This window comes from Leptodactylus fuscus, chromosome 5, assembly GCF_031893055.1.
Source record: "Leptodactylus fuscus isolate aLepFus1 chromosome 5, aLepFus1.hap2, whole genome shotgun sequence".
NCBI lineage: Eukaryota > Metazoa > Chordata > Amphibia > Anura > Leptodactylidae > Leptodactylus > Leptodactylus fuscus.
The window spans coordinates 57,576,162-57,720,340 of record NC_134269.1 but is presented as its reverse complement, the minus strand read 5'-3'; the positions used below and the strand labels follow the sequence as shown (position 1 = coordinate 57,720,340).

Here is a 144,179-nt window from a genome sequence, read left to right as displayed (position 1 = left end):
TTCTCCATGACGTGGTCAGATGAAAAAGTTTTGGTTGTTGAACTTTTTTTTTTTTTTTTTTTTTTGTCCAAAAATTTTAGATGTACTCTGCATCTGAGACAGTTGTGGACATAGCCTAACGCTGGGTTCACACCAGCGTTCGGCACTCCGTTCTCAAACCTGTCATGCCGAGTCCAGCCGTGAGCGCCAGTGCTCTCCGCAGCAAAACCGTTTTTTAAAAGCGGACACAGAGTATTGCATGTCCTGCTCTGTGTCCGGTTTAAAAAAAACGGTTTCGCCGCAGAGAGCCCTAAGGCTGAGGACCTACATTGCAGAAACGCAGATTTTGCTGTGGGTTTTTTTTTAGCCAAAGCCAGGAGTACATTAAGCAGAAAGTAGAACTATAATTGCTTTCTTTTAGATTTCCCATTCTATTTGTAGTAGACATTCTTGGCTTTGGCTCAAAACACTGCAACAAAAAAAGTTTACGTTTCCGCAACGTGGGGCCTTAGCCTAAATGTGTGTTGACTTACCTTCCGGAAAGTGCAGTAAGTGTTTTTTTTTTTTTTTTTTTTTATAATGTAAATTGTGACATAGGGATACCAATGGTCATTTTTTTCCTATCAGTATGTCTTTTTTTAGAATGGGAGGAAATCCAGGCAAACACGGGGAGAACATACAAACTCCTTGCAGATGATGTTCCTGATGGGATTCGAACCATCGGCTCCAGCGCTGCAATGCTAACCACTGAGCCACTGTGTTGCCCCCCAGTAAGTGTCTTTTGTGCTGATGGTGTAGCACAGAGGTGAAGGAAATCAAAAAACTTTCACTGAAGAAACCCATATTTGTAAGACTCTGTTCTCATCAACCTTATGGCTTTCTCTATAAACAGAAGCCACAATACTGTGTCAGATTTGTTGCTGATGGATACTAGCTACAGTATGTCTGACTGAGGGGGGATCTGAAACTGTAATTGTATTAGTTTTACAGTTCATTGTTCTGATCCCGTGACGGATCAGAACAGACTAGAACTATGCATTGAGAACCTAGCTTTATGGTTATGGTCAACAGCAGCTAAAACATTCTGCATTCTGTATTTTTCTCTGTTTTTATATGCCAAGCGTCTTTGGAAAGATTGAAATTTAGTTTGCAGCCCCCCCCCCACACCTCCCCACTCCTTTCTCTGCTGAAATAACCTGAGTTAATTCTAAACTAGTTGACACACAAAAAACAAATTTCTAGCGAAGCCATTCTTTCAGTAGGAAGTTGTCCTGCACTGATCTGCAGTGCTTGTGTACTTTAACTCATTCTTTTCATATTTTTTTTTTATATTGTTGTTTCTCTGGTTTTTCACGCTTTCCAGCTATAGTTTGAGACTGCACATGAGATCTTATCGGCGCTGTAAAGTTCAGCGACCTGTCGCCAATTATGTAAACTGATCCCTGTCATTTCTGGCTTGGCTTGGCTTGTCTCATTGAAGTACATTGGTCAGATTACAGTAGTTTTACTACCAGATCCGGTGATAGCCTTTATTACTTTTTAATGTTGTGGGGAGCTGATAAAGCGCTGGTGTTGGAAGATGATCTGTATTCAGTGTGCATGAGTCAGCCGTATGGATGGACGGGAGACATTTGTATAAAGATAAACAATAGGATTAGGAACAAGTTTTATTCCCTTTTTAACCTCTCCTTTGTATTATTGAATGTAAGAACGTCACTGTAAGTGGAAGTCCCCGTGCGCAATGGGAAAGGGCCACAGTCTGGAGTCTGATTTTTGGAGCTCCATTGTGGTAACTCCACCTGTTGCAGCCTTTATCTGTACTGCATCTGTCACTGCGCTTTATCTGTGCTAAGACGTACTTGAAATGATTAGTGTCCAAGGATGAACATGGATCTCGGGGAGGGATGTCACGCACTTCCTTCAGGTCACATCATGTGAATATTTATTTTTCTCTTATATTCATTGCTTTGTTTAAATTGACTTTGTTGCCATTTTATAAAAAAAAAGTACAATCACACATTAGTCTGAGCATCTTGTAGATACACTTTATTAAAGTGGTCTGTCTTACGCACTGTGTGCCATTATATGTTGTGGTTTATGAGAACTGTCATACTAATACAGAATGGTCATGGAGAGGACACAGGAACTGTACCTGCACCAGCAGTTGTAACCAGCACTGTGGCTGTCTGTGTAACCCTTTAGACGTCTTAGTGGTTTTAGAGAGGGAGTGACTGAGAGCAGGTTCACATCTGCGCCCCGGTCTCCGCTTTTAGGTTTCCGTCTTCTGCCCGAGAAACTAGACAGGAGACTGAAATCGGCAGTCACCTTTCAAACCCATTCATTTGAATGGATTTTCAAAATGTCTGCCTGTGATCTCCGCAGCAAAACCTCTTTTTTTTTTTTTTTTTTTTTTTTTTTTTTTTAACTGGACACAAAGTCAGATATGCAGGACTTTGTGTCCGGTTAAAAAAATAAAAATAAAAATAACAACAACATTTAATCGCGGAGACCACAAAACGCTCACGGGCGGACACTGTCTGCTGGGTTCCCGTCTCCTGTCGGCAGCAGACAGAAAACTGAAAGCAGAGACCGGGGCGCAGATGTGAACCTGCCCTGATTCTAGAAGTCTATCAGCAGTTCAGTGTTGTATTTGTGGGGTGCTGATGGGTTAACATGACAGCAAGGAGTTTAAATGAACCTGTGCCTTTCAGGCCCAGTTCACATCTGTATTCGGGCCATTCCGTTCCCCTCTCCACATGAATAATGCGGAGAGAAATGTCCTGCAAGCAGCAATTTTCTCTCCACATTTTTCTTGCGGAAACCACACGAACCTCATTATAGTCTATGTGGTTTGCAGGTTTCCTAAGGTAAATGCTTTTTTATGCGGATTAGGTTTCCATTCAGGGGGTCCCCAAGCAGATTCCCATGCCCTGCTAGGGATAATGGTGTGCAATATTTTACAATACAGTATAATCTACTGATCACTTCCATTATACCATACATTATGTGTTCAAGATCTAGAGTGGCACTTAGGCTGGTCTTACACGACCGTAATGCATTTGCGGTCCACAAGTTGCTGATCAGCAACACTAGTTGCTGATCATCAACTTACACTCCGCGGATGTCCGTGAGTTGCCGCACTCCCCCATAGAGTTCTATGGGCGAGTCCGTGCAGTGCCGTGAATTGCGGCCATTGCGGACATGTTCCAAAAACTGCGGACCTCGGTTGCGGCCCGGCACACCACGGATAAAATATCCGGTGGTGTACGAGGCCGCATTGACTATAATGTGTCCGCAAATGGTCCGCAATTGAAAACCCTCAATTTCGAACCATTTGCGGACTTAAACTACGGTCGTGTAAGACCAGCCTAAAGAGAGAAAAAATAACCTGCTATATTGGTGGGGGATTCATACAGTCTATTGATCTTTGAACAGAATGTGTACGTGTGTGCGTGTGTGTGTGTTTTTACAGAAAAACACAAAGCGAAAAAAGCATATTGAGCATAGTTCAGTTGCTGAGTTTTACTTGAGCTCTGGTGCTGTTTCATATGCTGCATTCTATCTACAGCTTAGTCTACTGAAAAATTTTGCTGAAGTGCAAGAGAAAAGTAATTTTCATGGGACATATAAAAGGTTTTAGTATTAATGATTAACCATTGCCAGTGAGGGTGCTAGGTGACGGTGACACTATTTGTAATACAGTAAGTGACAACTAGAGCATTGGAATAAAACAAGTGGCAGCTAGTGCATGCTATATGCTTTCCAAATTGGTGTATTATCACATCAGTGCAAGTCATAATAATACATTATGGTGAGTCATTTAGTCACCACATATCACCCCCTTCCTTCCTCCTAAGTAGAAGACAGAACTAAAATATTGAGTGTTTGTGATTGTGTCAGTATTTGCTTCAGTACAGTCTTTGCACGGTTCCTGATTGGTTGGAGTATCCCCACATATTACTGTGTAGCATTGGGAGGCTGTTAAATGGTACTATAGAAGCTTCATATATCCTGGACAGGAAGCTAAAGAGACATTTCCATGATATAGGATACGCCAGGGGTCTGACCTTTGGGACTCTGATTGATCCTAAGAAGAGGACCCACTTCTCTATACTTTCTCCTGCACTCCTGCATGGCATTGCTCCCCTCCACCTACTACAGGAGTATTCCGCTGTATTGCAATTTCCTGTAGAACAATACTACCAGCCACATACTATAATGGAGGATCTTCCAAAGGGTATTCTCATCTAAAGGATCCTATCTAAACTGCCTTGTTCTGTAACATCAAGAGCTTCCTAAATACATTGCTTTAGCGATGCTGCTTCATTTACCTGCCATGTCAGATTATTTCCCCCCCATTCTTTATACAACATTGTCAAGCATCCCGGGCCTGTATCTCTTCTTATCTAGAATTCTAGGATGGATGACTGGACTCGCTGCTCTCTGGAGGGTAGGGGGGCTGAGTTCTCTGGATTACACTTGCTCTCAGAGCTGTTATCTTCTGCTATTTGCAGTATGCTGCTAAAGACTCGTGTGAACAGTGTGTTTACATACAGAAATGACGACATACAAAGAAGTTACTGCAAGTTTGTTGTCAGTCTCCAGACCTGTTTAATGTAATATACATTTACTATGCATATTGTTTCATTTGCACTATTATAGATTTCTAGTAATCCTAATAATATTTCATAGTAAAGACAATCTCTATGTCTGAGTGTCTTGAGTAAGAAAAAGATCAAGCAGACATTCTGGAGAGAGAAGGAGTTGGATAAAACCCCTTTAAGTACTCCCACTTTCAGGCAACAACGTTCTGGCATTTCCTAGTAATATACCATGGTTTACAATAGCTGGAAGATCCTTTTAGGGTATATTCACAAAGGAAGTAGATCTTCTGGAATTACTCAGTGGTAGAATATTTCTGAAAGGGATTTGGTTATTTATTTTTTTGTAATGTAAAACTTGGATTTCACGCAGACATGTGTTTCTTGATAATTTCATTTTATCTGAAACTTATCTGAAACGTGAGACACTGGCGTCTCAGAAATTACAAACAAGTTGGATTTTGGTCTCATGCAACTTTTTACTTCAGTGGAAGTAGGATGCAACTTGACAGTGTTTTTAAAGGCAAATCACCGCTCTAAAAAAATAAAGTTGGGCAACTATTTTAGTCATGTGATATGTCACCATGTGGCCCTAGCCTAAAAGGGTAAGTCTGGGCGGCCTCAGGTTCCAGATCAAAAGCCGGGTAGCCGTGGGGGTCACACGGTGGCTCAGTGGTTAACACTGCAGTCTTGCAGCGCTGGAGTCCTGGTGCTCAAATCCCGCCAAGGGCAAAAAACCATCTGCATGGAGTTTGTATGTTCTCCCCGTGTTTGCATGGATTTCCATCCCATATTCCAAAAAACATACTGATAGGGAAAAATGATGTACATTGTGAGCTCTGTGTGGGGCTCACAATCTATATTGAAAAAAAAAAAAAAAAAGCCGGGTAGCCGCAACTGAAAGCCGGTGCACTCCACCGGCATCCAGCCGCGCACTCCGCTCCAGAATAGGCCCAATGAATGGCCTAGTTTGTGTGTTGCATTAACATATAATTGTCTGTTACCTATGTGAAAATCTGTGTTCTTGAATTAACAGAGCTATTTCTATAGACTGTTTGCCAGTACATGATGGCTACATTATATGTTTTTTTTTTTTTCTCTCCTTTATATTATATAAATATGCTGCACAATCCCATGATGTGTTCACTCTCTGCTTTTATATGCTATATGTACTGTTACAGTAATAGAAGTTTCTCCTAACCTTTGTATGGAGCTCACTTCATCTTAAGTAAATAATGTTTGCCTTTCTTTGTTGATAAAAAAATAAAAAAACTATAATAACAATGCTTCATTTGTTTTTTCCAATGGAACATGACAAGGAAGTGATGATGTGGATATCTTGCGTGGCGTTCTTATTTGTTGGACACCTGGACAGCGTTCAGTCCCTTTGCTGGCTGTCACTGGAAGAACCTGAATTGTCTACTTATTGCTTTCAATTTGTGTCCAGTATTTGTTTAGCAGGAATTCTTTTCAGAGGCGTGAGATCTGTGCAATGGCAGGTAACCAGTCTGTGATGATTTAGAAGTATTTTACTTACCGATTGTAACTCATATTGTCATTGAATACTCTTTTTATGTTAAGATTTATTTATTTTTTTAATCCTAAAAATATGTATAGAATTTTATTTCTGTCTCTTTTGCAGATGGAAAAAACGTAAATGAGAGGGATCTAGGCTTGTATTTGTAAAAGCAGACAATATAACTGACTTTGGTTTGCTTCCTATTTTTTATTCTTTTTAAAGTAGCTATAACTACTTGCTGACCGTCCATTTCTTGTTATTATGTTAGTAGTTTAGTTACTTTACCTTTTAGTTCCTCTCTGAAAACCCACATGCTTTTTATAACCAGTTCCTCGCAACTGCCTCCTGCTTTCTTATGAAGTGCATTGCTAGAAATTACTTTCTGTGTTTGTTAGAGTGCCTTCATATGTAGCAAAGTTCTTGGAAATTGGAGAAGTAGCAGGTCCTTGGTTTCATGAAAGGTGTGTGTTTTGTTAAAAATACAATGATGTTCTATTGCCCGCAGCATGCATTGTTCACTTTGAATAAGGGAGATGCATATTTATTTATTTTGCTCACTTGTACAGCACCATCATATTCTGCAGCACTTTACAGCTATTGCTAACATTGTCCCATATTGGGCTCACAATCGAAGTTCCCAATTGGTATATCCAGGTTCGTTTTAATGTATTGGGGGGGACCGGTGCAAACTTTGTGAAAGTGGGCCCCCCAATACCCCCTCTATAACTTAATTTCCCTTGCCCCATAAACCAATATTACATTAAAAAAAAAAAAAAAAAACCTCACCAATCTACATTCAGAGCTTGCGGGTCCACGGGAATGCAAAGTCGGCCACTTGGTGCTCATTGCACTTTTTTGCTGCGGACATTATCAGCCGAGGGAGCATGGAGCTCCACTATAGCATTCAACCTCTGAGTCCTAAAGACACAGATAAAGGTGACAACACTACCTACCACCTGGATGAGTGGAACAGCACCCGAAATGTGAGACTGTCCCGCTAAATCTGGGACAGCTGAGGGGGCCCCCGCAACCATTGCACCTATGGTTAAAATGGCCCTAGGTATATGTTTGGAGTGTGGGAGGATACCAGTGTACTTGGAGGAAACCCACACAAACACAGGACGGGTATACAAACTCCTTGCAAATGTTTTGTTTGGATGGATTTAAACCCAGGACCCCAGCACTGCAGCTCTGAAAAAAAAATGTAGCACAAATGTGATTCACTTTTTCCACTAAATTTCTCTGAGCTTTTTTTTTTACTTCCCTATTAAATATTTAAGGAAAAGGCTTGCAATTCCAATATATATATATATATATATATATATATATATATATATATATATATAATTTTCCCCTGCAGTGTGGATTAGATTAAACAAAATTTGGTGCTGCTTTTATTGTAATGTTCACTTTTTTAATCTTTATATATTCACTAGCCTCTGCCCGCGACTTTGTCTGTGGGTTGTTGGCATCGATGATCCGCCTATATTCAGTAGATTGCTGCCGTTGATGGTTCGCCTGCTCCGTCATTTCGGCAGCTCTCAAGCTGTCCTGCTGCTGAATTTGTTCCTCACACCGTGCCTGTGATTGTTCCAGCATGTCAGCAGCTCGCTGGGATGCCATATAATGAGCGTATTGTTGGTGTTGATGACCCGCCTGCTCCGGCGTTTCAACAGCTGTCAAGCTGGCGTGCCGCTAAACTCGTATCTCGTGCTGTGCCCATGATTGTTCCAGCATCTCAGCAGCTTGCTGGGAAGCCATATAATGAGCGTGTTGTTGGCGCTGATGATCCGCATGCTGCAGCGTTTTGGCAGCTCTCAAGCTGGCCTGCCACTGAACTTGTTTCTTGCACTGTGCCTGTGCTTGTTCCAGCAGGTCAGCAGCTCACTGGGACGCCATATAATGAGTGTGTTGTTGGAGTCAATTATTCCCCTCAGCTCCGCTTGAGGAGAACTGTGTGACTTCTGGCTACCTTCATAGCTCTTGTTGTTTGTGGCAAATTAGATTTTCCTTTTCCCGGCATTGGCAAACTGCCAATTTGGATTAAAGGTGTTTGCCCATGTCCTTTTGTCAACACTGGAGCAGATCAGATAATATGCAAATTTGTATAAACACTGAGGATTAGCATGTGTTTACACAGAGAGGTAACAGCCCTGGCTGAGATAAGCTGCTGCTAAGAGCTGTTTAATATAGTATGTGAACTTAAATTCATAACAGTTGTGAAGCCATGTCATTTACTGGAATAAAAAGTAGCCTATATTTTAATCGAGATTACAATCTATCTGTGTGCTGAATTTCATTCAAATCCGCTCAGCCGTTTTTGCGTGATTGAGACACAAACATCCAAACTTTTGCATTTATAATATTAGTAGGATTTATTTTATTTATTTTCTTCCAGCTGCATTTTCACAGCAGCCAAAAAGGCTGCACTTCCACAATGTGGGGCCTTAGTAGTTTCACACTGTAATTTTTGTTTTGGATTTTGAGCCAAATTTTCAATAGATGTTGCATATTAAATAACCCTTTATAGGCACAAATGTGTGCATAGTTTTCTTGAACTATCTCTCTGTACAAGTTGTGAAATTAAAGGGGCTCTATCATTGGGAAGTGCCATTTTTAGCTAAGAACATCCTTGCATAGTCTTTAGAAAGGCTATTTCACACCTACCTTTTGTATGTAAATTGTCTCAGTAGATTTTGAATAAGTCCGTTTTTATTTGTATGCTAATTAGCCTTCCGTGTGCATCGGAAGTCTCACCGTGCACTCCTCTCTGCTGTTCTCTGTGTATGTATAGCAGAGGCTGCTGTGCTGATGACTCCTCTCTGCTGTACGTACACATAGAGCAGACAGTGCACACAGACACTTCCGGGTGCACAGTGGAAGCTAATTAAAATATGAATAAAAATTGACTTATTCCAAATCTACTGAGGCAATTTACATACAAAAGGTATGTGTGAAATAGCCTTTCTAAAGGCTATGCAAGGATGTGCTTAGCTAAAAATGACTTTTCCCAATGATAGAGCCCCTTTAAGGGGAAGGGGAGTAGTTGCAAATTTCTAGATGACTCATGGGTTACCTGGTTCTTAAGACTTGTCCAGTCCTAAAGTGTGACATCTTCTTATTACAGTTTAAATAAGTCTAGTCAGGTTGAGGTGTAATACAAACAAGAATTTTTGCCATCTACTGTCTTAAATAAAAGACATTTTGGATAACAACAGAAGCAAGAGGGTGGGGTAGGGGGTAGAGGTGGATTGAGTTTGGATCATTGTCTAGTCTGCCACCTTTTCCTCTTTCACAAGTTTCCACTTTATCCAAAGTCCTGGAAGACACGTTTCTATAAAGGGATATTTATGTTATCAGCTATTAATATCTTGTTGTCCTGAGGTCTCTCCATCCGACCTATGTGAATCCTTTCCACATCAGGTTATTTTCAGCATAATATGACAGACTGCATACAAACATACAAGTCCTGGAAGAAGAGCCATCCGTTCCAATGAGTCTGTCACATGTTTATCGTGCTTTCCTCTCCAGTGTGTTGAACGGGAAGGGATGAAGGTGGGACGCTGTTAAATTTGCTGGAGATGCTCCATGGAGATGCTACACTGAACGCCGACTTATTTTCTGTCTCACTTGCTCGGTGCGGTCTCTGCCAGGGGACACCTTCTACCTTCTTATGTACTTTGAATGGGAGCCAAATTGTTTTATGAGAACTGCTGTTATTGTGTCTGATGCAATATCCTTATTTTCATCTCTGAAAGTTGCCTTGCTTTCCTGAGGCGTTATGACGGCAAAGCTCAATTACTCCTGCAGCTCTTCCTGCTGAAGAGGAAATTGGTTCTTTACTTGTATTTATTTCTACTGACGTTTTGTAATATCAAAATGGTGAGTTTAGGCAATCCCACTCCTTCACGACCCAAGCAGTATCCTCAGCAGTTTATGGAGTCCACTATATACCACTATAAAATGCTTTACTGATAGCAAAATATAGATAAAATTGTGATTTATTGATCGAGTGTCAACACAATCCACTGTGATCAACCCGTGCTATACGTGGGCTCATGTTTTTACGCCGACAGTAAAGTGACGCTTCACCTGTAAGGATACAGTAACCCGAGTCACTTTCATGGGGAGATTCTTTTAAATGACTAAAGAGTTTGTCAAACCATTAAACAGGCAAACTTTGTATGAATCCATTGTAAAGGTGAATGGAAGAAACTTTGATAATTGGAGAAAGAGGCAGATCCTCAAAGCTAGAGATCTGAGCGAGGACATCCTTACTGTGCACATCTAGGTTTCTGCATAATGATACCTGGTTTGCTTCAGAGCAGACTGTAGAAATGGCTTTACGTCAGAGCCATATGATGTAGCAATGGCACCAGGGAACTGTAACTGTGCTCCTATTAACCTGAATAGGAGCAGATCTTCTTCCAACAAGATGTACTATATACAACTTTCGGCATTTGGGATCAGCTGATCAGTGCAGGGTCCTGGTGTTGGATCTGATTTTATGGTGGGCTCTAAGGATAATGATAACAAAGATAACAGTAGTTTAAAAGATTGCTAACAAGAGAAAAGATAAGTAAGCAAATACAGACAAACATGTAGAAGCTAATAATTGAGAATATATGGGGAGCCCATGTCGTGCATGTTGGCACCTCAACCGTACAGTTCAAAGATTATAGGAACCATTAGTTGTCTAAACATCAAAGACTGAGTTTTATACCATACACTGAACCTTTAGGCTTAAGCCCCACTTTGCGGAAATTGTTGCATATTTTTCTCTGCTTTTTTCGCCTTTAAACCTTCCCTCCTCCCAAACATCTAGAAGTTTCTAGACTTAGAGATAAGTGTCTGTGTTGTGTGCATGTCTTATGGTCACTGGTTTGGAATGTAAACTTGCACCGGTGTATCTGACAGAGTAGACAGTAAGGGGGCGTTCACACTACTGTCTGTGTCCGATAGGTAGTGTCCGCTCCTAGTGTCCGCTCAAAATCTGGCACGGACATTAGGAGCGGACACTAGCTGTGTTCGTGACACCTGTCATTTATTTAAATGGGCATCGGGTGCGTTCTTTTGCACTCCGTGCCCTTCCTTCCCTGTCCGCATGTAAAGATGTCCGACTTCTCAAGCGGACAGAAAAACCCTACATGTCGGGTTTTTCTGTCCACTTGAAAAGTCGGACATCTTTACATGCGGACAGTGAAGGAAGGGCACGGAGTGCAAAAGAACGCACCCGATGCCCATTTAAATAAATGACAGGTGTCACGGACACAGCTAGTGTCCGCTCCTAATGTCCGTGCCAGATTTTGAGCGGACACTAGGAGCGGACACTGCCTGTCGGACACAGACGGTAGTGTGAACGCTCCCTAAGTCTCCTAAAACAAAGGTAGAACTGGAAGAAGTATTAAAATGATCAAAAGTGACCCTTTCAATATAGACCCCCACTGATCAATAATCGATAACATGTCTGGTTTATAGGTCATCAATATCCAAAGCACACAGGGTCTTGGACAACCCGGAGTTAAGGCCGGAGTTCCCTCATGGCATAAACAACAGGGCGAATCCCATCCATCCTTGCAGAAAAATACACACAGCTGTGATTTTTCCTGCAGCACTTTTTTGCTGCGGCTAGCTACGTGGGGCCTTAGCCTAAAGGTGTTGTTTGATACATCTCACCTTTCTACAAGGCATGTTGTAGGAAAATAGCTGTAAGCCAGCCAATCAGAACTGGTAATAATTCTTCCTGGTGATACTGGTTTGCCTTGGGTAGCTGGGTGCTAAGCCATAGTATACAGACCTCCAAAGCACGCTAGTTCTTAAAGCGACTGTTGGAAACCTACAGTTATGTAAAAGAAATTTGTGCATTCTGAAAACTTTATTCTGAAATTTTTTAGTTCTTTCTCTACTGGCGCCTTGAAAAATTCTAATGGATGTATATGGGAGTTCTTATTGTGTGGCCACTTAAAGTCTAAGTGGTTCCTGGAGTGGTTTATCCTGTTCCTAAATGATGCTGTATATCCTTGTGTATGCAAATTTTTCTTATACAATCTCTAGGCTGAAACCACAAAGTCAGTTTGTTGAAATAAAGACAAGAATGGAGTTTTAAAAAAACAAAAAAACACCTTCTCCTTCCTGCTGGATCTAATTGTGACATGGGTGACAACACTGCATCGAAACCTGCTTGTGTGAACAGCAGAACAGGTGGCGATAGCCTAGTGCTGTACAAGACACCCAGGTTCATGTGATTGGTGGGGGTCCCAGTGGTCATACCCGCACCGATCTGCAGCTTACTACTTATCAACAGGGCAGGGAATAAATTTGCTTTAATGGACAAATCCTCTTGCAGATAACCTTGCTGTGGGTCAGTGCCCTTTCCGTATATTTCATGCAGAGCACACTGACCCATTCTTTTCTATGGGCCTGTACACAAGACTGTAATTTTTCACAGCCCCGTGTGCCAGTTGACAATCTGAGCTGCGTCAGATCAGATGTGTTGTGTGTTTTTTTTTTTTTGTTTTTTTTTTAATAAAAAAAAAGCCAGTGGATTGAGCAGAAGGGAGAAATATAAGTTCTCCCTATAGATGTCCCATCTCTTTTATAGCCATACCCTCAACGTGGGGCCTCAGCCTTAAAGTGGCTCCAAAGGTGAAGATGAACTTTATCACCTCTACTTCTACCTTTTATCCGGATACATTTATATGTCCACTCGACAGTCCTATGTGATGTTATTTAAATGTTCCCTTAGCTCTTGCCAATGTGGGCTATACAGACATTATCCTGTTTCAACTCATTGCAGAATTTGAGCGAGCATTACTAATCCAAACCAGCGATCATGATGCTTGTCAGGTCAGGTTGCATGCAAAAATACAGGCGATTGGTAATGCATTTCAGGAGGAAAACAAGTTAGTTGGAACTCTGTGTGATTTGATACAAATATATATATATTTTTTTTGTTTTCAGTAGAACTTGATGGTCTGCCATTTTCACATTCCCTTATAAGTTACAAACTTGCTTTGTTTAGCACACTTTATATCCAGTAGGATCCGCAGACACAGCCTATACTTGTTGAATGCTTTTGCTAGGGAGCATTCTAGAGCAAAGATCAGTATGATACATTAATTAGTGCAACTAATATGAGTACATACAACATAATAAACCTTGTATAAAAGTGATTAGACTTTCCTTTAATATTTTCCTGGAAGAAGGCCGGTCACGTTCTCATTACCACTGCTTTGTTCCTTCCTCTGACCATCTCCATGTTAGTTTTTTGGAGCCTTTATGTGGGTGATGTCCAATGCTCTCAACCTCTGCCATGGACATCAAATGGAAAAGAAACACAGGAGTAGCAAAAAATTAATGCAACATCTGATGCAAGACTGATCTACTAGTTTTTTTTGTTTTTTTTTTAATCAATTCTTTATTTATAACATAGAAGTTACAGAATGCAGTGACAAATGGAAAACAATAAGGGTCAGAGGATAACTGCAAGGATGAGGGTGTGTACTACATCCCATCATAAACATTTTTTTTACATACGAATACCCTCTCACATATATGGTGGTCCTGCCCTAAATTGACTCTCTTCTGGTCTGAAGTCGAATCTGTGCTCCGAGTAGTCAACGGTTCAACGGTTCACTTTTCACACTCACTCCTGTCCAGATTGCGCATGGACTCCCTGGTCCCTGTGTAAGACCCTCTAGGAAGAATCTACTATGTTCTAACCACCTGCAGGACTTGTGGGTCAAATCATTGCTACATGATGGACAGAGAATCCACCATTCACCCTGTAATTGAATTTTCTTTGTGTTGTTCCTTTTTAAGGCTAAGACCTCACTTTGCGGAAACGCCGCATTTTTTTTTTTTTTGCATGCAGTGCAATTGCAGCACAAAAAAATTCTGGTTTTTACAGTAACAGCAAAGTGAATGAGATTCTGACTAATCCCATCCACATATTCTGCAACCCAGATGGAGGAGACCGGAGGAAGGGAGTAGTAGTGCTGAATGATGTGCCACCTGCTAGGCCGAGTACACTAAACCAAGAACTCCAACCCAGCTCCTGGGCCGGACACACTGTAACACTCACTGGTGGTGGTAGTAGTTACCCCAGAGGTGCTTCCAGTTGGAAAGGTGACCTCTCCTTTCTTAGCCAGTGTGATGGTGTTTGGAAGGGCCCTGATGGTAAGGCAGACAAAACTCAGGAAACAGTGGTTGCAGTTGAACAGAGTAAGGGGATAGTGGTGTTACAGGGAGTCCTGACAGGGACCTGGTTACCTTCAGCTTAGGCCCGAATACATTCCTTATGTTGGGGTCCTTTCCTGCTACTCCTGGCACAAACTGTCCAGTAGTCCAGACTCAGGACTGTCTCTAGATGCGCCTGGGGAAAGTAATAATCCTTCTATAGGCTGTGTAGGTGACCATTGAGATCTAGTCCAGGTGTGGATGCTCTGCACTACACTGAACAGAGGCTCAAAAAACACCCAAAAGACCTAGGTCTACTATACCCCGCCTGTGGCTGGCCAAGTCTGAACCAAGGCAAAGGTTTGAAACACTGGGGGCACACAACAGGAAAGCTGCAAAACGTACAAGGGACATAAAACATAGAACATAAAGGACAGGACATACCAACACAACCTAGAGGCACAATAGACAAACCCTTAAAGCAGTAGCACTCTGGGATGCTGCATACAGAGGCGTAACTTGTGGGGGGTGCAGTGGTACCAGGGCCCATAAGCACTGCAACCAGTATTGAGATTGCAGCTTCCATCTGGCCCATAAACCAAGGAGACCCACAGATTACCCTAACCACACTAAGGTGGATTAAACTCCTTATCAGCAGTAACCATCACTATCAAGAATTCACTGTGGGGATGAGGTAGGGGGCCCTGGATAAAAGATTGCAGCGGGCCCACAAGACTTTAGTTACGCCACTGGCTGCACATATTGCAGAAGAAAAAGACTTTTGAAAGCACTTTTTTCTTTTTCAAAAATGCAACATGTCAATTTTACCTGAGAAAACAAAAGCGTTTCCCCTATAGATTTAATATGGGAAGAATAAAACCACAGAAAAACACCGTGGATAAAACACACTACTATTCTGCTTTTTTTTTTTCTTAAAGCCGTGTTTTGCTACATGGGGTCTTAGCCTAAAACCACACTGTGGAAAACTGGCATTGACCAGTCAGAAAATGCAAGATGAAAAAGTGCTGAAAGCCTGACTTTTTCATCTGACAATTTTAGCTTAAAAACACGGGCACCTGATGGAGCTCACTATGCTCAATGGGTCATTCAGGGTCTGTTGTCAGTTTTTCCATTCCTCCGTCAGAAGAAAGTAATAAGCGTACATGTTACTGTAGCATAATGTGAACCTGTATTAGTGTATGATACACTAGACATTTATCATGTAAAAATTCCCAATCCAGTTTTAAAACCTATGGCCCTTGGAAGGTTACTGTATATGTAAATTAGCATTTATTCACCAAGTGGGCAGTAACATGTGCCTATACTCTTACTATACAGATGTAAGGCTACAAAGGCTGTTGTAGCAATGATTGGCTTCCTTGAACAATTTATTTTTTTTATTGTACCTATAAAAATATCCATATGCATTAAGATTTTTACTGTATGCATCATGTATTGTAGCCATTTGTGAGTAATTCATCTGCTATGTAAAACCTGTGCTTGCAATAAGGACACTCACCGCTTGTCGTGTGCCTCATAACATGTGAATGACATGTTACTCATACAAAACGTGTCCAGCCAGATGCCCTTTAAAACCTGATATTATCAATTCACTACATTATATAATTGTGATCACCCTTCTAGTCATAAGAAAGCTCAAAATATGTGTCTTCTAAACTTGTATTACATTCTTAGGTTGTTTTTTTTTTGTGTAACCATGTACTTACAAAATTTATATGAAGGATAAGGAAGGAAGTCTTGGCATTATGGAAATCACAGTATCGAGAGACGTGTTAATGATATGTAAATGCAAAACAAAATATTCAAAGTATCTCTCGTAATTCAGTATGGAGTATGAACGCCATGCCCAGAAGTACACTGTCATGTCTTGGCATGTTATCAATGAGGGTTATTAATGGGTGTCTGAGGAATGTTATGCCACATTAGATACACGTGGGCATATAAAGAATCAAGATTGACTGCTGGCAGGTCCCCTGGCAATTGCTGACCAATGATATATTCTCGACAGGAGACATGTCTGCAGACCACGGCAAAACAATTAGCACGCGCAGGCTGCTCACAGTAGCATGGCGACATGATGCCAGGCGTACTATTAAATAATGGCTACTGGGAGAAATGGTCATTCCACTGGGTCACCAGCCATATCAGCATCCCATCAAACTGTTAGTGTACCTGTAATGAAGACTTGGATAATCTGGCTACTGTACATCGCGCCACCTCAACACATAATCCTAGGAATACGACCCGTGTAATGTTCCTTTGGGATGGCCTCTTTATGGTCTTGCCAATGCCAGACCGACCTACAGACCTTCGAAGACCAAAGCCAGACTCGTTGCTCAAGAGGACAGACCTCCATTCCAGCCTATGTTGCCATCTTGGTATGTACCATGATGGTCTTTGAGAGTGGTAGTATGAGGTCATGGAACGCCTGTAGCTGGATTTCTGGCTTGTAGGCCAATGTCTTGTTTGTTTGTGTGGCCGATTTGCTGCCCTAGGCTTGGGCTTTGACATCCAATTTCAGTTGCAGTACAGAATGGATCCCTACACGCCATTCTTCAAATCAGAGGATCCGTCCATGCAGAGGTTTGTCTCTGTGCACGTCTTGTGTCATTCCAGTTTGTCATTGTTTTTTCACCCTCGTTCTCAAACATGAACACTGAACTTTAGTGATGTTTCGGACCAGGCTTGTAGGGATGTGCCATAACTGGCAAATTGACAAACCGGAGACTTCTCTCTCTTCTTTATCTGATTATTTTTTGTTTTTTGATGGTTCAATCTGGCTTTTGAGCCCCTCCCACAAGCCTAAGGGTGCCTTCACACGCGGTTACACTCCGTGCTTTTTGTCCATTTTACACATGTAAAAATACATGTGTAAAATGTAGTTAGCCATTAAGTTCAATGGCTTTTTTTGTAACGCGTGTCTTTTTGCAAAAAGTCGCGCGTTATACGAAAAAAAACATTGAACTCAATGGCTTACTACATTTTATTTAAATCCCATTGAAATGAACGGGAGATGGGAAAGCAGCTTTTAGGCTGAGGCCGCATGTTGAGGAAGCGCTGCTTTCTTTTTTTGTTGCAGATTTTGTTTCGTTTTTTTTTTTTTTGTTTGTTTTTGGTTTTTTTGAGCCAAAGCCAGGATTGGCTAAAAAAGGAATCAGACATGATTAGCAAGATCTTATATTTCTCCCTTCTGTTCAATCCACTGCTGGCCCTTTGGCTCAAAAAAAACCACAATAAAATCTGCAAAGAAAAAAAAAAAGCTGCGTTTCCACAACGTGGGGCCTTAGGCCGGGCCCCATGGGCTGGAAACACTGCGAATTGCCCATGGCAGTGTTTTACAGTGACTGCAAAGTGGATGGGATTCATGTGAATCCAATGCCCACTTTGCGATGAAGACCGGTACTCTGTGAACTTTCTGTTTAAAACGCTGTGGGAAGAACCGCGATGCGTTTCAGCTACGGTTTTTCCTGCAGTGCTTTAGTGCTGCGGATCGTCCCGTGGGGCCTTAGCCTAATTGTTGCAGATTTTGCTGAGGTTTTTTTGATCCAAAGCCAGAAGTGGATTGAATAGAAGATAGAAGAGCTTCCTATATATTTCCCTTTCATTTTGTTGCTACTCTTGGCTTTGGCTCAAAAAACATCTTAGGCTAAGGTCCCATGTAGCGAAACGCAGAAAAACCATGTTGGAAACATCACATTTTTTTTCCATCACATAGTTTTTTACATTGCATTTTCACAGAGCTTTTCTCTGCTGACTTTCTGCTCCTATTATACCTATATGGAAAACTGCAGCATTTCCGCAGATATAATTGACATGCTGTGATTTACAAAAACATGGACGTTTTTGAAAACGCAGCTTTTCTGCTTCGGGCAAATCGCCGCACATGCGTCCTGTGGGGCCCCGGCCTAAAGAGGTTTCACAGTATTAATAGTCTATTCATTCAAGTGCATGGTACACAGCTACAGTATATGCTGTAAATGTTTGAGATTAATTCCCCCCATAAATAATGCCCAGTTCCAAAGAATTAGCTGGTTCCACTGTAGGCTGCTAATAATTGTATGACTAATATTATCATCTAGTTATAATAGTCTATATCTCCCGCTATAGAGGATATTGCCTTCCTCTCCATGACCAGCCTGTTTATTTGTGGAACATATGGCAATGATTTAAGCTATGTTTTTCGAAATGCATGACCACTTTTTTTTTTTTTATGTAGATTGTGAGCCCCATATAGGGATCACAATGTACATTTTCTTTTCCTATCAGTATGACTTTGTAGAATGTGTGGAAATCCACGCAAACACGGTGAGAATGTGCAGATGTTGTTCCTGGCAGGGCTCGAACCCAGGACTCCAGTGCTGCAAGGCTGCAGTGCTAACCACCGAGCCACCGTGTTGCCCCAACACCGTGTTCACTAGCAGTTTGGGCAATGTATGCTGTATTGTATACAGGTTCTCTTACACACAATTGTGGCATTTACTATTTGGCAGGGCGCTGCATGGGATTATTGATGTGGCCACTGTATGGCTAATGTTGTCTGTAGGCCTAAAGTCTGAACAGTCCTTTGTACAGTCGGTGTGCCGTTTATTGCGAATTATAAACAGCAATAAGGTTATATAGACAAGTTATAAACAGGCTATAGTCTGCAATTGCTGGTTAAATGTGTTTCTTTTGTCTGCCTACGTTTCGCTGTATTCGGGCTGGGTTGTATTTGATCTTATTATTACTTTTTTTATTTGTCTGTTTTATAACAAAGCAGCCACCCACTGTCACCTCTTACATTTTCGGCATTACACCTACTCTCTTCTAATGTAAGTTTGCTTGAAAGTCATACAGTATTTAATGCGTTTGAGTGGCGTAAATAGCATGCTTTGCTACAGAATCAGATTAAGGCCGTCCCCTGGTGATCCCTTTTATTGAGTATTGTGTGACAGCTTGCCATTGCAGTAATGCAGTTTGCATGGATACCAGGTGTGTTACTGGAACATATGACATAAAGCAGTCTTTCACCACCGATGTCTGTTTGCTTATCTTTAACCACTTCGGTCGAAGACATTTCTCTTCCTTGTGAATTAAGTGTCCCCATGGTTAAAGTTTTAGTTTAGATAGATCATAAATGTAATGGCCTAGGCTGTATAAAGCTAATTCATAGTCACATAGAATATATTAGGAAAGTAACAATCACAGAGACCTTTCCAATAATAAGATGCATTAAGTAATATTAATATTCACAGCAATTCCCGGATTCAAGCTAATCTGTAGAATATGAATTTGGCAGACGGTGAGGGTTCGACGTTACAAACCACTGCCTTTATAACATGGGAAGTGGTTTACAACACATGGCCTTCACTGTATGACAGATGCACTGGGCAGCAGCGATGGCTCTGTATGTGTATCGTCAGAATAATGTCAGACTATCCATGACCCGTGGTCTCTACTTTGAGCTATTGAAATACCTCCCACCATTGCAGTCCTAAATCACAAGTCAATTCAAAGCCATACATTGTGGATCAGCTGCATGTTTTTGTTGCAATTTTTTTTTATTTATTTTTCAACCAAAAGTAAGGCTAGGTTCACACTTGTGCCAGACTCTCCCTTGTGAGGGACCTGAGAGATTGAGGGCCCGTCCGCAGACACCATAAACTATAATGGAGTCTGCCGGGCTTCCTGGCAGGTTGTTTGATCCTTATCCAAAAAATCATGTGTGGGAAATGCTGAATTATGTGCCGTTTTTGGGAAGTTTATAAGTAGCTCAATAGCAACTCTATGACTGTATGGACAAATACATGTCACACAATTCTATACCATATTTTCAGAGTTATGTACTATCGGTACCTTCATATTTAAATACATCCATGAGCTTGAAACTTCAACCAATCAACAGCGGTTTCTTGTATGACACGTGATCATCATTCATAGCTCATGCTCCGCTCCTCTATTTTTGCGCATGCGCATTGTTGGCTGTAAGTCACAAGTAGCCATCTTTATTGAGGACAAAGTTTAGGAATAATTGGCTTTACCCCTGTATTTCCACGCATGCGCTCTATATTTTCTGATTTCGATAGTAGCCATCTCTTATTAGGGGTTGAGGAGTTGATCATAGATTTAGGGATTATGTTTCCTTCGAGATGAAAGACGTTCCATAAAAATTCACAGAACACATTGCAAGTGAGTTCTTCAGGATGTCTGTTTGTTTTTTTTAAGTATATGTTTTTTCTTGTCTTCACACTTGCCATGTAGTTGTTGTCATTTGTGGATTTTTGTTTTGAATGTGCATTTTCCTTTGTAATGTTTTTTTTTTTTTTTTCATTTTATCAATTTCTTTTTCGCATTCTTTGTATTTGTTCATGTTTCCTTCTTTTTCTCATGCGATGTGTATATTTGTGTTTTGTACTTTGTAATTTGTATTATGCATGGACTCCATTAATTAGTGAACTTAAAGGGGTATTCCCACATCGCATACTCACCAATCATCACTGCTGTAAAATCTTCTTTCTTCCTGGTTTCTTGCATCATTTGGTGGGCGGGGTTTCACATGCAACCTGCCATTTAACTCTGTCCCCAAATTAGCGTGTAGCTCCGCCCACCCATATTGGACTATGAAGTACAGGCAGCAGCAACAATTGAATTAGCTAGCTTTATAACTGGGAGAACAGAAGAAATGAAAGCAGCTCCTCTATCTGAGAGCAGGACCTAGGTCACGTGGTGTAGACACAGGACTAGCTAGATACACAGGCTCGCTCCCTGCACTTAGCCCCTCCTCCCTCCCCCCTGAGAGCAGCAGATACATCATTTGACTCAGGAGCAGCTAGGTCAGGGCTGTGGCCACAAAGAATTGAATAAAGTAAGATAGTGGACAGACAAAGCAGTTTTGCTGAAGCAGTGTATTTAGGAAAAGTCTTACATCCACAATAACAAGCATTATAGATAGGATCCTTGTGATGGGACAACCCCTTTAAACATGTGTTTGCTAATGAATTACCCTTTAAACCAGTGGTTCTTAACCTTGTTTGAACTATCAAACTCACCAGTTTCATATGCACATTCACCGAACTTTAGTGATAAATCAAATATGATTTATTTCCAAATTCAAGACATAGGTTTATGTTTTTTTACTGGTACACAAAATTAACTGTGCATAGGGCTTAGGTTTCGATTGAACCCCGGTTAAGAACCACTGCTTTAAAAGGAAACGGGAACCTCACCATCGTCAGGCTATGATTAAGGAGGGTACTCCGAAATGCGTCAGCCGGGTGTGATGTACCAACATGGGGCTTTTTTATCCTCACTCTTTTTCCCTCTTATATGTAATTTTTTTTTTTACTATTTAATTAAAAGTTATGTTTTAACGGAATTTTGCTTTGCTGGATTCACCTTTCTCTTTTGTTTGATCATTATATCTTTCGTGATTTATTTATTTATTTTTACATTTGTTGTATGAAAATAGAATGGCAGAGAACAGTGAGAGATGCAGAAGCATTGTACAGGATATACTGTGGTTATCTGAAGGCAGTGGCTAATGTTTCACATGTCATCTTGACATTCTCCCACACAGTATTAGGTTTATTCATCTTGTGAGATTTGCGTCTATGTAAAGTGTTTCACATATGATTTCTTAAATCTTTGCACCTTTTATTATCAGGAAGCATTTTGTTTACCCATAAATGACAAAAGATGGGTTCTCATTTTGGTAAAATGGCAACTACTGACAAATTACTATCCAAAAATGTTATACAGTGGGTTCTAAATGTCTTTCTTGCTTGTAGTTCTGAGTATAGTTTCAGGGAATAGCCTCTTTGCTCACAGTTTATGACCAATGATCTATTTTTACATAGAAAAGGGTATTTTACAAGTTCTAGTGATTACCTGTTGCAAGTTTCAGGCCATGACCTTGATGTGGACATGTCCGTACAAGGAATGCATACTGAATGTGAATTCTAGGAGGCCAGGATTCTGTACTCTTCACCATTTCCCCTACCTTTGCTAAATCTGCTGTGGGTGCTCTCTTCTCTCTTTTCACTGGTACACAGTCTGTGTGATTTACGCTCTTCACGTCCAGACTGCTTTGTGTTGTTTTCTACACTGTAGCACATCTGAGATCTATAGCTTTGCTCTCTCTTCATACTCTAATTCAACTTTTACAGTACTCTCCATATTGATACCACTAACACTGAATAAGGGGCAAGTAGCAACAGAAGAGAACAGGCTTGTGTGATAAGTAGCAGGACAGGAAGCTTTGCACAAACTCTACAACTAAATAATGAAGGATTTATTGTTATTATTTTTTTATTGCAGAAAGTTTGCAGGGGATACAGCGCTCAGCCAGCACTGTGACCCCATCATTGTTAGGATCATACAGGTCTGACCTCCACCAATCACAAAGCAAAGTATCATTTGTGTGACGGGAATAACTCTTTAATTCTGTACAACTTCTAGAGTACATGTTGCTTTTAAATACAGAACATCAATTTACAGCTGCATGAAAACATGATATATACTGCACTTTCAGAAGTCATTTTGGCAATTTGGGGACCCCATGAAAACATATCTGACTTTTGTAACACTATCATTATTGTGATGAACTCTACTCTGGGAAGCTAATGTTCATAATGAATATATATAAAGATATATATATATATATATATATATATATATATATATATATATATATAATATTTCCACTTGTAATCTGTTTCCTTGATCTTTTTATATACCTGTGTTTTATGTTGCAGTCTGTACTTAATATATTTTACACTGAAAAAGTGAAAAAAAAAAAAAAACACACACTATGCCAATAGACTGCACCACATTTTTTGACAGAGTTGCAGAATTGTCACACTTGGGCTTCTCAAATTTTGAAATGTTTTTTACAAACTAGGTTATAAGTTAAATATTTATGTATATCCTAAATGTTTCTCTTCTTTTTGCAGGTAAAGTTAAATCACACCTGGGATTGACTTCCATCGGTTTTGGCAGCCATGGAATTAGATAAGCCATCTGTTTGGGATTCTTTGAAAGAGAAGACCCGACCTTTACTTCAAAACTTGTCCATGAAGAAGTCTAAGAGAAGTTCACGGAAGATCTTGGATATTAGGAAAAGGCACATCCTCTCACATCGGATGAGTGTTTCAGTGCCTGATATGATGGACATTGGATACGCTATTCACGAAGAACGTGACTACACAGACTGTACCATTGAGTCTACCTCTATTTCCAATAGCCATTCATCTCCCATGGTGTCGCACAAGAAGCCAAGGGAGTATGTCACACATCTAAAGGAAAGCAGTAGTTGGATGCACATGGAAAGGGGTCACATGGAAATAACCGTTACAGAGACAGAAGTTCTGGACACTTCAGATTCTGAAACCAAAGATGAAGAGCCTGATACATATAGTGATGATAAAAGCATACTAGATTTGCTGCAGAAAGAATGCATGGCTGAAGGCTTGTCTGATAGTAAGCAGGAAGTCAATGAGGTACATATGAGTCAGCACTGCAACTGCTTTTACTGGGGTAGTGGTCAGATGTTGGTCACTGATATATTGTGTACGTTGGGTTATGTGTTTCTTCTTTTGAGATGCTTAAAAGAAGCCTGACGAGTTTTCAACTACCCCAAACCGTAGCTGCTGCTTTATAGGGCGGAAGGTTGTGTTTCTTGATTGACATTCCCCCACTAGTTTCGCCACATCTGATGCAGGGATGTGAGTTATACTGGCCTTGCTGTTATGTGACGTCTATACTGATGTACCATCGCTGGTAGAGAAAAGTCAGTCAAGCACTTTTATCTCCATGTTTCGTGTGGAAACCACATGGACCCTATTGTAGTCTATGGGGTCCACAGGTTTCCTAAGGTAACCACTTTTTTATGCGTATAGATTTCCGTTCAGGGAGGCCCCAAATGGATTCCCCGAACAGAAACCTGAATGCATCTTCACCTTATCTAGCATCATGTGGATGGTGGTACGACCTCTTCAATCCATTTCTGACTGCATCATGCAAAGATACATCAGTTTGCAATATGTTATTTTGCAGAACTAATATTTGGTACTACCGTGATCGCACTCTGATCCATGGAATAAAAATGTTATATTATTTATGCCATATGATGAACCGCACAGAGAGGCTGTTTTTTATTTTTTATTTTTTTTTTCTCCAAAAAGAGTTAATAAAAATTAAGACTATCATTTTGGAGTCATATATACTCCAAAATGATAGTCTTTACAAAAAATTGTTGAATCTTATGGCTATACCGGTTTAAAAAAAAAATAAAAAAAAATCTATCTATCTATCTTCTAATGTAATACAAAAATAAAAAAAAAGTCATGGTCCCGAAGGTTATAAATAGGTCTGGCCCACAAGGGATTCATGTAGGTTTGCCTCCACATTTTACTAATCACTCAAATAATTTCACTTGCTGCCTGCAGGCGACTTAGTTCAGTTGTTTTCTGTGTATATTGGTTATTTATGTAACCAGGCTTTGACAGTCAGCCCTCCTGTGTACATATTCAATGGGTGAGGCTCAAGGAGCAGGCCAGAAAGTTGTTAGTTAAGCAATTTACTGAACAGGATGTGTATTGTTCTGAAATCACATGCCTGAAGTCTGTTCCGAACCTTTTAAAATAAATAGTTTGCAAGCAGCCAAACCCAACAATCTATTAACAAGAACCTTGGGTCCAACCGAAACCTGACCTGGCCAAATGTCAGCATAATGCAGAGTGCTGCAACTTGAAATACTAGCTGCATTGTTATGCTTGCGCTGATACATTGTTGCTGCCAGAATTCACTTTATTTTAACTATTTATTTCTCCAGCAATGATTTTGGACTATTCAGCATGTAAAACTGCTCATATAAATCAGAAATTTTTGGAAGAAATTAGGTGCATTGGCATGTCTGGCTGAGCCTTACCAGTTTTGCACAGACTCTGTTTAGCTGTTCATATTAGTGCTGGGAACTTTTGACCAAAAGCTCCCACCATCAATCATTCCAATGGCTTTCTTCCTGGAATTGCCATTCCAGTCTGGAGTCTGTGGTTTGGTTTCTGTAAAATCCAAGTCTCATCTACATGTTGCAACAAAAACCCACAATGTAAAGTGTTCTGATATCCGCCTGGTCTTCATCCTATGGCTTTTCAATTATTGCTGCAGGTTTTGCAATGCAAAGGATGAAAGCAACAATGGAGATTTCTATATATGTTCTGATACAAAAACCATCCTGTCCCCGCTTTTTTTTTTGCAGTCTTGGCATGTAGAAAGACATACCTTTGAATTTCCCTGATGAAAATTTAGCAGCCTGGCCACCTTGTTTGTCCCCAGGCGTAACATATCTTTGGTATATGTTCTCAGTCTTTGCACAACCAAAAAAAAAAAAACCCTCTACTGTGTTATGTGACATCTGTGGGGTACAATCCGGAGACCATTATAGACTACAACCAAAGTGGAGAGGAGGGCTAACTTTACCTAATGGTTGGCTGACATGGGACCAGAATCTATTTTCCCTTATTAACCATACCCACTCACAATAATGCTTGTGTTTTCTCACCAAACTACACAATCTTGACAATATAGGATCAAAAAGTGTGTAAAACACATAAATGTGGTGCAAATCATGTACACCTGACTTGGATGACGACGTGGTCAGGCAGCATTCACACTGCTCAAAATATTTCAATGGGAGCATTGGAGCTAGCAGAGCACTATACTTCAGCCCTGTTGTTTAAATCCATAGAGTGGCGTGCACGCAACCCAACCACCACTCCATTCAGATCGAGGGGGCAAAATCCACCCTTGTCCTAAGGCCTAAGCGCCTAATTTACAACTTCATTGCAAGTATAGTGTATGAATGGCGTTGTAGCAAAATGCCTTAATAGGTTTTTTTCTCATTTACTTCCCCAAAACTAAGCTTTTAAGACTTGATACTTCACATAAATCCAAAAATACACAGACTGAGTGGTGTTATACAGAAACAATAACCTAGAAGATGAGGTCAGTTGTCTGCCAGTGAGGCTTTCGTTCCTCTCCTCATATGGTTTAGTAGAAAAGCATTATAATAAATTCCTTTAAAGCCAATTCTCCTTTTGTCCCTATCCAAATGGTTTTACAGGGTTTGTCTCAGCTGAGCTGGCTCCCTAGACCCTGCGAGTGAGATCTGTTACATGTTTTCTGCCACAGCTCTGAGCGGAGAGGGTTGGTACTGGGGTACTCGACCATATCCATAAGTCAGAGGATATATGGGAGGAGGTTGTGGGTATGAAGCAATCCCTTTGTAATGCCAACTTTCTCTGAAGGTGAAGTACGTTCGCTGAAGAATTTTATTTGTCTGACCTCAGTATGGCAGAACAATATAGTATTGGATGGTATGTTTGTCTTCTAGACGTAAGCTGCATATAATAATTGTCACCTGATATTTGATGTGAACGCCCTAATGAATAGTGGAAAGTTCTGGAGAATGTAGTTAGCGGGAGTCTGATGTTGGCAGACTCCTTCCCTCAAAAATCCATAACATGTTCTCACTGCTGGCACTTTCTCCTGCCAAAATCGCTGAAAGGATCAGTTTACCATTCTGTTGGCTGCTTACACAGTGCCCAGTGCTTTAGGCATCAAGACAACTCTTCCAGCTGTTGTAGCTTAGAGTGCACCATGTTGATGTGTGCAAAGCCACAAAAATCATTTTCGGGCCAAAAACTTCTAGCTTGTCGAGGTCTGAAACTCATTTACAACACTGAGGCCTCAGACCTTAGAAAGGATTCTGGTTCAATTATCACAAATAAACTGACGTACATAACTTGCACAATATATATTATGGGTTTTAGACACACTTTTGCTTCCAACTTGTTAATGTCGCATAGTTTAGTGGGGGAAAAAACTTGCTTTTTAGAACAAAATATTGTAAAGAAATATAATATACATATATAGCAAGAGAAAACCTACTGCTAACTGCAGAACAAAATATATATTTATAACCACCAGTGCACAAGAAGGGTGAAAGATACTGATGGGCAAGTCTCCAAAGAGCAAGCTTGATGTCCAAGCACCATATTTTATAAAAGGTTTCCCCTCCGGTTAAATCGCAACCTGTTGCTTGTTAAACTTTATCCATTGATCACAGTCACAGGGACCACACTCCTCTATTATCCTCAACATTAAAACCATCTGCTTGATATAGTATGTCTCCCCTTTGTTGCCAGAACTACTCTGTATCCTCAAGGTATAGCGTCTACAAGACTCTCTAAATGGGTCCTGTAGTTCTTGGTACCAAGACATTGCAGCAGATTCTTTAAATCTTCTCGGCGGAGCCTCAAGGGACAGAACCCAGAGCATTGAGAAGATTCACCGAGCAGACCCCCAGGATTAGATTCTCATTAGAGGAGTGTCTTTGCACATAGGAGCTTGTCAGCAGCAGTAGTAACAACCAATACCTCCAGGAGGTGAAATGAACACGAACAGAAACAGACCAATGGATGTGGAAAGAACTGCGCTTGCTCCAAATTCCATAAATTCAACACGATCTTTATTATAATTCCTAATACACGACGCAGCGGGCTGCGTTTCGGGGCTTCCCCTTTGTCTTTTTACTAATAGGATAAGTGTGTACAGTGGTAATACACTTGACAAAGGGGAAGCCCCGAAACGCAGCCCGCTGCGTCGTGTATTAGGAATTATAATAAAGATCGTGTTGAATTTATGGAATTTGGAGCAAGCGCAGTTCTTTCCACATCCATTGGTCTGTTTCTGTTAGAACCCAGAGCATCACACTACCCTTAATGGCTTGTCTTCTTTTTGTAGTGCATTATGTTACAATCTCTTCCCCTGGTATGTGATGCACACAAACCTGGCCATCTACATGATCCATCAGGCCTCCTTCTTCCAATGGTCCTCTAGTGTCCATGCTTCACTAGTTGGTGCCACTTTTGTAGGTAGCAACCACTGCATCTGCTATTTCAGAAATGCTATGTGACCCAGTTGGCTAACCATCTCAATTTGGCCTTCTGAAAGTTGCTGTACTTGTCCATTTTTCCAGCTTCAAATATATGAATTTCAAGAACTGACTCCTCACTTTCTGCCCAATAAAACTGTATCTCACCTGTTGTCAGATGTTATTGTAAGAACATAATCCAGTTTATTCACTTTATCGGTAAGTGGTTTATTGTTATGGCTGATTAATAAGGTGACTTTTTTAATTATTAAAATTTATTTTTAATTTAGCTAATTTATGCTTGATATTTACTTCTGCTTTGATATATGCACGGTTTTAATATATAATTTATCAAAACTACTGCAAGTCCTTACTTTTTTCTCCTTCCACTTTAGGATGGGTCTGGAAGTATCGATTTGAACTCTTCAATATCATCTCAGATGTCAGAAGATCTTGGAGTAAGTAGTGGAATGTTTTTCTTATATTTCATATGTCTAAAATCTGGATAAATTGAATATGTTTTTGTATAACTCACCCCTAGGTGTAAGCCAAAATATTTAATCTTTTTATGCAGATTTTGCCATACACCACATCTGAGACCAATGCCTTACCTAGGGACCAGGCAAACAGTACTTCCCAAAACCTGCATTAAAGACCAGGTAGCCTTCATTGTACTGTCAAGGGACAAGAAACATCCCCACCCCTTCTCCAAAATCAGGTTCTCCAGTCTCTTGGTTTGGCTTTATCCATAGTCCATTGACAATAACGCCACCTAGTAAAGGGTAGCCGATCATGGTCTGACTTACGGGACTCCCAATACCTGCCTTGGCTCTCTCTCCAAGGATAAATGATACCTTCTTACCCAGAACTCATACCATGTTGTAAATATTGGGGAAGGTTAAAGAGTTACTGTCATTTCAAGGTAATAAATAGTATAGTTGAATATAACAAATCTGTCTCCTGTATTCAGCTCCTCTACTGCCTGGGTTCACACATGCATTCGACTTTCCATTCTTCGGGTCTGCTGGGGAACCCAAAGAATGGAAAATGTATCCACAGTTACCACGCGGACCCCATAGACTATAATTTGGTCCACCAGGTCTCCATTGAAAAATACTTGCAGGACTTTTTGCTTCATTATTTTCAAGTGGATTTGGGGATAGAAACTCCTAAACATAGCCTGAGTGATCTGTCTTCACTATGTAAGCTGGTAGAGCTAACACACATCAAATTACAGAGGTCTATGGGGAAGGGACTGGAGAGGGGGGAGCGCAGTGAGTGAGAAGCGTGCACATCGAAACAAGTTGCTGCCGGTAACTGTAAGACTTCTTTGTTTTATGTGTGCATAAAATTCTGGTGAGAGGAAATATCATATATTTATTTATAGTATGTATGTATGTATATATATATATATATATATATATATATATATATATATATATATATATTTTTTTTTTTTCCTAAAAAATCCTGTTCTGACTTTCATCACTAAACAAAGGAGGAGGAGATTTCCTTGCAGTCCTCTTACTTAGCACACAGATGATCACATCTATCATGTAAATGTAGATAAGACACAGGATCCTCTGGTCACAGTAGGTGATTTCACAGCTCATCTACTCCCCTCTCTGTACAATGACACCTGTGCATGCTTAGAAAAGTCTCCTTTAGGGTCAATTCACATGGAGTTTTTTTTGTGCAGGTGGAAAAAATCTGCTCCAGGAATTAGGAAACTGTATTTTGACGCTGTTTTTGGTATGATGTGGTTTTTTACCTCTTTTTATCACAGGTTTTTTTTTTTTGGCTCCAGCTCACTGTAGGGACTTGGAAACTTTGCTTCAAAAACTGCTAGAGTTTTGTTTTTTAAAGAAGTTTTTGCAAAAACCGCACCAAAAAATCGGTTTGCATTTTTCGTTTTCCATTGACTTCAATGGATTTTTCCAGGCGGAATCTACCTGAAGATAACTCGTGTTACTTTTTTTTTTCCTCTAGTGGAAAAAACTGCTAGTGACTCCCATTTAAATGAATGGGAGGCGGTTTTTCAGGCGGTTTTCACGTCAAAATCCTTTTGCAAAAAACTCTGTGTGAACTGACCCTTGCAAGTCAATAGGGTCTGCTACAGACTATAATGTCTTTGGCCTATGGCCAATATCCAGCAGACAGGAAGTCACAAACTATTGAAAGGTTAGGTATACGTATGTTCACATTTGGAGAGGAATTTAAGGCGGTCTTCTGTTTTTTTTTTTATTTCTATCCAAACTCCAGCCCTTTGTAACCCACAGTGGAGAGCCACAACAATGCTTTAGTGGTACTCTTGTGCCACAGGTTCTGCAGCTGAATTGGCAGCGGAATCTGCTGGGCTGGAAGATAAAGCAAAATTTTTTTGTTGTTGTTGTTGTTCAGGATTCCAAAGAAAGCTGCTCTTCTGTCCAGAATCTGGAGCTGATTTTTTAAGAAGAATTTGCAACACATTTGGCTACAAATTCACCCATGTGAACGACTGCTAATGATTCACACCTATTCAGCCACAAGGAAATTTAAAAGATTTGGTTTAAGCAATTTTTTTCTGAGTTGGCCTTATAAATCATACCAAAAATGGTTTCTGGTGATATTGAGTACAAAGCGCTGTGCAGACAAAACATATTCTTCCACAACAAAAAAAAGCATAGCATTTCTTATGGATCTTTGGTTTTTAGAGGAAAGTATTGTCCGTCTGAAACAGGAAAGCGACTTCCCGACACTGTTTACACAAGACTGGAATAATAGAGTTCTGTAGAATGTCATTTATGCTGTTGCATTAATACTTCCTTTCACTTGAATTAAGGGCCCAGCCCAAACCATGACAAACCTGCTCGACATCATTGCTTCTCCTCCAGCAAACTATACAGTCTGTGTTATTATGACGTATTTATTTGTCCAATAAATAGTACACAGTAGATTGGGGAAATAATCTGATCTAGGTTTGGAAAGGAGGGGGGCACTACTTAAAGAGGACCTTTAATGTCCTCAGGCACATGCAATTTTATATACCGCTAGAAAGCTGACAGTGCGCTGAATTCAAATAATGGGATTATTTATTATTATTATTATTATTATTATTATTATTATTGTATAGTGTGTGTGTGTGTGCATATATAATATATAATGGAGGGGGTGTACATCTCGCCCAGACTACTCAGGTGGGTGATATGAGAAAACTCCAGGAATGTTTGTTCTCAGCGGACAACTTTCGTCTGCTGAGCATTTTGGTAAATGCTCAGTATTAGGCTGGATTTTTAGGAATGGCAGGTAGGTTGGTAGTGGGACCTGTCATTCCATCCCCCTCCAGTCCACACTTTGGGAATGTTCCAGCAGCGACTTAGCTGCAGAGAGTCTCCTCGTCAAGAAGGCTTAAGAAGTCAGCTCCAGCAGCAACACTTTGGCAGAGCTTGGCTGGAGAGCAAACAGAGAGGTCATATTTTTGGAGCTGTGTCCTGAATGATTCTCCTGGCTTTTGGATTTCTGTTATTCTAGGTGAGGTAACCTATTCTATGCTTAGTTAGAGCCTAGCCGGGCAGATATTTATTTTTGTATTGTTTCCTTTTGTTGCTGCACTACCTTTATGAGTGACAATAAAACTCTACCTTTGTTTTAGACTAAAGAAACTGGACTTGTGTGTCTATGCCACCTCACCTAGCAACCCCAGACCCTGAATACACACATATATATATATATATATATATATATATATATATATATATTTATATATACATATAATATAATATATAATATATATATATATATATATATATATATATATATATATATATATACACACACAATTATTTTTTTTTTTTTTATACTTGCTCAATGTTCTAGTCATTAATCAGTGATTAGTCTTTAGCGCTCTCGGTTTGCAGGAAGTAGTCACTACACATAGATATTTTCCCAAACATGACACTTCACTCAGGGCATCCTGAATGGAAATGGGTTTTTAAGTATGCATAGAGTAAAAATAGCTTTGTACAAAAGTGACAAACATAAATTTTGACCACTGCGCAATTGTGGAACTTTGTTTTATTTTTATATGAAAGCAAGTGATCGCGCATGAGTCATCTGGGCATTCCCATATTGTAAAGTTTCTCGGGTTCTCTACAATGAAGGTTCTCCATCCCATTGTTGTTCAGAGACCAATCCAGTAGACTGCTAGCGCTGTCATGTCAGAGGGCAGGGGTTGGGGATACCTCACTGTGAGTGAATTTCTAGCAACTATGTTGCAAGACCGATTACAACTCCTTTTTCTCAGGTCACATAGGTATGTTGAAATGCTTTATAACTCTCCTTTTGAGGGCTGTCTACCATTCTGAGGGGTCATAGCATGTGACCTGCTCTTTAAATAAAATCTTCAATAACAGAAAGCCCTGTGTGATTGGTTTGAGCTTTACGTGGGTCATCGTTCCTCAACCAGTAGCTTGGTAGGTCTTAGGCTTCCAGTATATAGGCTTCCAGTTGGCAATAACACTGGGAGAAAATACATTGTTATTACGTGGCTCAGAGTTGGGGGTCACATAACAGACACTTGACAATTTAGACACCACTGCCAAACAATCCTCTTTCATAAAGCGAATGTTTTATTAATTTACATGAAAATCCCCCAGAAGGCTGAACTTTTTTTTTTTTTCTCCTCTGACACTAGATCCTTAGTCATAGGATTAGGTTGTTTAGATAGATTTGTTTGCTCTCTAAACTTATTTTTGAGCGCGCTGATAGCAGAAGTTAGTGATGGTTAGCATACCAGTATATTATTATATAGTATATTTTGCAGTAATAATACATGACATGGCATTTTATGTTCTTCAGGGCCTTGAAAACTATGACAGTGTGAGCAATCTTCCAAATCTTATGTCATACCTCCTGACCATCCACTTACGAGAGGGACGCAATCTGGTCATCAGGGATCGCTCAGGTAATTATCATCACAAGTTCTATTGATGTACTACATTATAGAACAAGTCAAGTGGAAAATACCTGGACAACCATGTATTCACGTAATCCATATCTGTACTTGTGAACATTGCAAGCCACCTCAAGGTGGATAAGCTCTTTTCAGATGAATTTTAAGGTCAAGAAATCTGCTACGTGTGACTGTAGCCTTAAACCAGCCAGTCAAACGCTAGCTAGGCCAACAGCTGTCTCTTCCATCTTACCTATACAAACGCATCCTCAGCCAAGCGGGCATGTGTACTTAACACAAGAGATTAAAAGCTGGCAGACGCTTAAGCGCATTGGCTATTAGTGGCTTGTTCTTGAAGTACATACATGGATTTCTGAAAACCCCATACACATGTTTGGGGAAGTGTGAACATGCACTTAACCAATGGCAACATTGTCTAGGAATTGTCACCCCTCAACAATAGAGTGGACCCAGTGATGTTATGTAGGTAGCCATTTTATCCTGGGCTTAGATGTAATGGTGAGGTAGAATTGTGAAGGCAGTCTGTATTTTATCCAATAGATAATCTACTATATGAATGTCTATTGTGACAAGTCAACATACTGATCATTCTGCTGGCAGATATTTTAGTCAGCTCTTTTAAAGTGTTATCGCACTTCCTCATGTCTCTGACCTCACCCCAGCCCATGTAATAGGCCTGGGGTGCATAACATTTTCTTGTTTGAGATGGTTCTCTTTGATAGTGGTACAATAAAACTTTCTTCAGGTAAAACTGATATGGCATTGTGCCTACTTCAAGTCCTAGAGATCTAATGGAGAACAAGTGCACTACCGTTATAGGTCCGGTCTGTGAAGCAACATAGGGTCTCATTTATCAAAATTGTACTTTGCACGGTCTAAAGCTAAGAATCCTGTTCGTAGTTTTAGATATATTTATATATATTGACTTGCAAAATATGTCAGGCCCATCAAGGTGTGTCAGCAAAGAATAAGACTGATGGGTCCACTTAATAGCATGGGCTATTGAACTCAGTGGCATAACTAGGAATGGCGGGGTCCTAACGGGAACATTTGACAAGGGGCCCCATAGTGGCCCCTACACACACAATGTTACGCGCATTAGTAGCCCCTTATTGGCCCTTGCACAGAGTGTTATGCCCCACTGTGGCCCCTGCACACAGTATTATGTCCCATTGTGGACCACCAATGAACAATTATTATACTCGGCGGTCTTTTCAGACCCCAGGTATAATAAACAGAGACCCAGGGGAAGATACAAACATAAAAAACAGTTACTTACCTCTCCCTGGCTCTGATGCGATCCCTGTTGATGTCGGCCATCTTCAATGACGCACAGGACGTCGCGTGACCCGGGCCTGCGTCACGAAGCATAGGGACGTAGGCCCCGGCCATGTGACATCAGGGACGTCACTCAAGTAGGCCTGAAGCCTGCCCAGAGAGGTAACACTGTTTTTTATGTTTTCTCCCCTCCTCTGGGCCTCCGATCATTATATGTGAAAAGACCCCTGAGTATAATAATAGTGTTTGTGGGGCCCACGGCCTTGCTTACCGATTCGATTCACGGATGGAGTAACTCCAGCCCGTAATAGCCTATTTAAAGAAAAAAAAAAAGCAGCGGTACCAGCTGTCGCCAGGTCCTCTAATGTCCCGAGCCCTGTGGCAGCCGTTACCACTGCTACCCCTGTAGTTCGTGCCTGTTCCTAGCTGATACTAATGCATAGTTCTCATAAGTTTCAAGATGAATATGTTCATCTACACAAAATATTTGTTCACAGATTCTGTGTACCACATTAGAAAAACAATTATCATTGTCTAAGCAATGATACCATCTCTCTGGCTGTCTATTTGTGGCAGCATGCGATGTCCTTTTATATAGGTTTTTCTGAGAAGTTAACCATATGCATGTGGGTGTCAGATACTTGTATATTGATCGTTTCATCTTCTTGTGACCATTTCTCACCTTCTTGAAGTAGGTGTAAAATAAGAACACTTTTTACATTAAAAAAAAAAATATGGCCTGTTAGTAAGTTTGTAAAACCAGTTCATTGCTTGAGAGTTTTGATCAAGTTGCAGTGCACGAGTACCATCAGATTGGGAAGTGCTGCAGGAAATACCAGCACCAGCAAGAAGACTGTAGGCAAAACACCTATAAATCCAAGCCATATTCACCAAGTACTAGGGTATAAGTACATGTTGTTTTCACATGCAGGGTCAGACTTGCCCTCCAGAATACCTGAAAATCCTACTATGGACCCCGGTTACACATTAATGGCCCTTAAAGGGGTTATCCAGTTTCCAAGAAAGAATTTGCAGCTACGTCCACAGATTCACTGCATGTAAATAACAGTGTGCAAGGAGGATCAAGTAAAATAAAGTCAAGTAAAGGGTGCACGGGGAACAGTGTGTATTTAGCACTGCTGGGTATGTATTTACAGATAATTTTTTGGAAGCTAGATAACCCCTTACATTCTAGTAATAACACAGAGTTCAGAGGCAAACAGAGTAAACTCTTACCATAAACAGACATTTACTCGCTTCCTTGGATACCAAAAACCAACAAAAACAAGTAGTTGTTTCAACCTAAATTTACTGAAGTCCAGGAAATGTGTTTTGTAAGGATGCATTTGGGATTAACCTCTGCAAATAGCTAATGTTTGAGTACGGTCATGTTAATATTTGTACATATAAAATAGCGCCATCTGCTGACACTTGGTGTAAATGCAACATTTTTGAATGGATCGCTACCTTGGAGAAGTAGGGACCTGTCCTCTATACTGTCACTCCTATTATAATCCACATATAATTATACCTTCACAATTGCATCTACAAACATGATCCCTGGAAATGTTTCCAATGTACTGTCTATGTGAAAAGTATCTATAGACATGTATGTGCTGTATAACAAAATGATGTCCTTTTGTAAGCAATTTGCCTTAGCAAATTTGTAATTTTACATTGAGTGCAAACTGTGTTTTACATGAAATGGCCATGTTTCAGACACATTTGTCTCATTTAACCTTTTCGCTGCCAAGGGTCTCTGGAAATTTTGCACCTCCAGTAGCCAGAGCAATTTTCACAGTTTTGAGATGGACAAATCAAACCTAAATTGCAACATTAAAAAAGCATCCAACCCCCCCATACCTATATATTTTCTTAAAGTAGACACCTGCAGCATTGTCAGAATGCCACTTGGTACTGTATACGAACAGGCACCTTCATGCAATTTTGATTTAAAGTGAATGTTTTATGAAAAAATGCAAATAAATGTATATTAGTTGTTAAAAGCGGAAACCAAACAAAAAATTAAATGCACCAAACCTCCTAAAAATAAGAGTTCAACATGTGCAGAGTTCATACATATCACTATGGCCTGAACCCGCATGCACGTGTCTTCAGAAAATCGCTAGAACTGGAAGGAACAAAATTCTGCTTTGAAGCTGGAAATGTTAAAAAAGTATCATCCTATAAAATTTAGGGATTACACACCATGAAAAGTAAGTGAACCCCTAAACCCTATATATTTTTTGAAAGTAGACAACCTGAAGATTACAAATGTCTTAATGGGTTATCGATAGCCACATCCACCTTCATGCAACTTTGCGACCAACACAAATAATTTTTTGAAAAAATACGCTAAAACACATATTTGCACCCTAAACTCATGTTCAATGAGTACCGCAAACATCAACTACAACAAGAGCTCGGACTCCCAAAAACACGAATACAGACGACAAGCAGGATTTTGCTGTTGTTCACTAATATGTTAAAAAGCTATACTGCACCTACCAAACTGTGACTGTGATACCAAAATCTAACTTTTTTCAGAGTACACAGCATACCGTATATAAAAACACAATTTAATAGTTTATATATACAACCACCTTCATTCAACTTTGCCGCAAACAGAGATTGCTAGCAAAAATTGCGCAAAAATTCAAATTTGCCACTAAAGTGCGGCTCAAGAAATCCCTTTCTGCAAACATAATGTACTGTCCATAAAACTGCAATATGTGAGGAGTTCATACATACCACACATGTATATATTTACAGGGGCGGGTGTTAAAGAATCGCAGAAATGCGCCATCCCATTTTGTGCATGCAAATTAAATAGGACTTTACATAAAAATGTTATTTTCCATCCCCCTATAATAATTTTAGCAATCTATACGTTCATCTCTAGTGATAATCGTTATTACTATTATTTTAGTGTGTAACGGACATCACTAGAGACGTATTTTACTGTAGAAAGCTCAGGTATAGACAGGACAGGGATTGGGTGAAATGTAAACTTTATTTGCGACTTTATGTATATGTTGTGTAAGTGTTTGGTGCGACTTTTTTTTTTTTTGGCTCTGCGACCTGGACAATGGTAAACGTCTGGGTCACAGTGCCAACAAACTTCCTGGTTATGTTCAGGAGGTATAACATAAGAATACCCCAGTAGTAAAGCTCAGGGGGGAATTACATTATAACTGTATGTGACAATCAGAGACAAATGTATAGTATACGCTCTGATTGGCAGGAGAAGGGTTAATAGGGACAATAGAGTCCCTGCCACCCCCTCCTGCTGTCACATACAAGTTATGCAGAGAGTCAGATCGTCAGATCAGATTTCTCTGTCTCTCTCTCTCTGCTGCACTGCTCCGTGTCCCTCTTCCTTTCTTTAGATCGCAAATTGCTTGCTTAGACAGGAGGGGGGGACACTTTGGAGCTCTATATCTTTGGACTGCATCAACATATCTTGATGCTTTCAATTGCATTTTAAAGAAGAGAATCTCATCTTTAAAATGATATCAAGAACTCAATGATTGGATGTACAGTTTTGGAGAAATTTACTGTTGAAATGCTGTCGGGAATTGAGATCTGCAGTTGGCTCTCAATGCCAAATAGTGTTTTCAACAGTGAATCGTTCCAAGACTGTAAGTAAAATCATCTATGCAATGATGTGATTAATTAAAAATGACTTTTCCCAGTGATAGAGCCCCTTTAAATAAACCACATTAGGTGTGCTGCGGCTGAAGGTACCTGGGATCTTGTGGTCCTTGTTAGAATTGGAGATCTTTATCTTGTCAGTGGTCAGTATGTGAGGGCATGTTTTGCACCTTTTCTGTCCGCATGGAAACGCTCCTGTTGTAGTAGGAGGTGACAGTGAGCTGCTAATAACCATATTCCTGAGGTTTGGTGGCTGTCTGTAGCACAGGAGAGGGGTGTCTGGAAATATGGATTTTAGACGGTTGTCTTTTTGCAGTAGTGGATGTAGTTTGTGTGTAATTCCTCTCAGCAGCTCCAAATGTGGGTTGTATGTGATGACCAGGGGCACCCAATTGTTTTCCTGTTGTTTATGATTATATCCACTGGCTAACACAGTACAAAGATATTTTTTCCTTATACAACAGACACTGCAAATAGTTCAACTTGAAAACAGGTACCCTTTAAGGAGGACCTTTAAACACATCTGCCTCATCCAACTCTTTGCATCATTTAACAGGCACAATTCCACCAATTCTGGAACAGTTAGAATTTTTTCTGTAGCCCCCAACATTCCTGAGCATTTTATGCAGTTAATTTGGTCCCTGATATGATATTGAGGATCTGTACTGTCAGGTGGACGGTGTCAGGCAGGAGCAGACAAGGGGGTGTGATTCTGAGCTCTGACACTGGCTGCCTCTTATTGGAGCTCTGAATCAGACCCTCCTGTCTGACACTGCCCTTCTGACATTACAGAGCCTAAATAGCATATGTGGCACCAAAACTGACTGCAATGATTGCTCGGCAAAGGTGGAAGGTTGAAATAAACTGCAACTATGCTGAATCTGTAGAACAGTGCTTAGTAACAGAATATTAAGAATAGGAATTGGTGGAGGTTGGGACAGAGTGTAGTAACAGAGAAATGACCTCTTCTTAATGATAAGACTTTACTCATACCTGGAAATGGGCTGAACATATCCAAAAACAGACTCCTCCTCCCTTTACACAATTTTCTAAATATAGTTAATTAAAAATGCAAAAAAAAGTCCTATGTATTACAAAAAACACTAACATTATTTGAATAACCTGAATGGAAAAAAATGACCAGCCTTTTAAACTGCACATATATTCATTAATTAAATAAATAAATAAATACATAAATAAATAATAAATAATATAAAAAAGAATAAACAAAATAATAAGTCCAATCGTGAATCAGGAAATATTACATGAAGTGGTTAATGTTATTTGTATTTTCATAACTTTTTATAGGGTTGAGTTTGCGGTATTATCAGGTTTATCAACACCATGCACTTCCTGCTGATGAATTTGCCTTAGACTTAATGTCAAGTCAATCCTGTCATTATGTTTCGAACCTGTCTAGCTAGAAGCTTTGATGACTCAGTACATAAGTCTGGCTGTCTGCATTATAGAGTTTGCATAACACTGAACGGAAGCTGTGAAATATCTCAATGCAGTGAGCTCCCTCTTGTGGCGTCTGCAGGAAATGCAAAGATTTGATTTCGGGGAGCCACAAGAGTTGAACTTGTTTAAATTTTATTTTGTGTGTAAATAAATAGTTTGTGTGAATTTGAGGAGCTCTGCAATGCATGTTATCTGAGAAATAGGTTTCTATTTCCTGTTAGCTTCTCTGCTGCCTGTTAAACTGCTCAATTCACTGCCAGGATAGTCTTCACTGACTACTTGGATACAGATCAGGTTACATAGAGGTCTGTGTGGAGGGGGGGAAGAAGAGGAGTCCAGTGAGTGAGAAATAGACACCTCTCCCCTCTTCATAGACTTGTGTAAACTGATCTATCTTCAGTGAAGACTGATCGGGCTATTATTATAGCATGCAGTAGAGAAGCTGAGAAAAGGGAGCATTTTCCAAAAGAAGAAAATCTCCTGCACCCGCCCCATACATGTGAATGTAGCGTGGATCGTACAAGCGCATTGGCACTCCATTCAAATGGAGGCTTTAGGGAGATTTTCTGTCCCATGTCCTGATCACTGGGAGACCCAGCAATCAGGCCCCCAGCGATCAGACGCTTATCTCCTGTCCCAAGGATAGGGAATAAGTGTCCATGATGGCACAACCCCTTTATCTATTATCCCGATATAAACCCTTTCAATGGAAACCTCTTTCACCATCTCCAACAAGTCCAGCTCTTTACCTCAGTTAAAGAGGACTTTTCATCAATTGGGGCACATGCGGTTTCACGATCTGTGCCCCGGTGAAGAGCTATCGGTGCCGGTACCGTAGCTCTTCACCGTCAGAAGGGAGTTCCTGACAGCCAGTCAGGAACGCCCTTCCTCACAGCAGCGCCTAAAGCTCTGTACTGTGAGACTGCGTATTGGGGAGACGTTCCTCACCGCTCTCACAGTACAACCCTTCTGACGGTGAAGAGCTACGGTACCGGCACCGAAGGCTCTTCACCGGGGCACAGATCTTGAAAGCCGACAGTGCACTAAATTCAGCGCAATGTCGGCTTTCTAGCAGTATATAAAACCGCATGTGCCCCAAGTGATGAAAGGTCCTCGATAATAGCTGCTGCTCCAGTGATTCTTGCATTGTGTTGACATAAGATACTAATACTATATTACAGTGTTGTGTGCCAAATTATTATGCAAATGGTTTTTTCTGATTTTTCTAAATAGTTGATGCAAATTTTAGTCAGTATAAATCAAATTTTATTGGACTGATATACAGTGCCGTGCAAAAGTGTTCATACCCTTTGAACTTATTCATATTTTGTCACCTTACAACCACAAACTTTAAATGTATTTTATTGAGATTTTAAAAAGGACATGCAGTTTTATATACCGCTAAAAAGCCAACAGTATGCTGAACCCCTGGGCTGGAAATATCTGTATTGCTAGCTTCAGCACTGATCTCTGCCCACTGTCCGAAGGGCATTCCTGACAGTCTAGCTGGGCTGTGAGGAACTTCCCCCTCGACAGTACTCGTCCATAGCCCAGTATGGTCAGAGGAGGTCTTCCTTACTGCCCAGGAATGATGCTTAGTGGTGAGGAATGCCCCCCCCAGAGTATAAATCTATGGCCAAGTACTGTTAGGAGGGGCATTCCTCACAGCCCAGCTGGACTGTCAGGCACGCCCTTCTGATGGTGGGCAGAGATCAGTGCCGAAACTAATGGCACCGATCTCTCCCGCCCCGGGGTCACATAACGGTAAAGCCGACGAACAGCACTCTGACGGATTTCTAGCGGTATATAAAACTGCATGTGCAGGAAGACATGAAAGGTCCTCTTTAAGCGATAGACCAACACCAAGTAGCACATAATGACCCTCTGACCTATTCATTTCTATCGCACCACGCACAATAACTGTGTATTACATGGATCAGTGTGTGGGCCGACAGGTTGAGATTCAGAACTCGGGACAGATCCTCTTCCTGTCTGGTTTTGTAGCTGTACTTCCACGGCTACTATTCATTGAATAACTGGGGTCGTGGAAGCACAGCCGATGCAGCCCGTGACATCCATGTGCTGTCTGTGAACCGGCCGAATAATTGTCTGGCAGGAACCTTCCACTTTATGCCTTTATCTGCACAAACCCATCTGTGCTCTGTATCAGTCCCAAATGTCCATACAGTACGGTAACTGTGTTTACGTTTTCCTGAAATAGTTAATGTCTTCATACCTCATCCAAAGCATTGCAGTACTTGACACTTTTTGGCAGCAGAGAGATCCTTTTTCTTCCCTATATGGCTTCAAACCTTTGACCTGCTTGATAATGTGGAACACCCATCTTCAGTGGGTTTCCTTTTAATTGGGCTCACTTAGGCACTATACGATTGAAAAACCAAAAGTTAAACATTTATGATGCTTCAATCTGATTTGCATAATAATTTGGAACATGGTGTATACATACTGTACTAGGATTTGCAGTCATTACAGAGAAACTTAGAAATACATGGAGTGATCTGTCCTAGGGCATATAGTATTTGCTTCTGTCTTCTTCCTGTGCCATCCACTAGGATATGCTGTACAAGTGGTCATTGGTCCCAAGTGTTTCCATATGTAATGGGATATTATTATTATTGTTATTATTAATAATAATAATAATAATAATAATAATAATTATTAATTATTTTAGATAACCATTAATTCCATGGTGCTGTGCATTTGATTTACACAGCAAGTCCAATACTAACAGTAACTAACTGGACCAGTGGCATAGAGAGCCCTGTGTGGAAGTGTTTACAATCTGTAGGAGAGAAATAAATCTTTCTATATTTCATGTCCTACTTTACCATGATATTGCTGTACTGTAATCTAATTTTTAAGATAGTTTTTGTTTTTTTATTTTTAAATAAATTAAAGGAAAATTAAGAAATAGAATTACCAGGATAGACCACAAGATGGTGCACAAAGACCTCGACTTCAGACTTTAGGGCTGCGTGCTACTGAATAGTAGGTTACAGATCCTACTGTGTTAAGCTTAGTTCATGTCAATTTTTACTATATAGTTTGTTTCTATATGCATCGGTTTTATAGACTTTAAGGTTTTAAAATAAAGAAAAAAATGTATATATTTCTATCAATTTTTGCAGGGCAGAAAGGCAAGGTAGGCTACATTTTTCTGATGTATACTTTTTTTTCCCCCTTGTTTATAATGCCGCACTACTGACACTGTTCAAAAGAGTTACACACTTCCAGTTAGTAGATATAACAAACATCCCATTGCTTTAAGGTACAGGAATAAGTATTGAAACTGGCAATAACCAATTGGGTACAGGGATGTACAACAGTGCAGAAACTACAGAACCTCCTTCAGACATAGCAGTGTACAAATATTTCCTGCAGGTCCCCTGGTATGAAATGGATCCGATCTGATTGTCCTATGCTTATAGTAAATAATCTCTCACTGTGGCACCTGTCCAGTCATATAAACTCTCACAACAGTTGCCTATCTAACCGTGTATTGGGCCAATTATACACAAGCCATGCACAGTTATTAATGGGGTTTTCCAATATCAAAATATTGATTGTCTATTGTTGGGATAGGTTATGAATCTCGGGTCATTGGGGGTGACTGGTTCTCCACATCCTGCTGATCAGCTGTTTTGAAGCTTAAAGTACCGTCACTGCCCATTTGTTTACATTGGTCCATTGGTTTTAGTAGCAGCGGTGCGGGGTATTGTTGCTTTGTGCCAGACAAAACTGCAATAGTCCACATTGCTGCTTCCAAGTAAATGTGATCTGAACCTGTGGTTCTCAAGTGCAATGCCTCCTAGTGAGAAAACATCCCAACGGAGTCCGCCAAATTAGGGATCTCTTATAAATGTTAATAAAATAAGGCTTTCTTTGGAGCCTTCGTTAACAATTATGTAATGGCCCCCTCAGTGCCCCCATATATAGCTTAATAGCCCTCATTTTAATATAATGGGCTCCAAATGTAGAATAACAACCCTACAGTGCCATAGCGACCCCCATGTAGTATAATGTCCCATAGTGGACCCTCCTTACAATATAATGTATTAATTATGTTAATTTTAATAAAATTAAAAATTCCACATGCGTAGGGATTTCTTAACAATTTCAGGTTTTCCGAATCTGCAATTTATTTTAAAGGGGAAGAGGGAGGGGTTCGAGCGAACCTGAAATTTATGAGGGTTCATCACCAACAAACTAAAATTAAACTTTGGGGCCTCTCAGCGTGGCAGATACCTTGGGGATAACTGGGCGTACCATGCCTTTAAGAACCACTGATCTAGACAGAGTAGAGCGCAGTAGTACCTATAATCCAGCTCTCACAGATCTAATATTCTGGTCCCAGAAAACCCCTTTAAATGTTGTCTGTCACCACAACCCAGCATACCAACCCAACCCTGCAGATAGATGTGTTCAGTTCACCTGAATCAGAGCTTCCGCTGTAGAGATCACAGTTTTTGTAAATATTCAAATCAGCTTTTTGGAGTAATGAGGACATTGCCAAATTCTGCATTGCAAAGATTGAACCTGCAGCAATAAATGACATGCTGTGGGTTCAAATCCTGCAGCTCAGACAGCGTACCCAGTGCGAATAGGTTCCCTTTTAGAGTTGCACACAATATATAGCTTATCTGCTGTAAAACTGAGAAAACCCAGCATTGTTGCTCCTCATATTTATTCTTTCTCCTCTTCTGTATGTGCACACGTGTGGTACTGCATCTTTTATAGCTTCTTCACAGATCAAAAAGCACCATCAACATTAATTTAGCCTTATCCACCCATCTGATTCAGCGCTGTGTAAAAGTGGCTGCTGCAGGGGGTAATGAAGTGATGAAGAATTGAGACATCCATTTCATAGTGGAACTAAATGAATTGGGCTTATCTCTGCAGGGAGACTTTGATGTTCGGCATTGTGCTGTGCTTTAATTCTAATCCATTACTACTGTAAAAGACCAGAAAGTTGAGCTCTGTGTTTTCCCACTGTTTTCTGCAGTATTTTTTTTACTGACTTTTTTCCTTATTCTTTTCTTTACCCCTACATAAAAAGTAAATTGGCGGCTCTTTGATGCAATGGGTCTCCAGAATGTCTGTCTATATTCTGCTGTTTTATATTTACACACAGACAATAATTTGTATCAATATGTGATGTAAGGTGATGGCGGAGTAAAGTACATTCTGTATTTCCATCAAGCAGAAAATGTTTTTATTTTTTAAATTTATGTAAGCATTAAGAGTAGAGATGAGCGAGTAGTGCAATATTCGAGATTCGATATTCGTTTCGAGTAGAGCCTCAATATTCAACTACTCAATCGAATATCGAATCCCATTATAGTCTATGGGAAAAAATGCTTGTTTCAGGGGAAACCACTATTCGACTAAAGGAGCGTCACTAAGTCCACGAGTAGCAGGAGGAGGTTGTTAGGAGGAGCGTTGTGCAGTTGAGGAGTGTTGAGGACAAGCGCTGTACAGTTAAAGTGCACGGACCCCATAGACTATGGGCTGCTTCACATTAGCGCTTGCCTCCCGTCCAGAAGGAGTCCGCAGGAGAACCCCTTTGAACGGAATATCAGCGCAACTGCAAGCACTGGACAGTTAAGCACATGGACCCCATAGCATATAATGGGTTCCGTGTGCTTGCCGTGCACTGCCCGTTCAAATGATTCACTACTCCATTGTGGTCCGATCTCTGTTATTCCTCCTAGAAATTTTGGAATAAATTGGTAATTGAGTATTACCATATGGGTGTGTGGGCAGCAGTGTTAGACACTGTGGGGACACTTCCCTTTGTCAAGTAGAATAGTAACACCCATGGAATAAAGGTATTTACGAACGTAGGAGTCAAGATAGATGGCAGGCCTTCTTAGGGGCTTTCACACTAGTGTCTGCCTACCGGGTCTCCGTACTATTCCCTGGGGAGACTGGATAGGGGACAGATAGTCAAACATGCAGGACTTTGTGTCCATCCAAAAAAAAAAAAAACGTTTCCCCACGGAGAGGCTGCATACAGATACCGGCGGTTAGCTTTAAAAACTCATTCAACTGAACGGGGTTTAAAACTGACTGCAGGAAATCCGTTCTTTATGCAGTTTCCCCGGGGTACAGGACGGAGACCCAGCGGGTGGACACAAACACAAGTGTGAACGCCGTCTTACAGTGATGTTCTATTACAGTTTCTACCTGTGGTGTTGTATCTGCTACACAAAACTAAGTAAACTTTTTTTTTTTTTAATTAATTAATCTTTTAAATGTAGATTGTGAGCCCTACATAGAGATCACAATGTAAATTTTTTTCCCTATCAGTATTTCTTTTGGAATTTGGGATGGAAATCCATGCAAACACGAGGAGAACATACAAACTCCTTGCAGATGTTTTTTTGCCCTTGGCGGAATTTGGACTCCAGCGCTGCAGTGCTAACCACTGAGCCACCGTGTGGCCCCCAACTTTTTGTTGTTTTAATGGAAATTTAAACAAAACCAATACACACAAAAATAAATATATCCTAACCTTTCTCTTCTAATCTAATATTATATAAATAATAATAAATAAATCTTATTCTAATAATAATAATACAGTTTAAAATTAGAAACCTATAAAGAAACCTCCTGTCTTGCACCCTTCCTACTCCTCACTGTGCTGTGTCTGGCTGTAAGTCCCGGTTCACATCTGCGTTCGAGTTTCCATTCGGTGAGTCCACTTGGAGATTCCCTGAATGGAAACCTATACGAATTAAAAAACGATTACCTGGGAAACCCACGGACCCCATAAACTATACTGGGGTCCTTGTGGTTTCCGCACAAAACGTGGAGAGAAAAGCTCTGCAAGCGGAATCCCCGAACGGAAACCTGAACGCAGATGTGAACCGGGCCTAAGACAACTGGCTAGGGCATTTTCTTCTGTAGGACAAAAACAAATCAGCAAACTACCTCCCTTGACAACTCCCCAAGTCCCCCCCCCCCCCCAGTCAATCAGTCTCTATCCAGAAATGGGGGAGATCAGCCTGAGATTAACCCTTTTATTATCTGTAGGATTTGTACACTACGGCTTCTTTTAGGATCTCACAGAAATTCCTCCAGACTGAGAAGTGGTGAGGGCAGCTGTACAGTATTTGCTTCCTTGTCTGTTTCTTTAAACGTGTGCACAGACATTTTTCATTCTTTATATATCGCTTCCTAAATATTTTTAATTAGATTGTTAATATTTGAAGACGTGGATGTGCCTGGTGCCTCTTCATGTTGTCTCTATCCTGGCACTCAGGTGACGGGCTGTCATTGATATAATCTGCGAGCAGGCTGTGCATCACGCCGCTGTAGAGCTGCCTCCCATAAGCAGCTAGTTGAGATGTTACCGTGCCCGACAGTAAGACAATATGGTGAGATGCAGCAGCTTCGTGTGTTCCTCCCCAATTATTCTCTCTAACAATTAACACCGTGCTAACCTGACACATTTCCTCGTTCTTGCTTTGTAAATCAATGCCCCTTCTTCTATTAATTCCAGACATTAATATTTTGTTTCACGCAAGGGCCGCCATTCACCCGTCAAGCAGTGTGAACATTATGTAGCTGTCAAGATGCCTGGGGATTACCCAGCATGCCTTGCCTGTGAGAAAGTGACACCATGGAGGCCTACTTTTGAGATGTTTATTTTGAGAGTAAGCTGACAGGCATGAAGTCCTGATCCCAGAGTAGCAATCTCATTTAATTAAAGCCCTCTTTTTATTAGAGATTTTCCCACTGTTTCCTTCCTTTCTTCCTTCTTTTTAAAAAAAATTTAATATATATATCCAAGCAATTGTAAATCCCGATCCTAGGACACTACAATGCAAAGCACTTGAGATGGTGTAATTGGCTTCCTGTAACGTGAAGGTCTCTTTGTAATTCCCCCCCCCCCCCCTTTTTATCCTATTGTTTTGTTTTTTCGAGGCTCCATATTTGCAGGCCATGATATTATTTCTGTTTTTAAAATATTTTATTTATTTTAAATTTTATTTATTGATCCTATTAATATTTTAATGTAAACATGGTTGCGTTAACGTCACATTTAGAACCTGCATATGGCATATGGCAATCTACATTGGTATACTTTTTTCCATAGAAAGTTATACCAGGGAAAAGTTTACTTCATTGTTTTTCCCTCCCTTTAAATAATGGGAACCGATTGTCTGTGTATCCCGCGATATGTATACAGAGAATTATGCTGAAACCTCCCCTAAAAGATTTCGAACAATGACTACCTCCAATAGGTTTCAGTATAGCTCATTAACTATGTCAACTGTTTGAGAACCTACTTGAATATTAACCCAAAAACTTAGGGCGGGTTCACACCTGCGCCCGGTCTCCGCTTTGGGGTTTCTGTCTTCTGCCGAGAGAAACTGGATAGGAGATGGAAACCCGGCGTCAGTTTTCCAACCCATTCACTTGAATGGATTTGCAAAGTGACCACCTGTGAGCATCTTGTGCCTGTCCACGGAAATTTTTTTTTTTTTTTTTCTTAACTGGACACAAAGTCGGACATGTAGGACTTTGTGTCCGGTAAAAAAAAAATGGTTTTCCTGCTATTAAAATGTAGTTTTGACACAGTACAGTAATAATATACTGAGTTTTTGATTATTATTATTATTATTATTTTACCATTGTCGGCTTTCCATCAATTTGGATGGCTGAAGTAGAGCAGCATTCAATGCTATTTGTGCTGCCAGAACATACAACTTTGATAGATCTCATTAAAGGTGTTTGTGGTTTTTTGGTCACTGTTTGTATGTACTGTATATTATAAACAGAAGCTATGATTCCTGGCTATATAGGGCAACGAGGACCCTTTTGTTGAATATTGTTGATGTCCCTTTTAAGGCTGAGCCCCACGTGGCGAGCTGCAGCCAAAAAACTATACGGAAAAGACAGTGGCAGAATTGAGTCACTGTTTTTTGATTTTTTTTTTTTTTTTTCTGCAGCTTTTTCACAGAAAGTCTGCAAAGTTTTCCTCTATGGACTTTCTGCCTCATTTATACCAATACAGAAAACGACAGTATAATTCACACGCTGCTGATTTTTTTTTTTTTCTTTTTTCTTCTACAATGTATGGATGGGATTAGCCAGAATCCCATCCACTATCCAGGTAATGTAAAACGCAGAGTATTTTGCTACTGCTTTTCCATTGCTGCATTTTCACAAAAAATATTCATATATTCCATAATCATTCTCCTTTTGTTTAGGTACCAGCGACCCTTATGTGAAGTTCAAACTGAATAAGAAGACCTTGTACAAAAGCAAAGTCATTTATAAAAACCTGAATCCAGTGTGGGATGAGACATTTGTGTTGCCTATCCAAAATCTTGAGCAGAAGCTGCAAATCAAGGTGATTCTTTTTAGCGACTTTTACTACTTTTAACCCTGTTTTTCTTGGAAAACTGGTTTTAAATCTATTTTATTATATTTGCAGGTTTATGACCGAGACTTAACAACTGATGACTTTATGGGATCTGCTTTACTGGATCTTCAAGAACTTGAACTGAATAAGTATGTTCTTCACTATGAAACCTTTTTCTTTCGTTTTGTTCACTTTTGGTTGCCGTTACGTATTTGTGTTTAATGTTTGGCAGTACTCTTTGGATTTTGTTGTGCAATTTTTTTCTGTACTGTACTAAACTTCAAGAAGAAAAATAAGCTTTAAGTTTTTTCTCTTAATGTGAGCCTAAACTTTAAAATATTAACCTCTGTCTTCAATCCTTTATATACAGTACCTTTTATAAGGTGCCCATACATATTAGATGAAAGTTAGCTGAACCCACTGATTGCAGGGGACCAACGGACAGTCTAAATCAGACCTGGGTAATGTACAGCCCGCGGGCCACATCCGGCCCTCTGACCGTTTCTGTCTGGCCCGCATAGCTTGTGGGATAAAAGTAGATGCTGAATTGGAAGTTTGTTCAAGTACCTGTGATGACGTCATGACAGGTCCTTAAGCTCACCAGGATAAGATAAGACTCGTTAGTGGGCGAAGCCACACAGGACAGTGTGTTTGCTATTTCACAGAAACAGCAAACTGCTGGCAATGGAGGCTGCTGAAAGATAAAGAGGAGAGAAGAGAGACAGTTTAATTTTGCTAGTTTAAAATGGGCCACAAGGAGAGGGACTTCATACTGTGGGACATTTAATGTACGGGTGAGTGTAGGAGGATTATACTTTGTGGGGACACATAGAAAAATGATTGAGAATGGGCGGAGTCAGCGTAGTGGGTGGAGCTAAATTTGCAGCGGCACACACAGCCCTCTAGAGCCGTTTCAATTTCTCATGTGGCCCCATGGGAAAATTAATTGCCCACCCCTGGTCTAAATTATAGGGGAATGACTCTAGTCTCTCCAACGGAAAATTTCAAAGAGCAAAGAAGGATCGGCCATGAGAAGTAAGCCTCCTCCAGTGGTGTCTTGCAGTGGCTTGCTTTCTTCTCACTGGAAACGTTCCGGCTTTACTCACCATAGATGGTTTTGTTAGCATCAAACGTACTTATTGAGTAGTGACTTCATAAGTTGCAGCATATAGAATGTTTGCAGAACCAGATGAGTCTTTACCTGACATTACACTCATTTTTTAACATTTGTTAAAGTGCTGACAGCGACTCTTGTAAATACCTTTTTGGCTCCTCGTATGGCAGGCAGCTTGTGCTGTGTCTTGGACCTGAATAATGACACACTATTGGGATTTCATTATGATTGTCAATACAGTTTACCGAGCTGCAATATGTCAGAATAATGTGAAAGTTGTTTTTTGAGCGATGAAGCGTGACACATTCTGGTATTCCAGTGTAACTGATGCAGAAACTCCTCGCTGTTCAGATGCTCAAACAACATTCCCCGTGAAATACAGGTATTTACTGATTACTTGTCCTTTTTATATATATTTATTTTTCCTTGTAGGACTGCAGAAAAAGTGTTTCGGTTGGAAGATCCTAATAGCTTAGAGCAAGACATGGGTGTGATTGTGGCAGATATCAGTCTGTCCATCAGGATGAGGGACTCTAAGAATAGTGTAAGTTGTTTTCTCCTTCATTGCCACTCTTGCAAAGTAAAATATCTTGACCATTTTTTTTCCACCTAAACTAGCTTTGATGCAATGAACCTGTATATACAGACCTATTTATTAAAAACGGAGCTAGTCGGGTAACCCAAAACAGCCACGCTTGGAATAAAGCTGTAAAAGCCCCAAACTAAATACTAAAAATAATGCAGCGTGTCCAATAAACTAGTGCAGCATGCCGCCAGTGCTTGTGAAAGTATTTCATTCACATGTAATAGTATTGTTGTGGTTCTTCAGTGCAAAATATGCATTTTCAGGCTACAGAGGTGGAACGAAAATCTGCAGTGCTAATATACTCTAAGCTCTTGTTAGCATGCAGAGGAAATGGCCTGGCATCCTCCATTAAACTTCAATGTGGTGTAGAGTTTGTCATAGGATTTATTTGTAGATTTATTTGCTTGCATTGCAATCTGTGTCGCAACTGGTTCTTAATCTGCAGTTCTGGAGGCTTTTCTATAGGTAATCGGGGCCGCAGATTAGATAAACTGACTCGGTCACCAGAATTATACAGCCATATTGGAGGATGCCATATTGAATTGATTATAGGACTGCATTATTTGCATCACTACTCAATATGATGTAATTTTCCTTTTTTAAATGAAGCGTGAGTTGAACACTATGTGACCTGGAGACTTTGTATTCATGAGCAATGATGAATGATGGCTTCACAGCTTTCTCCCTATTGTTGTGTGTAGTGAGAAAGCTGTCAATCAGTAGTAGGGAAAGGGAAAGTAGTGTAGGGAAAAGCTGCTGCTCATGAATTTTCAGGACTCCAAAACACATGGAGAAATCCAGGTGCTACACCTGAGTAACTTTGATTTTATATAAAGTATTATGTAGTAGGTGTCTGTCACTATTCATGCTGCCCTCAGATACCACAAAATTATACCTGGTAACAGGTCAGGGAAGCCAAAGTGCCAGATCTGACTACGACGATTCTATTTAGCCATAGTTCAATGGCTGATGGCCATGATCACACAGAAGCCGTAAAACTCGTCTAATCCTATCCTATTAATATTATAAATGTGAAAGTTTGTGGGTTTGTGAGTTTGGATGTTCGGATGTTTGTTCCTCAATCACGCAAAACCCGCTCGACCGATTTGGCTGAAAATTTCCACAAACATAGTTAATACACCCGATTGCGCAATAGGCTACTTTTCGTCACAATAGCGCACATACATTTATGCCAGGACCCCCACAAAACCCAATCTCACACCACCATCTCTGCAATCTCACACACTTTGGACCATAGCAAGCCACAAAATTCATATTGCCCTCTGCAGCCTCGCCCCTAACCCCTCACAATCTCATATACATATACTTTACCACTTTGCCCCTCACCTTACTGATACTCCAGGAGGCGCTCTATAACGCTCCGGAGCAGCCATGTTTGCCGACCCCCACCGCTCTGACAATCCGCGACACCGCCCACCCATGTCAATACCCCTAGGCGGTCTAATAAATGCAAAAAAAAAAGTTTAAAAAAAAGTAAAAAAAATATAAAAACAAATAAAAAGGATTAAAAATTCAAATCACCCCCCTTTCCCTAGAACACATATAAAAGTAGTTAAAAACTGTGAAACACATACATGTTAGGTATCCCCGCGTCCGAAATCGCCCGCTCTACAAAGCTATACAAATATTAATCCTGTTTGGTAAACGCCGTAGCGGGAAAAATGGTCAAAAGTGCCAAACCGCCGTTTTTTCACTGTTTTGATTCTGATAAAAATTTGAATAAAAAGTGATCAAAGCAATAACATTTCCCAAAAATGGTCGAACTACAAAGTACACCCGGTCCCGCAAAAAAAGACACCCTATGCATCCCCGTACACGGATGTATAAAAAAGTTACGGCTGTCGGAATATGGCGATTTTTCAAAAAAAAATTTTTTAACATAGTTTTGGATTTTTTTAAGGGGTCAAAATGTAAATAAAACCATATAAATTTGGTATCCCCGGAATCGTAACGAAACACAGAATATAGGGGACAGGTCATTGTGGCTGCACAGTGAACGCCGTAAAACCAAAGCCCGTAAGAAAGTCGCAGAAATGCATTTTTTCTTCAAATCCACCCCATTCTGAATTTTTTCCCTGCTTCCCAGTACATTATATAGAATAAATAATGGTGGCATCATGAAGAAAAATTTGTCCCAGAAAAATTTAGACCTCATATGGCTCTGGGAGCGGAGAAATAAAAAAGTTATGGGGTTTAGAAGGAGGGGAGTCAAAAACTAAAAACCAAAATCACAAAAATGCCATCGGCGGGAAAGGGTTAACTTCAAATACCTCTGTCCCAAAGTCACTATGTAAAATTTCTCACAACACCGTATATATAGCAGCTCTAATACAAAGTAACTTCAACACAAAAGTCTCACGTATTGTCTGAATTACAGCAAAAACAAGATACAAAGTTACATTTCATATCCCATCCCTTATACACAGTACGAAAACCTTACCCACGCCTGTATATACACACTTCTACAATCACCGCAGACGAAGTCGCGGGTACCAGCTAGTTCATTAAAACAGCTAGTGATTGAATTCCTATGAAAGTAACTATGCAATAAACTATGTTTCTAATTAATTATACAATATTAATAATTATATAATTAAAATAATTTCATTTTATTTTGAAGTCTGAGTCGGTCACAGACCAGTACTTTTTCCATGCCATGTGAATGAACCTGAGATCTGTCATGTTCAATAATTTAAGACAACGGAGAATAAAACACATCTGTATTTTAGCCTCCATTGTCTTATATAGTGGAAATACATTATTACTAATGGTAAGCAAGCAAAACCTCGAGTTGCCAATGTTACTTTACGTTATCACTTTGGCGTAAACAATTCCTGATCTGGCATCATTTGGCTGTCACCATGACCATACTGTGTAAGGAATAAGCAAAATGCGGAGTATGTGGCGACCAGTAAGTTTGCAGATAGAGCATGTATATATTCTGTATAATACAGCTCTTTGTAGCCCCATTATACATTTTTTAGCTGTAAGGGCTTGTTCACATCTGCGCCTGGGACTCCGTTTTTCAGGTCTCAGTTTCCTGCACAAAACAGGGCAGGAGACGGAAACCTGCCGGCATCTTTAAAACCCATTCATTTGAATGGGTTTGAAAAGTGTCCGGCCGTGAGCGCTGGTGAGCGTTTTATGCTCTCCGCAGCGAAACCGTTTTTTTTAAACTGGACACAGAGTCAGACATGTAGTACTCTGTGTCCGGCTTAAAAAAAATGGTTTAGCCGCGGAGAGTTCAAAACGCTCACCAGCGCTCACGGCCGGACTCTGCATAACAGGTTTCCGTTTTCTGCCAGCAGAAGATGGAAACCTAATACGGAGTGACGAACGCTGGTGTGAAGGATGTATTATAGGATAGGGTGTCAATATAAAATCTGCAGAGTCTAACAGCCTTAACACCCACAAATCTGTGGGACACTTGCATGCTGCTTCAGTACCCATGAAGTCTATGGGGCAGTACTGCAGAACCTACAGTACAATCGCCGCTGCAGTTTGTTTGGCAATTTAGCAGCATGACTCTTCTGGGCTGCCTTAGTACTGGTGATCTGTGGGGGGTCTTGGGTGTCGGACCCCTGCAGATCTAATATTGATGGCCTATCCTAAGGAGAGACCATCAATCTAATGGTTAGTGCATTTCTAATCTTAATCTCCTTATATCATTAATATATTGTTTTTCATACTTCTTCTCTACTTCTTGCAGCAAAGATGGACATCTCGCAAAAGACTTTGTGTTTCTAAGGTAAGTTCTCTTGACTTTCATATGTGTACTAGGAATAGGTTAAATAAATCCTCCTTGGTGGAAAAGGGAACCTTGCTTTAGCATCACCTTTTGGAAGACTGCTCTCTACAGATCAGTGCATGATTTTCCTGAGACCTAGTGGCATAATCTGGGAATAAAACCAAATTAGTATATCTTCTACAGAAAGAATAAAGATCCATCCATAGACAGCTGTGTAGAGGTTATTTCCTCTCATCAGTACGAAACAGCGTACTGGCTGGTTCTTTGGTGGAAAAGGTGAGCTTGCTACCCATTCCAAATGTGAAACCCTTTTAAACAAGTCCCCAGTCACTTCCACCTGGCACAGGCAACCACTTTAAGGGCTGAAGCAATATTTTTACCTTTTTATAATTCAGGTAAATATTCAGTGCAGGTTGTTCATATTAGAGACTGTGGCTGACCCTGCCCATTTATTAGCTGATGGCTATTCCTCCCATATCTCCTTGTATACCTGCACGCTTGGCTTTGCCAACTGTGCTTGTGTTCTTTATGGGGAGGGGGAGTAAGCTTCTGGTGGAGACTTATCTTCCCTGAGAACAAAGACAAGGCGTGTTAATATTCAGAAGCCAGATCCATGTCTTTCTCAAAGTTTGCCATTGGGGAGAGTTGGGAGGTCCTCGGTCACGTTAGACGGTATGTCTTGTCCTGCTGAAATCAGATTCAGCCAAGATATGTAGCCTAATGTGTATCATTTCCATAGTTACATAGTAGATGAGGTTGGCTGAAGACATCAGTCCATCAAGTCCAACCTATAACCCTACAGTCCCTTACAGTGTTGATCCAGAGGAAGACAAAAAAAACACCATGAGGCTCACGCCAATTGCCCCATTTCAGGGGGAAAAAAATTCCTTTTGATGTAGAATTTTGTCTACCAGTAATTTGGCTTCTGTTACCAGTGCAGGTACTGAGGTCGCTCATAAGACAAGCTTTCTTAATTCATTGGATCAATCTCTTCTGTAAGGTTTTCTGTATTCTGTACCTGAATAACAACAACACACAATTTTAGCAATTTTTTTTTCTCACATCTGAAGTGTGACTTTGCAAAGTAGTATCAATTGATTGGATGTTAAAAATGTTACTGGTTTTGTGATTTTTCTCTTTTCGAGTCCAAACCAGACAGTGGTTTGCCTCTTCTTATCACAGCGTGTCTTGTGAGTACAGACACTAACCCAGATAAGATTGAGCATCTCACTGCAGGTCATCCAGCTCCCAGGGCTCTGACTGTCATCTTAACATTCCTGTAATAAGATGCAAGTGATGCAGTGATAACTGATTAAGACATGAAATGAATGTCATTATCTTACAGCTGATCCTAAAAGTGTGATTTATCTCCTAGCACCAGAGGATCTTAAATACATTGGTGGGGTATTTTATTGTAGTGATCATATGAAACTCCATTTATTTTGTAGGAAATTTGTTTATAGTGGATATATCTGTCCTCTGATGCCCAGTTTTCCAATCAGTAATATGTCAGGATGTGGAGGGCGATCCATTCCCCATGACTGTGCAGCTCTAGATAATCCTAGCTTTGGAGGGTGCATTACTTTATACTATACCACCACCAAGCATGTAGCAGACCTATCCATGCACCCACACTGCAACACATGGAGGAAAGAATCTATTCAGCAGCTCCCGCTAGATCAGGGCTCAGCAACCTTTGGCTCTCCAGATTCTATGAAACTACAACTCCCAACATGCTCTATTCACTTTCATGGAAGATCCAAGAACAGCAGAGCAAGTATGCGTGCCAAAGGATGCCTACTCCTGCTAGGGAGGGGGTATTATGTTAACTTAAGGAGACACTGCCTTTTTAGACCAGGGACTTATCCTACTAATATTATAAGTGTGAAAGTTTGTGTGTTTGGATGTTTGTGAGTTTGGATGTTTGTTCCTCAATCACGCTAAAACGCCTGGACGGATTTGCGTGCAATTTTCCACAAACATAGTTTTCCCTTAGGATTGAGTCACAGGCTACTTTTGGTGCCACTAAACAACATGGCTTCCTAGCAGGAGACTCACAAAAGCAGGACTCCTAGCCCCAGCTATAGACTCACACACACTGCCTGGCATTTCCTGCCTCAACCTGCCTGCACACTCCTTACTGTCACCTCAGGAGTAGCCCTCACTCTACTCACTCACATTTACATATAGTTTACACTATATAACACATCACATTGTCTGTATCACAACATACACAATACAACACATCACATTGTCTGACACAATACAACACATCACATTGTCTGACACAATACAACACATCACATTGTCTGACACAATACAACACATCACATTGTCTGTATCACGACATACACAATACAACACATCACATTGTCTGACACAATACAACACATCACATTGTCTGACACAATACAACACATCACATTGTCTGACACAATACAACACATCACATTGTCTGACACAATAGAACACATCACATTGTCTGACACAATACAACACATCACATTGTCTGACACAATACAACACATCACATTGTCTGTATCACGACATACACAATACAACACATCACATTGTCTGTATCACGACATACACAATACAACACATCACATTGTCTGTATCACGCCATACACAATACAACACATCACATTGTCTGACACAATACAACACATCACATTGTCTGACACAATACAACACATCACATTGTCTGTATCACGACATACACAATACAACACATCACATTTTCTGACACAATACAACACATCACATTGTCTGACACAATACAACACATCACATTGTCTGTATCACGACATACACAATACAACACATCACATTGTCTGACACAATACAACACATCACATTGTCTGACACAATACAACACATCACATTGTCTGACACAATACAACACATCACATTGTCTGACACAATACAACACATCACATTGTCTGACACAATACAACACATCACATTGTCTGACACAATACAACACATCACATTGTCTGTATCACGACATACACAATACAACACATCACATTGTCTGACACAATACAACACATCACATTGTCTGTATCACGACATACACAATACAACACATCACATTGTCTGTATCACGACATACACAATACAACACATCACATCACATTTGCTAGCCCACCAAACTTTTTAAAGCACTTTTACAGTTTCACACGTCTGTGTCCGCCCAATTCTCAAATCACCGCAGACGAAGTCGCGGGTAAAAGCTAGTTAGACCATACATGCAAAGAATTCTTGGAAAAGAATAGGCAAAGAAATCTTCCTTGGTGGGAAAAGGAGAACCTCCTCTAGTACTACCTTTTGGATGGTAGCACCCTATATATCAATGCCTGGTTATGTTAAGGCAGCATGAATTTGCTGACCGGCTTTCTTTAAGAAACTACACTTGATGCATTACTGTCAAATGTCCAGCAGAGGGAGGCAAAGCCTAGCCTGTTCCTACATGGCACACAGGCCTCCGTCCTGCTGAGCAAGGTTTACGGTGTATGAATGTATAGCAATTTAACTCTGTAAGGAATTTCCCACAATGCCTTAGAAAAATCTGACAAACAGTCGTATGCTCTAGTTTATTGATTCTCCTAGTGCACTAAAACAGCAGTACATCAATAACCATCTTTAGTTAGGAAACCCTGGGCTGTAGAGGAGTACTAGCAGTTAGCAAAACAGCACTGACTCCAGAGCGGAAAAAATGTGAGCGTAGGGAATACTGGTTTCACGGGAGAGATGAGAGGCTGCGAAAATATACAGCAAGAGAAATTATATACTTTACAGACCTTTAATGCATCAGTCACCTAGAGAAGAGGAAAAAGCAGATTCACAAACGGCCTTTATAAAGCCACGTGGTATAAAGAGATTTTTTTTCCTTTTTTCACACATTGTATAAATATGTGATTTACTTTTAAGAGAATTTATAAAATGGCAAATTATAGATTTCAAAGTCATCATCCTCTATCAAGATATTATATTCTGATTTAATTCTTGAAAAAACCTAGATAACAATGGAGATGTTCCCAGTTACAACTTACATATGGGCTATTAACTTCACCAACATCGCATAAATGCGTTTTCAAATTATATATATTTTATGGGCTGCCACTTCATCATGCCATAAAACAAGACTCCGTCTCTGCTCCTGGCGAAGTGATGGCCAACTAGGGACCTGGAGTCCTGTTTTGGTGCAGGAAAGCATAAAATTCAGGTATGGTTAAAAGGGCTTGTCCCAGGAACACTTTGTCCCCCTATCCTGTGGATAGAGCATACATGTCTGATAGCCAGGCCTATTTTTTTTGGAACAGGTGTTATTTCCACCACACTGTATTCATAGGGTTGAATAGTGAGCAGCAAAGATGCATTCAAACAGTAAGACACAGGATGCCCCAGCAGTGGAACCTCCAACTATCAGACAATGATGCCCTAGCCTGCGGATAGGGAATAAGTGTTCATGGGACACCCCCTTTAACTTTAAAACTTAGCTTTTTTTTATTTATCCCTTCATGTATTCCTTAAGTGAATTGGCTGACAGTATTCACCCTCTGGAAGGTTAGTGGTGACTGTGAATACCAATTATTGATTCCCTAATGAAAAAATACTGAGTATAAAGAACTTCAACCTACTTATTTCTATCAAGAGAAATGGTAGTCATAGGTTCCTCCAGATATCCAGTTTAAGACCTTGCTAAATAAGCTCCTCTTTTCTCGTGTAATGTGTTTCTATAGCGAAATCTGGGAGTTACATGAAGATTTTGCAGAAGATTTTGCCCTGTTCATCGAAAGGGGTGAAATGTGCAGTGAAAATTTTCATCCTTAAAGGGGTTGTCCACTTTCAGACCAATATTGAGAGACAAATGTTATGGTTTGTATAATAAAAAGTTGTACAATTTTCCAATATATTTTCTGTACCAATTCCTCACGGTTTTCTAGATTTCGGCTTGCTGTCATTCATTCTGTTACTTCTAGAGGATAAAAGTCTGCCCATGGTCATGTGATTTACGGTCCATGGTCATGTGATGAGCACACAGGTGCCGCTCGTTACAGTCACAGCACAATAATCAGACACCTGCCTGGTAATTAGCTGCGCACCTGTGTACTCATCATATGACCATGGACCGTAAATCACATGACCATGGACCGTAAATCACATGACCATGGTCAGACTTCTATCCACTAGAACTAACAGAATGAATGACAATAAGAAGAAATCTAGAAAACCGTGAGGAATTGATACAGAAAGTATATTGGAAAATTGTATATCTTTTTATTGTACAAATAATATTTGTTTCTCAATATTGATCTGAAAGTGGCCAACCCCTTTAATTCATGTGATATATATTTAAAAATCGGCAGTTTTGGAGCAGATTCCTGCGGTATGTGGGGTAACATTTAGTAAATTCTCATCCACTTTGCTGCTACTGTAAACACTCTGGATTATCCGGATGCAATTCTAAATTAAAAATAAACCTCTGCAGCATATCTGCCCTGTGTAAACATACCCGTAGTCTTCTATTTTAGTGTTGAAATGTTCAGAGGGTGTCTTGCCAGCAGTAAAAGAGTTATGTTAGCTCTGTTGTAAATTTATATCTGCAAAATAGGTCAGATATGACTGTCTTTTGGGAAAGTGGACGAAAGCAGCAGAAGGGGAAAGAAAAAAAAAATCTAACATGGAAAGCATCACTTCAAACATGACTGCATTAAACGCTGAAATGTTCAAAGTACGATAGAGAAAGATAAAGCCTTTGATGGGAAGTGGATGTTTCCCAGGGACATTAGAAGCAGTAATCCAGATGTTCTAGTGTAATGCAATGAGTGTCCATGGATAGATGCCGAGCTCGGCCAAGTACAGCCTGCTGTAGGCCCTACCCCTCCACTCCCATGCTGTTCTGCCATATGGAAGTAATCTCCAGTCTCTTTTAATAGCCAGCATTGGATTCCATTTTCACAAAGCTCGCGCAGCTAAGTGAAGCTGCTTTATGGACAAGTTAGATAGAAGCACTTCCAAGATAAACACTGATTTTGAAATTAGGACATACCAAGCCACAAAATTATTTTAGGACATATTTCATAGACGAGCTGCCATTTCCCTGCAGCAGCTGCCAGACTGTAGGACGCAGCTTTGATCCCGATCTCATTACAAGGATTATAAACAGAATGGACAGTGTGGAGAAAAGGGGCAGATTTTATATAATTGCAAATATTACTTTTCTGTGATCTACCAGTATCCATGGTTGTGTTACTGCGCCCTACACAGTCTGCTTGGATAGAGGGGACATATTCAGTAGTATTTCAGAACATTTGTATTAAGATTAAGGCTAGGATTACAAGGAAATTTTGCGACCAAAGATTGCCCAGTCTGCCTGCAACACCATTACCAATGTTAGTGAAGGGAATCGCCATGCGACCACTAGACTGCCATGGTTTCAATTTTTGCGACTTGAAGGCACACTGATGGTCTTAATGCAACTCCATTGTTCACTAACTTTAGTGAAGGAGTCACAGGGTGACTCGGCAATCTTTGTATGCTTTGCGTTGCGGCCAAATTTACCATGTAGCCCTAGCCAAATTCTACTCAAAATGTGTGTTTTTTTTTTTTTTTAGAGGACCCAGTAGCTTATTTCTGTCTGTTGTATTCTTCAATAAATGAAGATTCTGGAGCATTTTTTTTTTTTTTAATAGAATTCTGCCTTATGTTCCTTTTGTTGCTCCTCATAGAATATATGCACTAATTGACAACTAGCTGTTACTATTCACCTTATTAAAGGGGCAGGACTGGTACTGTCAGCATTGATCAGACAGTGTCAGACTATACTCGGACACCTCCCCCCACAAATTAGTGACTTCCAGTTATTATATGCATACGTTTCCAGGACGAATAAGAGAGGAAAGAAAAGAAAATCCAGATTTGTTGTTATGGAGAAAAGAATTATTTACTAAAATAGACATGTTACAGGTCCTCTAGTAGATTTACTAGTTATTGTTGCTGAAATCTTACATCAGAAGGATTTACTTTTGTATAGCTTGTTGTGTCATAGACCGGTATATCAAAATGCTTGGGGTCCATTGAACTAGGAGAAAGTGCTGGTCCATAAAGAACATGAGATCAATATATGTATAATGTAATTGTGCGAATGTTCTGGATATAACAAAATTGTGAGCGTCTTGGCAAAAATGCAAACAGAGGTCGGACTGTTGGATTGTAGAATAAATGTCACCTGGCACCAACATCTGGCCCAAATAGTGTACTATTCTTAGTGCATGCTGTGCTGTCATGTTCGCTTGCCTTGCCAAGCTAGCCATTCATATATGCTTGCTATTCTAATGTGGCTTTGTTATACATTGTTGCACTAGGCGACATCCGTGCAGTCCCTTCAGCTATCGGAGTCCCTACGAAAGAACCAGCTGTGGAATGGAAGCGTCAGCATTACATTACTGGAAGGCATTAATCTTCCGGATGGCAGTGCCTTTGATACCTTTGTACGGTTTAAGCTTGGAGATCAGAAGTACAGGAGTAAGGTGAGGCCTAGAGCTCTACTATTGGTCCTTCCACTGACTGGAGTTTTATTGTTGGCAAGTTTGGTTTTACTTTGACATATTGCACTGTGGTGACAATGAAACCACCCGCACACACCAGCCCCATAGCAGTCTCCTAAAACTATATTTTATCATGATCATAACCAAATCAGTTTATGGTGTTTTTCTACAAATTCTGCACAATTTGGCACTAGAAAACAATACATTTTTTTGAAAAACCCACATTATATTTTCAGCGACCCTATGTTTGTATAAACCTTAGTCCTTATGGTTTTGTTATAATTTTATGACCGTTTGTTAAAATGTCTTAATTTTTTATTTTTTTTTTTCCTTCTTGTAGACCGCATGTAAAAGTACAAATCCTCAGTGGAGGGAGCGCTTTGATTTCCATTACTTTTCTGACAAAATGGGAGTATTGGACATTGAAGTGTGGGGGAAAGACAGCCGCAAACATGATGAACTTTTGGGATTGTAAGTATGTCATTGTATGTATTTTGTACTTTGTATTGAACATGACAATAGAAAAAGTGTTGGCGTTTGAACACTGTAGAAAGTGATAAAACAATACAATGTATCTAGATTTGAGAGCTCCGTTTTCACTGTAAGGCTATGTTCACATCTGAATCAAAGCCCGTTGCACATTGTCAGATATGATGAGGAAAAATGCTACTGCATAGCACAATGTTATAAAGATCCATCTTGATGTTAAAATTTCACACAACAACCTACAGTAAATCCCAATTGTGAAATTTTAAGGGAAAAAATATAATACTGATATTGGGCAGGAGTTGATCATTTCAATAAGGACAAACTCTCCAGGTATCTGCAATCTTCTCCCCCCAAAAATGGGTAAATCTATAGGGTCTGCTGTTGAGATGGGCTTATAGCCTGGGGTCCATGGGTCTTTACTGCTCATCCTCCTGCTCTGTACACTATAAATATTTGATGATGGCCATCCTTAGTAGTTATTACCAATAATGTGCCATGTTACTGTATGTGTGTTCCACTTTTTGATGCTACTGTACGTTTTATGTAACACATATTGTTTTCATAAATGTATATGTTTAATACTAAATGATGACAATGTGAATAAGCTTACTAACTGGGGGGGGTCTACAATATTTGAAGGTCGTGAAGTTGTGAGTCTTGTTGAACATGTCTGTAATGTCTTCTGCAAAGTTGTAGACCTTGCTCTGCCTCCCAGTCTGAACAAGCTGGCACTTGGTGAAAGCTTCCTGCCAAGTAGATCACTTAGATCACTCGTAGATTATCCTTTCTCCCATTTATGTCAGCGTGTACAGAGTCTTTATCCAAGTGATGACTAGACAGTAATTTATGATAATCCATTAGATACTTCATAGAGTGTGATATAGTGTACTATTTGGCCACTGGTATATTAAATCTGACAATGTTCCTTTTATTTAGGTGTAAAGTGGATATTGCTGGACTGCCCTTGGAGCAAATCAATCGCCTGGAAGTGCCTCTAGAGAGTAACCAAGGCTCAATACACCTTTTGATTGTCCTTACACCATGCTCAGGAGTCTCCATCTCTGACCTCTGTGTGTGTCCGCTGGCGGACCCAGGTGAAAGGGAACAAATGCGAGAGAGATATGTAAGTATATGGCCGTGTCCATGTGTCAGCCGATAAACTTGTCAATGTTTCTAATAGCAACCAGTGAAATTGTTACAAAACTGAACTATAAAACTCAAGATTAGTAAAATATAAATATCTGCACAAAAAGTTTGACGCCACATTATTCCCTACAAAAGAGACCGCACTTCGCCTCCTGTAACCTGTGCCTACATAGTTTGTACAACCTCACCCTAAAAAGGAAGACAGAACAAATCAGAGTAATGTCTCTTTTACTACTGCCTTGATCCATTTTAAGTTACATTTGAAGAAGTGAATTATATTATTGGTAAAAAAAAAAATCTGTCTGGCCGCTGTTGGTGGACTCTTTAGTAATGCATGTGTCATGATATGGTTTTCCTTTACTTCCATAGTGTCTAAAAAATTCCTTTCAAAACGTGAAAGATATCGGCTTCCTTCAAGTCAAGGTATTAAAAGCAGAAGACCTTCTTGCAGCGGATTTTTCAGGTTGGTCAACCCTATACCTTAGTTCCAAAACACTGTAGAATTTATATAATGGCCATTTCCTACTCACTTGCATGTATTCCTACCTCCTGAATACAAACTACCCATTCCTCTATCGTTTGTTCTCTCGGAGATAAAATACAGTCAGAAGAGTCAAGTAGAAGCTTTTTACTTCTCCCTGACCAGGAAATCTGCCTGCTTGACCTTGTCTATATATGTTCAGAGAGTTGGACTACATAGTTGTCAGAAACTCAGAAAAAAAAGAACTGCAGAGTTCGTTAATTAGATAATGCAGTCAAGTGTCTTGGGATACAATTCCCTTTTCTGACAAATTACACATACTGTCCATAGACTCAAGCCTGCATGAGCTCCATATAACTTACAACTAAGTTACTTGTGAATGATGGAGTCTTGAGTGTTGGGACAGAGTATGTGTGGGTCATATACAAAAGATGGCGGTCGGCCAAGTGATGTCTTCTAATCCTGCCATAGCCATGCAAGTTCTACGTGGACGAGCAATGATTGTGAACTGAATGGGAGAGGAAGGGAAACTGGTGCTAGACATCTTTGGCTTATATCCGAGAACAAAAGGATCAGGTAGTTAAAATCCAAATACCAGATCCTTTTCCTCCCCCCCCTGACATCGGGGGAAAGTCAGGAGGCCTCCATACACATTAGATGGTTGGCCAATGCCTATGGTCTACTAATGTCATGAATATTGGGCAGGACTAGTAAATCCTCCCAATTTTGGTTTGGTCTTATTAGCTTTGATATCCTGTCTTATCAGTGGCTATAGGATGTCATGTAAATTATCTGGAACCATTCCTAACAGTATTTATTTCCGATAATTGTTCTTTCTAATTGTGCCGTCAATAAAAGCTGCAGGTTATCACCAGCACAACGCAATCACTGCATCGGTTAAATAAGTGGCGATCAATGTGTTTATTCTCAACTGGCGCTCATCCTGGTCAGCCCTTGCTCTTTTACCACAATGCCCTGCTACATCTCTATGGTATTATTTGTGCCGCTAAACCCGTAATGCTTTTTAAATATTACAAATAAGCATCGCTATTTATGTGTACAAGATGTTGGAATATATCCATGTACTATAGTGGTGCTTCCAGCATGTCCCTGATATTGTAGTATGGTCACAAATCTGGGTGCAGATTATGAATTTCATGGAATGACGAATAAGGAATATACCGCGGGCTCTGATTGTTTTAGACTGGAATAATGTTTCCCTTGTCCAATTACAAGGCAAGGGTTAATTTTATTTGACACCTTATTGTGCTGCATGTGACACCGTGTGGATTAATTGGAATTCTATGTAGGAAGATTTTGCAGACGCTGTAAGCACATCCTTATTTCATTTGTAGAATCTGAATTGATCGCTCATCTTTCCACCAGCAAAACATGAGCAGGTTGGATGTGAACCACAGTATAGAGATTCTGATGCTGGAGATAATCGTTTTGTCAATGTGAAATGACTTTTCTGCCTCATTGACTAGTTTTTATACATGTGCATGTTATTTGCACAGATTGCATTTGTTCACTGACCAAAAACAGTGTTCAGAAAACAAAATTGCAGGGTGAAATTGTCTTTTTCTGTTGTGTTTTTTAGTTTTTTTTTTTTCTTTGTTATTGCCATAATCTACTTTTGCATTTTGATGGTTAACTCTTTGACCACCGTAAGAAGGAAAACTTTTTTAAAAAAAGATTTAGTTTTGTATCCTACGTTTACAATATTTTGTGTATACAAATAGGTTATTTAGGTTTTCTGGTACCAGACAATAGGATTCTAAGCTACGAGGATAAGTATCACAATATTTTTGGCAAAATTGTCCATGATCAATAGTTTTTCTGGGAGTTTAATTCCGCTCTATGGATGACATGTGACTTACATTTGGAGCAATGAATTTTCTACAATCTTTAGCTTACATTTTTGTCACTTATCAGCAATTCTGTGCAAATACCTGTAACACAATGGTGGGCCAAAATTGTTGTAGAAGATAAACACTGCCCTGCTACATCGATACCAGTGATGGAGTTGGCGTTGCCCTTCCACATTTTGGTTGATTGCCACTAGTCTATCTCGCAACACCCTCAGTTCAAGTCATGTATTTTAAGGTGCTGTACTGCCTGGTGATCTGAAAATAATCGTCCACCTATCAGTGCCCCGCCGCTTTCCAAGACTCCTGACTTTTAGGCTGCGGCAAGTGACCTCTGCATCTAATCATTGGTCGTAGCATTGTCCTGGGTAGTATCCACGATATGCAGTGATGTATACAGGGGTCATTTGTCCATGTCCAAACATCATTATTTGATACAAACATGGGCAGGGAAGGGGCAACATGGTGGCTCAGTGGTTAGCACTGCAGCCTTGCAGCGCTGGAGTTCTGGGTTGGAATCCCACCCGGAACAATATCTGCAAGGAGTTTGTATGTTCTCCCCGTGTTTGCGTGGGTTTCTTCCCATTCTACAAAGACATACTTAAATGGAATAAAAAAAAAAATTTACATTGTGATCCCTATATGGGGCTCACAACCTACATTAAAAAAAACAAAAAAAACAAAACAAAACATGGGCAGGGCATCTGGAAAGCGGTAACATGGTAGCGACAGAGGGTCGGTAAGGTATTAGTTTATTTTAGGCCATTCATTTTGGTCAAACATTGATAGGGTTTTGCCAACCACCATAACTTACGTTCTCACATTGAAATCATTGCACTGTAATAACGGGTGTCCTCGTAATCCTTTTGAATAGTGGGTGCCTCTATTCATGAAACCCAAATGATGTCTGTAAGAAGACTGTTAAACATCCACATGCATTTTAACCAGATGGTGGTTTCATTCCAGCTTTCTCCTTACAGATGGTGTATTCTCTTATACATGTTTGCTCTTGGAGTAGGTCTTTGTATAAGAAAACACACAGTATGGATCTTTGATTCAAGGGTAAAGTTATAGGGGTGCAGCGGTGACCGTCGCTACCGGGAAGCCATCTAAAACTCAAAATATATGGTGATTCTAAATGGGACAAGGCAGATGGGGCCTCTTTACGCATTTTACACTGGGGCCCAGGAGCTTTTAGTTACATCTCTGCTTTGATTGCAAACATGGCCGCCGTTATCATAAAGGTATAATGCTGATACCATTTGTGTATCCCAGTGACAAACCTTTTGACCTCTCTGTGACATGAATGATAATGTATCTACTCTACATTGCTCTTGAGACAATGGTTTACTTTTCTTATGTCGGATTTAGAGTAGAGTGTCCTTCGGGAAGAAGTTACTCCGTGCCATGCACTCTGCATTACGACATATGAAAATATTTTTTATCTTTGGTTGCACTCTAAAAATTAGTCACTTTAATACCTCTTTGGAAGAAAGTCTGTATGGGAGCTGCAAGGAAGTGTTTATATCGGTAGTGCTGTAGTTCAATACAAAGGTTTTAAGCTGCCGAGAAGGTTGGAAATATCCCATTTTGAAGTAAAGTGTATGAAGACGAAAGAAGCGAAGTCATCTGTGAGTGTGTGTTGATGGGATCAATAAAGTGCATTCAGTATCTTCAAACTCTGCCTTCAAAACAAATGACAGTAAAAAGATTTTTAACCCAGAATCGGCGAGCTCAAGCGATCCGTTTCCATAACTTTTCATCATTAACCACAGTTCAGCAATTTGGAGAAAGCCACTGGTGCAACATATGTAGAAATAAAAAATCAATGTAGGCGTTGTGCGCCGGAGCCATAAACCTAAAAGGCCGTTATCCTGTCAAGATAATGGTTTTTTGCTGATAAAGTCTTTTTCGTGATGGCTGGTAAAGTTTATGGATTACCAGTGTAACTTTCGCTGAGGAAATAACACTACTTATACATGGCACTTAAGGACAAACTGCGCCCAGACCTAGAGTGCTGCTTCTTGTTTGTTTAACTGCTTCAGTGCCTTGGCGGATGACTTTTCAGAGCTAAGGTTATACGCCTTGGAAAATGATTGTTGCCCTCATAAGCCAAGCTAGTTTTTCATTGTATGGCTTTTCTATGCATGTTTTGTGCTTTATTTTTAGAGATGAGCGAACAGTAAAATGTCCAACATTCGATATTCGTTTCAAGTAGCTCCTCAATATTCGACTACTCGAATCGAATATCAAACCCCATTAGAGTCTATGGGGGGAAAATGCTCGTTTTCGGGGTAGACAACGTTCAATCAAATTACACTTACCAAGTCCACAAGTGAGGGTTGGCCTGGATCCTCCGAGAAGTCTTCCGGCTCTGAATTCACTCTGCCAGGCATCGGGCCTGGGCAGAGATGACTGCGCATGCCCGCACTACAAGCAGACATGCGCAGTCGGCTCTGCCCAGGCTCGATGCCTGGCAGAGTGAATTCAGAGGCGGAAGACGCCGTGGGGAAGCTGCACGAGAAGATTTCTAAAGGTAGGAGAAGAACCAGCGTTGATTGGCCGACTGTATAGCATTCGGCCAATCAATGCTGGTTGTGTATTGAAGTTTTCCATTCGAATAGCGAGTGGTACTCGATCGAGTACGAGTGTTTCGAATACCGTAGTATTCGATCGAGTACGACTCGCTCATCTCTATTTATTTTGAAAGTCGGAGAATGCTTACTAGACTTTCAAGACATAGTTCACATTACTCCTAGTTTTACTACTGTAGAAGGGCAAAACTAAAGGATCTTATTGTTTTAACTGTACACAAGTCAAGGTGTTTTTTTCTTTTCTGTCCAGCTCACATTGTATGCATCATTAAGGGCGGGTTCACACCTGCGCTCGGTATCCACTTTCGGGTCTCCATCTTCTGCTGAGAGAAACTGGACAGGAGAAAGAAAACCAGCGGTCAATTTTCAAACCCATTCACTTGAAAGGGTTTGCAAAGTAACTGCCTGTGAGCATCTTCTGCCTCTCCGTGGGTGAAACCGTTTTTTTTTTTTTTTTTAACCGGACATGCAGGACTTTGTGTCGGTCAATTGGTCACTGTAAGAGTGGAGTAAGTCTAGCTTATTTCCAGTTCATAGCCAGGATGTCCCTGCCACCTTATATTGTGACCCCTTAACTCCAGCAGTGTAGGATATTCTGTGTGCTTTTTCTTACATTAATAAAATTCTATTTTTAACCCAGGTAAAAGCGACCCTTTCTGTGTTCTGGAAGTGGGCAACGATCGTCTGCAGACCCATACTGTATATAAAAACCTCAACCCAGAGTGGAATAAAGTCTTTACTTTGTGAGTATTTATTGATACTGTACTTTAATAAATCTATAGACGTACACCAACCTTAACTTTTACAGATTCAGTTCATTTATGGCTTTTTTTTTTTCCAGTCCAATTAAGGACCTTCATGATTCTCTGGAAGTAACTGTGTTTGATGAAGATGGCGATAAGCCCCCTGACTTCCTTGGAAAAGTTGTCATCCCTTTGCTTTCTGTAAGTGAATATATTCTCTGGTTACAATACAGCTGAAAAAATAGATTCTCTCTTTGCCAAAGATCTAGTGAAATATCAAATTTCTATTGGCAAATGGATGTTTTGAGACAATTTGTGAGTTCAGCAACAGTCATTTAGTCTGGCATCCCGCTGGTCCCTCAGATGGCAGGCTAACAGACTTTCCAAAAAATCTGAATCGTAAGTGAAAGAAATTAACCTCTTGGGTCTTTAACAATTTCCGTCACCTGTAGGCTTTTGATGGCTTTGTTATACTGTATGTGAGACCCCATCATTTCCATTTACTGGCTATGGTCTTGAGATAAGAGTTGGACTAACCGGCTGGTGTGATCCACAGTCATGTATATGTTATATTATAGTTATATAGGTCCCCATACACGAGACTGTCGACCAACTCAACTATCTATCTATCTATCTATCTATCTATCTGTCTGTCTGTCTGTCTGTCTGTCTGTCTGTCTGTCTGTCTGTCTATCTATCTATTCACTCTTTTCAGTAAATTCTGATGGTGTCTATTATTTTGTTCAGATTGTGCCCATGTAGACCTGCTTTTAGACTTCACCAATCCTTTTGTACTATGTGAAGTCGTCATACTCATTATTTTTACTTTTTTTTGTAGGTGATATATTACTAGTATGACTGGTTAGGTTTCTTCTACTCCGTTCTATTTTCTTTTTTTGCATGTGTTACATTGTAATGCAGGCTTGAGTAAGTCTGTGAACACGTCAATGTTTACAGTGGAACAGTTCCTATTCGCTGTACTTCTGTGCAGTTTTTGATGAGTTAACATGTCCCCCGGTCCCCATATCCCTGATGTTATTGGAAGACAGAGCCTGGAGCAGATGCTCTGGTACAGCACCACTCTGTGCCAAATGTTCTGTGGGATCCTCACGCAGACTGTTCACACTCGTTTTTTAAGAGCTGCCCAGTCTTTTAGCAATCTTTATGGACTTCCGGATGGCTCTTTAACTACACCTGTATAAAGGGAATGTGTCAGGAAAGTGGCCATAAAGAACATTTGGCTACAAGTGATATAACATTCTCTATGAGCACTGACATTACAGCAAATTTATGAATATGCCAGAAGGGCAGCTTGTGTACCCAGAGAACATGTCCTGTTCATTGGAAGGTGGAATTTGTGCATTATTAACCCCTTGAGAGCCTTTCACCACACAGCTCTGCCAAGAGTTTTGTTGGAATGAATTAGAAAGGAGTCTCACTAATCCAAATGTATTTTTTTTTCCTTTTAACTCAAATATAGAGAAAATGTAAATAAAATAAAAATATGTTTCCGTGCAGGTAATTTATATAGTGTTATGAAAAACATAATCTACCTCCTTTACTGAATCTGGCATACAATAATCTTGTACGTCTATTAACTCAGTACATTCCTAATTCAGTCTTTATGAAGGTTCTTCACACTTACAAGTAACTTCACATTCATCTCGAAGGTTGTATATAGTGCATACCGGGTGATATATAGTACATACATATAAAGCTTTTAGTACAAAGTTACTTCCCCCCCCCTTTATATGGCCCAACAAAGGTTTCCAAGTGTCATATGTTATTGCACAACTGTAGTGGCCAGTGGGATCTGTCTTGTTTTTAAAGATGAGGAATATATGGTGTCTGAAATGTGATTTAAAGGAATTCTATCATTGGAATCCCTTTTTCTACAAATACCATGTCAGAATAGCCTTCATAAAGGCTATTCTTCTCCTACCTTTATTATTCTGATTCGTGCTGCTATTTTTGTGAATTTTCTTTTTTTCTTCTGTATGCAAATGAGTCTTCAGTAGGGTTGAGTCAATCTTGAGATTTCAGGATCTTTTTTAAAATCCGATTTCCGGTCATTTTCCATCTGAACCCGATCCCAATTCCGTTCCTAATGCAAGTCAATGGGATTTTTTAATGATTGAAAATCGGATTTTAAAAACTATCCTATTCACTACATAGCATGGAGTCCAAAAATTGAATGCTTCAATTTTTGGACTCCACGCTGTGCAGTGATTAAAAAATCCACTGGCTACTTAGTCTCCCCTGCTGTCCACTTACCTGCACAGATCCGCTGCCGCTGTCACTCCCCGTTCTTCTTGGTCCTCTCCTCTCTCTTTCACATGCCTTCAGACCACCGTGTGTGCCCCCTGACTACCCTAGGCCAGTGTTACTGATGCTGGGAGTAGGCGGGGTTTGTTGTGGCTTAGAAGAGTGTGGGCGGGTACAGGGCGGGGAAACGTGAGTGAATCACTTACGTCTCCCCTCCCAGTACCCACCCACAATCTAGTAAACCACAAGCCCCACCTACTCCCAGCATCAGTAACACTAGACTAGGGAGGCGGGGCGCGCATAGTGTTCTGAAGGCATGTGAATGAGAAAGAAGAGGACCGAGAAGAACAGGGAGCGGCAGCAGATCTGTGCAGGTAGGTTTAATGATTGGTATGGGAATTCCGTTCCCAATCTTTTTTAGGCAGGATCGGAACCCGATCGCGATCGTGAAATTTACTCGATTGCCAATCGGGATCCGATCTTTAGCAATCCCGATCGCTCAACCCTAGTCTTCAGAAAGCACAGGGGGCATCCGAAGACTCTCCAGCGATGCCTTCTGTGTTCTCCCGACCACCTCTTCATCAGTCGGCAGAGCCGACTCCGCATGTCAGTTCGGCCATTTTCCTGTGGATGCTCGTGAAAGAGGCCACAGGGAAATGGCCGAACAGACATGTGCAGTCGGCTCTTCCAGCTGATGACGCGGCCGATGAAGAGGCGGTTAGGAGAAGAAAACAGAGGCGTCACTGAAGACTGTCTTCGGACTGTACAGGGGACGCCCCCTGCGTTTTTTGAGCAAAAGGGAATGCCCCCTGTGCTTTCTGAAGACTCATTTGTATATGGAAGAAAAAAAAAATTAACAGAAACTGTGGCGTGGATCAAAAAAATAAAGGTAGGAAAAAAATATCCTTTATAAAGGCTATTCTGACATGGTCTTTATAGAACAAGGGATTCTTTTGATAGCTAAGATTGAAAGAGTAATACAAACATGGGGTTATTCTTAGGCTAAGGACCGAAACAGAGCAAATAAGCGTTGCGGAAAAAAAACGTGACAATGCAACAATACATGAAATGTATGCTGCATTTTGAGCCTAATACAGGAACGGAGACGAAAGAGAGGACAAAGTGTGTGCTATGGTTGTAACCCGCAGTATGTCAATTATTGCTGCGGGCTTTACCTATAGATTTGAGCCATTGCAATGTAAAGTTTGAAATCTGCAGGGAATTGCAAAGAAATCTGCAGACAAGTCACAGGCAAAAAAAACCCACCTTATTTGGGTGTTTTTTCCTTAGACAATTTTGCAGTTGGAAACATTAGTTTTTGCTATGTGTGGCCTTAGCCTTAGGGTGAATTCCCATTCAGCAGAATTATTGCAGAAATTTTTTTGACTAAAAATCCAGTTTTCTTAATCTAAATGGAGGTCATTCAGCAGCAAGCACTATCCAGAGGAATGAGATGGTTACAGAATTATCTTACAGATCTGTTGTGTGTAAATATAGCCTTACAGTGTAATGAAGACATTCTGCCCCAAAAATACTATAATAAATTGTGCATTCCAGTCCTACAATGGATTTCTCAGTATCAAAAATCAAACCGACCGGGAATGAATGTGAAGTGCAAAACAATATTTAAAAAAAATGGATTTGTTATTCAGAGTATTTTACCCCTTTTTATTATTTTCATCCCTAGGTAAGAAATGGGCATCAAGTGGCTTATTTGTTGAAGAACAAAGACTTATCCAGTGCCTCAAAAGGAGTCGTTCATCTAGAAATTGATCTAATTTTTAATCCGGTAAATTGTGTCATATAAAAAAAATAACTTTTATCAGTGTAAACGGAAAACTAAGCAAAACCAGTATAATGATGGTAATGATGATGTGATTTATTTTATTTTTTTTGGTAATCCTTTGCCAGGTCAGAGCAAGTATAAGAACATTTCATCCCAAAGAGAAAAGTTTTGTGGAAGATAATCCAAAGTTTTCAAAAAAGGTTTGTTTTTTCTTGATGTACTCTAAGTATGTAAGTAGCCCCTAAGAATTCTTCTAAAATAACAGACCGAATAAATAATATCAATAAAGCACTTTAGTCAGTGGTGAGCCTAGCCTCTCTGCTGCCTGAGGTGAATGATCAAGAGACCCCCCCCCATACAGGCCCAAAGCCTGTGCTAGCAGTAACAGGCTATTTACTACTAGCACAGGCTTTGGGCCTAAATGGTAATATCCCAGACCACGTGATGTCTGGGACGTTACCATATAGGCCTGAAGCCTGCTAGGATTAACATCGGATCCCGGAGAGGTAAGTTACACTGTTTACTATGTTCCCTAACTTCCCCTGGAGCTCCGATTTATTATACTCGCGGCCTATAGTATAAAGGGAATCGGGGGCAGCAGTGAACAGGTCCGGGGAGGTTGGTAAATAGGCCGCTACCTGCTAGGGGATAATCCAGCGGGTAGCGGCCTATTATAAAACAAACAAACAAAAAAAAAAGTTATTTTACTTAGCTACCTCGCGCTGCTCCCACTGCTGCCTTTTCTTCACCAGGCAGTAAGACGTGTGCGTCTCAGCGTAGGTGGCGTGATGATGCCACCTGCGCTGAGACTCAGATGCAGGCAGGCCTAATCTGGTTCAGAGAAAAAAAAAGTAAAAATAAATTGCCTGTGCTGCCACCCCCTTCCGCAGCGCCACCCGAGGCGGTCACCTCACCTTGCCTCATTAGAGGCGCGCCGCTGACTTTAGTGACACTGTAAACTTACTATTTATCTGAAGTAGTATGCTTGGAACTTTCTTTCTTTCTCTCTAACTCAATTCCAACTCCCTCCTCTCTCTTTTATCGAGATCTTTAACTTTATACATCTAGGAGTTTGGCCTCCCAAGATGGATTCAGGAGAGATTTTAGAGTAAATGTCAGTATAGCAGGGGACTGGAGAAAGAAGCACTTTTCTCTGATAAAATATATTACAGGTTATTGGTTTGGCTTATTGATTTATGCCCAGTTTGTTGAAAAGGTTGTGGACATATGAATACCCCGCTGGTTGAGCAACAATACTTTTCATGGAGGGATGAAGTATTATACATCCATATGACCATCCCTGCCAATCACTGCTCTTAGTTCTGGATGCAGTTTTAATTTGGCAAAATGGGGATGCAAAAGTGCATCCAAAAAGACGGAAAAGCGGAGAAAATGGAAATGGAGAGTCTGATCTTCCTTGTTTTGTATTCACTTCTGTGTTTGGTGCAAAAACTATATGCCATACACTGTGAAATAGGTTATATAGACATATGATGTGTTAGTTACAGGCTACATATATTTGGGTTGTGTGCTGTCTGTGTTGTGTATTTTTTTAAATTATTTCTACTATCTCTAGGTCCATGAAAAATGGACAGCATACTAAGTGTCTGACCCATAGACTGTAATGAGCATCCATGTTCTAAAAACTGGGCACAATTTCCAAGTTCTTTTTTTATTATTTTTTTAGATCTCCATTAAAATCAATGGGTTAGTTTTTAAAAAAATAAAAATATTATACAAGTATATAATTGTATTATAAAATATTAAAAATAAAAAATATATATATATTTTTTTATTTTTAATGCTGTATTTTCCAACATGGGATTATTATATTTCTAGGAGTTATCCCAATTTAACAAGAGTGACTTGGAGTGACTGTCCTAAATCTTCTGCCTTGAATATCCCTTACTTTTTACCAGTGACTTTATCCCGGACACAGGTTTAAAGAGACTGATTTCATCTTGTCTATGGAGTAATATTTATTTATGTAAATACTGCTGGTCTCAAGTCTGACATATCTTTATTACCAGTTTATACTGTCAGTCACACCCTGAGAACATTTTGTATATTCATTTTCCGCAATGTTTCAAACGGAGCAGATTTTGAGCTTTCTTATCCATTTATCCTTTTACTAGATCTTATCCCGGAATGTTGACCGTGTCAAAAAAATCACTATGGCAATCTGGAACACAATGCGTTTCATTAAGAGCTGCTTTCAGTGGGAGTCTGCGAAACGAAGTTTAATAGCATTTTTGGTAAGCTCACTTTTTTACTGTTCTACTTTATACAGTTGTCTTGGCATTTTTCTGTATTACAGGATTTTATCTTGCTTGTTTTATCATACTTTAGAATTTCACAATACAAACATTTTTTAAAGTATACATACTTAGGGCTTGTTCACATCTGCGCCTGGGCCTCCGTTATGCAGGTTTCCGTTTCCTGCACGAAACAGGGCAGGTGACGGAAACCTGCAGGCATCTTTCAAACCCATTCATTTGAATAGGTTTGCAAAGTGTCCGCCCATGAGCGCTCGTGAGCGTCTTCTGGTCTCCGCAGCTAAACCATTTTTTATTTAACCAGACACAAAGTCGGACATGCAGTACTCTGTGTCCGGTTTTAAAAAAACTGGTTTCACCGCATAGAGCATAAAACGCTCACCGGTTCTCACGGCTGGACTCAGCATGACAGATTTCCATCTTCTGCATGCAGAAGACGGAAACTGAAAGCGGAGACCCAAATGCTGGTGTGAACCCAGCGTAAGGACTTCTGTAGACTATAGAATTCACTTATAGTTTGGGAATAAAGGGGAACGTCCACTAATGAAAATACGCCAGCATTTTGCCTAAACTCTGGCGTAATTTGCAACAAAACTAGTGTACATGCCTTGGGACACATATTATACGTTTTAGGCTGGGGACAGATAAGCTAGTATGCTGCAAACTAACCCGAAGTAGAATCTCTTGCTGCTGACACACTGTAATGCACAATAGCACTGTACTTGGTGAGACTTTTCACCACCTCCACCAACTCCAACTCTCTGCATCCTTCAACAGTTGCTGCTCCACTGATTCTGGTGCAGTTGGAACTTTTTCTCAAACCCCACCATTCCTGAACAGTCATTTCCATTAGGTCAGCACACTTATGCTCCATGCATGTGTGCTTTCTTCTGTCAAGCCAAGCCAAGACCACCCACCTGACATTACAAAGCATTTATAGCTAGAACTATGATCCTGGTAGCATATCAAAGCTAAAAATCTCAGTATTTCAGATGGTATAAAACCCACGATACTGCTACTGTATTTGAAGTTACTTCCCTCCTTTTTGGGAATTACTACACCTGTACATACTGGCAACAGGACATACACTCCCTGGAAATGTTTTTGAAAAAATAAAATATGTTTATAGAGTATATTATAGTTATATTCACCAATCGCCCTTTACACACACACACACACACACACACACACACACACACACACACATGAAACGACACATGCAGTTTATCAGAAATACACATAAAAAATCCAGTTTATCTAAAATAACCCAGTGGTCCCCTGTCAGTCTATGGTGGACAAACAGTAAACATTCAGTGGCTTCAGCACTCTCATGCCATACTTACTGGCCTCATGGTTCTAAGATAAGATAATCTTTTAATAGTCCCACCATAGGGAATTTCAGTATGTTTTAGCAGCATGGATAATACAATAATATATTACAAGAAAGAACACATACAAGATCAGAATAGCAGGTAGAAAAAGATACTAAGAGTCATAGCAACTAAAAAGAAAAAAGACTCAGGATCATTTAGTTCTCTGTGCAGAGTGATCTCTGCTTAGCCTGATGTTGATTATACAGCCTGACCGTGGTTGGGAGGAAGGATCTCTGATAGCGCTCCTTCTCATATTTGGGGTGAAGCGGTCGGTTACTGACAGTACTGCCCAGTGCTATCACTGTCTCATACATGGGATGGAAGTTATTCTCCAGCAAGGAACTCGCCATGGCACTGAACAGTGATGTCAGTAATAAGACACCCGACTGCTGAGGCTAACATGGTGTGGACGTTGCAAAATCGCAAAACCAATTTTTTTTTTCTTTTGGTGCAATATACCTCTTATTAGATAAACTCCTCATGTACTTAGTAATAATGCTCCACTCCACTCCACTGTTGGCACTTCATGATACGTTATCATCTACATTGACGCCATGCAGCATGAATACACAACCTGACTGACAGTCTACAAAATTGCCAAGATTTAGAGATATGTCTCATGAAATCAGTTCAGTGCAAATTTGGGATGTGCTAACAGAATCCGTTCACAGGCTGCAATCGATACAACCCATAGGTGGTCTATGTAAACATACAAATAAAATAGACATCTTATGACAGAGTATCACAAAATCAAAGTTTTTTGAAAAGATTGTCATCTCATACTGCACATCTTGTTGAACAAAGCAAAGTGCTGGGAACAATGTGTGTGTGTGTGTGTGTGTGTGTGTGTGTGTGTGTGTGTGTGTGTGTGTGTGTGTTTCTACATAATGTCTGATACATTTATAAAGAAAATACATTTTATGATTTTGTGCTGGACCCAAACCTACACTGGAAAAACAGTATTGCCAATAACTTCTTATTTTCCTTTGCTGTATGACAATTCTAGTTCACCATGAAGATAAAATGCCTAAAAAATCTTAGTTGATTATTCCCATAAGAAAATAAGGTGTATTTATACAGCTGAGACTGATACATAGCACTTTCATGCCAAACACCGTAGAGTACAAGTTATCTCACGTGTAAATGTTATACTTAAGTTCTTTATGTCTTTAAGATGTTCATGTTTTCTACTGTTCAGATTGACTCTTCATGTAATAGAAGACCATTATAGAGCAGTCCTCTGATGCATCAGTCCAGTAGGTGGACCACTCAGGGACATCACACCAATGTATTTCTACATTCTCACACTTTTTCCATTTGATGGTTTTATTTTTGAGAGAAAAGACATTAGATGTAGAATCAACGTTTGAGACCACCAATGTGTTTTCTGTGCAGTCACTAAAGAGGATAAGGTATACTCTCATCCAATATTTCAGTTTTCTACGTCTATTATTCAGATTATTTCATGGGAGACTTGCTGTACTTACTAGAATTGCATTCAGCAGCTTATATGGTTGCACAGTATGTGGCTGGCTTTGGCTGTCAGAACTATTTTCATACCAAGATTTGTGATGTTTGTGGCTGTGCTCTAATCTTAAGGCCTGGAACAGCTTGGAACAATAACAATTTAATGTTCTGTATCAAAGGGGCTGTGTAGTATGTGTATATCTTCTATGTATGTGTTGTCTGTAGTTATATACTTACCAGCCATAATATTAAAATCAGTGACGTGAATAACGGACTATCTTATTACAAGGGCACTTGGAATACATTAAGTGGCAAGTGAGCAGTCAGTTTTTGGAAGCAGGAAAAATGGGAAAACTGTAACGTATTTATTATTTGCATATATAGCGCCAATATATTCTGCACCACTTTACAGGTATTGCCATCATACCTTGTCCCAAGTAGGGCTCACAATCTGAATTCCCTATCAGTATGTCTTTGGAGTGTGGAAAGAAATTGGGGTGCCTGTGGGAAACATAATAGAGGATGCCAGTGGCACAGAGGATGACAGGTCTTGTAGGGTGTTCCTGGTTTGCAGTGGTTAGTGAGTAACACAAGTGGTGCACAGAAGGGCAACCAGAAAACCAGTGACAGTATCAAATCATGGACGCACAAGCCTTATAGACTCACATAGGGTACAAAGACTTACCTGGTTGTCATGTACTGTAGAAAAGCTTCTGTAACACATTCTGCTGACAAAGTTAATACTGAATATGATAGGAAGTTATTAGAATGGACAGTGTACCACAGCTTTCTATGTATGGGGTTGCATAGTTGGAGACCAGTCTGCGCCCACGCTAACTCTTGTCCACCATCGTAAGCACTTACAATGGACACTGCAAAAAATGATCACTGTTGGTCTGAAGAACATGGTGGAGAACTCATGGTGTTGACTTGGACTACAAATTGCCCAGATCTTAATCCAATTGAGTATTTGTGGGATGTACTGAAATTGCTGCTAATACCTTGGCGCCCCTTTAAAGGTATTGTGGAGGTGGAATTCGCACATTGATGGGTCTGAGCCATTTTGGCTGCATGAGCGGGACATACACAATATTAAGCAGGTAGATTTAAAGAAGATGTGCCATGCAACATATTTATCTATTTAACCATAGAAAAAAAGGTAGAGGTCTGACTGCTGAATCCCCACCTATCCTGAGACCAAGGGTGTGTTACCCCCACTGTGAATGCAGCAGTGGCCCAAATCCCCTGGTGAATGAAGACGCACCTTCACTCCCATTAATGTTATGGTTGATGTTTATCCATCTATATCATTTTGTTTTTTTCTTTATCCTTGAAATCACACTCAAGGTGCACACACCATCATCTTCCCAAAGCCAACTCAGTAGTATTACTTGTCCTATATAACATGCAGCCTAATGTCAATGAGCTGCAGTCCAGCTGTGCTTACTATCGAGGTATCAAGTGAACACATCCTTTATATTAATTTTAGCTTTACTTCTGGGTATTTTCATAGAATTCGCCATTTAACCCATGGATGCCCCATCCTTTTTGGTGATGTGGAATGAAAGGACTACCATTTCTGGCTACTTGAATGTTGGCTTATTTTGTGCTCTCGCGGGCTTTATTGTTGTTTGTTTCTAAGCTGTCATTTTTATTAGTCTCCCTGGCTGATCCTTGTGGGCTCTCTTTGGGTGGTGAGCATTCTGTATTGTCTGCCTGAACTTGGCAAACCACAGGTCTCTTTTATTGCTGTTTGACGTGGGCGTTTTCTGAGCAGAAGCCTGTAATTATACCCACCACAGGTGACGGTTACAAGTGCCGCGCGGTAATAATTTTAGCTGCCTGATCTGATCTGTTCATGAAATGAAACCCGTGTTGTGGTTTGTGGAGGGCTCCTGCAGCGTGTCTGGCTTATTGTCCAGGCTTTACTTTCCTTCTCATTACACAGTGTGACTGCAGTTTGCTACATGTCTTTCAGTTTGTGACACATTGATGTGAATTAGGCGGTGGACATTGGCCTGAAGATGACCATTTAGCTCAGTACTTGATAACGCAAAAAACAATAATTTCTTAGACTTCAATTTACACTTCTTTGATTTTTTCACCACACCTGTTGCTCTTGCTTATAATACTTAAACAACCAGGTTATCAGATAATATTTATTTTTGTTCCAAGTCACTGTCTGGTTCAATCATAAATGTGTACCTCCACTCCATAGCGGTCAGTAGTAGCGAATGAGCAGATGGCCTAATTCAGCTGAACCCAGTTTATACTGTGATGTCGCCCCCGCCTAATCTGGATTAGGGGTTCACAACTGGCACTAGTTAAAGTGGTTTTCATATGAATATAAACCTAATTATATTTGTAGACAATTAAAAGTTAAACGTTTTTGCAAATATAAAAAATTACAAATTTTGAAGAGTTTAAAAGATTTCCTCTAACCATTTTAGGGCAGATTTATACTAGCATTATTTAATGTCCGTTGTTCTCATCCATCACAGAATCAGAGCAATGGACATTAATCGACAGACACAGATGGAACCCCCCTCTAACATGAAGATGGAGTTCGTCATGTTGTTTATATTCAAGTCAATGGGAATGAACACAGATAGAGGGCGCTCTGTCTGTGTCTGTTACTTTACTACTGCTAGTGTCTGAAGCTTTCATCCTGTGTGAATATACCCTTAGTATTGACAGTCTATTGTCTTGATTGGTTACCAATGGATATGACCATGAATGCAGGAACTTTCCATGATATGGAGCACAGCCATGATTTTCTTGTTGTGGCTGATATGGAACACAGCCATGATTTTCTTGTTGTGGCTGGGTTATCAGGTAAGAACATTGCAGGCATGAGAACATTAGCTGTCCACAACGAGGAGGAAGGCCAGCACATTGGAAGTAATGGGCACTGTGTTCATGGTGACAAGGATGTCATCCAGATCCTCAGGCTGTTGCAGGGCTGACTGCTGAGGGGTCATGTAAAGTATATAATGGTGATACTGGTGTTCCCCTTGGGCACATCCTAATGTTAAGCCTCGCTGAGCCATATGGTGGTTTGAGTGCCCTTGATGGTGAGCGCAGGATTGAGAGTCAGGAGACCTTATTATAGATGGCCACAAATTCACGGTTTACTGATAAAGAACTGGTAAAAACAGGCAATTTCATCCATATAATCCATAAATCCATTCCGGCTGGAGCAGAGTTTTTAAGATGGAACATCCAGGTCAGTCTGCGCCTTCCGTGTTTGGACAGACTTTATACCTTTATACAGTGATGTTTCCATCTCTGTATCTAGAAAAGGTATTTGAAGTGCTTTATTTGTGGGATGCAGATCCAATGGGAATTGTCTGGTCTGACCTGAGGCTAACAGACAAGGTTGTAGCTATGAGGTCCACATAATGTACCCTTACAGTCTTCCTGTGCACACAGCTTCTACAAAAATGAGCAAAGATTTCTCCCATCTCCTACCTGCAAACACAAGTGCATCATCAATATTCCAAGGTACATACAAAATAATATAACCTTTTTTTTAGCGTTCTGAGTGGGACACTATTCTGCGAGTAACATCAGTGAAGGTACCTGGTGTTGGACTGAAAAAAAAAAAACATGAAATGTTTGCATTCCTTGACTAGGTAACGCCCCAAATCTAACAGATCTTAAATCAGTTGCCATTTGTAAACCATCAAGTTACTGCTTATGCTTCTTAAAGAAGCTTATTATAATTAACATCTATATAATCTGAGCATTTATTTTGCATCTTTAGTGCCCTCAAGCATGCACTGTTTAGCATGGCTTATGTTTGGCTAGAATGGACCAATGATGGGTATATTTGTTGCATATCTGTAGTCTATACCCATAGACTCACATGGCTATAAATGCAAAAAGTTTTCAAGCAAAACTATTTGTAGAGTTGCTTACTTTCTTATTTTAAATACACTAAAGTTTTTTTTATATATATATATATATATATATATATATATATATATATATATATATGTATATATACAAGATAATATATAAAAGCATATCTAAAATGTTACTTGATGCCATTACAGTATAGTTTAAAGTCCAAGTGTATAGTTTTGTATCAAGCTTATATATTTACTTTTGCTTTGTCTTTGTTGGAATGCATTGGTGATCTTCTATTAGTGACTGAGGAAGCTTTATTCACGACCTGTTAGGGTTTATACTCATCATAGAAGGGGGTTTTGAGCTCATGTACCCCCCACTATATGAGCCAGAAAGGAAAGCTGTTCTGTAGTGTTATTTACTTGGCTGGGATGTGATTCTACACTTTCCATACAATTTCAAGGGTAGTGATCGCTGATGTGACGTCACTGCCGCAGGAGACACTGGCGAGGAGCATCAGAGCTGCTTATAGGGAAGTACTGCATCTTTTATTAATATTTATTTAGGATTATTCATCATAGGGTTTTTTTCCTGTATGACCAGATTCCTAGGCAATTGCCAGGTGATTAGAGACACTTCTTGTTTTATAAAGGGGTTATCTTTGTGACCTGCTATGTGTTCCTCAAAAATATGCATCATGTTGTAAACTGTAGCATAAACATCAACCTTTAATCTAATTTATGATATAAGGTAATTGTAGCATCAGCAATTTTCTAATACACGTTACTGGATTACTCTTTACAATCTTCATTATGTTAGGTTATAGGAAAGTAAGCGGCTTCCCACTGCCTATTCTCCTATATTGACACACTTTATTAAGTAGATATAGCCAACTCAATTGCTAATAACAAAAAAAATAACTTTCCAATAACTTTATACCTTAGTGAATCTACCATTTAGATATTTGATATTGTCATATTTTAAAGTGTCCAGTAGATGGCAGCAAACTCCCAGGAATAGTTTATGATTCTATACATGCATCTGAGGCTTGTTAATTTCATTTGATTTTTACTTGCTGTACTTCATGGTTTTTAGCAGGTTCCTAATCTTAAAAGCACTTCAGGATGTGCATGGATTTTACAGTGTTTCGGTGTTACCAGGGTGCTGCTGTCCCGAAGCTATGTTGGTTTTTATTGGATTAGTCTGGGCACAGAGATAGTATTACGATTTCTAAAGCAATATGTTCCAAAACTGTAGTATCCTGCCAGGTGTTCTTATACGTAGGTTGTGCGATATTAAAAATACATTTAGTGGAAGGCCATGCTTATGGGGTTAAAAAAAATATAATATTTGGAATTAAATACAATAACGTTACTATCGGAATTCTTCTGACTAGACCAGGACATTTTTGCCATAGGGATCTTGCATCATGAGTCAGTAAGCGTGTTCATGAGAAACTTGAGAATTCGGAATTTTTATTAAATGCAAGCAAAATAGTAATTAGAGCAGCAAGGGGCAGGTTACTCAACGGTATACAAGCAGGGTGTGCGCGTGTGTGTGTGTGTGTGTGTGTGTGTGTGTGTGTGTATAGTCTGTAACAGTGCCTCCCACCTAATATATTCTGTTTTATACTGTCAATGTCTTAGGACCCCTCTGGCACATTGGCTAGGGTGTGGCTACTACATCTGCAATATTATACAGTAGTATACAGTCTTTTTTCTAGTATTTGTTAGCGGTTTGTTGGTGACTGGAAAACTTCATTGCAGTGTCTGCAACCGCATAGGAATGCCAACCTAAAACAACAGGACTCCTGATAAAGAAGGCTGATATGGTTTATTACAATCTGCCTATCTGATCACTGTATATGTAGCACTCAGCGCTGTATATAGTGTTCAGCTAGTGGCCATGACACTTCCTGCTCCCACCTCGATGATCATGTGATTTTTGGCTAGCTGCTGGGTGTTGGCAAATATGTAAGGGGCTGTATTTACTAATAAGTCAGCCCACTTACTATGAGGACAATCCGCTCTAAAATAATATGATGTTGAAATGCCCCATAATAGTCTTTTAGGACCGAATGTGGACACAATTTCTAAAATAAAAATTTAAAAAATGTTTTAAAAAAATCTCTACATATCACCCCCCCCCCAAAAAAAAAAAAAAAAAAATTTTAAAAAATATATATATTTGAACTAACCCTTAAAAAAAACAACAAAACCCAAAACACATGAATAATAACAGGGGAAAATGGCCTGGTCTTGAACTGGTTAATATTGTCTTCTGCAAGCTTCCACTGCTTTAGTTATTTGCTTATATGATACCTTTTCCTGGCATGTACTAGTAGGGACTGTTTGTATTATCGGTGTCATTCAGATCTATCTATTATATCAATGACACGTGTCGCATAACCTCTGAGAATTTGCCCCTTTTTTGATGCATAAAGATTTTCATTTATATTAACATTTCCGCTACAGAATTTCTAGAATGAAATTGTAAGAATAATCCATTGGAATGAAATGGTTTGTGTAGTGTGTAGATATGTTTTATATACTGTATATTAACATTGTATACACAAACTGCAAAGAATACAGGCTGTAATATTCGTACTTGCTGTTGCTGCCCCCTACTGTTTATTCAGCTGTTATCATCTCTCTGTAATCTGTCTTCCCTTTATGGTTTATTTACTCCTTGCAGATTTTGCCCAGATAAAGCATAATTCTTGGAAAAATGTAGGAATATAACTGCAGCCTGTATATAAATCTTTTCATTATTTTTTATTTTATACTTTTGACATACACTTATATTACTCATATACTTACATTTACTTATACAATACCCCCGTATCCTTATGTTTTCTGAAAGAACATCTGGCACATGGTGAAATGTACAAGACTTTAACTTGTATGTAATGCATATACGCTTATTGGAATGGTGTGTGGTTTGTAACGGGAATAACAGTTCTTCTATGGCATCCTTGAAGTTAGTGGTAGGCAGGGTAGGGCAGATCTTAAAACTAAAGATTCTGGACTTCAACATGGTACCAAAACTGAAAGTGAAAGTTGGCTTGATTAATGGATATGGACTTTCTCACGTTGATTATATAAATTGTTTTGCCTCTATGTCATTCTGTCTCACACTGCCATTGGCTAAAGAATATGTTACCAACCGAATGCTGTCCAATTAGGATCAGTGATATATATATATATATATATATATATATATATATATATATATATATATATATATATATATATACATATATTATATCCTAGCAAAAACCTGTATATTCTAGTTCTGACAGTAATGTCAGGATATCATAATCTTATTACCTGCATCCCTAGCAGTGGAAGAATTGAAGAGAATTGGTCCGCAATTGGTTTTAATAAATATTTTTGTTCCTCAAGAAATAATTCTGCAATGTCTTTGCTGTTATTCCTCTTAGAAATGTGTGAATACATGAATAACTAAGTGTTAGGACCATTTTCCAGGAATCTGTCCCTACACATACTGGCACTGACTGGTTAGTATCAGACTATGTGCAGAAGGGACACCCTCCTGCAAGTGGTTACACAATGAGATTGCTTTATTTCTAGGAGGAATAACAGAGGAACGGCACAGTGTAGAGTTCTGAGAAAAGAAGCTCCAGAATTATTTCATTAAGAATATAAAGATTTTTACTAAGAATGGTAATTCAGTAAAATGCTTCCATTCTATAAGAATATACGAAGAAAGGCACGTCAAGACTTTGACAGATCCTTTTTCCCTTTGTAGTAAACCATATTATCCTAAAAGAACAGATTGATCTGTTTTCTGTATATGTGATTATCATCCTTTATTTCAGTGAAATGTTGCTTTGGTTGTCACTGCTTCCTTAGGATTCCTTTTTAAAGAGGTTTTCCCTTGAACATAACCACAATTACATTTGTAGGCCATTAAAAGTTAAACATTTTTGCAAATATAAATAACATTTGTTGTAGAGTCTTAAAGATTTTTTCCATGTGTAACTGCTAGTTTAGTGGTCCTCAGGCCTGGTTCACATCTGCGTTTGGTAATCTGTTCAGGGACTCCACATGGGGACCCTCGCGAATGGACTACCGAAAGCATTGGAAAGTGGTGTGCAGTGTAGATCATGAAGTACTTTCTTGTCCGCATGACTGGTCCGGACACCACGCGGAAAGCACATGGACCCCATTATAGTCTATGGGGTCCGTGTGCTTTCACTGCACACCACTTGCCAATGCGTTTGGTAGTCCATTCAGTGGGGGGTCCCCATGCGGACTTCCCGAACAGATTACCAAATGCAGATGTGAACCAGGCCTAAGACTGAATCTAGTGTTAGTGGTGACAGTCTGTTATCTTGATAAGTTACCAGTGCATATGGCGATGAATTCAGGAACTTTCTATGGTCTGGCACTTGTCAAAAACCCAGCCATGATTTGCTCAGGAACACATAAATGGTCAGGGATTGGGACATGCATGAGAAAATCACCTTGGAGCTGCAATAGCATGGCACAGCCACTACACAGTGCATGGAGCCACCTGCTTCCAGCTCTGTGCACTGTGCTGATAGCAGCTGATTTGTGGGGGTGCTAAACTAATATTGATTATTTATCCATGGATAGGCTATGAAGTTTATAGTCTAGGAGAACCCCTAAGGCTGATTTCAGGTGACTTCATTTGACTGTCTTTTCTAATGCCCCATCACTTGCCGTTCAACTGAACTAAACATAGATCACTATACGCATAAGGTTCCATTTTCATTTACTTGAACTGCTGACGTTCAGATGCTGCGGCTATATAACAAGTTTGCTAAAATTACATGAAACCTGTTCCTCCCATGTAACTATAAGTCCCAGTATTGCACCTCACGGGAGACCATTTTGAAACACACCTTGTAATATGTAACTGTCTTCTGAGCTCCCACAATGCCTTGCTTTAGAAAACTAAGAAGTAAGTTCTGAATACAACTTTACATACAAAGGGAGGAGACAAAAATTACATAACTAGAAATTCATAAAGAAGTTGTCTACAAAGTTTCTCCATAAATACTGTTATTTTAATTAAGAAATTAAAGTGGAGTTGTAGGTTGTGTTGTAGTAGACAGACAGACAGACAGACTATTGGCTACTATGAGATGCAGAATATATAATTTTTACATCCAAAACTGATGTAGTCCCCTGGGCTTTGTTTCCATGTTGTAATGCATCTGGGAGGAATTCTGCACAAATCATTGATAATTGTTGTAATGGTGTATGCAGACCTTTGGTCACACTGCAATGCAGATATTATGAATGAACATGCTGCTTCTGTAAAACACTCTTTACTGTCGCACTGAGACAGGATCTTCAAGTTTTCTCTCTACCGTGAGAGTAAAATCTCAGATCCATGGTTGTGCAGACTAATGGAGATAAATACACTCAATTGTCCAGAGGAAGGAATTCTATTAGATGTATAATATAGTCTACTTCAGCAATTTCATAAGAAAGATACACGCCGCATAGCTTAGCGGAGCTCATTTAAACAAGATAACCGCCTACTTGAAAGCCTAAGGGAGGCATTGCAAGTCTGAGGCCTAATCTATTGTTTGGGAGGTCAAAGAGTGTTAATGCACTCAGCCAAGATTAGACTCCCTGTCTAATTGCTCCAGCCCTTCATGTGAAAAGTTGGCAAAGGTGAGACTTCTTGTCAGTGTCTCCTCAAAATTGTCTGCTGTGAAACGTCTGGCTGTCAGTAGTCCGAATGATGCATGTGAGGACAAAGAGGAGATCCATAGGTTCCAACTCGTCGTCCTTGCTGGGAAAGAATGGGCACATGGATGTCACCTCACTATTAAAGAGGACATTTCATGCAGTTTTATACACCGCTAGAAAGCAGACAGTGTGCTGAATTCAGCACACTATCCCATTATGTGCCCCTAGTGAAGAGCGATCGGTGCCCATCCTGACTTTAGAGTCCATAGCACTGTGAGGAACTCCTGACAGTAGAGTCCATATGCTATACTGTCAGAGGGGGCCTTCCTTACCCCCCCCCCCCCCAGCTATGATGCTGAGTGGTGAAGAATGCCCCCTCCTCCTCCTGACTGTACTCATCCATAGACTAGTCCTGTGAGGCATTCCTCACCGCTCAGCATCATGGCTGGGTGGTAAGGAACGCCCCCTCTGTCAGTATAGCGCTATGGACTCTACTGTCAGTCCTCACAGACAGTCAGAAATGCCCTTCTGACAGTGAAGAGCTACGGTATCGGCACCAATAGTTCTTCACTAGAAGCACATAATGGGAAAGCTGACCGTGCTGAATTCAGTGCACTGTTTGCTTTCTATTGGTATATAAAACCACGTGTGCCCGAGGACATGAAGGGTCCTCTTTAAAGACAGTTACTGGCCTTGGCATTCTTGTGCTGTACATTCCAGCAACACCGCTGAGACCACTGACTGGATGTCTGGCATGTCACTGGTTCAGGAAGGTCAACAAAGACCTATGGGGACCATTGTAGCTGCAGAGGATTTATCAGGTGATTCTGGTTCTTTTTATCTTATGGCTTTTCCTCCCATTTGCCTTTTTTCCCAATCTTGAAAACCATTCATTAACCAGACAGATTAAGAAGTCTATAGCGAGCAGCAAAATAAACAGTAGTGCGGTGGCTCCATCTCCGTGAATTCTTCCTTCCTTTCACTTTCCTAAAGTCACATGCCTGATATAAATGAATGCTGTGGACTTAAACGGAGTCTGTCACCAGAACCTGCACATGAACCCAGGTCCACAGATAGATAGGTTAGGGTCACCTGACTCTCAGGGTTTTCCCCTTGTGAATTGCTGCCTCCATTGCTGAACAATTGCCATTTTTGTCACAATGTAAATGAGCTCTTGGCGTCATCACTTACTCTTTAGACCAATGGCAATGTCCTTGGTGTTCAAAGAGCTCATTTGCACATTGACACAAATGGTAATATCTTGACAATGAAGGCAGCAATCCACGAGATAAATACACCATTTGATTTCACGTAAACCTAACCTGTCTATCTGCAGTTGATATGCTGAGTTCTGGTGACAAACTTCCTTGAAAAGAGTTGTCCAGGATTATGGTATTAAAGTCTATTTCCACTTCTCAGGCCAGTGATATCACATCCAGTGGCCATGCTGCAGGTAAGCCCCATTCAGATTTGCAATGTGGGGCCTCAGCCTGTAAAGGGAGTCTGTCATTAGTTGTGATCCCTTAGAACTGTTGACAGAACTATATGCAGTAGGGAGAGCAGTGTGAATATTCCTACGTCCATGATCATGCTGCTTGGGTGACAGAGGAATCCAAGTTTTATTGCCAGGATCACAAATGGTCAGTGGGTGTCCTCTTCATAGGTTGTACTCAGACCCCTAAATGGGTCAAGGCTCTGCCCCTCTTCTGAGTGTCTGTCCTAGGAGTCTTCTTATTGGGCGCTCAATGGGGAGGGTCTGAAGCTTTATATTGCTCTCCGCATCACCACTACCAAAACCTCTGATAAACTCCCTTTAAGTTCACAACATTGACTTGTATGAGGAAAGTTAAAGGGGAGATTTGGCTCTAATATCTTTTCTTCTGTTATTCAGGTGGCTACTTTCTGTTTAGTCAATGAGTCTATCAGGCTCTTGTCACATCTGTACTATAACCTAGAGCAGCTGTATTCATGGCCAGCTCCATGTACTGACTGTCCCAGGACATAATTCACTGCGGTGTCCACATGAATATTCTTTAGCACGCTGCATGCCATTGTCCTGCTGTGTGTTTTACAGATATCAGAAATAAGTATGGTACAGTATGAGTGCTGGATCTACATCTGAAAACTAGGATGGATGCATTCACATTCCAGAACCATTCACTCATCCCCCAAATCCTTTCTTTTGCATAGTTTCCACTGCACCATTCACAGATAAATAAAACATAGGTCGGACGTGCACAAATGAACCATATTCAGACTGTGAAATGCAGAGAAATCTTTAAGCGGCATAGTATTCTAATAGTCTGGATGTTTTATCTGTATATAAAAATTAAAAATTCAAACAAAAATCTGGCCTTCACGAAGAACAAGCCCTTTGGGCATATGGTTCATTATGCATATTCGTTTAATTACTAAAACACTTGGGATATCTTCTCTGTTGCCCTTGCTTTCAACTTGCAGAGTTGGAACAGTTTCCTTGTACAGAATATGTTGAACAGTCTTGAGTAATAAGACAAGCAGGTCTTCCAGGCAAAGTCAATGTCCTTACGAAATAATACAGAGGTAAGGCCAGAAATGGCGGAAAGGAAACTTGGTGCAAGGTATCATTTTTGTAATCCCACTTAAAAGAAGAGATATAGTTTTAACTCTAGATATGGCGGTAACTGATCGATAGGCATTGCATTGCTATTCTTGAAGACCCACCTTCTGCACCACTGTAGGGATAGTCCCATCTCCTAAAAAGATGGCATACTGCCAGGATAGACCATCGGCTGTTTTTCATTGTACAGTGGCACCCCATCTACCTCCTGTAAAGGGAGCTGCAGCCTGCCACTTCCACTTGAGTGGGCCTGTGCTATAGTTCTTCTGATCATCAGGTCAGAGCCCCACAGATCAAAAAGTTAGCAAAATGCCAATAATTTATGGTATGGAAATATCCCTTTAAAGATGTCTAAAATTATAACATCATAGTTATAAAAAACTACACCAGTCTAGACAATAGAGTGTGTGTGATATTGTAGCTCAGGAGAGGTCATCAATATCTGAATGCTGAGGGTGCAACACCCACCAATAAGCCCAGGCCCAGGGTCATATATTGAGGTGGTGCGGTCCAAAAGCAGTAATGTAACTATAAAGGTCACTGCTGTCACAGGGTCTATAAGCCATGGGGGCCCACAGGTCAACCTCACCACACTTATTAAACATCTTTGATGTCTGTTATGACTTCCTTTGATGACTGTGAGACTGTAAATTTATTACCTCTGCCCTCTGGTGCACTGGAGTAAGATAGGTAAAGATTTATGATGACCGCTTTCCATTATGGGAGAGGAGAAAATGAACCTTTTGATGCCAAAATTGGTTATTTGGAGGATGGTTGTGGCACAAAAGGGGGACAATGACAGAGGATTGGAATGATGGGAAGCTTATGTACACAGGCATGTTGTAAACAAGTGTTTATGGCAGTCTTGGCCCAGATAGTAAACACTCGTTCTATTGTATGGAAGATGGCTTACCATTGTAAGAAGTTGTTGCACAGGGGGCCCTGTGGCACTCACACCAACATCTGGTCAGTCCTAAGGAGAAGTCCCAGAACTTGAAGAGACAATCCAGTTACCAGTCTGATCTAATGTGTATTAAAGTCTGACATCTGAGACCACTACCTACTGTATATCCATTACACTTCATTTTCTGTAGACAACAGTAAACCATTTAGCTGATTTGGTTCTAAGGCTATTGCTGGACACCTCCTGCTTGGCCTGAAGAAGACACCTGCCCGGTGTCGAAACGCGCGGCCGTTTTAAGCTGTTGTTCATGTCCTCGGAGCAATAAAACAGAACCAATTCATCTTAACCTTGCACATCGTTATTTTTATTTCCAAGTTTATTACGGATTTTGCTGCCATTAGGGCTCTGTCAGTTCCCGGTTTTTCTATATATCCTTTCCATTTAGCATGCAATAGAGATGTCTGGGAAAAAAAGTTTTTTTGTTTTTTTTTAAACCAAAACATACTGAAACCAAACTGAGTTAATGCTGCTGCAAAATGGTGTACACAACTCTATTAATCTTGCCTATATTTCTATCATAATATCTTATGATCATTGCTCTTTGTCTTATTAATTATTTGGTATAAATAAGTTCACCAAGTTCTTCATATCCCATCTGAGACTCTTTGTTCTTCAGGAACGATTGAGTCTGTTCTTAATGGTTGATCTTTTAGTACTAACATGATTCTTTCCCATATTATCTATCAATACGCCATCCTATAGGATTCGTTGAAGCAAGTCCCATGTGTCCTTATTTCTTTCATTCTGTCTTTCATTGTAGATATTTGTTGTGACCCTCTGGAATCTGGAGCTTTACATGATTCCTTTGTTTCTTCTCCTTCTCTTCGCTTACAACTTCACCATGATCACAACTGGGAAGGTCAGCACTCAGGACAACCTGGTAAGCAAAGAGGAGTATTGATTTTTGCGTTATACTTTCATTTCGGTTGTAGTAAGAGACTACATATCTTCACGTTTACACTCCTGAAGGTAAAGCATGTTTATCCCTTGGCGGTAGTCTAATTATCTTATAAAACAGGTCTGTAGGTCCAAGACTTCCCCGAGGGAGTAATATGATTGCTCACCTCTAATCCCTTGATGTCTGGAGGGGGTATTTGTTTCCATTACATTATTTCAACCACTAACTACGTATTCAATTGCTAAATGTATATTTTTAACCCAATTAATTTTCATGGAAATCTGTCAGTTGAGTATGTATGTATTTATATGACTTTTTCTGGGGGGAAAACATGCCACTAATCCATACAGGAGAAGTGTCTGATCTCTGGGGTTGGTCAAATCATTGGGAACCCTAGTGGTGAGAAGATTGGTGTCTCCGAATTCCCTGTGTGAATGTATGGCTACTGACCATACATGGCCACCACTTCATTCACTTCTGTGGGACTCCATTCAGAGGTCAGAAACTTATCCTATAGCCTGTGGATATGCGAAAGTGTTTAGGGAAAACCTGTTTAATAAGTATAAAATGCATTTATTATATGAGTGATTTACCTGATGATAGCTAGTACATACTAGTTAATAATATATTACCGGTGTGGGTAGTATTAGTATGCCTATAGGAATGTATAGGGATTTTCTGTGTTTCTGATATTGATGGTCTCTTCTTAAGGTAGGATCTTTAATATCTGATTGTTGAGGGTCCAACCACAGACATCCCACCTATCGAGTGTTTGAAGAGGCTGCAGCATTTACATGAGTGTTGTGGCCTCTTATTTCTTACCAAGCACAGCTCCGTACATTGTATAGCTGCTGTGCTTGGTATTGCAGCTCAGTCCCATTCTGCAGTCACTTCAAACAGTTATTTGGCAGGGGTGCCGGGCATCAAAGGAGCAGAAGTTGAGCATTGTTGACCATGCCTTTTTTTTCTTTTTTTAGGAAGGGATGGATATTGGTGAAGATGATGAGGATGACGAAAAAGTAAGTGTCACTGAACATAGATGCAAACATTTTATTGCTTATGCGATTTAAAAGAGGATTTTACTTTTAGTATATAAAACTATAATATTAAAAATATGATGTATATGTATTTATGGAGAAGTATACTGATATGTAGGAGTTATCCAAATATAAGCAAAATGGTGGTTCCTTGGTTAACATTGCTACATACAGTGTTGGCCAAAAGTATTGGCACCCCTGCAATTCTGTCAGATAATACTCCTTTTCTTCCAGAAAATGATTGCAAGCACAAACTCTTTGGTATTATTATCTTCATTTAATTTGTTTGAAAAATCATGTGATGCTTCTCTAATTTGTGTAATTAACAGCACCTGTTACTTACCTGAGGCACCTAACAGGTGGTGGCAATAAGTAAATCACACTTGCAGCCAGTTGAAATGGATTAAAGTTGACTCAATCACTGTCTTGTATCCTTGTGTGTACCACATTGAGCATAGAGAAAAGCAAGAAGACCAAAGAACTGTCTGAGGACTTACTCAGTTTTCCACGGGCTTCCTATGGCCCAGTTCGCACTGTAAATTTAACCAGATTTGGAAATGGAAATTTGCGTCCCATGCATACGTATGAGGTTTCCGCAATCCACTCAAATGGTGCTGAAAATTTCTTCACAAAATTTTGGCTGAACGATACTACATATGTCTCTTGATTCAGTATGGGAAAATACAAAAATTTGTCCCAATTAATATAGGGATTGAAATTGCACATCCAGGTCAGAGGGGTGCCAGTCTTGGACTTCCATTGTCTTATCCCACAAGTGTAGTAAATCACTCAGCAGGGCAGGATCACACTTGCGCCGGGTCTCCGCTGTGCAGGTTTCCATTTCCTGCCTGAGAAACTGGACAGGAGACTGAAACCGGCAGTCAGTTTTCAAACCCATTCATTCGAACAGGTATGCAAAGTGTGCGCCCGTGAGCGTCTTTTGCCTCTCCGGGGCAACCTTTATACTACACCTAGAGTTATAGGTGGCCAACCTGTTGTTGGTATATAGTCCTTTCAACAGGGCCTGTGCAAGACTTGCCCTATTGACAAGGGGTTTGGTATGGCTTATTTGTCAATTTATTCCTACATTTCCACAAGGAGTAATAGAGGAATGGCACACAACAGAATTCTAATAAAATATGCTCTAGAATTTGATAATATAGATTCTTTATATCTCAGAAATAACTACAATTCTATTGCATTTCCTTAGTAAATATAGTGAGGCTAGCCAGTGCTTATGAAATGATAATATTTAAAGCCACTGCACTAAAAAAGAATAAAATCCTGTTTATACCTTGTAAGCTGTTATATTGCAAATGTGGTTTTTTTTTTTTCTTTTTTCTCCTGTTTGTCACAGGCAGCGTCAGTCAATTTGTAAGCTTGCACTCTGCCCACAATTCTCTACAATGCTAATACTAAGTGCAAATTATTGAAGCATTAGAAGAAAAGTTTTCAGAAAAGACGTATGAATAGTGTCAAGTATAATAGAAATCTGCCTTATTTTCAGAGACTTGAATAGACTGCATGGCAGACATAGAACTGATTGTTTGGGGTGGCATACGGGGGGTAACTCTTCAAAATGAGATTTTTTTATTTATTTTTTTTATTTTACAGTCCAGCAATAGACTCTTATATTACCCCTTTTTATGCAAGTGTAGGAAAGAAAAAAAAAAAACAAGATACAGTAGTGCAGTGCTATATAAATAGATCAGATTTTTATTTTATTTTTTTACATTTAACTGTTCACGTTAGCAGCAACTTTAAGATCAAGAGAATGTAAGGATGTGCATCAGAAGGTCTAAAATCACTTAGCACTCCCAGAGGTATTTTGCTTGTTTGCTTCTAGAAGGCTCCGATAGCATGTGCTCAGTCAGACACCAAACACCATGTACAACAATATTGATGGATTGATAAAAATAGTCCAGATGAGTGAGCCACACAGTGGAGCCAACAGCCATGAAAAAGCAGGGAAATAGAGATGTCTGTGAAGGTTTTATAAAGTATGAGCAGAAGCTCACGATTCTAAGGCTTGGTGCGAGAAACATCTGTTTCTTAGGAATTGGGCTGATAAGTGGAATGACTGGATAAACATGCTGCAAATAAGTGTCCATCTTGTAGACTGCTGGGATCCTTCTGAAAGCTGCAGGGAGATGAAGTACTTCTTGCTGTTGATCACATTAATAACATTTCAGTCCTATGTTCTATTATTAATCACAAAAATATTAGTAATAATGGTCTGCCGTTTGCAACCATGTTGTAAATGCAACTTTATGTGTTTGATGATCTACTTTACACCATACACTGGTTGCAATGTTTTGCATCTACTTTAGTCCTTAATGTACAGAATAAAAGGAATATTACTGAATCTTCTATCTTTATTGCTTGTGCCGTGGTAAAGATTATGACTGTAGGCTGTATGATCAGTAAACGCTGCTCACAGGGACATTTGCTATAGACTCTACTGCCTATTGTACGGTCCTTGTGAAAGCTGTCACCAGAGGACCATAATAGTCAATATTTCCCATAGCATTTTACAAATGTACAGGGAATTAATTCCCACATTACACAGTAATACATCATCAATTTATACAATAGACGTGAGGGCCTTGATCGTGTCACAAGAGCTTACAATCGATGAACATGTTTCTTGCTTAGTGAAAATAACCAGGGACAATGTAAAAGAGTTCCTTTACGGATACTCAATGGTTATGAATTTAGGTGCATATTTTGGCTCATGCAGAAGCACAAATGTTAGTTTCAGGCTTTGTAGCCTTATCTGTACAAGCCACAATATTTAGCCTCACTAAAACTTTAAAGGGGTTGTTCAGGCTAAATAATTGATGACCTATCTTTAGATCGACATCCAGGCTCCCAGCCGATTCATGCGAGCACTGTAGGATCTTCAATACAAAGTAAGCACTGTACATTTGTGTAGCTGGTGTGCTTGGTATTCTAGCTCAGCCCATTCACTTGAATGGGACTGAATAGTAATCACATGGCCTGTGAAGTGAAAGCGTCGCTGCTGCTTCGAATATCTGATCCTAGGTGTTGGACCTCCATGGAAAACCCCTTTAATCTTCAAAGTTTAACTTTCCTTATCTTTTGAGTTTCTGGTTGCATTTGTGTGACTAAATACATTTGGTTATATACTTTATTAACACATTTTAGCTCTGTTCTGTGAAATCCTGCAGTTCCTTGTTCTCTGTTTTTCTCTATTGAGAGCTGTACGCTGCTTTCACTAGGATTATGGGGTGGATTACATGTAATGCTAAGAACTTGAGGGTGGAGGTTCATTTAAACAGTTATGTCTTGTGCATTATGAAATAGAACAATGCTTTTGGCGTCATATATGAACATTAGGCAGATGCACAATGTCTATAATTCAATTGTGATGAGCTGAGGGTTTATCTATCTGCAAGTCAACAGTACTAACTTAATGCACCTCTTCTTACCCTGTCCCAGTCTAAGTACCATCACACAGCTGATTGGTGGCGTCTGCAGATAGTCCAATCCCTATTACTCTCATCTTCATGATCTATGTTAAATTCAGGGCAACAATATTAAAATCCCTTAAAACCTCTTACCAGGCAGCATATTGTGATATCAGGTCCACTTTGTCCACATGGAGGCCACTCCAGCTTCTCCTGACCCCCTGCCTAAAACTAATAATACAGATGGAGGTTTTAAACATCCAATGTAAAAGAGATTTAAAGGGGTTCTATCATTGGGAAAAGTCATTTTTAGATAAGCACATCATTGCATAGCCTTTGGAAAGTCTATTTCACACGTATCTTTTGTATGTAAATTGCCTCAGCAGATTTTGAATATGTCCGTTTTTATTCATATGTTAATGAGATTCTCCCTGCACCCCAGAAGTGTCTGTGTGCACGAAAGTGTCTGCTCTATGTGTATGTATAGCAGAGGCTGCTGTGCTGAGGACTCGACTCTGCTATACATACACAGACACTTCTGGTGCATGGCCTAAGCTCATTAGCATATGGATAAAAACTTATCAAAATCTTATTCAAAATCTACTGAGGCAATTTACATACTAGAGGTACATGTGAAATAGCCTTTGCAAAGGCTATGCAAGGATGTGCTTATCTAGAGCCGCTTTAATATAACCTGGAGCTAATTCAAGCAGTGTCTGTGCACTCTCACGGCAATTCTAGTGCCAAGTATTTACAGTCTTAGAGGGGTTTACTGGGACTATGATAGACTATCAGCATTGTGAGGAGCTTGCAGTATTCGGGTGAGCTCCTCTTCCCCTTCTCAAGCAGTCTCATCGCCTCCATTGGTCACATTACCATCCTTTTTCCATTCAGATTAATGGGGCTGAACGGCAATACCAAGAACAGCCTCTCTACATTATATGGCTGCCCCTTCTATAAGCTTACTAGTGGGGGATCTGGGTACTTGATCCCAGTCGGTCTGATACTGATGACCTGTCCTAAGGTCAGGTGATCAGTATGATAAACCATACATTTTAAAGGAGTCTCTTGGACCAAGATTTTCTAATACAAGAAGACTGACCACATGGTCATTGTTTTCTACTGCATTATTGGCATAATGGATGGCAAACCAGAAGACTGTCTTATTTTATATGTTGATTCAGGTTGAGCACAGGACTGCTAGTCGTGGCTGTTTTGTATGTCCCTTATCCTCCCTTCCAGGACACCATTGATAGAGATACATATAGGATTCTGCAAGTCGCTGTGGACAATGAAGTACTAGAAGCAATCCTATAGATGAAACGCTCTCAGTTCTCTCCATGGTGTTGTATTCGATGGGACAGCTCAGGCAGCATCTTGCAGAAAGCCAGCCCTCTGTAGTCTGGGATGTGATGGAACAATTACATCATAGTTTGGTTCCATTGAAAGGATTCTGCATAAAACCTTCACTGTTGAACATCTGGTTGCAGAACAAAATAGAAAATGTAACTTCAAGATGTTAATTAATTCTGAGCCCTCTTAAGAAAAGACTGTTCCTAATGTTGAAAGTTTCTTGCCTTCCTGAATGCCTTGACCTTTTTGTATGTGTTTTGATTGAAAGAATTGGAGCAATTGAACATACCAGCACATATTCATGATTAAAATATTGAGGACTAGCAGTTGTGTTCCAGATTATGGCGTTTCTGCCTTTGTCAAAGGTTTCCCTTGGAATTTTAAACAAACATAATTGAGTTTCACCTCTACATATTAAATTCCCCTTTAGAATGTGTTTTAATAAATTAGCATCCTGACATGGTTTTCTGGTATATGCCAGATATTGTGTGCTCTGAGCCCCTCCATTTAGGACATCTGTTTTCTTTCTTGCAGATTATTTTTTGCCCCATATTTCACTTTATTTCATTGTAATTTAAAAAATCTGGATAATTCTAGTGTAGGTTTTTGAACTTTGCACAAGGCACATCTTGAATATGCTGTAGGGTATATCATAGCAGTTTTGCTTTAGCATTTAATATTCAATATCGTTTAAAAATATTAAATAATTTTATAACGAAAAAATTATTTAATTAAATTAATTTGTCAAATTGTTGCTTTATCCATAAGAGAGGCCATCAGTTTTAGACCTTATCATTGATACCATTGTTTGGCAGCGCTGCAGGGATGTCTCTTTCCAGTCCTTAGGACACTGCTACGGTGTCCACAATCGCCGCTATCAAGAATAAGGTGAACACGCTGCACCTAGCATGTAAGCAATGCCAAGAGATGCACAACCAGGCAAATAGCTGATCTGCAGGGTTCTGGGACACATTTTTAATGATAGGTTCACCCCTTTAAGACTCTGTTCACTCCTCTAGTGGTCTGGATTTGACATTCTCCTAATGAATAGATCTACAACTTGTGTCTTTAGCCACTATTGTACCTGTATGACAAGAGTGTCCTTTTGACATATGTTTGGATGGCACATTCTGCCATAGCTTTTTTTCACTAATCCAGTGATATAATAAATATCCAGTTTTATATATATACATTCCTATTGTCCTACCCTCTTCTGGGAGCAAAATCCATTGCATGAGTATAGTGGTTTCCATCATGGGTAGGGTTGAGCCGATCTTGAGATTTCAAGATCGATTTTAAAAATCCGATTTCCGATCATTTTCCAGCCGATCTCGATCCTGATCGCGATCGTGAAATTTGCTCGATCGCTGATCGAAATCCGATCCTTTCCGAACCCGATCCTCAACCCTAGTCAATGCTTCTCTATGGGAAAAGTCACTTTTAGGGTTGAGCTGATCTTGAGATAACCTCCTATCTTGATCCCGCTGGAAAAGATCGGTTCGGAATTCCGATAGCGATCGTGAAATTTACTCGATCGCCGATCGAAATCCGATCTTTTCCGATCCCGATCGCTCAACCCTAATCATGGGACTTGACATCAACACAACATTTTATCCTGTAAATCTTGTTTAAGTTTATTATATTATTTATTTCTATAACACCATTAATTCCATGGTGCTGTATATTATATCAATTCCATGGTGTTGCACATCATTATATTAATTCCATGGTGCTGTACTGTACATTAGTATATTCCATGGTACTGTACATCATTATATTAATTCCATGGTGCTTTACATTATTATATAAATTCCATGGTGCTGTACATTATTATATAAATTCCATGGTGCTTTACATTATTATATAAATTCCATGGTACTGTACATTATTATATAAATTCCATGGTGCTGTACATTATTATATTTCATGGTGCTGTACGTTATTATTATTATTATTATTATTATTATTATTATTATTATTATTATTTTTTAATGTAAATTGTGAGCCCCACATAGAGCTCACAATGTACATTTTTCCCTATCAGTATGTCTTTGGAATATGGGATGGAAATCCATGCAAACACGGGGAGAACATACAAACTCCTTGCAGATGGTTTTATGCCCTTGGCAGGATTTGAACACCAGGACTCCAGCGCTGCAAGGCTGCAGTGCTAACCACTGAGCCACCGTGTGGCCCGGTGCTGTACGTTATTATATCAATTCCATGGTGCTGTATATTATTATATAATTCCATGATACTGTACATTATTATATTAATTCCATGGTGCTGTACATTATATTAATTCCATGGTGCTTTACATTTGAGAGTTAACATACGGTACACAAAATGTACAAAACAAGTATAATACTAAGAATAATTGACTGGCACAGTGGGATAGAGGGCCCTGCCCACAAGGGCTTACAGTCTATAACTTTAATGTACCTTACAACAATACTTCCAAATGTGAATAGAGCCTAAGCTTGACAATACAACTGGATGCCATAAAAATCTATACATTGTTGCAAACATATGAATGTGAACCTAGCCTAAATTTCCGTTAGATAACTGAAACTTCATATACTGTATGTATTAAGGCCAGTTTTTGGAGACCAAAAACATGCGCGTTTGGATCTGTTCGCATCACGTTAACTATGGCATCTACTAGCTGAGTTGGGGTTGGTGGAGGTGGTGAAAGGTCCTCTGTAAGATCATCGTGTACTTTAGTCTTATTAGAATAACGCTGTATTCTGCTTAGAATTTGCATTCTCCAGTACAAAATCGTATGTGATCTACATTTTCCATTTCGACTACGCCATTGCGCACACCTAACTGGGCCATATCTCCTGCAGTTTAACGCTACCAATTCTTTGCATCTCACTGTTTGCGTATAAAAATGTGACCTAATACAAATTCATTCATTGTAGAATATAACCCTGTATCTCCTTTTATAAGCCTCTATCATTTATCACAATCTCATCTCTGTTATGTATTTTGTACGCCACAATTTCCTAACAAATACTTCTATAGAAATTGAATACATTTTTTAAACAAAGTGATTCCTATGTCTGTTTTTCCAGTTAAAAAAAAAAAAGCCATGCGATTTCTATTGTGTTGCTCAGATTGAGTCCGCCCTGCTCTTCCTGAGCAGCTTGATAGTTACAGCAGAAGTAATGTTGTGCTTGTTAAACTGTGTTATAACCACATTTCTTGGTTCAATCTGAAATGTGTAAATAAAGTCAGCAGGACGTCGATGGCACTGCCAGATGATGTCTCCCTGCTGCAGCACGAGTAGGCTTGTCCTGGCTGTTCACATCTTGCCATTTCCAATTCCTTATTCCTCTGACAAACTTGAGCAAAATTCTACCTTGTAGCGTGTGCGGTTTGTAAGGAGCTCACATATGTGTGGTCATAGTAATCGTAATATTTAATATGTTTTTAAAATGTGCTTTTATGTATCATGTTCTCCAGGAATCCGAAAGAAAGAGCATCAGGGATCGGATCCAAATGGTACAAGACATAGTTATTACAGTGCAAAACATTCTAGAAGAAATTGCTTGTTTTGGAGAGCGGATAAAAAAGTAAGTTTTTGGCTTGCTTCTCAAATTATTATAAACTCCAAATTCTTAGGTGGTACACAAAGTCACCAAATGTAGAGCAACTAGTCTCATCTATAATCTACGTTATATTATCAGATAGCAGGCAGGCAAGACTTTCATCAGTGGAGAGAGACTGCTTGGTAATAACCAGATTGTCAAACAAAACTGCTTACTTTCGTTGGATAGAGGATTATTTGTTAACATAGGAACACCTCTTTGTCAGTTTTTCCTGGCAGCTAGCTTTCCTTTCTGCAGCCCAAACTCAGAAGCAGTACTGAGCAGCTTGGGGAACGTTCACACTGTCGGCCTGCCATGATTCCACTGAAATTGCAGGGAAAACAGCTTGGAGATGGCTGGCATAAGGTCAGTTTAAAGGCATTCTATCATTAGAATCCCGTTTTTTTTCTCCTTAACACATAGAATATTCTTCTCCTACCTTTAGAAGTCTTCTCCGTGCCGCAGTTCCGTAGATATCCCGAGTAAGTGGCCACATGAAAATGGCCTCAGACATGCGCAGTCGGAGAGCCAACTGTGCATGCGTGAATTTTAAATCCAAAAGAAGCCATCAGAAGAAGAAAGAGGCCATTGCTGGTGAGTCTTCTTACAGCATTGGGGATGCCCCTAGTGCTGTTTGAGCGCAGGGGACCACCCCCAGACCTGCAAGAAAACTCATTTGCATACTGCCCCTAGTGCTTCAGAAAAAAAGGAATATCTTCGGAACGGCGGCGCGGAGAAGACTTCTAAAGGTAGGAGAAGAATATCCATTCTTAAGATTATTCCTATGTGTTAGGGAGAAAAATGGGATTCTAATGATATAATCCCTTTAAAAACCCTTTCATTTCAATGGGTTTTTAAAGCAGACCGTCTGTGTCCGAATGCAGCCTCACCGCTGTAAAACCGTGTTTTTTTTTTTTTTTGCATCGATACAAAGTCCTGTATATCCGACTTTGTGTCCATGCAAAGAAACTGGTTTCACGGCGCTCTAAATAAGCGTCAGATTCCATCCTGATTGTCTTCTGTTGTTTTCAATGGGAGGCAGAGATCAAAGCAGTATGATGAGAAATAGGCGGCCGGCTCAATCTTGCCGTGGATTCTGCATCTGATTTAACCACGGTTTTGGAGTCGAATCAGCAGTGAATATCCACCTCAAGTTCCTTTTCATTCTCTGCTGTCTGAACTTAACCTAAGTGTCCCTCCAGCTGCTTCGAGTCCTCCCCTTCTCCATAGACTTCTATGGGCTGCAGATGTATCCAGACCCTTCAGTGAGCCATTAACCCATGTTATCTGGAAGGCCGATTTTAGCAATGAATTGATAGTGAGCAGTGAGTGCAGAAAGCAGGACAGAACATCTGGTTAGATGTAGGGGGAAATCATGAAAATTGTCTAACAGGAAAAACTTACTTTGCTGCTTATAACAATGACAGAGTTGTCTTTATTTGATAGGGGTAAGCAGCCCATTTGTGATATTTTACATCTGTCTCATTCACCTGTATGAAGTTTAGAGAAATCGACGTTTTTTTTGTTAAAAACAAAAAGCTATTCAGATGAATGCAACAGATTTTCAATTTCAGAAATGGTTGTAACTAAACTGCATGTGTGAATTTAAAATATACAATTGTACTTTTATCTTCTAACTGAAAAATCAACCAACAAGGTGGGAGAAAGCTCTTGTTTAGTTATTTTACATTACAAAATGTGCTCCATCTGCTTGCATTATTATATTAGTTTTTCAGTGTATTGTTCTGATCCTCTGATGGATCAGAGCAAGGGACTTGAACTTAAGTTGTTGTAAATTTGGCTTACTATTTTGCAATCAGAGAAAAAAAAAAAATCTGCCACCAGTGTCAGTCCCATAGTATTTTATCTTTGTGATTATTATAACATGAGGCAGCGACCCCATACTGTACGTCACAGGGCAGACAATGATACCTGCACTGGCGTAACTACCGGGGTAGCAGCTGCCACAGGGCCCGGGACATTAGGGGCCTGGCGACAGTCGCTACCGCTGCATTTTTAACACAGTTGCTTACCTCTCAGCGCTCCATACATGCATCGGGCCTAGTTGTATGACATCCCTGATGTTATTTGACCAGGACCTGTGTCCCAGGTCATGTGACGTCTATATGTCATTAAAGATGGCCGACACTACCAAGGACTGCAGCGGAGACGGAGATAGGTAAGTAACAGTGTTTTGTTTTGTTTTTTTTGTTTGTATCCCCCCTGGTCTCCGATTATTATACTCTGAGGTCTGAAAATATAATAATATACTATTATGCCCCCTGCACACGGTATTATGCCCCACAATGAACAATTATTATTATGTGCAGGGGCCACTGTGGGGCATAATAGAGCATGCAGGAATGCGGCAGGGGTCGGTCGGTCGTGGTCTTCCAGGAGGGGGGCCCCATGTCAAAAGTTTGCCATGGGGCCCCACCATTCCTAGTTACGCCACTGGATACCTGAGCATTTCATCGCTCTCCTGTCCTCTTAGTTTTACTGTTATTCGGACGTGTCATTTTATTTTAATTAGCTGAAAATCTTTTATTACCCAGACAAACACTCTGCGTCTTGTGATAGTTCTTTTGTCTTGACTTCCCGCTCCTTTGTCAGTGCATCTTTTTGTAAGTGGTTTGAAAGTCATTGAAGGAAAAAATACTCTGCAACCTTTTTAAGCTCCCCGGGAGCCGGGCCGAGCTCCCTCCTGATTATACGGTGCGTCTCCAGATCAGCATGCATCGCAGGCAGCCAGTTTATTCTGAGTAAAGCCTGGTACCATGGGGCTTACAATAAGAGAGCCACCGTGAGACAGCAAGTACAGTACAGAACACTTAAATGGTTCTGGGAGGTGGACCAGCCACACGAGCTCTCGGACACCTGCTGTCAATGTACATAGCACGGCGTTTATGGATGGGTGTGTGCATTCATGTAAGAGCATCGGATGGAGGAAATGGCATACGCAAAATGAACTTGGTGTTTTGTTTGTAAAACAGGAAAACTTGTTCAGATTTACCATTCATTATTTATATGACACTAGGACACACAAGGCAGGTTACCGTGTCTTCTTTTGTTCTGGGTTACAGAACATTTGCCACCTCTTAACCCCTTATATTATTTAATGTCTAACACTGCTACAGATATGAATGGTTTCTGTTTGGGTTTTTTGTAATAATAATTTAATTTTCTTTGTTACCAATTGTGCGTGTTCCATGTGAAATACTTATTTTTTTTTTTCTATTGTTTCAGTACATTTAATTGGAGCGTCCCATTTCTCTCCTTACTCGCCTGTTCCATACTCCTGGTTGCAACAATTGTTTTGTATTTTATACCGATAAGGTATATCATTCTCATCTGGGGTAAGTTTATTTTGGATATTCATGCATATTCAATATAAAACACATAAAAACTATATATTGCACATATTAGAAGTCTGTCCGTACCGTTTATTGAAATAGTATACAACAATGGAAAGTTCCCTGTTAAATCCAATTTAAGAGCTCCAACACAAAAATTGGGCACTTTCAATAGTTGAAATGTTCATAAGCTGGCAAATTTGGAATCCTTTGCTAATTTTTATCTTGGGCGATATAGATATATGGAAGGGGGTGTTTTTGGCATTTTACCTTTGGGAGAAGTATGTAACATACTATGATTCTCCAGAAGGAAAAAAAATCTGTCTAGAGATGAGTGACTGATAATCCCAGTCATGTTTCAAGGCTCTGTAAAGTGTTGGATATTAACTTAAAGAAAAGCAACTTTATGGCCAAGGCCCCACGTAATGGACTTCAGTCAAAAGGCGCTACAAGAAAAACTACGACAGAAACCCATCACAGTTTTTCCTGCAGTGCCTATACGGATAACGGTATAATATGTATAATTGACAGACTGAAATTTGCAACAATACAAGCGTCTTTCAAATTGTAGCATTTCCACTGTGGATTATTTTCTGCCGTGTGTAGATGGGATTAGCCAGAATCCCATCCACTTTGCAGTTAATGTAAAACGTGGCCAAATCGAGGCATTTACTGTACACAGTTCTCTGGCCTATAGGTCCAGAATAATGCAAAAGAAAGTCAGAAACTGCTAACTCTTCTTTTAGTTACTTGAAAGTTCTCGTAAATTTGGTTATTGACCTTGGATTAAAGACTTAATACATATTGTGTTACGCTCTGATGCCATTCTATGGCATAGTTGTGCACCAAAATGCTAATATACAGTAACAGATGGAGAACTAGTGTAAGTTTGCGATATTCTAGAAAAAATTGCAAAAAATAACTCGTGTAGTTTATTCTCCTTGTCCAACCAAATTTCTAAAGTAAAAAGAGAAGGAAAAACCTCAAAGATATGTGCCAGACTTTACGTAATGCAGTCATAAACTGCTCCGGTGGTAACACTACGTAGATATCATTGGCATTATTCATACAATCTGCCTAATAGGCATGCAGTGTGACATGGGTGTTTTCACACCCGATATAATATAATGAGGTTCTTAAATGTGAAGTTTAATACTATGAGAGATACCGCACGAATTGCTGCACAGAAGACTGGATGGCCTTTTTTTTCACGGTCCAAAAAAATTAATGTGTGATCAGTTTTAAGTCAAAAGAAAAATAGAAAAAAAAAAGTAAAATAATACCCAGACACCAGGTTTTCACACTCATTCCTAACCTGTGAATTTGCTCACACCGCCTCAGTTGATGTGCTGGCATTCATTCTTTATAAAGTAGGAATAAGCTCAAATGGATTTTTCTTTGCAGGCGTCAATAAATTTACAAAGAAGCTTCGGAACCCGTACGCCATCGACAATAATGAGTTTCTAGATTTCCTCTCCAGGGTACCATCTGATGTTCAAAAGGCAAGTTTCCATTATTATTTTGTTATGATCATTCTGTATAATTGTGTCCTACAAATTTACCAATGTCTACTGCCAATACACCAAGACATGATGGCACTAAACAGATTTACAGGAATCCTTAACTTGTGTTTTAATGGTCTCGGTGACTTGCAGATCAAATTTCTAAAGCTAAATGTATTTAGAACTTTATGCCAATTAAATAACTTCTGGGCCTTGGGTCCCTTGTTGAATGGAGCTGCCATTGAATGCCATCTTCAGTGGTTCCATAGACTTTGAAGCGGTAGTGTACATGATCAATTGCTGCTCAAATGAAGAAAGCAGGACCCCATTCTTGTTACCATTGTGGGTCTCAGCAGTCAGGCCAGATACTTTTAGCTTCCCCTGTGACTAGATAAGTTTCAGTATTCATTGTATCCATCTGGAATGAAGCTTGATGGGAATTCTGTTGGAAATCAGGTGGTCTGGTGTCTGTCATGACGTGACGTTTTTGGGGCTGCCACAACTTGTTTTTGAGATTCTGACATACAATACTAGAGATCGACAATTTAGCTTGGAAACTAGGCTGTAAGACTTCAAACTTGTATTAAAGCAGATGGAGTTACTATAGGTTTGTGCTACAGAGACGCAGTCACTATGCAGGTCAGCTTACAGCACGTTACAATAGATGTTATCCCCTTAAAGGGGTTTTCTGGGCAAATGATATTGATGGCCTATCCTTCACCACTTTAAGACCAGGCTGTTTTCTCTGGTCTAGGACCAGTTACCATTTTGGATTTTTTTATTTTTACTTTTTTGTTAATCTGTTAGTTTCTGTGTCGTTTTGCGGTAACACATATGGCTTTAATGTTATGGTATTTTTTCTTTATTTTAATATCCAAGAGAATGTAAACAAAAAAAGGGAAACCAATAGTTGTTTTTTTTTTTAAATATTTTTTTTAAATAGAGCGAAGTGCGACTAATACATTTTTTTATGGTTTTCCCTCTCCCTGATGGTAATTCACAAAGGTTACACAAACTGCTGGTGGAGTTAGAACCGGTGATATGGGTGGGGTGGTGGAGGTTTTTTTTTTTTTTTTTTTTATTTGCTTAAGAAAAAATAATAAAATTCTCTCTCTCTCTCTCTCTCTCTCTCTCTCTCTCTCTCTCTCTCTCTCTCTCTTTATATATATATATATATATATATATATATATATATATATATATATATATATATATATATACACAGAGAGAGAGAGAGAGAGAATTTAACATTACATTTTTCTGCTGATTTCCCTTGTAATTGAGGCTGATGCGTTAGCCCCAGTTACAGGAGTAATTCAGCCTCCTAAGCTGTACTGTAGAGGTGATCTGATCCCTCTAGGACCCAGCAGCCCATGCAGTTCCCTTGGCAATTATGGGATGGCTGGGCAGAAGTGAAACCGCCTCATGGTGGCTCCAATAGCCATGTACACAGTGATCGGGAAGGCAGGGACAGTAATAAACTGGACTGCTGAATTTTTTAGGCAATGAGCAGTTAAGGCAAGTCATCAATATCAGATGGGCAAGGGTCTGAAACCCAGGAACCCTGTCATCAGCTACTATACAGAGAAAAGAGCCAGAAGTAGATTGTTCTGTTTTCCGTGTAGAGCTCATGCAGAGTTGTTATAGTTTGGCTCCTATACGAGTGAAGTGAAGTGTAAAGTATTGGCCGAAATCTGCATGTATCTGACATTTGGGTAATTTGTCCCTACAAGTTATAGACTACATTGCAATTTCCACCTATGTTTGTGATTCCTCACTTGTAAGATTTTCTGCAGTATCATTTTTAGGTTTAGATTGCCAAAGGAAAGAATTCCCTATCATGTTCTCGTGTTAGTTTACCTGTCTACTTGCATCTACAAAGCAGACCCTGTCCAGTCCCAAATGGTAGTCCACCACTTACAGTATGTGTTTCCGAGCAGAATGTACCTGCGAATCTGTGAAATCAAGCATACTGAGTTATGTGGAGCACTTTGTGCAATGAATGTGTTATTTTCTTCTGCTTTTCTGCTTGTCATTCTTATTTATAGGTTTATAGTACGCTTGTTACATTTCACTAATGTGCATTTTTTTGTTGTTTCCCTCGGGGCTTTTTAATTCACTTGTGTAGCATGTTGTAATAGCCATAAGTCAGTAAAAAAGACACCTATTTGCCACTGCTAAAATCTGTTAGAAACCGCTCTGTCTCATTAAAATAAGATCTGCACTTAATATTTGCACATGTAGAAGTAACTCCGTTCCGGCTACCAATTAATTCTTAGTGTTTTTATGTTTTGAAAATGATTCATTACCCCGAATGTTCTGTAGATTCACTGAGTATCTCCTTGGGGAGCCATTAACTCACTCTGAAGAAAGCTAGAATTACTTAATAGCAAACGTCATGTCTATTTACTTTTTTTTCAGGTGCAGTACGCCGAGCTCAGACCTAACAGCAACCAAGGTGCCCTAAGGAAGAAGAGAAGCGGATTGTAACTGAGTGTCTATGACTTGTCTGTATGAAATTGTGCACTACTTCATGTAACAAGTCTGGGATGTGAATGATACCAAAGGACAGGATCCTAGGGGGCGGGTTTCTCCCAGGGGGTTCCTCTGAGGTTTGCCCTAAGTCTTGAAGTTATACTGGCTGGATTCAGTTAAACCTCCTCCATTAGGCAAGAAAATAAGTCAATTGTGTGTTTTCTGGTTGGGAAAGAGAAGAATGATTTATATTAGACAATCCGTAATATAAGGTTACTGTCTACCATACAGTGGCCCCTAAACACTGTAAGTTTGTTACTCCATGTTAACAAGAAAAACATGTTTTCTTGAGTAACAGCCTCATGTGTTTCTGTATGTTGTAATGTCTTTTTAGCTGCACAGTCCAAGGGAGCTGAATAATGCCAAGCTTACTTGGTTTCCTTAAAGGGGTATTACAGTTTCTGCAAATAAAGGTCCCTCTTTATATTAGGAAACCGCTTTGTTATACTTATATATTGATCATTCATGGTTCCAAAATCTCTACTGTATCGTGTCCATGTTAAGAACACACAGGCGCACGTTACAGTGAAGTTTCCAGAGCTGTGTCTTATAGTGTGTCCATCACAAGGGCAGGAGAGATTTAATATAGAAATATATTGGAAAAATCCTATCACTTGTATAAAAATCTTATACAAAAATACCACTTGTTTGCGGCAACTGAAATATCTCTAAATGGAAAAAAGAATTTGCACCTTACTGCCAAAATGTATATATTAATATCAAATCTATATTTATTACATTTTATTGCTACAACTTTGCTGAACACTACAAAAATCCTATAAAGCAGTTTAAAGAACGAGGCCGACGTTTTGTCAGGGGTGAATGTTTACAGGCTCTTCCCTTAGAAGGATGCCCAAAGCACAACACAAGGCTGTTTTAGAAACCATATTACATTTTTAATTTTTTGGCATTTACTGTATATTTTAATGACATTTTATCAGAAGGATTTGTAAGACGTTGAAAGAGAAATTCATTCATTAAGGGAAGACCCTGTGCGTGCCAAAGATACCTAGTCTTTTATATGTTACTGAAACTCCAAGAATCTTCTATCCGTTTTCTCTTTAGCGTCTACAAAATTTCGAATGGTCTTAGTAGTTTGGCCAGTGTTTCAGGGTTTGTTCACTTACGTCATATTTCAGAATCATTTGTATGTTTCTGGTTTATATGGGTAAGTATAGATAGATCTATTTCTACGGTGTTGCACAATTCAGGTACGCTTTATGGGTTAATATTCTACAGATGTTTATTACGTCATCTTACTCCGATAACGTGTATATAATCTAGTTTTTAAATGTACAATTAAAGCAAATTTCAGCATTTCAAATTTTATTTTCTATTACAATTGAGGGGAATTTAATAATATTACATTTATACTGGTTTACTGCACATTGGCTGCTTGTATATATGAGAACTTCTATAGTTAGAGGCAGTTGATCATCCTTGAAGTGGGACTCTTTCAATAATTGTTAATGTTCTTTTAAATGTATAACTTTTTCTGGTTAGAACTGTATTTTTGTAAGAAATTGAAAAAAAATATTTTTGTTGTAAACTTTCATTTATATGTATGTTTGGATTAATTAGATATAAATAAAAAATAAACTTCTATTTTAGCTGCTTTTATTTTATTAAAAAGTCATCCCTTTGTGATCAGGATATTCTGGAAGAATTGTTGTGGGCAGGATTCCAGGCATGAATAAGTATTTTGTTCAGAACTCAAAACTTAACCTGGAACTTGTTATGGGACCGCCGCTGACATAGGAACTTCCCTGTACTCAGGGTTGAGCACATTTTCTATTGCCCTGCATCATCAAGCAGCTGACTGGGCATTAAACTACACTGGGCACACGCTACTAATCCCCTCAGCATTGCCCCTCTATTTATGTGGGTCATGAAACGCATTGGTGAAGGAGTTGATTGAATAGGAAAATTTCAGGAAGCGCTTTAGGGACAGGAGTCAATGGAGACATAGGTGCAATTTAGGGTGTAAGACATCAACCCCCACCTTCAAGTCCTGCTGGGTCTGCATGACCTATCATTATGGTTGGGTAAGACTGTTCCTTTACTAATTTTGCGCATGGTTTGATGTGCGCTATTTTTGATGCCATCTTACTATACTTATCTATTTTACTATAATTTAGATTAAAGGTTAAAGGGGTTTTCCCATGCCACTGTTTCAGCATTCTGCCTGCTGTCACTTCTTCTCACTTCCTGTATTTCTCTCCCACACACCCCCCTTCCCCAAGTTGCTGAAGAGGACACTATGAAGTATCAGTAGAGAATGGACTCTGTGTTATCTTTTTTTTTTTTTTTTTTCTTTAATGTAGATTGTGAGCCCCACATAGCGCTCACAATGTACATTTTTTCCCCTATCAGTATGTCTTTTTGGAATATGGGATGGAAATCCATGCAAATATTGGGAGAACATACAAACTCCTTTCAGATGTTTTTTTTTTATCTTGGCGGGATTTGAACACCAGGACCCAGCGCACAAAGGCTGCAGTGCTAACCACTGACCCAAAGTGTAACCCCCTGGACTCAGTGTTATCTGTGTGTTTACATAGAGAGATAAAAGACCTGGCTTTATCAACAAATTGCATTTATCTGAAGTGATTGTAATGCCACAGAGCAGTGAGTAAGTGACATCAATTGTCATATAGGTCAGTGGTTATAGCAATGCTGTGTAAACAATGGGAGGAATGAGTTCACATAGCAGGCAAACAAGGCAGCATTTTTAAAGCAATACATTTAGGAAAAGTCTTCAATTTACATAAGTTACCAGTATGGATAGGATCCTTCAGATGGGACAACCCCTTTGCTTTATTCATTTGATGGTTCTTTGCTTATATGGTACTTTACTATTGGATCGGGTACGCTACCCGATAATTTTGAAAATACATGCTTTGTTCATTTGACCTGGCACCTGATATCAAAAAAATAGATAAATGGGATGTTAATATGGGAAGTTTATCTAGATTTAAAGAGATTTAGAACAATTTGATCTGAAAATTTTTGAAGATGATGATCTCTGGGATTTATGGTATAATAAAAGTTAAAAGGTAACAACTTCTCACCAATCCTCTAGTCCAGGGGTAGGGAACCTTTGGCTCTCCAGCTGCTGTGAAACTACAACTCCCAGCATGCTCCATTCACTTCCATGGGAGTTCCCAGAACAGCAGAGCCAGTATGCATGCTGGGAGTTGTAGTTTTGCAACAGCTGGAGAGCCATACGTTCCCTACCCCTGCTCTAGTCCCTGCTTCCTAGTCTGTCTTGATACACAAGTAATGACTGCTCAGCCATTCATAGCCCACAGTGGTGACCACCTCAGCCAGAGATTGGCTTAACAAAAAGAAAAGTTAGAAAGGCACACACTGAAAACAATTGTTAACGGCAAACTCCAGTAACCAGTTAACAGGATCTGAAAAATGTCTTACAATCTTGATATAGTTTCTGTCATTAGACAGTGACATTGGGGTGTACCTTATACATTGGCACAGATGATTGATATTTCGTTGCGATATTCCACCGGCAAGAAATCCTACTCGTGCACTATGTTCAGTGGCTCAGAGTTGAATTTCTTTCCTCACATGATATGAATGTTGTGCACGGGTATTACGTTTCTCAAGAGTAAGGAACTCTTTTACTGCCAGAACAATTTTCACATTTTGACATGTTAGTTTATAAAATAAAATAAAAAATAAAATATACTTTCTGAAAGCAGACACCTGGCACGTGAAAATAACAGTTGGCACTCTTGGACATGATTTTGCATCAGAGTGAACAGTTTTGCAAAGAAATTGTACAAATTCATGTTTCTGACTATGTGATACAAGCAAATCCTGTGAGGCACGCCACCTCTGAGGAATGAAGTAAATACAATACATGTCATTTGTATGTATGACTACATGCACAAATCTTTATATGGGTACACCAGAGCTAAACGGGACCAAAACTCAAATGTCTTGTACCTGATTGGTTGACTTAGTGACAGAATGAAAGTTCCTCTTCTCCTTCAGTCACATCCTTTGTCATATTGTAATCAATAAAAAATTACCTGTTTTCCTCTCTTGCTCGCACATGACCTATATGGCGGCAGCAGGAGCCCTCCCCCACAGCTCTATCACAACCTACTTCCCTCACCCACCCACCAGGTTACCAGAACTGCAAGGAATCGGGAGCAGATTTACATCTGTTAATTAATACTGTACACTTTGGGCAACTTTTACGACTATTGACCTTTAACATTTACAGTATCTCTAGATTTAGCGTCAATCTCAACATCTACTTTATATTATTTTCAGTCATCCTCGGGTTCTTCTGAATGTACTTTTTTTTTTTTTTTTTCCATTTCACTATCCTCCTTTATGAGAAGCTGTTGCATACAAAATGACTTTTTATTTTTTTATTTTTTACTGTATTATATTTCAATAACCTCAAAACCATCGACTCAGAGCTGACATTTACATATAGAAACAGTCATAACGATTGTAAATAGAGATGAGCGAACAGTGAAATGTTTGAAGTTCGATTCGAGTAGCCGCTCAATACTCGACTGTTCGATCAAACATCGAACCTCATTATAGTTTATAGGGAATAAATACTCGTTTAGGGGAAACCACTATTCGACTCAGGAGGGTCACCAAGTCCACTATGACGCCCCAATAAATGATGCCAACACCCTGGAATGCAACTGGGACAGCAGGGGAAGCATGCCTGGGGACAGCAGGGGAAGCATGCCTGGGGACATCTAACATGTCCAAGTCACTGTATTACGTTGGGATCCCTGTCAGCTTGCAATATGCACAAGATGACTTTCCCATAGGAATGCATTGACCAGCGTTGATTGGCTGAATGCCATACAGAGTACAGCATTCGGCCAACCAACGCTGGTTCTGCCGGAGGCTCGTCTGTGAGGAGGCAGAGTCTAAGATCGGACCAGAATGGAGACTGCTGTGGACCGATCTTAGACTCCGCATCCTCCAGCAGAACCAACGTTGATTGGCCGAATGCTGTACTCTGTATGGCATTCGGCCAATCAACGCTGGTCAATGCATTCCTATGCCGAGATGTAGCAGTGCTGGCCATGCGCTCAGCTCGACTACTCCGGAGATGAGCCGAGCTGAGCGCACGGCCAGCACTGCTACACCGGAGATAAAGCAGCGCTGACCGTGCGCTCAGCTCGGCTACTCCGGAGATGAGCCGATCCGAGTGCACGGCCAGCACTGTTACACCGGAGATAAAGCAGTGCTGGCCATGTGCTCAGCTCGGCTACTCCAGAGATGCAGCCAAGCTGAGCGCATGGCCAGCACTGCTACACTGGCGAACCGCTGTGACACCAGAGAATCGCTGAACCCTGCTGCACACTCAGCACTGCTGCATCAGAGATGTAGCAGGGCTGAGTGTACGCTGAACCCTGCTGCACACTCAGTGCATCTCTGATGCAGCAAAGCTGAGTGTGCAGCAGGGTTCAGCACACACTCAGCTCTGCTGTATCTGTGATGTAGCAGGGCTGAGTGTGCAGCAGGGTTCAGCGCATCTCTGATGCAGCAGAGCTGAGTGCGCAGCAGGGTTCAGCGGTTCTCCGGTGTAGCAGTGCTGGCCGTGCGCTCAGCTTGGCTGTATCTCCAGGGTAGCCGTACTGAGCGCACGGCCAGCTCTGCTTCATCTCCAGTGTAGCAGTGCTGGCCGTGTGCTCAGCTTGGCTGCATCTCCAGAGTAGTCGAGCTGAACGCATGGCCAGCACTGCTACATCTCAGCATAGGAATGCATTGACCAGCGTTGATTGGCCGAATGCCATACAGAGTACAGCATTCGGCCAATCAACACTGGTTCTGCCGGAGGAGGTGGAGTCTAAGATCAGTCCACAGCAGTCTCCATTCTGGTCCGATCTTAGACTCCGCCTCCTCACAGACGAGCCTCCGGCAGAACCAGCGTTGATTGGCCGAATGCTGTACTCTGTATGGCATTCGGCCAATCAACACTGGTCAATGCATTCCTATAGGAAAAAGTCAGCTCCCGCATATCATAAGCCGACAGGGATCCCAACCAGATAGAGCCCCGAAGAGCTGTTTGAGTAACATTCCCACCTAAATAAAGGTAATCCCTAGCTAACCCTGCCTGTACATCTATCCCTGTCTCACAGTCACATAGTTCACAGTCTCATATGAATCGGATATTAAATTCTCTGTTCGTATAAATTTAATTAGCCAGCCAATTACTTTTTCTGATTTTTTTTTTCAATCCCTCCGTTGTCGTAGTTCCGGTCCCACCTCCACTGCACAGTTATTGGTGCAAAAAAAGCGCCAGGGAAGGTGGGAGGGGAATCAAATTTTTAGTGAGTTTGCCACCTGGTGTTCGACTCGAATCGAACATCTTGAACAGTCTGATAGCCGATCGAACATGTACTCAATCGAACGCTGTTTGCTCATCTCTAATTGTAAATTAATCTGCTTTTCCATATTCAAGTCACCATTATGGCACTTGGTTTTGGTTCTAGTGGTCATCCCATCTCTAAAATATTCTGTTCATAATTTATCAATTAGTATATAAAAAAAGTAAAAATTTGCGGCCCTTAGTGACCAATTGCAACTACAACCTCAATCCGACTATTACAGCAAATTATAATAACTTGCTTAACATCCTCAGTAATTTGCGTTATTTGTTCTACAAATTCACAAACGGCCAATTTGCATTATAGCAAACTTGATTCTCCATATTATTGCGCTTGCTATGAATGCGTATTATTTCATGATCCATGACTTCTCACATACCATTGAGGCTCATTAAATATCCTCCATACAAAACAATACACAAAATGCATGTTCTAGTCTATCCCAAGTCAATGCGAGACATCGGCATTTATCACTGCCAGTTAAGCGCTTTGTGGACTTGGCATTTCCATGCTTTCTTAGCAGTGATTGTCGCCCAATTAAAATCGCTGCTCATCATCTCTCTTTATTCTGAGAAATGCATCTTCCACTGATCAATAATCATGGGTTTTCTTAGGCTCAAGACAGTACAGTTGTGTTGGACATTACGTTGTCTACAAAGTTTTACTCATTTACAAATGATAAATTTGTCTTGGGTACTATATACATATATATATATATATATATATATATATGTATGTATATTTTTTAATCTCCTGACTCATTGTGAAAATCCTAATGACAGTACCTTGTATCTCCTTACACACTCTCCATTATTCTGCATTACAGTTCCAAGAGTGATGGGCTGAACTTAGAGGAGTAAGTCTATAGCACATTGTGAAGTCCAGAAAGGATCAAAAATGCCCCCAAAGCCCTTTTCACCTAATTTGCATATGAAAAAACACAGCAATTTTCTTAATAAACAAAGGCACAGTGTATTATCTTCATGCAAATTGTTGCACCTATTAGAGATGAGCGAGTAGTACTCGATCGAATACTACGGTATTCAAAATACTTGTACTCGATCGAGTACCACTCGCTATTCGAATGTAAAAGTTCGATGCAGAACCAGCATTGATTGGCCGAATGCTATACAGTCGGCTAATCAACGCTGGTTCTTCTCCTACCTTTAGAAGTCTTCTCCGTGCAGCGTCCCTGCGGCGTCTTCCGGCTCTGAATTCACTCTACCAGGCATCGGGCCTGGACAGAGCTGACTGCGCATGCCTGCACTACATTTTCTTGTAGTGCGGGCATGCGCAGTCGGCTCTGCCCAGGCCTGATGCCTGGCAGAGTGAATTCAGAGCCGGAAGACGCTGCGGGTACGCTGCACGGAGAAGACTTCTCGGAGGATCCAGCCCGACCCTCACTCGTGGACTTGGTAAGTGTAATTTGATCGAACGTTGCCTACCCATAGACTATAATAGGATTCAATATTTGATTCAAGTTGTCGAATATTGAGCGTCTACTCGAAACGAATATCGAACATTTTACTGTTCGCTCATCTCTAGCCCCTATTGCAAAAATATCAAAGTTTTTGTCAATATGCAGAGGAGCTTTTTGGAGCAATAGCAACTTCCGTCTTGCTCCAAAGAACTCACTGGAATGTTGTTACAAATATGTCTTCTGTTACTATTACCAGTCAACTCTTATCTTTTCCTCATCTGTCAAGAGCACATTAGAGAAGGTTTACTTCGGCTGTAAGTCTTCCATTTAATAAATGAATAAACTTTTAATGGTGTTTTAACTGGTGTTGTTTTGTTGTCTTAGGGTACATTCACATGGCAGAAATTCCTCTTCATTTTCCCCCATCAGCATTTTTGCTGCAGTCTAACAGTGATGGGATGCTGATACAGTGCATTGGCATTCCATCATGGCATCCCGCTGCTGATTAAGCCCATTTATCCGGGCCTAAATCAGCAGGGTATCTTGAGCAGTGACTGAGTCAACCGTGGTGTCCACGGCAAAATTGAGCAGGACGCTTCAGTTCAAACAAAGGGAGGCGGATTCCAGTAGGATTCTGGCCTGATTCAGTGGTGAAATCCGTCCCCAAATCTACCGAATCCATGTGAACACAGCCTAACTTTACACCACCTATTTGACCTACTTTTTGACAAAAAATGTCCCCTTCCCAACTTCATTTTTGCCATACTCGGGTTTTTTCAGATCATCAATGTATCCTATCCTTCCTACTAATATTATATGTTTGTTCCTCAATCACGCAAAAACGGCTGAACGGATTTGAATGAAATTTGGCACATAGATAGATTGTAGCCTTGATTAAAATATAGGCTACTTTTTATCCCAGTAAATGACATGACTTCATGACAATTATGAATTTAAGTTCACATACTATATTAAATAGGTCTTAGCAGCAGCCTTATCTCAGCCAGGGCTTTTATCTCTCTGTGTACATGTAACCCACAGTGTGTAGACAGACACCTTTGCATATTATCTGATCTGCTCCAGTGCTGACAAACATGGGCAAACACCGTTAATCCAAATTGGCAGCTTGCCAATTTTTAACACGGAAATAGAGAATCTAATTTGTGGCAAACAACGACAGCTATGAAGGTGCCAGAAGTCACAGGGTTCTTCTCAAGCGCAGCTGAAGAGGATCATCGGCGACAAAAACATGCTCATTATATGGCTTCCCAGCGAGGTGCTGAGATGCCGGAACGATCCCAGGCACAGTGCAAGAACCAAGTTCAGCAGCAGGCCAGCTTCAGAGCTCCCTAAATGCTGGAGCATGCAGATCATCAACGCCAACAACATGCTCATTATATGGCATCCCAGTGAGCTGCTGAGATGCCAGAACAATCATGGGCACAGCGTAAGAAACGAGTTCAGCGGCAGGCCAGCTTGACAGAAATTCCAGAGCAGGCAGATCATCAACAACAACAACATGTTCATTATATAATGGTCCAGCAAGGTGCTGAGATACTGGAACAATCCTAGGCACAGTGCAAGAAACAAGTTTAGCAGCATGCCAGATTCAGAGCTGCTGAAACGCCGGAGCATGCGGATCATCAACTCCAAGAACACACTCATTAATATGGTGTCCCAGCGACCTGCTGAGATGCCATAGTAATCACAGGCACGGTGTGAGGAACAAGTTCAGCAGCAGGACAGCTTAACAGCTTCTGAAATGACGAAGCAGGCAAACCATCGACGGCAGCAATTTTCTAAATATAGGTGGATCATTGATGCCAACAACCCGCAGACGAAGTCGTGGGCACAGGCTAGTTTTTAATATTAAACATATAGTAGATAGCCCAAGTAAACACACAATCTTGTTTCTAAATGCTGAATTCATTAAAGGGAAAATGGGTGTTCGGCCCTATGAAAATTATTTGCCCCATTCAACCAGTTAACCAAGCTCAATAGACGATTGTTCTAGTTTCACTAGCCACACCTAGGTGGTGCCACAGTGTTCTTGCAGCAGCATATCTGCATTTATTGCTGGGGTTCCCAAGGTTTTTACTTATTAGTGAAAGAAACACAGATTATGGGATATTTCTCGTTACTGGCTGTGTTTCTGCTCTTACTGCATGGTTAATAATGACAAATAATTGATCAGCCTTTCACTAGCTTCAAGTAAAAACCCCAGCAGACCCCGTACTGAGTGCAGTGGCTGGAGCACTACGTGGTATTACCGAACTGCCAGACCTGAGAAGTTCAAACATCACTTAAATAGAACTTTTCTGCCAATGTAAATCCGGCAAAAGGTCTCAAAAAGCAGCAGATGGTTCCATATTTTGAAAGATTTTCATACAGATGTAAAATAAAGTGAATACACTCTACCAGTCTAGAAAGGCCACTGCTAAGCCACTGGTATACTGCCAACCGTTATCCGCAAATGGAGAAAAATTAACACAGCAGTGAATCACCCCGGAAGTCATGAAAGTATCTTGTAGAACCTTTACAAAACTGCATAGGCTCCGTGAAACAAATAAAACAAAGCACTGGCTAAAGTGGGATCCATGGGGTAGTCCTAGTTGCCCACCACTTCTGACCAAAAAGAACACTAAGGCTTTCTTACATGTTTGCTAAAATAAAACATCTAGATGACCCCCAAGACTCTTGGAATAAAATTCTATGGCCTAATAAGTCACATCTAGCATAGCTGTACACTGTAAGAACATCATACTAACCTTTAAGCGTGGTACTTGTGTGATGGTGTAATGCTTCTGTAGGACCTGGGTGACTTGTCGTAATGGAGAATTATTTCTTCTATCAGAATGTCTGCCTCTCAGGTTATGACCTAAAGCTAAATTTCTGTTGTTATGCAGCTGACGAACACAAACATGTCCACCGCTGAATGGCTCAAAAGAAACAAAATCTAAAGCTATACAGATTACATTATTGATGGTGTTACATGGCCTACCGATACATGCTGGGATTGTTCATATCAACATATCAAGGGAGTAATTTAGTTTAAAAAAGCGCAATGGCCGATCATATCAAACACTAGTATTTTTGGAAAATAGTGGCATGGCTGATCTTTCTTCAACAGGTTAAAGTCTGCTGTTGGCCAGCTGTGAATGGTTGTTCATGGCTTCTACATGTCAGATAGCTGTCCGTTCATTACACAAAGTGATCGTTTCAACCAACTAAAATCTAGTATGTATGACCAGATTTGTTCCCTTCTTTTGTTTACTGTTGGTGATTCAGGTTTTACATAAATATTTATCTTCAGTAACAGCAGGTTCACGCCTGCATTCGGGTTTCCATTTGTGGATCCCGTCGAACGGAAACCTAATCCACTTAAATAAGTGCTTACCCTTGGAAACCCATGTATCCATAGACTATAATAGGCTTTGGGTTTCTGCCGATTTCTGCCCAAACGGTCCTGGAAAATGAAGAGAGAAAAGTCCACTTTTTAAGGCTAAGGCCCCAGTGGACGTTCCGCAGCTCTAAAGTGCTGCAGGAAAGAGAGCAGCGGGAAAGCATCACGGTTCTTCCTGCAGCACTTTAAACAGAAAGTTCACATAGTTTTCCTCCGCAGACTTTCTGTTACAATTATATCTACGGGAAAGCCGATGGCATTTCCGTAGATATAATTGACATGCTGTGATTTCCAAAACCACGCCAGTTTTGGAAGTCGTAGTGTGTCCGCGCTGCAGTTTTAAATGCGGAGTGGTATGGGATTCACATAAATCCCATCCACTTTGCAGATACTGTAAAATGATTCAATTTTTCCCACGGTATTTCCACCGCAGGCAAATCGCAGCATTTCCGGCCCATGGGGCCCAAAAGAGGAATGGGGAACATAATCCCCATGGAGCGGGTGCAGTGGGGAGCGGGCGCAGGTGTGAGCCTAGCCTAAATGATAATGTAAAAGCTGCCTCTATGTACAGTACCCGCCCACACTCTCCTAAGCCACAAGCCCCGCCTTCTTTGTAGGTCTGTAACACTAACCTGGGAGCTAGGGGCGTGCATGGACCGAGAAGAGGTGAGAAGAGAACAGATGGGGAGCGGGAGCGGCAGCGCATCTGTGCGGGTAAGTGGACTTGTCTATCGACTCTTCTGCTTCGTCCCTGCTTTATCGTATATGTAGATCTCAGAAGTAGAAGAGCTGATGAGTATACGGTAAAGCAGGGACGAAGAAGAAGAGTAGATAGACAAGTCAATGTACAATAATGCAGATGTAGCAGAGTCGAGGATGCGGTACAGCAGAGAGGAAACAGAAGAGTAGATACCATCTACTCTTCTGTTTCCTCCCTGCTATGCCATAGGAATGAATGGACGCAACTGGCGCGCAGGGGGTTAAGCGGCCGGACACCGGCACAGGCTGTGTGCCGGCGGCATCCATTCACTCCTAACATTGTTAGCTTTTCCCACAATGCTTGGCCAGTAGCAAAGCATTGTGGGAAATAACCTCCGACCTCGATCCTGCCTAAAAGGTTGGAATTGGAATTCCGATAGTGAAATTTATTCGATGGCCGATCGGAATCCGATCTTTTCCAATCCCGATCGTTCAACCGTACCGTGTTTCTCCGAAAATAAGACAGTGTCTTATATAAAATTTTGGTCTTAAAGATATGCTATGTCTTATTTTCAGGGGATGTCTTATTTTATTTGTGTGTGCTACTGCCACCACTGCTGAGATGTGTTTGCTGAACAAAAATTGTATGAAGAAAAACATTGCAGCCGGCTGAACGCTGTGTGCAGTGCTCCGTGTGCGCAGATATGCTGGTTGCTGTTGCCGCTGCGATACGTTATATCCACTGTAATATCCACTGTTCATGCTGCTATAGGATGAGCTGGGAGAGTGGACCCCCTGCCGCATATGATGCTTACCGTAGTGTTTGCACGGAGGGCATCTCCCAGCTCATCCTACAGCAGCAGGAACAGTGGATACACTGCACACAGCGTTCAGCTGGCTGCAATGTTTTTCTTCATACAATTCTTGCACAGAAAAATTATTATTATTGGGGGATGTCTTACTTTCAGGGGGTGCCTTATATTAGGCAATTCAACAAAACCTCTGCTATGTCTTACTTTCAGGGGATGACTTATTTTCGGGGAAACAGAGTATGTGTTACCTTTTTTAAGTGTGACAAATTCGCAAAATGGAAAAAAATCTGGTGCAGGGCAAATACTTTACACCACTGTAGGTGTAAGTTTTTCAGCTCCTAACTTATGGTAGACTTAGGTACCGACATAAAAATTAGCGAGAATTACCTCATCATTTTTTCTAGAAATTACAATTGTTACAATAAAAGTTGTTTTCTCTCTGAAATAATGGCATATTTGGGATCACAATATACATTTATTTTCCTATCAGTATGTCTTTTTTTAGAATGGGAACAAATCCACACAAACATGGGGAGAACATACAAACTCCTTGCAGGTGTTGTTCTTGGCAGGATTTAAACCCACGACTGCAGCGCTGCAAGACTTGAGTGCTAACCACTGAGCCACCATGTTGCTCCACAAATAATGGCATATTTGTGAAATTCCTAATATGTGTTATTTCAATGGCAATTTGTTACACTGTTATGTTCCGTATGTTTTGTATATATTACTTGAAGATCAAATATTGATACTGTATGTCATATGTAATCTGTACAATTGGTTTGTTTGTTACTGCATGTAGCTACATATGTGTTTACTAGTCTTCCATGGTGTAGCTTATCCAGACGGAATTAACAGAATCCATGTACTATTTTAAAATGTACCCCCACCCCCCCAAGAAACATGGTATCCACCTTTAACCCACATCCATCCAGAATGAGCTGCTGTACATTTTCCATTATCTTAACAATGTGTAGTGGAGACGATGATGTCCTACATTCAGTTACTGGAATGTCCTAATGAACCTCTGTCATCAGAAATATCCAGGAAAATGTCATCCCACAAAAACAGTGAAATGGTAGCAGAAAAATAAAACCCATTATAAAACTTGTCCAAAAAGTAAGTGCAGGCAAAAGGGGAAGCTTGAAGTCTGGTGAAGGTTACATCTATTCTTACAGCTTGTGATTTCTACAATATTAAGGCGTTGTAATGTGCCTGTCACTGAGCACTGCTCATATCGTGTAGGTAGAGCATTTAAAGACCACTGTAACGTTTCCTTCTTACACTGAAACATTAGATTTTTACTTCTGTCTGAATGCCACAATCTAGTGTTACAGCTATTAAACTAAGACTGGTCTGCTCAAGTTAATATGACCGTGTATCAGAAACTGCAGTCCATATCTATCTATCTATCTATCTATCTATCTATCTATCTATCTATCTATCTATCTATCTATCTCCCTATCTATCTATCTATCTATCTATCTATCTATCTATCTATCTATCTATCTAGAAACGTAGAGCAGCACCAAATACAAAAAAACAGAAACCTGACATGGCTAATGGGTGCAAATCCTCAAGGATCTTGTATCTTGTCCCAAAATAGTAAAATGGAAAGAATGGATAGCATTCGGGTATATGCAAAAAATTACCATGGTTTTATTCCATTATTGCTGCGACGTTTCAGTCCTTTCTCAGAACCTTTCTCAGCAGTATGGAATAAAACCACTTTAATTTTTTGCACATACATGGAGGAGATCTATCTATCTATCTATCTATCTATCTATCTATCTATCTATCTATCTATCTATCTATCTATCTATCTATCCATCCATCCATCCATCCATCCATATTCTTGTATTTTAAGAATTAAAACTCAAGTAGAGTTTTAACATTTCTAGAAAGCAGTACTACGGCATTATGGTTCATCTCAATGAAGAGCTTCACATATCTGTAAGATATTGTAACCTGCTATCAAGTTACTTATTATATTTAGAAAACTTATACAAGGATGCAAAAAAATGAAGCGACTATTTAATCAGTTCAGGACCATCTACTGACAATATATATTTGGGCAGTCAACTCTTAACCCTGAAAGGACATTCATGCAGATGCAGTAACTACAGCAGGACCTCCCGTAGAGATGGCAATGTCAGTATATTACCGCCCCTGGCTTCCCGATCGCTGTGTACACAGTGATCAATGAGTTCAGTGTACACAGCTATGGGAGCTGATATGATGCAACTCCCGATGTCCAGGAACTGTATGAGTCCCTGTGTCCTAAAGGAAAAGATCAACTCTCTGTTGTAGTTCAGGAGACTTCATTCCACCTGTAACTGGAGCTAAAGTATCATCCACTGTTACATGGGAAAGCAGCAGAAAAAAAAAATGTTAAAACAACAACTTATAAGTATCTATATATTGTGCCACTAGATAGCAATATGTGTCATCTATATAAAAATTACCATAAGGGAGGGAAGAAAAACTATTTTACATTTTTTGTAGTAGCACTATGTACTATATAAAAAAATGATAAAGACACCTTTCACCTTTTTTTGTTTATATCTTCTTAGATATTAAAATAAAGGAAAATGCATGCAAAATAAAAGCAACATATGAAGAAAGCCCTATTTATCCCCCCAAAAACCCTCAAAAAGTATTTGAATAATCCAAACAAAAAAATGTTATAGCCCTCAAAACCACATGAATAATAATAATAATAATAATAATAATAATACATTTTATTTATATAGCGCCAACATATTCCACAGCGTTGTACAATTTGGAGGGTTCAAATACAGACAGAAAGATTCATTACAAAGAAAGTCATTTCGCACAATGGGACTGAGGGCCCTGCTCACAAGAGCTTACAATCTATGAGGTAGAGGGGTGACACAAGAGGTAGCAGGGGTGGTATTACTTATACAGAGGTCAGACACTTCTGTAATAGAGGTGACTGTCATTACACAAACCTAAAACTGTATGAGCCATCACCAGTCGTGTCCTTTAACGTGCAGATGGTGCCTGGACATGCAAAGTTAGCCAGAAACGGCAAAAGAGGGTTCATTTTAGGGATTCTAATTACGGTACGGAAGGGTTTACATTAGCAATTGTGATAGGCCTGTCTTAAAAGATGTGTCTTTAGTTTGCACTTGAAACTGTAGAAATTGGGAGTTAATCTGATTGTCCAGGATAGAGCATTACAGAGAAGTGGTGCAACTCAGGAGAAGTCTTGTATACGAGCGTGGGAGGTTCTGATAATAGAGGATGTAAGTGTTAGGTCATTGAGTGAATGGAGAACACGGGTTGGGCGGTAGACAGAGATGAGGGAGGAAATGTAGGGAGGTGCAGTATTATGGAGAGTCTTGTAGATGAGAGTGATAACTTTATATTATATTCTGTAATGAATAGGCAGCCAATTTAGTGACTGACACAGATGAGAGGCATTGCTGTAGCATCTAGCCTGATAGATGAGCCTGGCCGCGGCATTCAGAATAGATTGCAGAGGGGAGAGTTTAGTAAGGGGAAGGCTGATTAGTAAGGAGTTACAGTAGTCAAGGCGAGAATGAATCAGAGAGACAATAAGTGTCTTTAATGTATCTCTGGTAAGGAAAGGGCGTATTCTGGAGATGTTTTTGAGGTGGAGGTGACATGAGCGTGCGAGTGATTGGATATGGAAGGAAAGGTCTGAGTCAATCACAACCCCGAGGTAGCGGGCATACTGCCTAGGAGTTATAGTAAGGCCTGAGACTGCAATGGATATATCAGGGACAGATCTATTAGATGGTGGAAACAATAGTAGTTCAGTCTTAGAGAAATTTAGTTTCAGAGCGAATACATGATATTTGAGACAGCAGAAATACAGTCACTGGTGTTCTGTATTAGTGTAGGAGTGATGTACCGGAAGCCAAATCTGGGGATTGTTTGTCTAAGGTTGCTGTGTAGAGAGAAAAGAGTAGGGGGCCTAGGACCGAGCCCTGAGGAACCCCAACAGCAAGGGGGAGATGGGAAGAAACAAAAGCCTGCAAATGATACACTGAAAGTGCGGTCTGAGAGATAAGAGGAGAACCAGGAGAGCGCAGTGTCCTTGATACCGACTGAGGAGCATAGTGAGGAGGAGTTTATGGTCAACAGTGTCAAAAGCTGCAGAGAGGTCCAGAAGAATAAGAAGAGAGAAGTCACCATTGGATTTAGCCATTAGGAGATTATTGGAAACTTTTGTGAGGGCCATTTCAATAGAATGCAGAACGCAGAAACCAGATTGTAAAGGGACAAGAAGAGAGTTAGCAGAGAGATAGACATGTATGAAGAAACCTGTAAATGTGCCTGATCCTGAAGCAGGGAAAATGGCCCTGAAGTGTCAAGATAAAGTTTTTAAAGTATAGAGGCAATAGTGGTTACATGGAATGACGCCAACATGATCCCTGAGGCCCTATCAGCAGTCTCTTACATCAGGCAGACGTGCCAAAGAGAACTGAGCAGCTGAGCAGCTCTGGAACACAGGGACACCTCCCTGAGCAGCTCTGGAACACCTCCCCTGGAATTCCGCTTATTATACCGTGGGGTCTGAAGAGACCCCACAGTATAATAATAGCAGTTTTGTTTCGGCGAGGTCTCGGGCTGCCATGAAAGGGAAATAAGCATTGCTTTACACTCTTGGTAGCTCCACCCCTGGCCTATACCATCTTTCTAATAATGTGTTTTGTAAGTCTACTTCTTAGACATGTACATGCAGCAAAGCTGCCAGGAGCCGCCTAATGCCATGTCTCTGCTGCCGCCATCTGTCTGCACATTGATTACCATCCATCATGCTGATATACTACTGTGGATAATACGTGTTCACTGTTCACCAATAGCAGTCATGTATTACTGACACTTTGCAGAATCCAAGATTGTTTACTCGCCAAGTGTAAAACACTTATTGTCCTGGGATGTGGAATTGAGTGGAATTTGCATTCCTTCAAGGATAAAGTCTATTACAGCATCTCTGACCGTGAATGTAATGTATTTTACCTGCAGCAACTAGATGTAGTGGAGGATGAAGAAGATGTAGGGTCAGACATACAACGTTAAATGAAATGATAATACAATCATGACTTAGAAAGAAGTATCCCCTGTTGAACTCTGTGTAACTGAGGAATGTGAAATGGTCTATTTTAGCTCTTTCAAGATGGAGGTCCTATACGAGGCATTGAAGTACTGAGACTTTCAGGAGTAAAAGCTGACAGCCCTATACATAATAAGTAAAGAATAGTCTACTTAATATTATCTATACAAGAGCATAGCTATAAGGAATGCAGAGGTAACAGTGGCACACACGCTGTGTTGTGGGGAAGTCTAAAGATTCCTCTATCACTTAAGAAATCACTTGTAATATAAATGAAAGATTGTATATGGGGTCTTTCCTGCGGCAGATTTTTCATTGGGGACCAGATTTTCAAGTTTATGCTTCAGTATCTATGTAGTCTTTATAGAGGTAAATATTCTCTAAATTGTAAAGTTTCTACCTTGTAGGGCCGGATTAGCAGTCTAGCAATCCGAAGAACACTGAAACCTCCTGTACTCACAGAAGACTACACATCAATTCAATTTCAGGTCAAAAAAGGTCCTCTGCTGGCTGTGAGAGGTGAACCTAAGGGATCCTTATTGCTGGGTCCTCAGGCAACGTTTGTGTTTGGTCCTCAAACCCCTGGATAGCATGTAAGTGAGTATGTAATGTGGGCTATAAGACCCAAACCCCTGGACAGTAAGTGAGTATGTAATGTCGGCTGTAAGACCCAAACCCCTGGATAGCATGTACGTGAGTATGTAATGTGGGCTGTAAGACCCATACCACTGGACAGTATGTGAGTATGTAATGTGGGCTGTAAGACCCAAACCCCTGGTCAGTATGTGAGTATGTAATGTGGGCTGTAAGACCCAAACCACTGGACAGTATGTGAGTATGTAATGTGGGCTGTAAGACCCAAACCCTTGGTCAGTATGTGAGTATGTAATGTGGGCTGTAAGACCCAAACCACTGGACAGTATGTGAGTATGTAATGTGGGCTGTAAGACCCAAACCACTGGACAGTATGTGAGTATGTAATGTGGGCTATAAGACCCAAACCCCTGGACAGTAAGTGAGTATGTAATGTCGGCTGTAAGACCCAAACCCCTGGATAGCATGTACGTGAGTATGTAATGTGGGCTGTAAGACCCATACCACTGGACAGTATGTGAGTATGTAATGTGGGCTGTAAGACCCAAACCCCTGGTCAGTATGTGAGTATGTAATGTGGGCTGTAAGACCCAAACCACTGGACAGTATGTGAGTATGTAATGTGGGCTGTAAGACCCAAACCCTTGGTCAGTATGTGAGTATGTAATGTGGGCTGTAAGACCCAAACCACTGGACAGTATGTGAGTATGTAATGTGGGCTGTAAGACCCAAACCACTGGACAGTATGAGTATGTAATGTGGGCTATAAGACCCAAACCCTGGAAAGTTTTTGAGTATGTAATGTGGACTGTAAGACCCAAACCCCTGGACAGTATGTGAGTATGTAATGTGGGCTGTAAGACCCAAACCCCTGGTCAGTATGTGAGTATGTAATGTGGGCTGTAAGACCCAAACCACTGGACAGTATGTGAGTATGTAATGTGGGCTATAAGTCCCAAACCACTGGACAGTATGAGTATGTAATGTGGGCTATAAGACCCAAACCACTGGACAGTATGAGTATGTAATGTGGGCTATAAGACCCAAACCTCTGGACAGTATGTGAGTATGTAATGTGGACTGTAAGACCCAAACCCCTGGACAGTATGTGAGTATGTAATGTGGACTGTAAGACCCAAACCCCTGGACAGTATGTAAGTATGTAATGTGGGCTGTAAGACCCAAACCCCTGCACAGTATGTGAGTATGTAATGTGGGCTATAAGACCCAAACCACTGGACAGTATGAGTATGTAATGTGGGCTATAAGACCCAAACCTCTGGACAGTATGTGAGTATGTAATGTGGACTGTAAGACCCAAACCCCTGGACAGTATGTGAGTATGTAATGTGGACTGTAAGACCCAAACCCCTGGACAGTATGTAAGTATGTAATGTGGGCTGTAAGACCCAAACCCCTGGTCAGTATGTGAGTATGTAATGTGGGCTGTAAGACCCAAACCACTGGACAGTATGAGTATGTAATGTGGGCTGTAAGACCCAAACCACTGGACAGTATGAGTATGTAATGTGGGCTATAAGAAGCAAACCACTGGACAGTATGAGTATGTAATGTGGGCTGTAAGACCCAAACCACTGAACAGTATGTGAGTATGTAATGTGGACTGTAAGACCCAAACCACTGGACAGTATGAGTATGTAATGTGGGCTATAAGACCCAAACCACTGAACAGTATGTGAGTATGTAATGTGGGCTATAAGACCCAAACCACTGGACAGTATGAGTATGTAATGTGGGCTATAAGATCCAAACCACTGGACAGTATGTGAGTATGTAATGTGGGCTGTAAGACCCAAACCACTGAACAGTATGTGAGTATGTAATGTGGGCTATAAGACCCAAACCCCTGGACAGTATGTGAGTATGTAATGTGGGCTGTAAGACACAAACCACTGAACAGTATGTGAGTATGTAATGTGGGCTATAAGACCCAAACCACTGGACAGTATGTGAGTATGTAATGTGGGCTATAAGACCCAAACCACTGGACAGTATGAGTATGTAATGTGGGCTATAAGACCCAAACCACTGGACAGTATGTGAGTATGTAATGTGGGCTATAAGACCCAAACCACTGGACAGTATGAGTATGTAATGTGGGCTATAAGACCCAAACCACTGGACAGTATGTGAGTATGTAATGTGGGCTATAAGACCCAAACCACTGGACAGTATGAGTATGTAATGTGGGCCATAAGACCCAAACCACTGGACAGTATGAGTATGTAATGTGGGCTGTAAGACCCAAACCACTGAACAGTATGTGAGTATGTAATGTGGACTGTAAGACCCAAACCACTGGACAGTATGTGAGTATGTAATGTGGACTGTAAGACCCAAACCACTGGACAGTATGTGAGTATGTAATGTGGGCTATAAGACCCAAACCACTGGACAGTATGTGAGTATGTAATGTGGGCTGTAAGACATAAACCACTGAACAGTATGTGAGTATGTAATGTGGGCTATAAGACCCAAACCAATGGACAGTATGAGTATGTAATGTGGGCTATAAGATCCAAACCACTGGACAGTATGTGAGTATGTAATGTGGGCTATAAGACCCAAACCACTGGACAGTATGTGAGTATGTAATGTGGGCTATAAGACCCAAACCACTGAACAGTATGTGAATATGTAATGTGGGCTATAAGACCCAAACCACTGGACAGTATGTGAGTATGTAATGTGGGCTATAAGACCCAAACCCCTGGACAGTATGTGAGTATGTAATGTGGGCTGTAAGACACAAACCACTGAACAGTATGTGAGTATGTAATGTGGGCTATAAGACCCAAACTACTGGACAGTATGTGAGTATGTAATGTGGGCTATAAGACCCAAACCACTGGACAGTATGAGTATGTAATGTGGGCTATAAGACCCAAACCACTGAACAGTATGTGAGTATGTAATGTGGGCTATAAGACCCAAACCACTGGACAGTATGTGAGTATGTAATGTGGGCTATAAGACCCAAACCACTGGACAGTATGTGAGTATGTAATGTGGGCTATAAGACCCAAACCCCTGGACAGTATGTAAGTATGTAATGTGGGCTATAAGACCCAAACCACTGGACAGTATGTGAGTATGTAATGTGGGCTGTAAGACACAAACCACTGAACAGTATGTGAGTATGTAATGTGGGCTATAAGACCCAAACTACTGGACAGTATGTGAGTATGTAATGTGGGCTATAAGACCCAAACCACTGGACAGTATGTGAGTATGTAATGTGGGCTATAAGACCCAAACCACTGGACAGTATGTGAGTATGTAATGTGGGCTATAAGACCCAAACCACTGAACAGTATGTGAGTATGTAATGTGGGCTATAAGACCCAAACCACTGGACAGTATGTGAGTATGTAATGTGGGCTATAAGACCCAAACCACTGAACAGTATGTGAGTATGTAATGTGGGCTATAAGACCCAAACTACTGGACAGTATGTGAGTATGTAATGTGGGCTATAAGACCCAAACCACTGGACAGTATGAGTATGTAATGTGGGCTATAAGACCCAAACCACTGAACAGTATGTGAGTATGTAATGTGGGCTATAAGACCCAAACCACTGGACAGTATGTGAGTATGTAATGTGGGCTATAAGACCCAAACCACTGGACAGTATGTGAGTATGTAATGTGGGCTATAAGACCCAAACCACTGAACAGTATGTGAGTATGTAATGTGGGTTATAAGATCCAAACCACTGGACAGTATGTGAGTATGTAATGTGGGCTATAAGACCCAAACCACTGGACAGTATGTGAGTATGTAATGTGGACTGTAAGACCCAAACCCCTGGACAGTATGTGAGTATGTAATGTGGGCTGTAAGACCCAAACCACTGAACAGTATGTGAGTATGTAATGTGGGCTATAAGACCCAAACCACTGGACAGTATGAGTATGTATGTGGGCTATAAGACCCAAACCACTGGACAGTATGTGAGTATGTAATGTGAGCTATAAGACCCAAACCACTGGACAGTATGTGAGTATGTAATGTGGGCTGTAAGACCCAAACCACTGGACAGTATGTGAGTATGTAATGTGGGTTATAAGACCCAAACCACTGGACAGTATGTGAGTATGTAATGTGGGCTGTACCACATTTAAAATTTTACATTTTGACAAATACAAACATTTCTTTGAGTCGCCATATTCTGAGAACCCAGAACTTCTTTATATTGCCCTATATGGAGCCGGGAAATGCCTCATTTGTTGTAGATTTTACTGACACCAATTTTGGGAAGGTAATGTTCTGATCAATTCTTATTAATTTTTTTGTGGGGAGGCAAACAGCATAAAAACAGCGATTTGGACTTAATGTCATAATGGACACAGGGATACCTAATATGTTTATTTTTATTTGTGGTTATTGTTTTATATGATCTAGGGTAAGGAGGGTGAAATTTTATATTTTTTAATTTTTTAATAAAATGTGTTCTAAAACTTTTTAGAACATCCATGCAGTATACTGTAATAGCAATGTATTGCGGTCTTTTGTAAAGTTCTTGTTTCTTTATCAATTTCTGACTACACCATTGACAGCTCGGGAACTGCCATTGTAATGCACAATTGTCCCCAAAGTATGTTCTGGGCGGCAACAATCTCAATCAGCATATCGGTGTCCATGTACCACCAAACTATAAATGCCTTATCTACAATTGATGCAAGGTATCTCAAGGGTTAAGTGTCAGCAATCCGCCTGTGGGCATTGCCGACAGGTCTTTGCTTTATTAATTTATTAATAGTAATATTAACATTAGCCCTTGGGATAGAGATTACAAAATAGTACTTACTGGACCTGTATTATGGTCAAGGGTCACCACAGAACTGACCTCCTTATGGGTTTTTAGATAGCGATGAAGCATTGACTAAGCATTAATTTAGGGCCAAGAGAAACTGGGCATTTAGGACAAAGTGTTTAAGATGACTCAACTAGTACAGAAAGTTATTATAGGAACTCTCTGGATAAGGGGGCGTTCACACTACCGTTGGTGTCCACTCAGCAGTGTCCATGGCTGTCCGTACAAGATTTTAGCAACGGACACTAGCTGGTCTGTTTCCAATTTCCATTCATTTCAATGGGATGTTATCTTGTGTCTTTAGTGTCTGTTTGTGTCCTTTAGTGTCCGTTTACAACCATGTCCGTTTTTCTGGTCTATGGGCAACGGGCATTTAACGGACATGATAGGTGCCCATTTTTTTCTTTAACAGACACCTTCTGAGTGGACACCAATGGTAGTGTAAACCCTACCGAATACCTTCTAAACTTTACGAAATACTTTAACATACAACAATGATCTTCTCCTGGACATTAAGAAGAAACCTTTTTGCAGAACACCTCTCGTACAAATCTTCCCATCTTTGCAGGCATCCATAAGACATCTACATAGGAGCCATGGAACAGAATGTCTTCACGGAGCCGTTCCTGGATCCGAGCTCTGCTGCTGTCCCTCAAGTATAGACCAGACTTTGTGCTTTCTGCTCCTGAACAAGTGTCTCTTAGCATCTGGAATTAATGTTTCCTGTCATTTTCAATAATGTGACAGTGAAGTCCCATTTTTAATGCACTGGCATTTAGCATGCCACAATATTTGAGTTATTTTACATTCGTCCCGCTGCTGTCCTGTTATTACAGCTGTTATGAAGTTCTGACAAAAGGGCACATTTCTTCTTCCTCTGTTTCTCCGTAATTGCTTTTCACCGTATCTCTGAATCGTAACCATGGTGATCGGCCGCAGTCATCACAAGAACCTTTGTTATTTCCCTTGTGTGAATGAAAGACAAAGTGGCAGAAATATCTTGTACATTAAAAAGGGGGCAGAGATACAGATACGACATTCTTTGGGAAATGGGGGGAAAATGTAAGCTTTTATATTTTAACACTCATTAATGGGGAGAGACAAATTCATTTGGATCAATTTATATTTCTGTGGGGCCAAATGGGAAACTGGAAACCAATGTCACTGACCTTGGGGGAAAAAAAGGTCCCGTTGTTATCACTCCGATGCATGAAATAAAAGGCCCAGTCATTTCCATCCTGGTGTATGCTGGGTACAAGATTCACATTGTCAGGTTGTTGAATAAGGGGCACTGTTATCATATTAAAGTCCAGTAAATTATGACTGCGAGATAGACGTTCTCACTCGTAATAAAATTCACTGCCAGCATTGTAAAAGTTGGTTAACTTATTAGAAACTTCTCTTTGTCTGGAATACAATGAAGAGCAGCTAGGGGAACAGGCAATGATATTGTGTATAATGGCAGAAAGACGAGCCAGCCTGGGTAAGAACCATCACTTATTCCAGATACGAGACACTACCAGAATTGTTCAGGAGATTATTATACTATATGTTTAGACTACTGTAGAATAGGCAGAATCCAATAGTCACGCATTTCTTACATTTTCAGCTTTTTCTTAATTTACGTACTCAGCAATTTGCCTTTAAAGGGAACTCGTCATGTTGTACATGCAGTTCTATCCTCTGGCTGGAAAAGCTAATAACATTGATATACTATATAGTTATATACATTTTATTCCTTTAAATCTGCTCTTTCTGCCCTCAGGACTTCAGGGACTGGTCCTATTCAGGGATAGCCTTCTTTGTATGGACAAGTATACAGAGATTGCCATTAATAAGCAAGACTCCTAAGTAGGGTTGAGCCAATCTTGAGATTTCAGGATCGATTTTAAAATCCAATTTCCGATCATTTTCCAGTCGATCCCGATCGTGAAATTTGCTCAATCGCTGATCGGACTCCGATCTTTTCTGATCCCAATCGTTCAACCCTAGTTAATGCTTCTCTATGGGAAAAGTCACTTTTAGGGTTGAGCCGATCTTGAGATTTCAAAATCCGATTTCCGACCATTTTCCTGCTCGATCGCGATCCGATATTTTCCGATCCCGATCGCTCAACCCTACTGCTAAGCATAGAATGAGCAGAGATAATAATAGATACATGTGTACTAACTCTTTTCCCAAAATATTATTTATTGGACTGCTCAGTTCTTTCTGCATTTTTTAAAATTCTTTTTAAAATGAATATATATATAATATATAATTAGAATTTTTTTTGATTGTCATTAGAGTTACAAAGAAAAATACCCAAACAAACTCCCCAAAATTAAGCACCCGATCGCCACAAGAGGTACAGACATGCCTTTCTTCACACTCCTCTGACCAGCATATTCTCATAGATATAGCACTAGATATCCAGTGTAGTGTCAAGTATATGAGGGAGACACTCCTGAATTAATGGTACCCCTCTGTAAGTAGATCTCTCATTCCATCGTAATGACAGATTTCTTGACTGATCCAGTGAAGATGAACTGGTTGTAACCCATGTGTAGTAGTCATCTTTTTAGCCAGATATAAAGGTTTTTACATATTATATTCTGGGTTTCCCACAAATCCCAACTTTCTCACCATTGGCACTCTAGGCAGTGCAATGTTATAGGCAGTATGAGCTAAAGAGTAGATGCCGTCCTAGTAGCCACCTGTAGGTAGCGCGAGGTATGACCAAATCACATGCTGAAAGTTCACGGCACACTCAGGATATTGAGGGCATTTATCTTCTACTCACATATCCATTTTGAATAGTAATTGGGAAGTTTGATACACCCTGTGGATACAATACATTTGGGATCCACAATGAGCCACACTTAAATACGGTTTGGTACTATTTCTAGAATGTTATCTCATGTTTCGGTAGTCAGCTGACTCATTTACATCACTCATTTCTCTTTCAAGACGCTCAATGGATTTATCTCCATTTGTTTTGATAGCTTAGATCTGTTTGATGAAGACTCCTCTATGGAATGAATTCATTGCATCCTGTATGAAGTCTAGAAAGGAGGACAATGTATGAAAGAATACCTCTCACCACTTATACTAACACCTCTCAATAGGCATCTCTCCCCTGATCCTGGTGCAGTTGAAATTTTTTCTGTACCCCCCCCCCCATTACTGAGTAATCAGTTAAGTTAGTTTCAAGGCCGCCTATGCTACTTAAGCTCTCTACTGTGAAGTCGGTGATCTCCAGGAGAAACAGGCAAAGGGGTGTGATGTGGAGCTCCTTGATACTGTGCATTCAGTAACTGACCATGTCTGCTTCATTGTTTGCTACTGCTTGAGACTGCCCACTGTCAGGACCTGAGTTGATTGTAAAACCACGTATTTTCTGGTGGTGTTTGTCTGGGGATTTGAGCCGGTGTCCTATGGCTCTTTGGTCATTCTTTTTGCCACTGAGCTGTGGAGTCAGGGGTTGGGTATCTGCCTTAGTGTATACTTGAGCTGACTGGGTGTCTCAGTAGATGTGATTGTCATCAACCTATCAAGTAGTTAAGGGGTCTGTAAAAGGCTCACTGCTGGCTTCAGTCCTCGCTGATTTTCGTTGTTACCAACTAGGATACTTTGGTGAAAGTGCAGTAGGTGCACTATTACTGTACTAGCAGGGAACTTTGTAGTTGTCCCCTGTCATTTGAGCCACGGCAGCGAGTGGAGCTGAGGGGGGCGGAGCCCTTGTGGGCTCGCCGCTCGGGGAACGCTGCTGGTGGTGCGCGTCATAGTGGTGGGTGTGTCCGGGCTGATGGGACGCGCCTACCGATGATGTGGTTGAAGGGCGGACTCCTCTCTATATTACAGGGGAGTGAGCGCCGGCGCTTCGCGGCTACACATCACAGCCGGCCGGGCGCTCACAGCATCAAGAGCGTACCTGCGCTACGGTGTTTAACCCCTTAGTGGGGTATCACCGGTTAGGCCTTTAGATAAGATAGCCTCTGAAGAACCGGCAAGACCCAGTGAAACGCGTCAGGCAGAGCTTTAGGCCAATCTGAACGATGTTGAAGTGTGTGTGGGGGGTGTACCACTGACTGGATTGCCCTGGTAGTGTGCATGAGCACTGGATCTGACAAATGCTGATCCAGCTTGTTAGGCTTTAACCTTTATACCCCTGTGTGAACATCAACTATATTTGAGTTACCCCTACAAGTTATTTAGCCCCCTTAATTGACCTGTTCTAGGTGTTCTAGGGAATTTCCTAGAGACAAGGCTGGTGGGATTGGGTGCTCATTTATATATTAGGACCAGGTTCATATAACAGGGCTAGTTGAGCCTAAATTGAAACTATTGTAAAGGTCCACACACACTCTGTTGATTAGCCATAAAAAACTTGACCAGTTTTAATGTTTTGGTTATTCATAGCTTTTAAATCATACTAATAAAAGTTATTTTTTAAATGCACTATTTTTCATTTTTCCCAATTAGGATACTTGTCCCAGGTTAGGAGGAGTGCCTTGTGGAAGTTTCACAGTCTCAGGAGCTGATTTGGAAGTGGTGTGAGTTTTGTCTTGTGTGAGAGTCTGTTTAACCCTCAACATCTCTACTCAACCCCTGTTCTGCATTTCTGGTTGCCTCACACTGTATTGGTATTAGTGAGGTTTTTTTTTTGTTTAGCACTTCAGGTTTATTTTGCTCCTGTCCTGTGATATCCTTTCCTCACTACTCCACTGTTCCTCTCCTCAAACTTCTATTTTGTGTTTATAGTTGTGCTGCGCTTGTTCTCCAGCATGTTCCATCCTAGTTGTTACCATTTGCAGCTGCACCTATTCTTCGTTAGGGGTGACCGCCTTTATTATCCCAGTCCCTAGCGTCTTTCAGCTCTCACCCCACTTGCCTGTTAGGTCTTCGCGTTTATAGAGCCAGAAGTTGTCGGGGCCAAGCTTAGCTTGGGTACAGCTGACCAACATCCTCAGGCAGGGCCTAGTCAGCCGATGTAGTGCCAGGAAGAGTTTTTCTGCCTCATTCCCATAGAGGTGCAAGCAGCATTCAGTATACGGTTGCTTGGGCATTGATACAACCATGACATCCACTTGACCTTAAAGAGCTTGGCATAGTGGTCACTAAAACTAACTGCACAGAATGCTTTGGAATGGTGGGGACTACAGAAAAAAGTCAAGTGTGTCTGTTCCATCTGTTTACTAGGAATAAGGGGTAATAATTGTAATGAAACAGAGATGGTATGGTCAGACAATAACCTTGGAAGGTATTTAACTTGTCAGTATAGAAAACTCGCACAACAGCTCATTCACATAATCGAGTTTCATCTGGAAACTCTCTCCTTGTGTAAGACGGATTCCTAGCATATTAGTTGTTTATGATACTAGGAGTCCCTATTTCCCAGCGAAATACTGTTCCATACTGTAAGTAGAGTAGAGAAGGATGAACCTCATGACATTCATTTTAATAAATGTTTGTGAAGTTCGACCCTCCAGTTGGTTTTGGGCCAAGTGCTAACTAGTATGCCCAGGGAAGGTGAGTAAAAAGAGCAAACTGTTATACTTACCTCCCCAGAGTATAATAGTGTTTTGTGGGTGGCAAATGCTAAACTTTCAGAAAATTCGGGTTAAATCCAGTTCTATCTGAATCGGTTTGCCCATTCCTATAGAGGAGTATGCTTATGGATATCCACATTCTGCCACATGTCTCATCCTCTAGAATTTTACAAGCCCCGATTTGCAGAGTATCCCAATGGGGATTGTTTTAGTTGCTGAAGATGATTGAATGGGAAATGTTGGATCAATATAATTATTGCAGTCTTCTATTAGTAGTAAACTTATGACCCAGGTTCTAAAAACTTGGCCAACACTATACTAATATATGGGGAGGGATATGTTATATAATAATGATACATTCTACTATAAATAGTTTACCATAAATACCAATATAGTGGTGTTTTTTTTTAATCAATTTTGTATTATATTGGATTCACATATTACATGGATGCACTGGAATTTTCTGAACATACTTCACGGTATAGCTGATGATGTCTAAATAGCATACACACAACCTTATATTTCATGAAAATTGCTCCCACATACGGTATCTTGCAATATCAGATCATAAATTATATCTACAATATACAGAGTTGACAAACCATTAAACAGGACGGGGTGCAGTCTAGACATCACCTGATCCCATGTATAGGTTGCATAGAGATCCCACCACTCCTCTCCCCCAACATAAACAAATCGAAAAAACATATAGAAAACATACATAGTGGGCGGAATTTATTAAGAATAGAATTTTCTATGCCAGTCTTAAGACTGGCACTATCTGTGTTTGAATTATCAAGGCTCCGAGGTGCCAGAATGGCAAATATTTACTGTATAACTCATGTCAGATTTTTTGGGGAATTGTAATACATAAGTCAGGCTGAGGTGTCTCTGCACTGCTCTTTGACCTATTCTCCGTCCAGCGAGAAGGGTACAATTAATATCAGCCCAGCCATCCATAACAAGAATAAACATCAAATAAACCAGATAAACAGCAACGTTTCAGAGGTGAACTTGCTGGTGGGCTTTAGATCATTGTTATGGTGCATAACTCAAATACACATGAACTTAAGGTCATGAACTGATGGCCGAATGTTCTTCTTCAGGGTTTTTAGTAGAGACCAGAGTTTATGGTTCCATCAATTACAGCATGTTGTCCAAGTCCTGAAGCAGCCCCAAACCATCACACTAACACCACCTTGTTTGATTGTCAATATGATAAGGAAAAAGTATATTTTTGTACCATGTTAGCCAGTGAATATGAAATATAAAAAAACTAAAAACTTGAGAGTCTTCAGTAGTTGATATCTTTTTAATGGCTAACTAATAATGATGACAGATTACAAGCTTTCGAGGCTCTAGGCCTCTTCCTCGGGTAAATTTAAAAACAATTTCTGAAGGATGCATATTTATCCAAAAAGAGACACATAGGAATAGAATATTAGATGGGAGTGGGGATGGTCATTACAGTATGCAGTGCTTTAGATGCTGTTCTTGGTTCTTTTGTGACCTCCTGCATGAGTCATTGATGCGCTCTTGGAGTAATTTTGGTATTCTGGCCACCTGGTAAGGTTCACCACCGTTTCACAATAGCTCTCACTGTGGTTACATAGCCTTAGAAATGGCTAAATAACCTTTTCCAGACTGATAGATGTCAGTGGCTTTGTTGCTCCTCTGTTCTTGAATTTCTCCAGATTGGGGCATAATGTGTTTTTTTTTTAAGATCATTTTGTCTACTTCATGTTGTCAGACAAGTTCTATTTAAAGGACGCTATCATTAGAATTCCGTTTTAAGCTAAACCCACGTCAGAATAGCCTTAAGAAAGGCTATTCTTCTCCTAAGTTTATATGACTTCTCTGTAGCGCCGTTCCTTAGATATCCCAGTTTTTGTCCATATGCTAATTAGTCCCCAGTGCTGTGAGAAAACTATCCAGCACCACCTTCTTCTTGTTCAACTCCTCTTCTTCCCTGTCGTGTCACGTCTTCTTCAAAAAGCGTCGACTGCGCGTGTCTGTTGCCATTTTCCTGTGGCCAAATGGGAGAAGCCATAGGAAAGTTGCCGACAGAGATGCGCAGTGGTCGCAGTTGGCCATAATCCCTGTTCAGCCACAGGAAAAAGAGGTGGAGGCAGTGAACAAGAAGAAGGCGGCACTGGATAGTTTTCTTGCAGCACAGGGGATGCCCCCAGTGCTGCGAGAAAACGTAATTAGCATATGGACGAAAACTGGGATATCTACGGAACGGCGGTGCAGAGAAGACAACTAAAGGTAGGGGAAGAATAGACTTTCTTAAAATTATTCCGATGTGGTTTTAGCTTAAAACAGGATTCTAATAATAGAATCCCTTTAAATGATTTCTTGATTCTACAGGTTTGGCAATAATAAGGCTTGGATGTGGCTAGTGGAATTGAACTCAGGTTTCCAAAAAATGTGGTTACTCATGAAGCACCATTTAAAAACTGCTTTCCTGTATTGACTCAGGTTATCTTTGATATTAAAATTTGATACAAGCCTTTCTGAGTATAAGATCTTGATACTAAGGGTTCATTCACACAGAGGAAAATGGTGAGGAATTTGGTGTGGAATTTCAGTGCTGAAAAAAAGTCTCCCATCGACTTCAATGGGTTCCTGCAGAAAAAAGAAACCATTGAAGTCAATGGGAGGTTTTTTTTCAGCGCTGAAATTTCACACCATTTTCCTCCATGTGACCATTACAATGCATATGGGGACACATTTTGCCTTTTCCACTGCCAAAAAGTGATATAGAGTATCAAGGCCAAATCTTTTTTTTTTTAATGTAGATTGTGAGCCCCACATGGAGCTCACAATGTACATTTTTCCCTATCTGTATGTCTTTGGAATATGGGATGGAAATCCATGCAAACACGGGGAGAACATACAAACTCCTTGCAGATGGTTTTATGCCCTTGGTGGGATTTGAACACCAGGACTCCAGCACTGCAAGGCTGCAGTGCTAACCACTGAGCCACCGTGTGGCCCCAAGGCCAAATCTTTACCTGTGTATGTTCTCAAAGAAGAAATGCAGATTGTTACACTCGGCTGTCCTGGGGACCTTAGTAGGTTGAAAGTTATTCTTAGCTGTAATTGAGACATCTTCCTTAAAGGGATTTTCCATTCCCGAATGCATGTTTTATACTGATGACCTATCTTCAGGATAGGTCATCAGTATCTGATCTGTGGGGGTCAGACACCCGGCCCGGCGCAAATTATTTGTTATGGAATCTATTCCGGAATGTACCGCAGTGGATGGGGAGTGGTAGTAGCTCTGCTCCTATTCTCCAGCTATAGTAACTGCCAGCGCATGCGTATTTCTTATTTGAAGCCTGGGCAGTACACCATGACTTCACTGCTCAATGTTCAGCCAAGGAGTACTGCCCTATCTTCAGTGGAGACTTCTCATGTGCCAGAAGTGTCAGGGATGAGGCATATTTGTGACACTAAACAGCTGCTCTATAAGGATACACTGGTGGTTTAGTGTTTCCAGTTAACCTGACAGGTTCCCTTTAATAAGATAGTGGAAGTGGTTTATACTGTCAGCGTAGCCTTGGATCTGTAAGCAAATAGTAGTAAGTGGTTCTCGTTGTAAGTAAATGCAATCTAAGATAATATTCTCTAAGTCAGTGAGTAAATCATGAAAAGAATACTAAAGCAATGGCAAGAGGTCATATGGTTAAGCATTGTTAATGCACCTACATCCGCATGCTATGGCTTCTTCTATGCCTGCAAATTCCTGAGCTGTAATGCGTTAATAATGAAAGATAATGAGTCTTATTGTTCTAAGACCCGGTAAATGTTTATGCATATACACTGCTTTAAACCTATCACCCATTTCTAATAAATTTTATTTTCAGTTCAGCAAGCTCGGCTATCTAGTTCTGATTTAATTATAAATGCTATTGTTCATATAGGCTTAGAAATTCCTGTCAGGGTCAAAGTGCAAATTTCACATTACAAAAAAATCTTTTTATTTTTCCTTTGTATGCAAATTTCCTTTACTCTCATTTATTACGCTTCTAATATAATTCATACATCCTCCTAAGGGATTTTTGACCTTGAAGCGAAAAATTCTTCTGCATTAAGAGGATCAGCCATTAACCAAACAAAAACATTCCTTTCTTTTTAAATTTGGAGAATGCGTTCTGCCACCCTTAGTCATTCAGTAGGTCTACAGAGAAGTGCAAATACCATGCGTGTTTATCTGTTTGCTACACTGAAGGATACCACTCTTCATTCAATTATCCGACTACGCTGACACGCTAATGTGAGACCTATGGCTCTGGCAAAATCCTTGGAGTAGCTTGATGTTATTATTGTAGAAATGGGTTTACGGTAAAAGCAATGAAATTTAAAAAGCTGCTTTCTGAAAGCTTCAATACTGGTGAATTAAACTGCTCTGGCTTTCTTAAGCTGATATGTGTTGTGTTCAGTGCACTTAAGTCACAATGAACAAAAACATCCACAACTGATGCCAACTTCTACAAGATGAATGGAAGACGCTTCTATGAGAGGAGAATAGAGAAGAATAGTATGAATATGATCTCTGTGTACATCTAAAGGCAGAGCAGTATTTGGAGATAATGCTGCCAGAGTCATTGTACGCCTCCGTTCTCACCTCCTCCTCTTGTTGCTGCTATTCGTTTTCTTCACTAGGAGAACAAAACAGAACAAGTATGGTGATAAGTTTTTAAAACTTTATTCTATCTATCTATCTATCTATCTATCTATCTATCTATCTATCATCTTTCTATCTATCTATCTATCTATCTATCTATCTATCTATCTATCTATCATCTTCCTATCTATCTATCTATCTATCTATCTATCTATCTATCTATCTATCTATCTATCTTTCTATCTATCTATCCATCTATCTATCTATCTATCTATCTATCTATCTATCATCTTTCTATCTATCTATCTATCTATCTATCTATCTATCTATCATCTATCTATCTATCTATCTATCTATCTATCATCTTCCTATCTATCTATCTATCTATCTATCTATCTTTCTATCTATCTATCTATCTATCTATCTATCTATCTATCTATCATCTTTCTATCTATCATCTATCTATCTATCTATCTATCTATCTTTCTATCTATCTATTATCTATCTATCTATCTATCTATCTATCTATCTATCTATCATCTTTCTATCTATCATCTATCTATCTATCATCTATCTATCTATCTATCTATCTATCTATCTATCTATCATCTATCTATCTATCTATCTATCTATCTATCTATCATCTTTCTATCTATCATCTTTCTATCTATCATCTTCCTATCTATCTATCTATCTATCTATCTATCTATCTATCTTTCTATCTATCTATCTATCTATCTATTATCTATCTATCTATCTATCTATCTATCTATCATCTTTCTATCTATCATCTATCTATCTATCTATCTATCTATCTATCTATCATCTATCTATCTATCTATCTATCTATCTATCTATCATCTTTCTATCTATCATCTATCTATCTATCTATCTATCTATCTATCTATCGTCTTTCTATCTATCATCTATCTATCTATCTATCTATCTATCTATCTATCTATCTATCTATCTATCTTTCTTCCTATCCATCTCCCTGTTTATCTATGTTTCTGTCTGAATCTGGCTTTGTCTCACACTTTATCACCTTGAATAGTTTTCATTAACAACAGCAGACACAGGTTAGTTGGACTTTGTGCAGTAGGCAGGGAGGCAGGGGTCATGGGCAGACACAACAATAGTCAGGGCTGGTAGAGTTCAGTCATAAGTGGAGATCCGGCAGTGGTCAGGATAGGTGGCAGAAAAAAGAACAAGGTCAGGAAAACAAACTGGGTCATAAATGTGAGAAATAGAAACAGACACATTGAATGGACTAGCAAGGAATGGACATTATTGTTCAGACTCAAAGTGTTGTGGAGGAGATACTAAAAAGACCAGGGTGAAAGATGATTTGCTAGGGTCAGAGTCACTTAGCACATATTGGCCTTAAGGGGTGGATAGCTGGTACATGTGTACAACTCACAGGCAGAGGTCAGGCGTCAGGTGAGAGTATTGGCTAGAAGAGTTTACCAAATGCTTAGTTTCTGAT

The 144,179-nt window shown here is 40.2% G+C and overlaps 1 protein-coding gene across 1 annotated transcript; it reads left to right on the top strand.

Moving 5' to 3' along the window:
• Window positions 1-23,256: 23,256 nt before the first annotated feature.
• MCTP2 (multiple C2 and transmembrane domain containing 2) lies at window positions 23,257-110,765 on the top strand. The gene is made up of 22 exons (XM_075273221.1): window positions 23,257-23,774; window positions 28,606-28,668; window positions 33,047-33,152; window positions 48,794-48,936; window positions 49,021-49,097; window positions 50,495-50,606; window positions 54,379-54,417; window positions 61,788-61,952; window positions 62,311-62,441; window positions 63,396-63,582; window positions 63,975-64,068; window positions 69,189-69,291; window positions 69,390-69,492; window positions 73,244-73,345; window positions 73,468-73,542; window positions 75,478-75,597; window positions 92,324-92,443; window positions 93,439-93,480; window positions 101,751-101,860; window positions 105,122-105,231; window positions 106,633-106,730; window positions 109,152-110,765. The coding sequence occupies exons 1-22, from the start codon at window positions 23,277-23,279 to the stop codon at window positions 109,218-109,220; spliced, it is 2,667 nt and encodes an 888-aa protein (XP_075129322.1). The 5' UTR covers window positions 23,257-23,276; the 3' UTR covers window positions 109,221-110,765.
• Window positions 110,766-144,179: the final 33,414 nt, after the last annotated feature.

Coding starts and splice junctions, on each gene's coding strand:
- MCTP2 (XM_075273221.1), top strand. CDS start 23,277: ATGGAATTAGATAAGCCATCTGTTTGGGATTCTTTGAAAGAGAAGACC. Junction 23,775..28,605: donor GTAAGCAGGAAGTCAATGAG/GTACATATGAGT, acceptor CTTCCACTTTAG/GATGGGTCTGGAAGTATCGA. Junction 73,543..75,477: donor ATCCAAAGTTTTCAAAAAAG/GTTTGTTTTTTC, acceptor TCCTTTTACTAG/ATCTTATCCCGGAATGTTGA.